The sequence below is a fragment of the Strigops habroptila genome, chromosome 2 (assembly GCF_004027225.2).
Source record: "Strigops habroptila isolate Jane chromosome 2, bStrHab1.2.pri, whole genome shotgun sequence".
Classification (NCBI taxonomy): domain Eukaryota; kingdom Metazoa; phylum Chordata; class Aves; order Psittaciformes; family Psittacidae; genus Strigops; species Strigops habroptila.
Genome location: NC_044278.2, coordinates 25,794,208 through 25,934,984, shown reverse-complemented (window position 1 = coordinate 25,934,984; position 140,777 = coordinate 25,794,208). Strand labels below are relative to the sequence as shown.

Here is a 140,777-nt window from a genome sequence, read left to right as displayed (position 1 = left end):
ACTAAATTAGAGCACAGTAGCTAGCAAAACCATAGGCTTCGTAAAAAAATGGTAAATGTATTATGCATTCACCAGTTGGCCAAAAAGGAATGCCAATAGGTAAATTTATTGACAGAAAAGTCCAGTTCAAGGGAGGAAAAAAGCAGGAATTCCTACAGGCACCACTTTAAGCCTTTTGCTCAAAATACCTGGACAGTGAGAACTTTTTAGAGCTTTTGATTGCTGCCTCAGAAAGCTTCACTCAACAAAAAATATTTGTTGATGCAAAGCAGCAACACCTTCCTCTTTTCCTTTCTGACTGTAAGACACCACCTTCACCTCTGTGCCTACGAACGATTAATTAGGCAGATGGTGTGTGGATGCTGCTAGTCACACGGGAGGAGCAATGGCAGCACACACAGTTTGGGGTGCGAGTTAGAAAGCCAGCTGTCCCACGCTCCCTCCATGGGCGAGGAGACAGAGCTTCTGGGGTGAGTCAAGGAAGACAGTCTCAAATGCCCCCCCGCATTCAGGGCTGGATGCCACAGAGGAGATTAGAGCCAAAACTTTCCCAGGCAGGCACAGCCTCTGCTCTGTGGCTCACTCAGAAATAACTCAGTTGTAACTATATAGTACCTGCATTTTAGAAATACAGAAAGAGAAGTACTGTCTTTCGCAGTACAGGCGCGAAGTGGTGTAAAGATATAAAACATTAAAGCAGAAAGAGGGACAATCAAAATAAAAACTGAGAGTTCAAGCTGACTAACACTGCTGGAAGTGCCAGGAAAGGTCTTCCTCTTTTACAGGGAACCCTGATTGTAGCTTTGCAGAGAGAAACACAAGCGGAGAAGAAACCACTGCGACTGACTTGCCATTTCCAAGACATCCCAGCTAGCTGATTGTCTGCAACAATTTTGCCTTGTTCTACAAAATGATTTTGCCTGCTGGTACCTGTCCTTAAATGAGACACAAGCAAACCCTGCAACCAGCAGTGGGATGCACAGGTGGGGAGAGAGGGATGGGTAGAAGTTCTTGTTTCATTTGAGCAGCTCAAGACACAGCTGGAAAATAAAGTCTGTCTAAAACATCCACATTTTGCTGTCCAATTAGAGGAAGAGTTTCAGACTAAGGCGCTGTTATTCAACATTAATCATAGCACCATCACAAAATACCAGGTTGGAAGGAACCTCAAGGATCATCTTGAGGTCTAACCTTTCCTCACAAAAACACAGGCTAGACAAGATAGCCCAGCACCCTGGACTATTAATTATGGAACTAAACCATAAATAGTCACAAGTGACAACTTATGAAATCTCAGTAAGAAGACAGACAAAAGAAAAGGTGGTAATATGCACAACTTAAGATACCACCATTTCAGGATCCTATTTTTAACCTCTTAAAAAATGCATTTACACATCCCACACATTAGCTACATAATCTCTTCCTAACATTAACAAGCCAGCAACCTTCTCTATCAAATGGAATATAAAAAGCTCATCAGCAGCTTGGAAAAAGCAAACAAAGCATCATTTGGAGAGGCCTTGGGCTGGGGTGTGGCCCAAGATTTCTGAAGTTGTGGTGCTGGATGCAGAACTGTTATCCACCACCTCATGCATGGCCAGAGTTTGAGGGCACCTGCTGCACCTCACAGGCCAGCATCCCAGACAAGGAAAAGTAAGTGAATCTCTACACTACAGGCAGTCAGCTTGCACTCACTGCCTGGAGAGCTCGAGGGGCAGACAGGATCATCAGGTCCAAGAAGGGGCTAGAAAAATTCTTCCAGAACAGGTCCATAAATAAAGTCCAAAGGGACCGGGCAAGGATATTCCCTCTAACAGCCCAAATACAGTGCCTGGGTATGTGGGGAGAGTGAGGGGGAAGGACTGCCGCTGGTAGCCAGGCTCACAAGTTCACCTTAAATGGCATCTCCCGCTGGTACTGTCAGAGTTAAGATGCCGGGCGGCTGAGATGGCCCATTAATCTGATTCAGGAGCACATTTGTCATGTTACAAATAACCTTCAGGGGAAAGAAAAAAAAAAAAAAAAAAGCCTTTCCATGTGACTGCAGAAAGTGAGAGAGGCGAAGAGAGCATTTGCACTCCTGGGAGCTTCAGCAGTGCTGGCTACCTCACGAGCTGCTTAATTACACTGTTAAGCCCACTCCCCGCAGGGGCTCTCTGCAGCCAGCTAGCACTGGAGAAGCAGTGGGGGTAATATTTCAGATGGACTGACAGCAGAGATCACTGGCAGGGTCATTTTGCTGCTCTCTTTTCCTGCTCTATGTGCATAAGAAAATTAACATGAAAATTCAAACGATGGCAATTCTGGAGCGGGAATGGGTACCGATACAGAAGAATAACACCACAGTGCTGACATGGAATAAACTCTGACCAGGGAGAAGTTAGGGGTATGCATGGATGGTGTTCCCTTCACTGATCCATTTTAAATCAAGCAGTGCAGGGAGTGGGGGAAGTTCAGGAGAATGCCTAACGCTGACACAGGGGTGGAATGCCTCAGACATTGCTGAGCTAATGGTTTGTTTTTCCCCTCCGTGCAGAGCCAGTCCATGCCATGCAGTCTCAGTCCATCACTGCAGCAGCCATGGTGTGTATCATTGGGCATGGTGATACAGAGCCAGGGAGGAAGATGAGTAAGCTGCCCTGGCCTGGGTCACCTGGCCACCACACAGATCTCTGCTGGCACTGAAGTGGATGGGTGCAAAGTGGAGATCTCTATATGACGGTATAAGCAAGCTTGCACCACGCAGTAGCACTGAAGTTTGGGGACCAGCTGCTGAATGCAACCATTGCACATGGGTTTTGTGATGCGATAGTTTAGACCAGAGGTTAACAGAACTGTCTTCAAGTAACCATCAGGGATGTGGCAGAGCAGACCTCGTTTCTTTGCTTTCACCCCTCCTGTTGAGCACCCACCTGTGTGATGAGGCCACCTATACTGTCACTTTTTCTTCATACCTGTGTTTTTGTGTGCACTTGCTCTCTCCCTACCAGCAAGTGCCTTCTCACAGTGAAGGACCTTTAAATGTAGAGTTACCTTTTTTACATCATTATTAAGGTATTGTAGCATTCAAATCCCAGTTAGAACCACCATCTTCTAATAAGATTTGTAGTCACTAGGACTAAGGCAGCTTTACAAAAAGAACATGAAAAAAATAACTTACTCTTTTTGATAGCCACAGTTCTTTTTGCTGGTTCTACCTAAAGGCAGTAGGATGCTACCTGCAGTTATCTGGCAGCAGCCAGATCTTATCTTCTCTTAGGGCTTTACCCAGTGGATATGTCAGGGAAAGCTTTCCTGCCTTGAGAGGAGACAGGCAGGCTGGAATCCCCAGGGAAGCACAAGAAGGATCAAGAAGCCTGCAGATGATGAATTCCCCACTAATCTCCTGGATTTCTCTGCTTTTCACATCTCCAGAAGGTCACATTGTTAAGCGTGCTGGAGCTGTGGGCTTAGACTGTGCCAGTCAGAGGCAGGCATCAAAACAGGCTTGTCAGACTACCTGAAATAACTCTTTCTCTCTGAAAAACAAACAAACAAACCAAAACCAACCAAAAAAAACCTTGATTATTACTGAGAAACTCGCTTCAAAATTCTGTAACAAAATCCTATGACTTAGTAGAGTAAATTTCAAGTGAGCCTTCCTGGGAGGAAGAAGGCAGATGCTAAACTGGGCTGTTCACCCCTCTCCTTTGTCCTGCACTTTCTGCTCACCTCCCTCTGTGCTGGGCACTGTGGCCATGCAGCCAGCCCTCACTCCTCCCCCGCTTACAGGGAACGCCCAACTTCCCCTGGGTTTAATTTATTTGTCTCTTGTGGCTTTTATGGTGCTGAAATAAAACTGTAAAAACCATGAAAGCTATCATTTGTGTAATGCTGGAATGGAGAGATTGTGTGAAAAAAAAAAAAGAAGGAAAGGAACAAAAAAGCTTAGCCTTACATCCTGTCTCCAGAGAGCATCAGTATCTCTGCTTGCCTTGGAAAGAACAGCCTGTGTGTGAGGATAAACATCAGGGAATTTACAAAGGTGCTGGTGCTGTACAGCCTCTCTACTTCCAACTAGGATCCAGCCACCCCTTTTGCCCAGCCCTTGGAGGTGTGAGCTTCTCCCATAGGCAGACATCTGTGTGTTCAGTTACAGCTCCATCTCACAGAGAGCCAGAGACCCTGCTGCCACTATCTAGGAGAGGAAGGTGACATCTGTGCATGTCTTTTCTGTTGGCACCTTTGTCAGCACCAATTGCTTTATCAGCAGTTGGTTGTCAATGTTACAAAACCCCTCCATATCCGGGGCAGGGAGGGAGGAGGCAGATGACAGGTTATAGTGTCCTGTGTGGAAAGATGCAGCTTTGCCATTACCGCTCGTGTAAGGACCATGGTTTGCTATGACTACTTAAAAACATTACGGTACCTCCTATGCTTTTTTGAAAGAAGATCCTCCAGAGCAGTGCGTAGGCTTGCAGGCTGTGCCTTGGGCTGCTGCTTTAAAGGCAGCCTCTGTGGGCACAGCTCACCAAACTCACATCCCTGGACAGCTGGGGTCTGCAGGCTCTCCTGGCTCTGGTGGTCACGTCTGTACTGCATTTGAGACCATGATGGCTGGCTTGGAAAAGAAAAGGCAGACTGCTTGGTCTGGAGGACCATCACTGGGCTGCACATAACATCAGGTACTGGCACAGTAGATTGGTTTTCATGCATCACGCAGTCTGGGGAGTTCTGGGGTCAGGTGAACATTACTGTCTCTATTACAGCTGGCGGGCTAGGTACCTGGGTGCACTAGCAATGCCCATCACACCATCTGAGCCATCCTTACAGGGAGCCTACAGGAACCTCTACCTGGAAACAAAACATCAAGGGAAATTTCCTTTCCCTCTCTTGAGTCTTCTCAGCAGGACCGCCCATGGCAAACAGGATGGCTGGTAGTGTACCTGTGTGGTGGGTTGACCCTGGCTGGATGACACGTGCCCACTGAAGCTGCTCTATCACTTCCCTCCTCAGCTGGACAGAAAATATAATGAAGGGCTCATGGGTCAAGATAAGGGAAGGAAGATCACTCAGCAGTTACCATCATGAGCAAAACAGAGTTGACTTGGGGAAAATTAATTTATTACCAATCAATTATCAGCATGGGATAATAAGAAATAAAACCTCAAACTTAAAATACCTTATTCCCACCCCTCCCTTCTTCCTGGGCTCAGTTTTGCTCCTGAATTATCAACCTCCTCCCCAGCAGTGCAGGGGGTGGGAAATGTGGGCTGCAGTCAGTTCATCACATGTTGTCTCTGCTGCTCCTTCCTTATTGAGGGGGGATTCCTCACACTCTTCCCCTGCTCCAGTATGAGGTCTCTCCCACGGCACACAGTCCTCCATGAACTTCTCCAATGTGAGTCCTTCACACGGGCTGCAGTTCTTCACAAACTGCTCCAGTGTGGGTCCCCTGCAGGGTCACCACTCCTCCAGCAAACCTGCTCCAGTGCGGGCTCCTCTCCATGGGGCCACAGGTCCTGCCAGGACCCTGCTCCAGTGCTGGCTTCCCACGGGATCACAGCCTCCTTCAAGTGTCCCCCTGCTCCAACACGGACCTCCATGGGCTGCAGGCCACAGCCTGCCTCACCATGGTCTGCACCACAGGCTGCAGAGGAATCTCTGCTCCAGTGCCTGGATCGCCTCCTCCCTTCCTTCTGCACTGACCTTGGTGTCTGCAGAGCTGTTTCTCTCAGATATTCTTACTCCTCTCTCTGGCTGCAGTTGCTCCCGCGCAGTAACTCTTTTCCCTTTCTTAAGTACATTATCCCAGAGGCACTACCGCTGTCACTGATGGGCTCAGCATGGCCAGCAGCGGGTCTGTCTTGGAGCTGGCTGGCATTGGCTCTGTTGAACACAGGGGAAGCTTCTGGCCGCTTCTCACAGAAGCCACCCTGTTGCACCCCTGCTACCAAAACGTTGCCACACACACCCAATAAAACTTTTTGTCCGTTACTCTCACCTGTAGGGAGGATAGCACAGTATCCTCAAGCAAACAGACCCCCTTAATGTGATGTAGGTTTTAGTTTAAAAAAAATAAACAAGTACTGGTAGGCTCAGGCTGTTGCCCTGGGAGCATCGGGTTATGCTCTGACTAAAGAAAGGCAGCAGGTCAAGGAAAACATGTGGGCTGCAATGCATGATAGCTTTCACTAACCCCAGGGTCAGGATGACTCACAATGAGATGGTGTGAGACAGACCTGCAGAGCGCTAATGTATCTATTAGGCAAGCAGGGAGCGCCTGAAAATAGAGTTTTCACTGAACTGCTTTGGAGAGACATACTTCCATACTTCCAGCAATCACACACAACAGAAATAGAGCCACAGAGGAGCAACTGCCACTGACAGAAGTCAGCTCTCCTACACCTGCATTTCTCATACTGGTCCTGAGTCTCTCCAGCTTTACCTGATGATCTCTGGAGTCAAATATCACAAGCATTACTGAAGCAGGAAGCTTTGCACCAGACTTCCACCTTTCTGTCTGTGTTCCAGAAGGTAAACCAGTGTGTGTGTTTGTACCCTGCAGAGCACCCCTTGCTGGAGAGCCATCGGCCAGACACCGAGTATGAACAAGTGCTGGCAGCATCGCCTGGCGTGTGAAATTGTGAGTGGTGGGAGGCTTTCAGGTACGCTGAAAACACACACAGAGCAACGGTCAGACTGAACGGCTGTAGTTTATCCCCTGATATGAACAGAGGGGTTCACTTTGGCATGAAATAGCCTCACGGTTTCTCCTGCATGGGGAACAGCATTAGCAAGGTGCTCAGAAAAACTGGGATTTAGTGGAATTTTATTGTTTGAGAAATGCTGATCCCTGTGACAATTGAAGGGACGGGCAGAGGAGGGCGTGTGACAGCATAAGGTGCTTATGGGGACATGGGATCGAGCTTGAGGTATCGCCTAACTGCTACCTCTGATACTGACTGATGCATACTATTTCCCTATATCTTAGAGCACCCCAGAGAGGTGGCAAAAGCTATAGCAGAGCTAGAAATAAGACTCAGCAGACCAAGCAAAGGCCTGAGGGAGGCAGGGAAGCTGGTTTCTACTCCTATGTGAGTATTGTTTCTGATCTTCTTTCCGTGATCATATGACATTAAAACAAGAAGGAAAAGAAAGATTCTTCTTTTGCTATGGCAAAATGTGGTGACATAAAATTCAGGCCCACTGGTTTTGGCTTTGCAGCAAGGGGATGCATTTATGCAGACTGGAAAGAAAATAAATCCCTTCAAAGAGTAAGCTTCAGAAAATACCTCCCTGGTAATCCAACCCGTCACTTCTAATAAGCCGGTGATGCAGTATCAGGTATTGTCATCCTCTGGAAAAAAGTATTCCTCCAACCGAGCGTAACACTGGGAGGAAGAAAGAGACCTTGTCTGAGTTGCACTGGAGGAGGTCCCACACCCCAGACCTTGGAACCCAGGGCTTACTTCTGGCTACGTTAGGCATATGTTTCAGATACATACGGGGCAAACCTCCCCTGTGTCCTGCTGGCCTCTAAGCCCATCATGGGCTTATTCATGCTTATTCTGCTTATTCATGCTAAGCAGAAATAGCAGGCAATACCATCTCCATGTATTGCCTGCTATTTCTGCTTAGACCAAACATACTTAGAAAATCCCACAGACAAGCCCAGCAGGCACAGGCAAAAGCTGCAAGCAGCCGAGCAGCTGCAGCCCAGGTCCCACTGAAAGGTGCTATTGCAAGAACCAGGATTTTCCTCTTGTCCTCTGGACAACAAAATTCGGTGTTGCCCACTCTGTGAGGGCTTTGAGCTGCCTCTGTGCTTTATATCAGCAACATCCTTTCCACCCTGACTGCTGCAGAGAGTTTAGGAGGAGGAGAGGTGAGCCCAAGATAACTTCCCCTCTCCAGCAATGACTCACATACTAATGTGATGATGATGGGAGATGTCTTTTTCTCCATTGAGAAGTCTGGATGAAGGTTTTTCAGGCAAAAATATTTCCATTTTTGGAAAACAAAAAAAAAGTCTGTCCCACAGAGGAGTCAGTGGCAGAATCAGACAAACCCAAACCCGTGTATTTTCTTCAGAGAACAAAAGTTCTGTTAGCGAAAACCCAAATCTGACCGAGACCAGCACTGATGCTGACACGGAAAAGATTCTTATTTCCTTTTTGGTCCTGTCCTTTTATCCTCTAACTCAGAAAAATGAGGTATAGGATGTCTCTTGCTCTCTAAAGGCCTGAATAAATTCAACCAGACAGATGTATAATGAGGTTTATTTAACAGACCCTTTTACACTTCAGATGTTTCCACAGACAAGTGTGCATGTGGAATCATCCGTTTCACAGGAAGCCTGTAATACCCACTTGAATTTAAAATACACACTTACAAAAAAATTGCTCTGTATCTTAATAACTGCAGGGGACTTTGGAGGTCATGAACATGGGGATACAAGTGGATGTATTAGCATCAGACACTAATTCCCTCTCATAAGGTCTAGCAGCACATGGCAGTCCTTGACCTGTCACGGTGCAGCATTGATTTTCCAAACCTGAATGGGCCTTTTCTGACCAGAAATCAGCAATTGTAAAAAACTGTATTGCAATTGTATTAATCAAACACCCACCCACTGGAGGCTGCTATTGTCACTAACACCTCACTAACACCTTTGGTCAAATCCCATGCATTGCACCAGCAGGCGTTTAAATGGTAATTGGAAGTTCAAGACAAGGCTCGTTTGTGCACTATAAGGGTCACCTGTGTATTTGCCAAGGTTCACATCAGAATGAGGAAAAGAGAGAAAAGAAGCAACCAGCACAAGGTAAGACATCCATGAATTGCTTTGGTTTTCCTGTTGGCTTCCCTTTATTTACAAAACTACCGATTTTCTTTCCTCAACGCTCACAATGGAATGGTAGGACACAGGTTTCACAGAGCTCCCTGTCACAAAAGCAGCCCAAGAGCATTCGTGTTGCCCACGTGCAGAGTCCATCCTTAGGCTGAGGGTTGCTTCAGTGTGTCTTGGTAGTGCCTGAAAACCTACTCTGTTTGCACTGCCTGCAGGAACTTTCCCCAGCCACATTTCCAGGCTGCTGCCTGAGAGCATTTCAGGCTCAGAAAGGTTTTAGGGGGCTTGCTGAATTTCATGCATGCATCAAACTTGTCAGATATAATAGACTTGTAGGAAATCAGGATAACCTTGACTGGATATTGCCTCCTGTTTCAGGTTTGGAGAGGGTAGTGATTTATACCTGCATGTCACCACATGCAAAAACCCACCTGAACCCAAAAGATACCACAAGGATTTATTAGCTCCCTGTGAGAGGAGGCCAGCATTTCACACTAGTTTGCTGCCTTAGTGGTTGCCTGTAGCCACTCAGAGTTGAAGGGGAATGAGCTTCACCTTGACAAGAGTAGCTTGAACCTACAGATGCTGGAGAACTCGCCTGCTATCAGTTTTTCTGCACCATGCTCGTTTCATGTGAGGCTCAGTCTGTTGGTGTTGCTTGACACTGGAGCCTGGAGCAGGCTGCTGACAGCCAACAGAAAGCAGCAGTATCAGTAACGCCCACACACTCTCTGTTTGGGTTTGCTGGCTTTGCTTGTCTTGAGAGAAAGGGTTCTTGAAAATCCATGATTTGTTCTTGGGGTTCAGTGTGATTGCAGACACCAACAGGAAGTCTCTGAAAATTAAAAATATCATTGTTTTAGCAGAACAGAAGACTAATATGGCGGTTGAAGGAAGGGGGGGACCTTCTGTCTTGCTAAACTACAATGGTTACAAAATGTGAGACTCCTGTGTCTCTAAATTACTGCTTACTGAGGCACTTCAGTGAATCAATCTCTGCAAATAGCTATCCCATTTTAACTTCTCCCTAGGCATCCACTAACCCAGCCTCTTGCTCTGACTCTGAATGCAAGAAGTGGCTGCCACTGGCTACTGAATTATAGGCTCTGGCATCATCACAGTGACATTTTATAGCAACAAAAATTAACCTGGGTTTAAAACGGAGGAAAAAAAAAAAATAAAAGGAGAAAGCATCTGAGGGGAGAAAGATGTTTTTTCCTTCCAAATGCTGTACATGGCACAGGATGGCATCCTCTAAGACAACATGAGCAGGACTCACTGCCAACACACTAAGATGAGCCGCCTACTACTTCTCATGAAACTAGAGGCGAGAAAGATCCCCTCCAATTGTCTAGCAACATCACTAGGCCAGTTATTGGAGTCCAAGTGTAATTTTAGCAGCTGCTGGCATTTAGGAAATCCGGGCAGTTGTATATGTGCATGCTTAAAACATGTAACGGTGTTGGATGATCCTTCATTTCTCTATAAAAATAGCATTTCTAGTAAACTGACAGAGGAAGATTTTAGGGACCAGGGCTAGGAGCACCTTGCAGCATCAGCCCTGAGACACCTCTCATCCCAGGGACATTGCTGCCAATGGCTGAGCAGAGGATGGCCCTTGTCACATGTTTCTATGCCCATGCAATCTTCTCTACCGAGTCCATGCAACAGCTCACAGGGACACCTCAGTGGCAGGATCGCAGAACTGATCCAGCTGAAAAACAGCCCGAATAGAATAGGCTGCTGGAGGTTGAAGGGCTGTGCCCATGCACTTTGCAAGGGCCTCATCTTGCTCAGGAATAGGTGCTCCGCTGGCCAGCCAGGCCAGGGTGTCTCTTCTGCTTTGCGAGCTGCAGCCCCAGAGTAGTCCCCTGCTTCTGCCACTGCTTCCCATTCCTTGGCTTTAAAGCATCAAGTTGTATCATAGCGTAATGGAAATGATTTTTTAATAAAAAAGGGCCCGCTTTTGAAGCCAGAGGTAAAAAGATCATAAATCCTTAGAAACAGCTCATTAAGAAGCTGGAATTAGGCAGAAGTGAGTAGGAATTTTAAAGATGATCTTCTAATTTTTTCATTCAAATTATTGGTACTGCAATCATCTATTAATTTTCCTGTAATTTGTATATGCACTTAAGAGAACATATACCCTCCATCCACCTTGTCAGGCACAAATACCCAGGATTTTACCAGCAAGAGGCTGAGAGAACAAGCCAAGGTTGTTAGAGAGAAAGCTGCAGCAACACCCACTGTCACAGCGAAATCAGAGCGCCTCTCCAGCAACCACATCAGCGTAGAGTTCTGTTGCATAGGAGGCACGCAGGCCCTATAGCTTCACACCTTTTCTTTCCCCCCCCTCTGCATTGCTTCAGTTGAACTGCTTCAAGCTCACTACTGAAAATGTCAGAGAACAAACCAGTATCATTGAGAGGAGAGTGTTGTTGATGCATCACCATATCATGTGAAGAGAGGGACAGCACTTGTGTCTATCTGCAGTGGTTTTGCTGGTATGAATGCTATTGCCTGACGCACTGTCCCTAGGGAAGAGAGAAATGTTGGGATTTTAGCTGTACTTCAGCTAACTACTCTCACTCTAATTCAGCTCAAAGCTCAGAAACCATGACAAACCATCTGCAGGGTGTGTCGTAGCAGACAGCCAAAGTGCTGCTTTAAAAAGGATGGGAGTAATTTTCATATGTGTGGAAAAAGTCTGGTTGAAAATAACCATTTTGCAGCTGATTCATTGCATTTGCTACCTGCTGCCCCAGAGGACACGTGTTGTCTGCAATGAGGAAGGCAAAAGCTCTGTGCTGACAGCCAGCAGCCGAAGGTGGTGGGGAGGAGGAGGAGGGCTGTGCATCCACCCTGGGGAGGTGCACCCCAAGCAGGCAGCTTCAGAAGGACAAAAGTGCAGCAGCAGCAAATGTGACAAAGTGGTGTGAGGCAGCATAAAATAAACCCAGTGGTTCATACCTTTCAGTGCAGTTGTGCCAGACCCAGCAAATTCAGGCCAGGGGCCCTGAGAGTGCTTTGTCACTGCAGCCCCCACCTCCTTCAGGCTCTGTAGGCTCCCAGTTAAGAGATAAACCAACACAAACATCTTCCTCATAGGGACAAAAAGGAGGCTGTCTTCACAGAGAACTTTGCCATGTGGCATGGTCTTATTCTGGTAACATAAGAGGGAGTTTTGACAACAGTTATGGAAGATGAAGGGGTTTTTTTGCCTTTTTAAACATCCTGCTACTTGCCATTACCCGGCAATCTTCTGTAATGCTTACCTCACGTGCTAAGCCTACCCATTCTTAATTGCTTCCTTGCTTTTGACTTTATAAATCTTTTCCACTTGCTTTCCATTTTTTTTATGCTCCTTTGTGCATTTGCACGTCATCTTCCTAGATTTTTCCAGGCTTTGTTCTGACGTGAAATATGACCAAGTTACATGCAAAGCCTTGGAGCATATTCACCATTACTTGCTTTCTGGATTCAATTTTCCCCACGCCCTTGACAGCGTTATTCATGTATTCCTTGGCTGGAGATAGCGTGCTTGGGATACAAGTGCCTGATGATTCTACTGAGATCTGGACAAGAAGAAACTTCCCCTGCCGAGCTGCCAAGCACCAGCCACAATCACAGGCGGCCCCTCCTGTTTCTCGCAGGAAGGACGTGGCTACCAGGCTGCTGGGTGATGGTGGCCTCTACCCAGCCCCAGCCCTGCAGTGCTGAGGGCCAGGCTTCCACATGGCACCATGAGCCAGGGACCCAGCGAGGGCAGGGCCACATCACCCTGGGAATGCCCCAGGCCATTTCCCTTGGCCAGGCTGCAGCAGCAGAGTGGCACTGTGGGGGTCAGCTGACCACTGGTGCCCACTCTGAGCCTTCAGCTCCACCGTATGTGTTAATACATCTCCTTACTACGCCCCCAAGACGAGTGTCCCTTCTGTTCAGGAGCATCATTTGATTGTATGAAGAGTGCTTCTTTTCTGTCTGGTGTGCTGGAATTCATTGTCAGAGTGACATCAGCTGGGAAAAGCTGGTACTGGAGCAAATCTTCATTTTAAAGAAGATCGTTTCCACTCAAAAGCAAGTTTGCCCCATGCTGCACAGGAGAACGCCTCAGTTCTTCTGAAATCTGAGAATCCGGGGCAAATTATAACTTCCCATAATCTGAAAGCCACCAATGACCTACCTCTTCAAGAGTATCACCCAAATTAATATCAAAGAAAGTTGTACTTTAATGATTCATTTCAACTGTAAATTCTTCATACATGAAACAAGCAAGAGAAAATTGGAGCATGAGGATGCAGCCAGCCTCGTTGAAGGACAGAGTTGAGTGCAGTAGGGTTTTGTCTTTTAGTCATATAGGCCTGAAGCTTCAGCATCAGCTCTCGTGGGGGGCCAGAGGTGGCAATTGCCACACCAAAGGGCTGGCTGCTTGATATGTTTGGGGTTTTTTTTGTCCTTCTGGTGGTAGCAATTGTACTTTAGAATCACAGAATGGTTTGGGTTGGAAGGGACCTTAAAGACCATCTAGTTCCAACCCCTCCACCATTGGCAGGGACACCTTCCACTAGACCAGGTTGCTCCAAGCCCCATCCAGGGGTGGGGCAGCCACAGCTTCTCCGGGCAACCTGTGCCAGCGTCTCACCACCATTATAGTGAAGAATTTCTTACTGATATCTCATCTAAATCTACCCTCTTTAAAGCCATTCCCCCTTGCCCTGTCACTACCTGCCCTTGTAAAAAGTCCCTCTCCAGATTTCTTGTAGGCCCTATTTAGGCACTGGAAGCTGCTGTAAAGTCTCCCCAGAGCCTTCTCTTCTCCAGGCTGAACAAGCCCAACTCTCTCAGCCTGTCTTCACAGAAGAGGTGCTCCAGCCCTCTGAGCATGGCCCCCTTCTGGACTCGCTCCAACAGGTCCACATCCTTCTTATGCTGGGGCCCCCAGAGCTGAACGTGGTACTGCAGGTGGGGCCTCATGAGACCAGAGTAGATGGGGAAAATCACCTGTCTCGACCTGCTGGTCACACTTGTTTTGATGCAGCCCAGTGTATGGTTGGTTTCTGGGCTGCGAGCTCTCACTGCCGGCTCATGTTGAGCTTCTTGTCAATCAACACCCCCAAGTCCTCCTCAGGACTGCTCTCAATCCAGTCTCTGTTCTATTAAGACTACAGGCTTCTCATTAAAAGGCAAGGCAGTTGCAACACAATACTAAGTGATTCAACACACATTCATAATCATTTCTGCTTCTGACTGGCAACACATATTACTACTCAAGAACCTAATGCGTTTCATATGATCCCGGCATAAATCAGGACTATATTTCTTTCTGACAGGTGTCAGCGATTGCTGTAAAGTACTTCGGACAACTCTGGCATACACAGATAATCAGGAAATACATCAATACTTTTTTATTTTGCAAGAAAGCATGCATACTTTATTTCTGAATATGTGATAGGTGAGGTGGGAGAAATCCTTCTCAAAAAGGAAGATATGTGAAGAAATCCTTGGAAACTCAGGTCAGCATTGAAAGAAAGGTTGTTTTTTCCTGGGGCGGGAGACTAATACTTACTGGATTTTCTCAGCCTAAAATCTGATGAGCTGAGCTCATCTTTTGGGAAAAGAAGCTGTATGAGCTCTTAGTCAGTAATACCTATGTTGTTTGCTGCTCTCAAATCTGTTACTGATTTGCTGAACCACCACAACCTTGACAGCAGGTCTTCATTATGATTTTGTTTAGTGACTCCAGTTTTGTTGTTCCAGACATTTTTCACTAAGGTAAGCCTTGCAAAGGGAAGTTGGCCCTTTTTCATATAGAAAACTGATTGCCCTGAAGGTCACAGGAAAAAAAACCCAGAACTTTCTAGACACAGCCAATTTAAGAGACAATTGACATATCCTATGAAAACCAGTCCACACACAGCATGTCTGTTGGGAGAGGGGAAAAAGCTTAGCATCCCAGGAGAACATCACTCCTGGGCTTGTTCTGGTACCAATACCCTTTGGTACAAAGACAGGTGCTGAGCTAACACACTCCCTGGGACTGCTGTCAGGAGAAAGGAATACTTTTGCCTTTAGTTCATCCATTTCACAGAAGAGTTTCCAAGGTGATATAAGGAAAGGGAAGCAGCACAGTGCTTACCAGAGTAAATAGCTCCACTAATTCCCAAGTTAGTTATGAAAGTCGGGTTGATTTGGTATGAAGTTTGTGAGTTTCTCTGCAGTGAACAGCATCTGGCCAAACTTTAACTTTGCTGCTGGTGAAAAGAAGATTGTAATCAGTAGCTCAATGGAACACTGCAGGAAAAGTGTAGAGCATTACAGCAGCTTCTCTCTAGCAAGAGCTCCTCTACGACCACAAGGCCAAATACCATTTAAAAGGTGAAACACAAGATTGCTTGGTAAGTAGAGGCTTCAGGATCGAAGTCTTTAAATGGGTCATTTAAAATGCCTCACTGAATAACGCTGTAATACAGCAGTCTGTTGGAAGATGTCTGCTCCCTAGGATTGCTGCTCACTGGATGCATCTGTTAGCTGATAGCGAAAATAATTCTGCACAGGATGCCCGAAGCATCATCGGAGCAGGTTTTTCAAAACCCTTCACTGGAACCCAGATAACGAGAGGAGAAATGCTTCTAGGTGTACACTGCTGAAAATGAAAGATGAAGTCCTGCCTTTATCTGTTTACAGTTCCTGGCCTGAGGGGATAATCAATGCCAGTTGCTTTGGTCAGCAGCTAGCGAGGATGTAATCAAGAACTACCTTAATGCCATCTCGTTTAGTTAACAGAGGCTCTCTGAGATATGGAGCCAGCAGGAGACAGTCCCTTGGCATTCAGCACCATGCTGCTCCCTGCCAGCAAACAGCAGCTACAGTTCTCACAGCTTTTCTCTCAGAGCTGTTTCAGCTGAGTCAGAAGTTTCTTTGCTTCCCTGCATTTTTGATCTTCAGTGATGGCTGTTTCCCTCCCCTCTGGCTAGCCTGCCCCTTCCGCCAACACCACTGCTTTACCTGCTTTTATATTCAGCCTATTAAGTAACACACCCAGCCTCTAGCTGACATTTCTGAGCAGCTTTGCTTCTCTAAGGAAGAAGTTTCTGTTTCTTCCCTCAATTTGTCTCTTCAGTCTGTCTTAAAAACAAAAGCACTCATCTGTTTCAGCTTTGTCTACTGCACAGTGGAGTCCAAAAGGCACAATACTATCTGACCAAGCAAAGCTAGGGGGACACCCAGCCCCCCACATATATAGACAAGAAATGTATATACATTTATAAGCTTGCACAGCACTTTTCTGTCAGGACATGTTCAGTCCCTCAACACAAGCCAGTTTTACGCCAGTCCTGTGCAAAGCCCCTTCGATTACCTCTGCAGAACATCCAGGCAAAGGCCATCTTTGTACCTGCCAGCCTGGTCTAGCTGTACTTCTACTCCAGAGAAAAACACTTCTATTGCCACTTGTCTGGTTGTACAAGCTTTTTGCAACTGCTTTCAGAAATTAATTAATATTGCTATTTTCAGTTTAGGGTCCTAAAGTAGCGATTGGTATGGTGCTGCGCTCTAGGTCATTACTGCCTCTCCTCGAAGAACTATCCTCCTTTTGACAAAATATTCCAGGAACAACAATGAAACTAATTATTGAACCCTGCTTCCCAAAATCATTGAGGTCTTTCCATCCCAACATGTGCATGCCCACGAATTGCAGCTTTTTTCCTGCATCTCCAGCTGAGCAAAATACAGCAAGCGGCCAGCATACAAAAGCACACTGTTGATTGCAAAAAGGCTGAATCATGCTTTATTTTCCTACCTGGGCACAGTAATTTGAGCATGATCATACTTCCTTATTGTTTGCAATCCTTCAGATGTAACTGGCCCATGGTTTGAAAAGTTGGCAGAGCAAGAAAGACAAACTCTTCTCCACAAAAACCCCTCTACACTAAAAGCATTCCAGAGATGACTTTTCACCCTCGTTCTTAGAGCTCATTTTAGGCTTGGTGAATTATTCCTGAGGACAAGTTCAGGCTCCCATTACAGCTCTAGTTCCTTGCTGGGTACAGATCAGGTCATCTTGTTAATTCATGGTTGTTATCCAAACTGCTTCCCCATCAGCTCTGCCTCCCTCAGCTGCCTTTAGCAGACAAGAGCCAGAAGAGGCTCCAGTTACAGAGGGAGTTTTGCATGGTCACCTAACCACCCTTCCCTATCTCAATGGGGAAGTCCTGAGGTGGGTATTATGGATTCCTGCATGGGGCAGTTTCTGTGAAGCCCAACACGTCGGCATGCCTTAGGAGGCAGGGTCTGGGAATAACACTGCTTTCAGTTCCGGGAATAACACATTCCCTTCATGGGGGAAAAAGATATTTAATACCTTTTGCGTCCTAAGCCTGAAGTTTAAAGCACTGCACCCTGCAGGTGTCTTTCCTCCTAGTTAATCTCATTAAATCTCATCTCTTGCATTCTCACCTTTGCAGTCTCATTTTTTCCATGCATGCTGTTTGCAGCTTTCACTCTTACAAGTTTATTTTTAAACATACTGGTTTCTCATTGTCCTCTGCAGCTGAAGCTTTTTGCAAACTCACTTAATATGAAACAGTTCCTGCAGAGTCCTTGAAACTGAGAATATTGAAAACCCTAAACTTACTGGGATGAACGGGGAAGCAGCTAACTTTTTTCATCCCAAAATACCTTTCCCTAACTGAGATGAATGCCAAACAACAAATCTTCTAATTTCTAAGAAACAGTTTGCTTAGTGCCATCCATGCTTGCTTCAATTAAAATCTGTAATTGATAAATTACATAGTCTTGTATTACAATATATATAATTTATGTAATTTGTTTTTTGTCTGAGATGGGGGTGTTCTACTTTGATTAGTGAATTCCAATAAGTAGCCTACATAGGACTCCTAAATGCTAATTTCTTCCATTTAGGTCAGAAGGCAGATTGCAGAGATAAGAAGTGTCTTAAGATATCACATCTATTATGGACAATGGTGGTTTTTAATACTAAAGACTCCCAGCTGATTTAGATCATTGGTAGTAAATACTTGAAGCAATTCAATAAACAAAATGTTTCCATGCTCGCCAGCGCTGTGCTAAACTAATCAAGCATTTTTCCTGCTTGTTTTGGAATAATCATTTCAACCTGAAAATTACTATGAACTGATTTTCTATTACTACCTGGTGTCCAGCTGTTTTGTAAGAAAGTCAAGAACTGTCAGATCAATTGAAAACTAGTGGACTGCAGGTAGTTTTAGGCTGTTTCTGGTAAGATGAGACAACTATTTACATGAGGATTCCAACTGCTTCTGAGAGTTACCTCCCCTTTTAAACTGACTTTATTAAGTAACTGTGTAAGTTACTTACAACTATAATCAATAATTAATTATCTTTGTATCTTTCTTTCCCATCATAGCCAAAGAACTTACTTGGATGTTGTGTGTCACAAACCACAAACACAACCGATTCCTCTGTTTTCCCAGGTAAATGAGAACTGTTTCACAGGTTACAGACATATCTTCTGATACCACTGCCATTAGCACCATCTAATTTTGGTTTCCAGAAGAACAGTTCCATGAGTAAAAACAATTTTAATTAAAGGCAGACACTCAATATTTCTTTCTCCCTCCTCAGCATTTTTTAACCTTTGTTTCAAATTATTAATGGCTGAGATGTCAATACTCTAAACCTACAAGAAGATAAAATTTCAGTTTGGTGCCAGATTAGATGCTGTGGGCTCTAATCCTGAAATAATGATGCAAAATGTAATTGAGTTATGTCTAATGTATTGGGTTCCACGTTACAAGTCTCAAAACCAGTCAATCATTCATCTCCTTTAATTAGTAAGTAATCTTCTGTTTACCATCATCCATATTAAGAATTACTTTTCCAAAAGAAAAAGATATTTATATGGTATCAAACCAATTATATTGGTAAGTATATAAGTAAGTCCTGCATAAGTAAGTCCTGATACAGCTATATTAAACCCAGAACCTTTAAGAGTATGTATCATCTTGAAAAACATCCCCCCAGTCTAGTCAATAAAAACATTCCCCATAAACCTGCACAAATGGACCTTGTATCACACTGCTTTCGTTCTCAGGCAATGGAGTCCCAGATCAGTTTGTCTTGCTTCAAATTGCTAATTGCAAGCCGTTAGTTTGCAATTCCCTGTATTGTTCCAATAAAAATTTCAGTCTGAGAATAGGAATCCCAAACCAAACTCACACTGGCATAAATATACTAATAACCATAAACACAAATAAAAGGTCCTCCATTAATAAGATGCTGAATGCTTGCAAGTGCACTTTAAATGAAGGCCAACAAATTACTGAAGTGTTCTAAAAAATTATTTTCAGTCCATTACATCTTGTTGCTGCTGAGCTAAATATAAACATTTTGAAATCAAGTGATCTGGTAGGTTTAAAGATGACAAAATATTTCAGTCTTGAATTTGGCTGTCCAGACGGAGGAGTTCAGAGTTATAATGAGAGTATTTCTATTGAGACATGATTTCAATAGAAGGTAATAACAGTATAATCAGAATTTTTATCTTCTTTTTAACAAGGCAAGTACCAACAACTGAGTTAGTGGGCCACATGACATAAGTGGGGCTGTTTGCAAGAAGGAAACAAAGTCCAAATTTTACAGCTCTACGTGAACCTTTCCAATTTAAACACTGCTAAAAGCACAAACCTACTTTACATGGCACCATTTTGTTCTGCTATGAAGTTTCCATCATTATTGTTATCAAAGCACCATTCTGAGATTTACAATTAAGATGTTCAAGAGAGCTGTTACAGTAATGAAGGAAACAGAGTTCCAGTTTAAAAGTAGAAACACACAGCCAAGTATTGTGTCAAAGAAAATGCATCTTCAGAAAAGAAGTCTGCCTTCATCCTCCAAGCAGCCTCTGATCTTAAGTGTAATGAGAATGAAGTAAATGTATTCATCCTGAAACTGGTCCCATGACGTTACAAATGGCTTTCTGAAAAATTAAGTCAATAGGCATTAGCTGTATAACATTTTTATTTTACTATATTGACATTTTATGCACAAATATTTTATCAGAGTAAAAATAGAAAATAATTGTTTCATGTAAAATTACCAAAAAAATGCAAAACACAAAAGAAATACATAATTATTAGCAGAGTATAAGTGTCTTTATTTAAAGAGTAAAAAGTATGCAAAAAACCTTCTGTTTTACAAAAAATTGGGAATATTCTTTCTATGTTTTCCTTCTGGCAGCAACAGAACCACCTTTGACAATATATTCTACATCTTTTCTTTTATTGAAGACATCAAGTTAGTCACAGATTTCTCCCTCGGCTACAGAGAATGTGACAGTGATTTTATACCGTTTGTAAGATTCCTTCTTTGCTAATTAGAACACGGTGGAAAAGGAGATGATCCCACAATGAATAACCCAAAGGACTGCCATACCTACTGAAAAGCTGCAAAATAATCAGAGGTATTTACAAAGAAAATGTGACATACCAGACGTTTCCGCTAGAGGGCATACCAGGTAACAAGACCATTCAGGGAATAAAAGTATTGATACCAGATTTCAATTTTGCTGCTAGTTTATCCTCCCATAGCCCAGTTTGATCCAGAAAGCTGATATTTTAAGCTTCTCTCCTTTTTATACTGTGTTTTAACTAAAAAGGCTTCCCATGAACTCTGCTAAATAAAACTAGTGACTTGTATCAAACTTGTAACAGAGCAGTGTTATACACATCATTGCTGCCACTGAACTATCAGCTTCATCTTAAATCTTTGATTTAAGCGAACCTGCATCTATTTGCGCAAGTTAAACACTTGCCAACTGGTGGAATCAGACTACTGTAACAGCAATAAATGGATTGATCGCTGACTTCTTGTGACAGATGCAATAACCTATTTTGCTCAGGGCTTAAGATTTTTTTTCAAAAACAAAATAAACCCAGCATGCTCTGTAGGTCAAGTGCTTTAAGAGCTCAAGAATGAAAATGATAGTAAGAGTTACCGCAAGAACCTGGCAAAAAACCCCTTAGAATCACGGTGATGATGAAAATGTAGGCCAGAACTACATGCAAGATTTCTTTTTAAACAAAAACTATCTGCAGATGAACATCCCCCTATAAACAAAAAGTTTTGTCCTCAATGCATCTTTAAAATACACAAGTCTTCTGTGTTTTTTGCCCTCTGCCTGCAAACATGACCAGTCCTTTCCAGCTCTAGAGCAACAGTCCAGTGCTCTCACTACTCAGTATAAACACATTTTATGTTTAGAACCTCACTGTACAAGCACTTTTGATATAAAGTTTAAGAGTAGCTCAATCCCTCACAGAATGAAATGGTTTCTCTTATACATTTGCATTTTAATTGTTACCAGAGGGGGTTTACTTATAAAAAGTTGGAAAATATGCATTGGTGACATAATACTTACACTGTTTGACAACATGAAAAGGCAAAACCAAACCCAAAATTGCATCATTTTCAGCCATCAAAAGAAACAGTCTGATAGGCATCAGCACAGAAGCTCAAAAGTTGCAGCCTACTTTTTACTGCATGTGAAAGTTTGCACAAAGTAGTCTCCGCAGTGCAGAATTCAGGATACATTCCAACTATTTCTATTCATCATCCAGACTTCAAATTGCACCCAGCTCTGAAGCATGCATTTGGCTTGTGAAGCTTCCAAAAACACCACTTGAAGTTCAGAAAGAAATTGATTTTAAATAAAACACACATCTATTTCAATATATGTCAAACTGTACAATAATTTGGAAATCAAACTTCAGTTCTCTGTAAAACTATTTCCAACTTGCATTTTGTTTCTAAACAGTGACTACTGACTGTGATTAACTTAAGTCTTCAGTTACTAAGGTTGACTACTGAGCAGGCATAAGCACCTTGCAGAACAGAGTATTAAATCTCCCGTCCAAAACAAACTACTCTTTGGGTGAGGGCAACTTCTTCAAGTTTTCAAATCACCTGATGGAGGTGGTAGTGGGGAAGAAGTTTGTCTTCACTTTTTGCTAAATGGCTAGCTTTAACAGTGTCTTTCAAAACAGGGAAGTACTTGCCCTCATATATGCGTATTAATTATCTACATATTACAATGAAATACTCATAATTGGCTTTTCACCTAAGCCAGATCTAAACCTGGATCTCCTTCTTCAGCACTCATCTTCAGTTCCGTCTACTCTTAGTTTCCTTTGCTTATAAACACAGAAGCTATTTTAAGAACCTGATGCTTTGTAACGTTTAATGAGCCTTTCGGTTCTGCTTGATTAAATGAGAATAATGAACATGTTTAACTTTGAAAGTATCAAACGCCATTTGGTAGTTCAGCAGAGAACAGAAGACTGGAAAGGACTGCGTTCACACAACTGACCAGCCTGCTTTCTGCAGGTACCCCTTTTTTGTAAAAAGTGCTGCAAAAATTAATTTGTACAGCTGTGGACACAGAGCGTGGACTAGTTCAACCTTTCTCACCAATTTCAGATGGCACACCATACAGGCCCTGGCTCAAAGCTGCAGAAGCTGTGGTGATCCCTTAACTTACATTGAAATATATGCTGTTAAAAGATCCAAATTTATGCAAGTCCCAGTTCTTTATAGAAAATCATGCTCTATTTTTTTGTACTGTCAAGAAACAAAAGTAGTTTCTAATTCTGACAAAGGTAAGAGCAGCACCTGCTCTGGTTATATAGGAAAGGCCTCAGGTTCCCACTTTCAGGTCCTAGTGCTTAATTATCTTTCTCTGTTTGCAGGGATGCTGTAGCTAGTGCCACCGCTGTAACTGGCTGTGCAATGCCATGGAGCTGCATCTTGGCGAGTTTCTTCTGCTCACATTCTGTGACCAACCGATTCAACTCTGCTGCGCTGTATCCAATGAGAGTTTTCAAGTCGCAAACAAATTTGTACACAAACCTCTTGCCTTGCACTTTGCAGATCATGTCTCCATCATAGTAATACCTGCAATAAAGAAATAATAAAATCAGAGTATATTTTCAGCATCTGTAACTTCCATACACATTGGTGAGTTACGCGGGGTCACACAGAAGCCAAAACATGAAACTTTTTCTCATCAAGATTATCATATAATTTCACACACCAAGGTACTAGTTAGGCATTTGCTTACATGAGAAAGGGAAGAGGGCTGAAAATTGTCCCTGCAACTTGATACATTAAAGAGAAACAAAACACAGTAATTATTTTATAGGCAGTCTGGAAGCACCAGAAATGAAAGTCTTGGAGCATTTTAAAAACAGACTGGGCAGAGAATAAGTTTTATTTAGTGCTTGCCTTAATAAGAAAATGTTGTCTCCCTCCTCATTAGTCCTTTGCTTTCTTTACTCTTGTCTTTGCTTCTCTGAATTAAAAATTCATGTTGGAAACAGTTTGAAAATTAGCACTGTAGTACCTATGATATTGAAGCTGCTGTTCTCTCCCTACTGTTTTCAAAGATGGAAGTAAAACTATAAAAGCATGTTTGTTTGTTTGTTTATAGTTCATATGCTGGCAAAACTACATCCTTCATCTTTATTTACAACTAAAAGTAACTTTTCTATGAATACTTTTTATATTGTGTCACAAAAGAATCAACAGGCTAGGCAGAAATGCAGAAAATATATCAAAGTCTATATGAGCCATTGTACTCCAGAGGCATTATAAAACTTTAGGTGATACCAATAACACAGAAGTTCGAATTTTACAGTTTTGGTGCTGTTCTTGTCTCACTGCAGGCAGTAATACAATGCATGTCACATATCTCATTAAGAAAACCTAAGTGCCTGGGGCATTACTTGGACTTGATGAGCTTAACAAGCTTGTGATCAATTTGTAAAAAATCAAAACCAACCAATAAAAAAACCCTCCCAAAACCACATAAAACCCCCACACAATTTAATTTCCTCAAAACCATCACCCAAACGTAGTACAAACCAGCCCAGATTTCTTGATTGTCTAAAACTCAGTCCTCTGAATGACACGCTTGTGAAGCAAAGATTGTCATTCACCAGCAAAATAAGTCAGTTAAAGGACTAACTTCTGTCTCCCAGCTCTAGTGGAAAAGAGGTAAGTTACTAAGAATCCAACCAAATTTCTTCAAACACCTCAAATTCGGGGGGAGATGGGTGGGGGAAGCAAAGCCTTTCAATTTCTTACTTTTGAGGGTCAGGATCCAGGCAACGGGACCAAAGCAAAGACAGGATGAGAGAGAGGCTATATAGAAAAAGTACTGGCAAGCCTGCTGGTTGCTGATACCATGCAAGAAGCCAGAGAGGTCTGTCACGGAGGCAAGAACTGTCAAACTAGCTTTGCTATTGCTCTGTGGGTAAAGTTTGGTTCGTTTGCCAAAGCTCACCTTCACCTTCCTCCTGAACAACATACAGTTACATAAAAGCTTCCTCTTCAGTCCTTCTCCTCACTCCACCTCCCCCAGGCTAACAAACACCTGTGCCTCCCTCAACTCCTCTCTCTTCTCTTCTCCACTTCATTATGCTTGTTCTCAACTGCTACTGCACTCCCACTCAGCACTTGTCCACACCAGCCCCAGCCTCCAAAGCACCCTCTTCGCACCAGCTGAAGGATCTGTTGTTGTACGGTGTCCACCACATTCAGCCTCCTAGCAAGGCAGTGAGGATTAGTTGTAATGGGCTAGATGAACCCTGTAACCTCAAGGGTGGGATGATGATTTATGCTGTTTTGAAGTACAGTCTTGCAGTACTGGGCAGAACTGAGGAAGGATGAGTGATATTCTGGTGTATCCCTTGAGTGTGAAATACAGTATAGCTTAGAGCGTGGGAACACTGGGCAGGCATTCATGTTCAATGTGACAGGTACTGGGCACCATGAAATTGGGGAACTGGGAGCTGTGCTCACTTGGGTCAATACAAAGAAAAGCAGAGTTTGTAAAATGTGGCCATGGCACATTTGCACATATGCCAAGTGCCACAGGACGATTTTAAGTTATTTAACTCTGTACAAACATTTACATTTACATTGTACTATAATGCCTGTGTTAAAATAATGCTGCAGAAAAAATGCTTTACATGACTGAATAAATGTCTTTAAATGATTTAGTCTGCGTTACTGATATGATCAGAAACAAAAAGGACAACAAGAAATTAGTCTGCCCGAAACCATGCAAGATTCTCACATCTTGTGCTAGAAACATTCAAGCTAAAATTGAGGCAATGTAGGCACAGGAATTTTTCAATATTAATTTGAATGCATTTCTGATCACAGCATTTGCTTATTTAAAAATATAGAAAGAATAAACACCCATGCACATTTACAAAGCCTTAGTTACTGGAATGTTCCAAGTCACACAAAAACTTAGTTTCAGAGTAATACAGGAGATGAAGTATTTTTCTTCAAGGCTCACTTCCCTATTGGATAACTAAACAGATGTTGATTTTAGAAAATTTACCAAGGTGTATGTAACAAAAAGGAGCTTCTCTTCTGTTTTTCCCTGCTCAGGTTTCCGTATTGTCTGGTTTTCTTACAGCTGGCAGAAGAGCTAGCATATTTCTCAATTATATCAACATCATTTTCTCTATTAATCAACAATTGACAGAGTAATTTCAGTACATTAGTAAACAAAATATATTAACATTTAATAAAACTTTAGCTCGGCAACAGTGTTTATCATGGGAGTAGCAAGAGACATTAAATATCCCTTCAGACACTCAAGTGTTAGAAAACACGTCAATACTGATGCAGCTGCCAAAATGGAAACATTCTGAGGAATGATTTCTGTAATTCTGTGACTAAAATATAAATGCAAAACTTCTCTAATAGTGATTTATGCAAATTACTGTGCAGGCATCTGGTTAATATCTCAGTGATAACATTATTCTAAAGTTCTTCAGCTGCCTTTGAGATCTGCATAGTTTACTGACAAACACCTCCCCCCCCCCCCCCAATTAGCATCATTTACACCATTTTTATGTTCCAGGAAGTTTTCACATGTATCTTCAGTACACAAAGGCATAAATTCACAAAACCAGGTTGGAAATCTGGGAATGGTATTGCAACAATACAGGCTGGGCAGCAGCTCTACTGGAAAGGCCCTGCTTTGGGCAAGACACCTCCTGAGGCCCTTCTCACACAAGGGATTCTGTGATCCTCCAAAAAAACTAACATCCTAATATATAAATAATGCAAGAGCAGCCATACAAGACCAGACTAAAGATCTATCTAGAACAGGACAGACTCCAACAGACCAAAAGAGAACACCTAAGAAAAAGCATGAAACTAGAGTAGGCATCTATGGATGCTCTTCCTTGCTTTCAGTGATATGGGGCTCAGGAACTCATAGAAGTTGCATCTTTCCACACCTAATAGCCTTCAGAATATTTATTTTTCATTAATTTGTCCACTTACCTCTCAAACTCATAAAATAATATGGGCATCCACAATACTTTGCCTAAAGAAGTTAGAAGACAAACAAAAGGGTATAATCAAGCTGTGTATCTGGTGCCTGCCAGTTTCCTCTGATGCCTCCTGTTCATGTACGGGCAGCCTCTCTTCACTGCCTCTATGCCATTCACGGTTTTCCAGACTTGGATCTTCCCCAGTGAAAGTACTCATTCACAATTATGCATACTGATTTTATTTAAAACCTCCCTAAAAGACTAAAGGAAGCCAGATTATGGTAACTTTACCATAATTTCTCATACAGGTAGTTTTAAATAGAAGTTGATTCTTTTTAAACAGTGCTAGATGAGTTTACTTCCTTTAAAAAAAAACAATGCAGCCAAATGTGAAAATGCTGAACAGTAAATCTGAGATCTCAGATTAACTTCACTCATATAAAAAGAGTTCCTAAAACTACTTAATTAATTTGCAGGATTAGGCAATAAATACCTTTCTTTAAAAATAAGTCAGTAATTCTGAGTATTCACATCTTTCTGTATCTTTCACCAATAATCAACAGCTTGGCTGAATGTCTACTGAAAGCATAAATTCTGACGATACATCAAAAAGAAATACATTTCTGAAAGTGCCAGCTAAACTAACTATGATGTCAGTGTCTGATAATCTTGGAAAAAGAAAATATATTTTCAAGAAGTTATTGTACTTGCTTCTTTAAGGAAAAAAAACAAAACAAAACCCAGCAAAAAAACCCAACAACTCGAACAAATCCCTCGCCCCTAAGACTGGTACAATCTGATGGGAAGGAGTAGCTTCAGAGGATCTGTTTATGCCTTTATTAAAAAAAGCTGCAAGTCTTGCATTATGATAGGTAAAAATAAAGTTGCAAAGTGGAAGCAGATCACTTCATACCTGAGCCGTTCTTAAAGTTTCTTACCTCAAAGCTCGACTAAGCTTCTCATAGTTCATCGTGGGTTTGTTTTTACGCTGTCCCCATTTTTGTGCAACCAGTTCAGGTTGATTCAATTTAAACTCTCCTTCATCACCAACCCAAGAAATACAGTCCCGAGCATCTTTGTCAGTGAGAAGTTCTAACAAAAACTGCCACAACTGGATCTGGCCATTGTTTCCTGTTGAAATAGGAATAACAAGATCCATTCAAATTAGTCCTTTTTACGGTCCCTTCATATCTAAAAACTTTCAACCAACATATTAAAGCAGACCAGCATAGAATATATGATGGAAAAAACATGTGCACTTAATTAATTTCTTCTAATTATTCTCTTGTAAAAAATTTCCTGCAAAGTCATCAGAATTAATCTATTATAAAAGAAACTGATGAACACAGGAAAAAGAAAAAAAAAAAGATTTCTTACTAATCTGTCCCTAGAACTTCAGGAAAAAAAAATTATGTAACACTAAACAGAGTCATTTAGGCATATATCTGTCCCTAAAACAAAACAGATGTAGAAAGCTTGCTCCTCTTCAAGCATTTAAATATACATACAAAATAGAAGTTGTTTTTTGAAAAATAGTTTAGTCTCCAATTTCCCCACTGATGTCAGCTGGTAAAATCTTGGCCTAAGAATCCTGAATGACATCAGAACAGGCTTTTATGGAGAGTTTACAACAAATAAAAATTCAAGGGGAAAGAGAGGAAAGGATTTAACAGAAAAATTCTGTTAAATTGTGGAGAGAACCAAAGCAAAAATGTCCATAGGAAGACCATCAAGATGCTCAGAGGGCTGGAGCACCTCTCCTATGAAGACAGGCTGAGAGAGCTGGGCTTGTGCAGCCTAGAGAACAGAAGGCTCAGGGGAGACATTAGACCAGCTTCCAGTGCCTAAAGGGAGCCTACACAGAGAAGGGCTTTTTACAAGGGCGTGTAGTGACAGCACAAGGTTAAACTGAAAGAGCGGAGATTTAGATGAGATACTACAAAGACGTTCTTTACTGTGAGGGTGGTGAGGCACTGGAACAGGTTGCCCAGAGAAGCTGTGGCTGCCCCATTCCTGGCAGTGTTCAAGGCCAGGTTGGATGGGACTTTGAGCAACCTGGTCTAGTGGAAGATGTCCATGCCTGTGGCAGGGGGACTGGAACCAGGTGATCTTTAATGTTCCTTCCAACCCATTCTGTGATTCTATGAAAAATCACAGCAAGAAAAAATAAGATAAAGAAACTGAGTTATCAATAACCAAAGAGAAATATGTATGAATAACAGTAATTCCAAAAATAAAATGCAGATTCAGTGTGTAGTTCTCCTGAAGGTGCATTCATTTAATAAAACAAGAAATCTGAGACTTGCTAAATTCTAAAGTCACCAAAGGAGGGGTGTGGAAACAAGTATTAACTGGGCTACGATTCCACAACATGCAGTTTATTTTCTCCTCTTTCTGCAAATGGAAAGTGGAAAGAAGTTAAGAGCTTGAATAAATGCTACGCAGTGGCTTGAGAGGACAGTTATGTTATAGAAAGAGAAACAATTTTATGCATTTTATTTGCTGCAGGACTCAGAAGCTGCAGCACCACATAGTGCCTGCATGAGGTAACCAACCTGCCAGGCCTGCAAGTGCTTGTGACATATTTTGTAGTTACAGTCCCCTTCATACCACATGGACTTCTACAAACATCACATTTAGAATGACAAAGATGTGTTCTACAAAACTGTAATTCAAATTAAAGTGTTTACTGCATTTGCATTTAAAAATAATGGAGACAATACCTGTTCTGTTCCCAGGGGAACTTCTGTCTTCCCCAGAGATCCTTGGAGCTCTCTGTACTTTAGCTGCCTTTGCACTGCTGTTTATTACTTTAATGGTGGTTGGGGTAGCAGGCTGTACAGATGCTGGAATAATCTGCACAGCTGTAAAGCAGAGAACATTGCAGAACATCAATTATAAATTGCTGGCACAGAAATAGACATGTATTATTTATTATCTGCATTATCATATCACCTAGGAGCTAGTTTTTTCCTTTGCTAAAAAGACACACTGTATAAGTCACAATGCTAAGAATAATTTAAAAAATTTTTACTTCTAACAGTGGAAATTGTTTTACACTCATAGCAGAGATGCTATGAGAGATGCTATTAGAGATGAAACATCAGCCTTAATTTCTTATTGTATGTATTACATGTTTTCATAAAAGGAAAAAAAAAAAAAAAAAGGACCCTCTCATGGCTTTGTTTTCATCTTTATGTTGTTCCCTATATGATCTACCCTAATGCACTTTTCTCAGTGGTCACTGTGCAGCCCTCCACACCTGCTGTTTCAAACAGCAATTAAACACCCTTCTATTGCAATGGTATAAGAAAATGTAAATGCCCCACTGTAGGTGGCTTTAACTAGATACAAACCCAGGATGTAATGCACGGTCTATTTAAGCTGCTTAGAATTATTCTGAAAATTGATTCATTTCAATAATTGATGACACTGCTTCAGCTGGAAGAATGAGTTTCAAATAACTGCAAAGTAACTTTAATGTATTTTTTCTAATATTGGTTTCTAAGCAAGTCCTCTTTTCCACATCCCCTTTCAGTTTTTAGAAACACTTTTCTTTGAAGTCATAAAATTTTAATACATCCATTCATTAATGCAATATATCATAGAATGATAGAATAGTTAGGGTTGGAAAGCCCTTAAGATCATCTAGGCTGGAACTAGAGGGGGGATTCCAATCCCCCTGCCATGGGCAGGGACACCACACACTAGACCATGTTACCCAAGGCTCTGTCCAACCTGGCCTTGAACATTGCCAGGGATGGAGCATTTACCACTTCTTTGGGCAACCTGTGCCAGTGCCTCACCACCCTCACAGTAAGGAACTTCTTCCTTATATCTAACCTGAACTTCCCCTGCTTAAGTTCAAACCCGTAAACATATAATATTAAATATAACCTAAAAAACCAGAACTACTCAAGACTTCAAATACGTATCCCAGACAGCTTATTTCAAGAGAGTGGAAAACTGACCATCCAAAAGCAAAAGTTGAAAACTCTCCTAGTTCAGGTCATATACCACCTTTCTGCTAATAACAAGATATCGAGACACCCAACATTTTGCTCTGAAGTTTAAAATACGCTTTCCTCCCCTCACCAAATAATATGCTACCCCTTCCCTCTCTCTTTTTTTAATTTTTTTAGTTTAAGATTAAATTAGGAGAGTGATTTTTTAAATGATGTACTATTATAGTGCTGAATCGAAGTGCTAAACCTGCAAACAGTTAATTGGGTGAATTAACTGCTGGCAGAAATACTTACGCTGATCAATAGTAACAGTTGCTATTTCTCCAGAGTGTTCTTGGCTAGCCAACACATCTGCAAATTAAGAAAAAAACCCCAAGTTTTTATTTAACCACAAATTGCAAGTCACTTGAAGATCAAGAACTTTCATATTTCATATTAGAAAAATTCAAAATTTGGTATCAGTTTTAAAGAGACATGCATAGCTCATGGTCTTATGAGCAGAGACATTCAATGTGTGTCATTCAATTTCTAGAAATAAGGATGTACATGGTGAATTTCAAGGTACTTCTGCATTCTTCATCACTTAAAAGCTTTAGCTAATTCATGTAAATGAAGATAAAAATAGGTTTTGGTCTGCCGAGTTACATCAAGCATGGTAAATCTGAAACAAACATATATATTATTGTATTATGAATATACAATGCATCACTTTATCAGTTGTGTTGGGTACTAGCTAAGAATTTCATTGCCTATGCTCAATAATCTTCACTTCTATATGACAGAGATGTACACTAAATAACTCATAATATTTAATTATAAAACTATCAAATTCAGGAGATGCACAAACTAAAAATATTTATTAAAAAGAGGAATCATCAGTCATTATTTCCTATTAGTTATGAAGTTTGGCAAAAGACGGGCAAAAAGTGTTTAGTATGCAGACATGTTTTATAACAGCAGACACTTTTAATAATACCTCCTGTCATCTTGTACTGATGCCCTCATTTTTACTGCCAATATTAAGTAGAGGAAAAACAATTGCTCACAACTGTTTTCATCTAGAAAGAAAGAAAGGAGGAGAAAAAAAAGAAAAAAAAAGGAGAGGGGAATAGGTAAGATCAGTTACAGAAAAATCTCCCATACACTTTCGAAGAAGCTCCAAATGGCTCCACAGGATCTCTCCCCGCGGGACACGCTGGAAGAAGTCTTCTTGACTGAGGCTGCAGAGCTCCCGCCCAGGAATGCTGAGTGCATTGAGGTCAATGTCAGTCATACTGAACTCCTTCATCACCCACACCACCCAGTGGAGCACCTGGTCTGTAGACCACTGCACTGGATCTGGGAAAAGAGAGAAAAAATTGCAAATAATATTATATATTGCAAGATTCCTCCTCAATTGTATAATAACTTTCATAAAAGTAAATACATCAAGAAGCATAGTGTCGTGGTCTAAGCCCAGCTGGTAACTCAGAACCACGCAGCTGCTCACTCACTTCCGCCAGCTCCCAAGAGGGATGGGGAGGAGAATCAAAAGAACGTAAATCCCACGAGTTGAGATAAGAGCAGTCCAGTAACTAAGGTATAATACAAAACCACTACTGCTACCACCAGTAATAATAACGATCAGGGAAATAACAAGGGAGGAGAACATAAAACAAAAAGGGGAAAAGGAAAAAAACCAATAAACACAAATGATGCACAATACAATTGCTCACCACTCTCTACCGATACCCAGCCTGACCTGAGCAGTGATCTGGACCTTCTGGGTAACTCCCCCCAGTTTATACACTGGGCATGACGTGCTGTGGTATGGAATACCCCTTTGGCTAGTTTGGGTCAGATGTCCTGACTTTGCTTCCTCCCGGCTTCTTGTGCCCCTCCTCCCTGGCAGAGCATGAGACTGAAAAGTCCTTGATTGGAGTAAGCATTACTTAGCAACAACTAAAAACATCGGTATGTTATCAGTACCGCTCTCAGTTGATGCCCAACGTGATCCCGCAGATAAAACCATAGGGTGGCCCATAGTGTGTACCTCCTGTATCTTCTCTTGGGCACTAAGGCGCTCTCTGTTAATAGCTGAGATGCAGGTTGGTACAGGTGGGGATGTCTCTCAATTGTTTGAACTCCTGGGTCAGGAGTTTTTCCACAGCTGAAATGATGGAAGGGGTGAGATTGTCTTCAAACTCTCGGAGTTGATGAGTCACTTCATCCGCTGTTGGTGGTGCTGCCTCACTCCAGGTCACTGATGCCAATGAATGGGCATATGATGATGGCGCACTCCATGTAAGTTTCCGCCACATGGGTGGTATACATTCGACTTCATCTGGATCTACGGGTGCATTCCCAGCATCCAGCCTACGACAGATCATCTCTAGAACGGCTGGTTCCCTCAGGGACTGGATGCCTCTCTCTCTCGTGGTCCAGTTGGCTGAGCGACTCATAACATCGTCCTTGTAGGGAAACCTTTCCTTCACAGCTGCCAGGAGCCGCCTCCAAAGGCTGAGGGCTCGCTTCTCTCTTGCAATCGCTTTGTCAATTCCTCCTTCCCTAGCAAGTGATCCCAGCTGCTTGGCTTCCCTACCTTCTAGCTCGTGACCATTGGCCCCACTGTCCCAGCATCGGAGCAACCAGGTGACAATGTGCTCCCCTGGAAGACGGGTGAAATCTTCTTGCATATTCCGCAGCTCGGTCGAGGTCCGGCATCAAGAAGTCACCTCTTCTTCTTCTTCCTCTAATTCACGTAGTAATAACTCTTGCTCAGATGCTGTCCCCTGTAGTAAGTGCATTAGGTCTTCATCTTTCTCCACTGCAGAAGGTGCTCTTTGTGGCTCTTGCTTCCTTTTCCCCTTGCTTACAGGGGCAACTGATATTGGCATGGACTGGTCCTTTGGTTCAGCTGCAGTGTCTATCACTGTGGCTGGAGTGGCTGCAGTGTCTGCCACTAGGGTTGGAGCAGCTGCAGTGTCTTTCACTGGGGTTGGAGTGGCTGCAGTGCCTGTTGTCGGGGCTGGTGTAGCTGCTGTGCTTCGGGGTTGAGCAGCTGCATTGTCTGTTGCTTTGCCATCAGATCCAGAGACATCTTTTTCCAAAGATGCTCTGTAGGCGTAGGCCAAGCCCCAGCATGTGGCCATGATCTGTCCCTCTCTGGTATAACCAGGATGACAGCACACCTCGTTTAAGTGTTTTGCCAGTTTTTCCGGATTTCACACTCGTTCAATGGTGAAGTTCCAAAGCACTGGAGGGGCCCACTGGCCTAGATACTTGCCCATACTGTCCCACACACCATGCTGCTCATGACTGTCCAGCCTCAGGGAATATCTCCTGGTGGTCCTTGTAGATCGTCGTCTAACCTTAGACAAGACCTGAGCCCAGCCCTGCTTAACTTTCAAGATCAGATGAAATAGGGCATTCTCAAGGTGGTATGGCCGTGGGTAAAACACATCCCCTATCATGCACCAGCCTCTGGGAAAATCGAGCAGTACAATGGGCTGTTAAAAACTACACTGAGAGCAATGGGTGGTGGGACTTTCAAACACTGGGATACACATTTACCAAAAGCCACCTGGTTGGTCAACACCAGGGGATCTGCCAACAGGGCTAGCCCAGCCCAATCAGAACTTTTACGTACTGTAGAGGGCGTTAAGTTCCTGTGGTGCACATAAAGAATTTGTTGGGGAAGACAGTCTGGGTTATTCCTGCTTCAGGTAAAGGCAAACCCACTTGTGGGTTTGCTTTTGCTCGGGAAGCCTGACATCATGGACTGAATGAATTCAGTAAACTTTATAGGGATGGTCCATGGACTAAGGAATGATATCTCTCATACATATATATATACGAGACAAAAAGTGATAGTATAATGAAAAATATGGGATCTGAGCATAACGTGAATGGTATGGAATAAGGGGTGGATACTATCCTGGGTTCAGCTGCAACAGTTATTTTTTCTCCTTCTCAGTAGCTGGTGCAGTGCTGTGTTTTTGACTTTAGCCTGGGAACAATGCTGATAACACCGATGTTTTTACTTGTTGCTAAGTAATGTTTATTCCAACCAAGGACTTTCTCAGTCTCATGCTTTGCCAGGGAGGAGGGGAAGCCGGCAGGAAGCAGAGACAGGACACCTGACTCAAACTGGCCAAAAGGGTATCCCATACCACAGCACGTCATGCCCAGTATATTAACAGCGGGGGGAGTTACTCGGAAGGCCCAGATCACTGCTCGGGTCGGGCTGGGTATTGGTAGCGGGTGGTGATCAATTGTATTGTGCATCACTTATGCTTATTGGGATTTTCTTCCTTTTCCCCGTTTAGTTTTATATTCTCTCCCCTTGTTATTTCCCTGATCATTATTATTATTGGTGGTAGCAGTAGTAGTTTTGTATTATACCTTACTTACTGGACTGTTCTTATCTCAACCTGTAGGAGTTACATTCTTTTGATTCTCCTCCCCATCCCTCTGGGAGCTGGGGGAGGAAAAAGAGGGGGGAAGTGAGCAAGCAGCTGCGTGGTCCTGAGTTACTGGTTGGGCTTAAACCACGACACATAGTTACCATGACCAAATCTGACTGGATGGAAAGTTGACTCCTCTTAAAATGCTGATGCAGTGGTGTGGCTTGGTGAGATGAGAAGAGCAAAAAAGGGATTTTCTTTAGCAAAAGCTTTTATATCAGAACTATGCCTGATATTTCACAAACACATAAAATAATTATTTTTCTTTTTCCATAGATCTTTAGTTTCAAAAAAGAGTAGTCTCTCTCACACAAGGATGCTCTTCCTCAAATATGTTGATCAGCATGTGCTTATGAAGAAATATTATTCTAAATCAGCTATTAAAAATCACCATTGTACTGGGTTTGGCTGGGATGGAGTTAATTTTCTTCATAAAAGCCAGTACAGTGCTTTGCTGTGTTTTAGGTTGGTGACCAAACCAGAGTTGAAAACACACCGAGATGTTTTAGCTGCTGCTGAGCAGTACTTGCAGAGAGTCAAGGTGTGACTGACTAAAGCCCCAATGTGAATAAACACCTACAATGAAAGAAGGCTCAGAGGAGATGAGCAAGCGTAAAGTGCCCATTCAGGTCAGAGAACAGTGCAAAGAAGCTGACTTTATCTCAACAAAAAGGAGATTGAAGGGTGGCCTTTGTTTTAGATAAACAGCTATCAACAGCTGAGTGGATCAGCTGGTGATGTTAATGTCTCCCCCAGTCAGCCAGAGAGTGAATATGTGGCTCAGCCCAACATAAAAGCACATGAACTAGACAACTAGCAACAGAGATTTGAAGAGAGCAACAGGCTTGAGCTGGTTTCAACCCATGTATTCCTTCTGAGTGACTAGGGACCCAGAACGTCATGATGGTGACTGCATTATAGAGATAAGTAACGGGAATCACATTGGTATTGTGATTGAACAGTGTATTGCAATTGCTGTATTTTTCTAAGCGTCATTTACCTTTGTATTGTGTTTTAGTATAATTCATATCACTCTGATGAGTCAGAAATCCCATGTAACATCAACCTTTTTCGAGTGAATCTGGTACTAAGCATTACACTCTCCACAACACGCATAGCATTTAAATGCTGGTGCCAAACACAGTACAGACTGTGTACAATCTGTACAGACAACTCACACAGCAGAGGAACATACAGAAATGGTAATAAATAATCAACTCAAGATATGTTCAATACATGATTTGTTGACTCAAGACATTTTAACATAAAAAGTCTGTTGTTTCAAGCAGAATTAGTATGAACAACCTTGAAAGAAGATGGGTAAGTCCGAACATGATCATCAGAACTCTGGCGATGTTGTATGCAACGTATTAAACCATGAGTATGAACTGGAAATGGAAACTAAAGTAGGGATATTTACTTTAACTGTCTCAAGGGCAAAAAACAGATGCAGAACAATTATGTATTTTTAGATTATGAGACCCCAAACAGATGCCACCTTGACAAATTTTTATATTAAGAATTAAAGAAAGCAAAGTTTTCTCAGTCTATAAACATTACCTAGGAGCTACAAATTCTATTTTGCTTAATAAAAGAGAGTAACATCCCATCATTTTTCATTGTTGCTACCTAAACCCATGCAACGGGAAAAGCCACAACAAAAGGGTTTTGGTCTTCAAAACCTTATTAGCAGTGAATTTTCATCAGAAAGCTGCTAATTTGTTCTTATTGACATAATGTGCAAGGTAAGGTGAATCACTGCTTTCTCTAACCGGTTCCATGGTTTCCAAGCTTTCTGCTGTTTCTTTTCCTGGCTTTGTTTCTCATATGAACTAGTATTTTCCTTCTTAAGGAGCTTTGCGGTGGTACCAAATTTTGGGATTCTATTAGTAGAAATAGCTTTAACAGCTAAAAATTTAAAGATCTTTAGTAAAACTCACCAAAACATAACACAAAGGGAAAGCACAATATTTTCAAGACCTGCTAAATGCTAATTTTCTATTTGCAGCAAAATAGAGAAACCTGTGAGAATGTAAGGACGAAGATACTGAACCGCTGCCCTTGTGGATGATGATTATTTACTGACTGGACTTGACTTTTAATGTCAACATAACCTGTCTTTTGGAAAGATTCAAGGAATAATTTCAGAGAACTTCACAGAACCAAGCCCCACAACTCTTTGAAGGAAACTGGCCTCTTTTTCTATGTTTTAAGATACGCATTTACAAATGTAGGGGAGAGGGAAGGCTTTTTGAGGGGACTATATAAGAACCTTAAGAACATTCAATCACAGAATCAACTACGGTGGAAAAGACCTTTAAGATCAAGTCCAACCTCTACCCCATTAACTGCCAAGGCCACCACTAAACCATGTCACTGAGGGCTTCATGTACATGTATTTTTAACACTTTGAGGGACGGTGATTCCACCACTGCCCTGGGCAGCCTGTTCCAATGCCTGAGCACCCTCTCGGTGAAGAAATTTTTCCTAATATCCAATCTAAACTTCCCCTGGTGCAGCTTGAGGCCATTTCCTCTTGTAACATTCTTTATTCATTTTACATTCTTTATTCTCAGAAACTTTTGACAGTACCATAATGTAAAATATAGAGGTGCCTTATCTCAACTCAAGTCCCTGCAACATCAAGTCAGATAACATTCAAAGTTTTATTCTGGGAAGGCAGTTTAGCACATTTTTCTGGTATCAAGAGAATACTGTTATTCATAGAGATCTCTGCCATCATGAACTAGCATGACTTTCCTGGAAAATCTGTACTCCCATAACACAAAAGACATTAAACTTTTAAAGTCATGGTTGTGGGTTATAGGGTTTTCTTAAAGCAGCAACATTATTAAAGTTTATTAACAACATGATACAACGTAACAACATGGGTTTAAGTAATGTTCTTGTTATATTAATGGGAGAGGATAATGAAAGGTATCAGTCTGCTCCTGGTAACACTTCACCTTCCTCCCGCCTCCTCCCTCCCAAACATTCTGCATCAAACCCCTGATTATCCACAGATATATCATGATGAAAACTATTTTGGAAGTGCTTGCTGCCAACAACCACCACCAAAAGGCATGAAAAAGCCATTGCTTTAGTTATCAAAAAATACATTTAAGATATCGGCAAGCTATACATCCTGCAAAAACCTGTGACTTCACTGGAATTCTTAAACACTTCCAAGTATCCCACTTGCTAGATACATTCCAGTTTTGCAGGTCTGCTTAGATACTACAGCTTCTTGTGGTGAACATGTCTTGACAGTACATTTCTGCATGTCACAACAAGCAACTCGGATAATCTCCTGAATGTGATGCAGGTCTAAAACTCCCAGTTTCAGTTCAATCCTGAACAGGCATTCAGAGATGCTTTTTCTAAGCTAACATTAAATCAGCAGCCTGCTGTGTAAAAATATTCATTCCAAAGAGACGACAATCTACCAGAATACTTCTACTCAGTCCTGAAACACCTTTTTCGAGTATGTAGAAGTATGGCTTTCCATGCAACATCTGATTTAACACCATACTCTGCACTCTACAATCTATGAACAACTTGTTTCGGTATCTTTAAAGGCAAACCCCACCAAGTACTGAGTCTACTTCAAATTCAGACACACGAGAAAAAGAGCTTTATCACTAACATACACAATTTTAGGAGGTGAGGAAGAAGAAAACTGCTTTCTAAAAACTGCAATGACAAGAAGGTTATAGAGCATAAAGCACTGTTTTAATACAAATATCACAAGCATTGATTCCACCTCTCTTTAGTCTTCTCTTATGCAGTCATTTGATTTGTACTTACCCATGCCATAAGAAGCCTCTGAGGTATTGGAGCATTTTAATTATATAACCAAAAATAATTATCATTTATGAAAAAAAAGCCCAAAACAAAACAAAAACCCAAACAATCCCCCAAATGAACAAAAGAATCCAGCCCCCATCTGAACACACACACAGAGTCACATATTGTTACCGTAGGGTATTCCAAGGCGCTCCTGCTCCTTGCGGTAGCCTTCCAATGCTGCAGCCCATCGTGTCACTTGTTCAGAGGTTTCATCTGAAATTGTTGTAATATGTTTTGTTCCATCCAAGGTTATCACTTGAGCTTCCTCAACAAGGTGAGCTTCAGCCTCTGCATGATGAGCATCTGGATCAATCACCACCTCCACAGTCTCCACAGGCTTCACAATTTCAAGGATGTTTAATTTGGGCTCTAACCCTAGGTATAGAAAGAACAAACACAAAACTTAAAGACAGCAAAGCAAGTATGATTAAAAAGTTGTTTTAAAGCTTTCTGATTAACAGGTGTTAGCATACTTCAGAAAGAAGCATGACATAAAAGCATCATCAATTTCCTACAAGTGTCCTAAATTAGGATATTACAGTATATACTTTAGTAAAGCGAATATAAAGTTGCCCCTCTTTCCTCCCCCAGTATTACAGCTTCCTGATCTGTTTAGGTGATCCATTTCACATATCTTGAACAGAATGTTCAGCATGTGGCATAAAGAACAAGTATTTTGGTCTGTTAGAAATATATTAAACCAAAGAAGGGGGGTAGGAAAGCAAACCCAAAAAAGCCAGAACAAGCATCCACCTCTCTTCCCCAGCCAAAAGGCATTTCTTTCTGCACTTACAATATTTCCCTGATATCTCTGGAATCTACACACAGGAGTTAATATTTTCTTTCAGTACTCTGCAAGAGGCAATGTGTTCAACAGCAAGTTAAAAGAGAACTAGAAAATTTTTCATGTTTTAAGCTTCATCAGTTATTTGTGTTTAGGTTTTATGTCTATCATTTAAGATATTAGACCAATGAGTTAGAAGATATGTCTGTATGTATTCTGCAGCAATAAGGAACACATGCACTAATACCACTAATGCTTTGCATCACCAGCTTCTCCTTCATCTGCTGAGAAGGTATTTTGTCCAACTGGTGCCTCACTAAATTTCTGACACTGCAGAGAAGATTGTTCCTGTTGTTATAATATGCTTAACAGAAAAAAAAATTCTTTCAATTTTGGTGACATAAAATTTCCAGTATAACAACAACTGCACTTCTTTAAGATTTTCATTAAACGTATTTGCATATTAAAGAAAGGCCTGTAAAATTCCATTTTATTGTAACTTGGAAAAGCTTGACTAGGTTTAGGCAGCTCAAAGTAGGATTCAAAGAACATCCCACGGTCAGAATATGCTTGGGAAAATGTTAATTATACAGGTGTGCTTTGCATATGTGTAACAGACAGAACCTGAGCTCAACACAAACAGCTGCTACAGACACTCATTCATGTGAACGATCTGAATGGCAGGTTAACTGGACTACCTGCCACATATTTCATAAACGACAAGATATAGAAAACAAAACTACATTGTCCATCTCCATAATACAGGTCTTTACTCCTGTTGCTCAACCCAGTGGCTGTCAAGAGATCTCTGCTTTCATTCTAGCCTTTTCAATGTAGTATCCCCATCTCCCACAGTTCATCTGAAAAAAAGTGTGGCAAGTACATTCATTCAACCTCGCCTCTACTCTGTGGATTAAGGAGGTAGAAAAAGCGAGAAAAGATTACTTCAGATGATGCTGTTCCCAGAGCACAACATGAATGTTGTCTTCAACGAGTGGTGGCGCAATGGTTTACTCTTGACTTCTTATCCAAAGAAAACAGATAATAGATAGAAATCCCAGCCTTTCAAACAGATTTTGAGTTAACTACATATACTCTCATAATCTAATCGTTCACAAAGCACACAAGCTCACCTCGCAAAGATGAAGCTGTTACCTACCTAGAAAAAAATCTAACAAGCTTAGATACTTGTTCTGGTATGAGTAACTACTAACTGTTCATGAAAGCCTCATACTGTAATTGTCACTATCTGACCCAGGTTTGTTTGGGTTTGGGGGGCAAGGGCTATTGGGTTTTTGAATTTTTTAACTTAGAAATTGATATAATGTTGTTATAAAAAACATTTCAAATAGCATCAGTCTATGACACTTATTTTAATTACTACTACTTATAACCGCAGAACACAATGAAAGAGACTTTCTGAAGCTATGTGACCATTCAGTGATTTTCTCAATTTTACAGCTAGGAATAGTAGGGCATTAGGTCTACTCACAAGCATTCCTACAGTATTAATTTGTCTGTACAACAGACAAACATAACTGCTTACCTTGCCTAGATATTACTTGCACACTGAGCTGCACTGTTCCATCTGTTTTTACTCCTTGATCAAAAAGACTTCGATCTGGGTCCAGCTTGATCAAAGCAAAATAAACATTACAAATATGTATTAGTCTCACAGTTACAAGGAACTTATTCTCCTTTAAACTTCAGAAACACCTAGCGCCTGCAGCAAATTTTCTGAAGAAGCATGTACATATTTTTAGCACTACGTAGACAGAGTAAATGACAAAGAATTTGACTGGAATTTCAAACTTGCCACTCTGTTCTGTTTAAGGTAGTTTCACTTACAGGGACATTTAACCTAAAAACAAAGGCAATGCAATACCTGGAAGTACCTTCACTTTGTGAAAAGTATCCACAATTCCCACTGTCAGTTTTTAACACTTCCATAAATATTCTTGTCTTTAAAGCAGTATTCTCCCTGTTGTTTCTGGAGAAGCCACAGATGCCTGATTATAACTACAAATAGAATGTGCAGGTACATAGTATGCAAAACAGTTACACTGCCTAACATGTGATGATGCCTGTAAAAATAGGGGGGCATTTCTTGAGCAATGTTTTGCTATCTATGCACGTGAATGGTATAAAAGCCTTCATGTCTTATGCAGACTCAAAACAAGATTACACTGGCAGAAGTTCAGGCAGCAACAAATTATGCGGGTGTTCTGGGTTCAGTTGTAACAGTTATTTTTCTCCTTCTTAGTAGGTGGTGCAGTGCTGCGTTATTGACTTCAGCCTGAGAACACCACCGATAACACACCGATGTTTTTAGTTGTTGCTAAGTAATGTTTACTCTGATCAAGGACTTTTCTGTCTCATGCTTTGCCAGTGAGGAGGGGCACGAGAAGCCAGGAGGAAGCAGATGGGACACCTGACCCAAACTGGCCAAAGGGGTATTCCATACCACAGCACATCATGCCCCTCATATTAACAGCGAGGGGAGTTACTCGGAAGGCCCAGATCACTGCTCGGGTTGGGCTGGGTATTGGTAGCGGGTGGTGATCAATTGTATTGTGCATCACTTTTGTTTATTGTTTTCTTTTCCTTTTTTCCCTTTTAGTTTTATATTCTCTCCCCTTGTTTTTTCCCTGATCATTGTTATTATTGGTGGTAGCAGTAACGGTTTTGTATTATACCTTAGTTACTGGACTGCTCTTATTTCAACCCGTGGGAGTTACATTCTTTTGATTCTCCTCTCCATCCCGCTGGGAGCGGAGGGGAGGAAAAAGCGGGGGAGTGAGCAAGCGGCTGCGTGGTTCCGAGTTACCGGCTGGGCTTAAACCATGACAGTGGGCTACCTCAAGACAAGACAGTACTGTTATTGCCCTCACTCTTCTTTCACCTGCAAGGTGGTAATTTTTTCCTTTCTTACCCCCACACCAGGAACCCCAGAAGTATTTTGATTTTATTCACACTGAATCAGTATGTACATATTAAATGGTCTGATGATAACGAACATAACATAAGCTCCTAATTGTAATTAATATACTATATAACACATGAATTCTGTGAACAGTGGAAGGAAGGGACAAAGTATGCAAAATACTTCTCCATTAAGAGGTTAAGTCTTTCATAGCCTTTCAGTTTACCTGGATATCTTGCAGGCAAATTTCATGTGTATCCAAGGAACACTGCAGTCTGGGTTCCAGCAACTTCCTAAGATTTCCAACTGGTTCATTGATGTCAATAGCTTGACTCACAAATTCTGCTGTGGTATAGGTCTGCTCAACAATGCTTAAATACCAATTTAATACAACAAATAATTACTTACATGTTAATACAGTGGTATAGGAAAGCTTTATAAAAGTTAGACATGAACTACACAAAAGGTAATACTGGCTCTGAAATCCTAATACCATGCAGAAAAACTCTTAGCCTAAGTAGAACGTGAATTACCAAGGTTGGTCCCATTGATTTTACAGTTGTGCAACTTTTCTTTTACACTGTTGCCATTAAAAAGTTAGGTTAAATACCGAGATTATTTTCAGATCACCATTTTCAAGAGATTGTCACAAGTAGTATATTATACATTATTAACTTGCACGTAAACTAATTCTATTTGCCTTGCCTATACCATACTTAAAAGATACTAAAGTTAAAAACAAACACAAAAACTTAAAAGATAGGGAAAAAAAGAAGGAAAAAACATCCGCTCTCATACAGAGTAATTGTGTATGTCTTTTCACCAGTCAGCACAAGGATAAGCTTAATGCATACAAGAGACATCCAGAAATAACAGCAGCAACATGGAGCCGTGAATGAAACATTAGTCATGTCATGGTTGTCCTGCACTAAAATAATGACAGCATTGGCACAGGCATTCAGAAACATCAATCTTATATGACTCCTGCCTTAACAACAACCTTAGACATGTTGTAGGTCTCTCCACATTTACACAGAAGGAAATCAGAAAGTATACACAAATAGTCAGTTTATAAGTAGTAAAATTTACAATGAGCTCAGAGTAAGAAGAAACTAGTATGTAGTTTTGAATCAGTTTTCCAAACCAGGTTCTTAAAGAGCAGGCCACCTGCCAGCCTCAGCTATTTCTATCCAACACATTAACTGCCTCTCTGTGCTTTCAAAAACAGTTGTAAAAATTAGGAGGGGAGCATTAGGAAAGTAAAAAAAAAAAAAAAACAACCAACAGGTTAAGGTAATTAAGTCAAAGGATATCCGACTTCAGAATTTACTGTTTCAAGGACCCTAACAACAATATAGCCAACAGATACAGAACATAATTTCTGCTCTGTTAAAAACAAATGACCCTGTGTAACAGTAAAGCAATGGACTGAGAGGTTCATCTCAATTACAGAAGAATACACTGAAGCTGGAAGGTTTGCAGCATGCACATGTAGACATATTCTTACAGACATGAAAGTAGGGAAAGAGAACTACTAAGAATGTAGCAAGAGATAAACAAAACAGTTTGGGATTTAATCAATTAAGATTGAAGATGATAGCACTCTACTGGTTTCCTATAGTGGCTACAGCTCCACTTCAAGAAAACCACCATTGGGTAAGAAACAGAATAACTGAAGTGTGCACAAGCAAAACTAAGAACTCTCCTTCCAGCAAGAAAGTTGAAAAACTGGAAACAATCAACAGCAGGGTTACAGAGATCATACTGAGCCAGACACTTCTGCCACTTTAAAGTTACTTCTTTCACCTAGCTAGAAAACACTTGTACTTATTTCATAACCACGGCCATCTCTGAAGCATTACACAATACCCAATAATAAATCTGCACAACCAAACATAGTGTGTGCAGCCACAAATCTGAAACCAATTAAAGAAAACACATAAATGAATCAATTGCAGCCTGAGAACCCCAAAAAGCAAAGACAGTACCTACCTTTCTTCAGTGCATTCCTGTTTCTCAGTTCCATCAATTTCTATTTCTATCAGCTCTTCTGCCTCTCTCTTAGTCATGGCTAAAATGTCTTAAGAACAGAGCTGTGAACAGAAAATAATTTTTTTGGTAAGTCACAGACCAACAAGACTAGATGATGGGTTGTGTCCCACAGAACATTTTTTAAACTAAATACTAAAAATAAATACGCAGTGTCAACGAGAATGTTCTCACTGACACTGCAGATTTTCATGCCCCGTAGAATACTGGAGTCTGTCGGAACATAAGGGGAAAAGAAAGAATAAAAGCATTTGGTCTGTAAAGACATAGTTTGTATATTATTGTTTCACTAACCACCCCATACATCCTAAGTATGAAATACATAGGATAAAGAACTCAGCCAAATTATATTAAAAGTTCACAATAAATAACACCACCAACTCACAGGAAAAGGAGTAGGAAGTAGGAGAACAGAGGGGAAAAAAAAAAAAAAAATCACAGTAGAAAAAGCAAAACATGTTACTATTTAAATACCACAAAAGATTAGCAAGATTTCCATCCTGGAATCATTCCTTCCCAGGGACTACTCTATGCCAAACCCAACTGTTCATAAGAGAATTTATTAAAGACAAGTTAATAAGGGAACTTGAAAACTTCTCAAAAGGAACAGTAACCAACTACGTTATACTGTTGTTACACAAAAGCTTTAAAGAAATAGAAACCACTCATTATCTCTTTCAAAAACTATCACGTAAAATCAGTTTCAAAGAAATCAAGTGCTGCATGTGATATCAAGCTATAAGAAGCTACCAGGGCTAGACAGGAAGTAAACAGCACCTCATTAATAACTTACCATTAGAAGCAGAACCTGAATCTGTTCCGCTCACAGACCTGACTCTGTGAAAAGCCCCTAGCTGCTGGGTAGGGCCCACTGAACTGGTGCATGGTGTCCACTGAACAAGGCCCTGGGAGTCCAATTCCCAGATCATTTCATCTTACATCATCTTCATGATAAATGGGGAAGAATGAAACACCACTTCTAAGAATGTTATCTGAAAGAATTGACACCTGCATGGCTACAAGTGATCTGGTTGACTGTTACAAGATTTGAGCAAAGTCACTTGATGAAAATTCCCAAAGAATCTAACTGGTATGATAGAAAAGGGGGGAAATTAATTCTTGTATTAGCAATCAAATTAAAACCCCAAAACAACATGAGTTATCATTTTTCTTGTGATGGAGTTTACTAGTAAGGTCACGAAAGGTGTCAGGCTAAGATCTCTATTCCTTCATGTATTCGTAAGTTATTTATTGAGAAAATCATGCAGACCTGCAGAAAGATCATCTGCAGGTCTCATCTTTTTGAATCTTTTAATGATTTCTGGCAGAAAATATTCAATATTGGTAAATGCAAAGCAATGCACAGTGAGTAAATATTATAACAGCATAGTAACTGTACTGAATTAGGTAAGACATTATGAAGTCCCTATGGATTGGACTCCACATTGGCAGCTGGCCTAATAACTGTTCACTCACTCTTCAAAGGTGGCTTGTAGCTGCATCTCACAGGCTCTACTACATCTCTGGTTACCTTGTGGAGGTAGGAGAGGGGAGCACAGGCTCAGACAGCAGGTACAGAAGTAGGGAGAAAGATGGTTCCATTGAGCACAGATGCGAGAAAGGGAGATGACAGGTGGAATCAGCTTAACCATTATGAAAACATGTAAAGTCGTTAATAGTTCAGAGAAACCTAATGGGGAAAATCACTCAGTCTTTCTCATGCTAGAACGGAGAGAATCCTGATGATATAAACATTTCACACAAACTCTTAGTGAAATTTCTTGCTACAGGATCATGCAGAGACTGAAAGTGTATATAGGTTCAAATGGGACTAAGCTTCCTGAGCCTTCCCTGAAGGCTACTAAAAGACAAGCGAATTCAAACAGCCTGGCTTGCCAGGAGACTCAATGTGGTAGCAATACTACAACAGCAGCATTTGTTTGGAGGAACATAGAAAACTGTTTGATTTGTGGAAGGTTCAGTCTACTGATTTGTTTGGGTTTACTTTTTTCTTCAACCTAAAAAGCCCTAAGACTCACCTGCTATTCAAGAAGGAATCTGACCGTAATGCCTGACACAGACGTCCATTAACACAAAAGAAGGCACCTGTCAACAGAGCTTTTTTTTTTATCCCTGCATGACAGCCCACTGCTACTCCAGCATCTTTTACAGTTTGGCTTTTGCAGTCAGGGGAGAAGTCCCAGTGTTCTGCTAAGATCTATCTTTTCCCCTGGAACACAAGCAACTAAGCAAGTAACAAGCCCATGATGATATGGGCACAAACTCTGCTAGCAGAATTAGTGTTTGTTATCCTACCAGATAACTGTGAAGTGGGGATAACTGCTGGAGCCCATACGCATTATCATCTCATACTGAAGCCAAATCACTGGGGATATTTGTGCTTCTGAGAAACTTTGGTGTTCATGGATGATTTGGTACTATCAATCTCTATCATTATTTGAATTGTAATACCAACACAAAATAGGTAACAAAGCAGACAAACTATCCCTTACAGATCGATCAGTTTCTGCAAGTTATCAGGCGATCTGGGTTTCAAACAGTGGACCACTAAACGGGCTGGAGTCATGCCGTGTTTCAAGTGTTCTCCTTCCTTATTCTCAGTCACACGATAGAAAATAAACCCGATCCGGGAGAAGCGGTTGTACAGCCCATAAGTGCCCGAACGCCATGAAACGAACCATTCAGGCTGCCAAATACCCTTTTCTGTTTTCACCCAAAACAAGTTTTACAAGCGGAGCCAAGTTTCCACGCCCCAGAGAGGCTCGCGGGCCTCGGTCCGGGCTGCCCGACTCGCCCGCGGCCGCGGGACCCGAGCGGCGGGGCTGCGCCCTCCTCCGCGGACCGGCTCCGCCGCGACGCCCCGCGAGGGGCCCGTCTCCGCGCCCCGCCTCAGCCAGCGGCCGCCACCGCCGCCTCCATTTCCCGCTCGCGGGACCTGACCGGCAGCGCCCAGGCCCCTCGGGACAGGGCGTCCCAGAGCCGCCGCCACGGGCCCTCCGGCGGGCGGGCGGGGGGCAGGCGGCGCCGCATCCAGGCCGGCGCAGACCCGCGGCCGGGGGAGGCCGCTCCTCCCCGCAGGCCCCGGTTCTCCCCCCGCCACCCTGCCCGCTTCCCCCCTTCCTCCTCCTCCTCCCGCAGCGCCTCGTCGTTGTTTGAACCCGAAACGGAAATGAGACTCGCGGCGCCGGGGAGAAACGGAAACAAAACACGGGCCGTGCCGCCGGGCCGCGCCGCAGCTCGCTCACCCGCCGCCGCCGTCCGGTCCCCGAGCGGAGCGGCCGCACCACAGCTCCCGCCGGCCGCGGCCCTCGCAGCTCCCGTGGGTCCCGCCGCCGCCGCCCTGAGGGGGCCGTCGCGCGCTCGGGATTGGGCAGCGCGGCCCAGCGCGGGCCCGGGCGGGGAGGGCGCGCGCCGACACCGCCACCCCCCGCGCGGCAGCGGGAACTACAGCTCCCGGCGGCCCCCGCGCGGCGCCAACCCGCGGGCGGGGCGGGGGGGGAGGAGAACGTGTGTGTGTGTGTGAGCGGGGCTGCTGGCGACTGTCACTGCGAACCGCTTCTCCTCACCCGGAAGCGCATCGCGTGCTTCCGGCGGTAACGGTGCGTGTGGGGGTCTCCGTGCCCGCTTTCCCCGCACCCCGGCCGGGCGCGGTGTGGGACGGCCCGGTACGGGGGGGAGCGCCGCCGGTACGCGGTGTGCGCGGGCGCGGGGCTCGGCGGCGGGCTGCGCCGGCTTCCCGGCGTGCACTGCGCGGGGAGGCGGGGCGGCGGTGGCGGCCGTGACTCCTGTCCCAAGGTGACTGGAGCCGGGCCGCTGCGGCGCCGCCGAGCGCCGAAACCTTCGTCTCGCGGCGCCGGGGGGTGGCTCCTCGGCCTCCGTCCCCGCCGTCGTGTGTTTGCCCTTGCGGCATTCGGGCTCTGGGGGTAACGGCGCGTCCCGGCCCCGCCGCCGGCTAGGGGCTGCCGGGGCGGGTGGTGTGGAGATGAAGGCGCGGGGAGCGGTGCGGCCGCTGCTGGGCTGGGTTAAAGTTGTTGCTTTTTCTTTAAGCGAGGCAAAACCTGACATTCCGTGTTTGTCTCGGTGGCGGTGCGGGCAAAGGCGGTCGTGACCCGCGCTCCTCAGGGTCAGCGGCTGCCCGGGTTTCCCCCAGGTTGCAGCCTGGTTTAAGTGTTCTTTTTGGTGTAAAGCTTACCTCTGAACTAAATGTGTTGCTTTTTTACACGTTTATGTTGTGGAAAGAGCTAATTCTGTGTTTCTGTTTTGGGTTTCTGTTTTTTAGCTGAAACACTAGTGTCATCATGATTCTGAACCAGATTTTGCGACTCTCGTCCATTTTTCGCTCCGCTGTGTCCACTCACTTCCGCAGAAACATAGGGCTTTCTGCTATCGTCTTTAATAAGGCGAAAGAGCTCGATCCGGTTCAGAAGCTCTTCGTGGACAAGATCAGAGAATACAACACAAAGAGCAAGTAAGTAGAGGACGTTATTTTAAGGCTGATGGCAAAAGGGGGAATAATTTTGGTTTTGACAAATGCTGAAATGTGCTAGGTTTGTGGGTTCGTCTGTAAATGCTCAAGGTATGCTTTCCTGAAATGCTTGATGGTAGTGTCACAAGTAAGAAGGCTCATTCTTGCTTACCTAGCAGACAATGTCCATTTTTGGTTTTCCTCTCTTAAAAAACCAAGTAAAGCTGATGTCAGTCTTCATGGGGAGTTAGGGCATTCAGGTGCATGCTACATGAACGTACCAGTATGTTAATTTTTACCCATATATGTGCTCTGTAAATAGGAAGAGAGTGTGAACACCCGCCCTTTTTTTGGTCTGGGGAAAGTGGCTGTTCTTTAGTTTTGTTTCCAGAAGCTGAATGGAAATAGCCTCCAAAAGCAATTGAGAATTAATGGAACTGTGAGACTGATTCATTAAACATCTCAAGTTAATAAGCAGTTAATTCAAATGGGATCTTAGATTCTTGTAACGCTTGAATGAACTACTTAATAGGAAATTAAAGCCCTAGCAATTCTGTATAATTTATTCTTGGGAAGGAAATCTGTAATTTCTTAGTTCTGTTGTTTCTTAGTTCTATTAATTTCCACACCTACAAACTAGCCTGTTTATGGAGGTGTATTTTTTGTGGCTTTACCAATCATAAGTGTGATGGCTCAGTTGAACATTGGTAATCTAAAGAGTTCCTATTTTAATTATTTTACCTTTATATCCTGAGAAATTCCTGTCTGATTCTACATGAATGCAGGGTGCCCTGTCTCTTGGTTGTTTTTTTTTTTTGCTTATTTAGTACTCAAAACATGTCCTCTTTGCAAGAACAGTTAAGCTTTACTAACCAAGATCACTAATTCAGAAATAGTAGAGGTATGAATCACAATTTTGTTAGGAAGTCACACCTGGAACAAGTGAAATTAAGAGTTCTGAAAGCCTGGATGCTCAGCGTAGCTTTAGATCTCAAAAGGCTACCTCTGACACTTGGATTTTCATCACTGATAGTAGAAAGCCTGTACTTTACCCCAAGAACCTTGTTCATGTGGAAGACCCTAAGGTGTGTCATATCTTGACTTCTGGAAATATTTTAAATGGCTTGCTTTAGTTGGTTGTCAGAAAGGTTCTGACTTCATAAATGGCCATGAAAATGTAGACCTTCCACATGAAACTTCATAATTGAACTGTTAATCAGAACTTTCAATGGTTTTTTGTTTGTTTTTTTTTTTTTTGTAGGCAAGCTGGAGGACCTGTTGATGCAGGCCCTGAATTTCAGAAAGAAATGAATGAATCCCTTGCTAGACTTCAACGGGCATATGGTGAGGGAGATCTAACCAAGTTTCCAGAATTTAAATTTGAGGGTGAGTTCACAATCTTACTTAATTTCTAATTGCAAGTAAGGGTGTGTTCACTGACTGGTTTTCTTTAAGTAATTCCCATTTACTTTTTATTTGATCTGTTAGTTTCATGTAAGATACCCTTGGTCAATCCCCTTACTTTTGCAGACTTCACATCTAAATCCATCTGGCTCCTTCTTTTGATTATTTGCCTTTTCCAGCAGAGGTGTGGACTTACTTATCCTGATGCTTAACAAAACTTACAGTCAGATCAGGCTATCTTAAGTTACCCTTCAAAGACCCTAAAGAAATAGCCCAAATATAAGTAGAAATATCCCATGTCCTATTGTTTTGAGGCTTTTTGGTATGGGTTTTTTTTTCTTGTGTGTTTGTTTGTTTGTTTCTTCTCGTCCTTCCAAAGATGTTGTCAAACTAATTTGAAAACTAGTTTTCTATGTCATCCAAAGTGCAATTTGTAAATTTTGTAAGCTCATCTGTACAGTCAGTGGTTTCAGAAAATGAACCCAGAACTTAACTTGGTTTCTTATGATTACTTTGTGACTAAATTACATTAAATCTTTTTCTTCGGTTATTTGGGTATGGCTTCTGTTTAACTGCACTGAGTTTCTGTTAGCATGTTTCCATGTTACCCAGATTGATTATAAGAAGAATGCTTGTGACAATTGTTTATCAAGAATATAGAGAAACTGCACAGACTCCGTCTGCCTCAGGACGTAAAGGCAACTTAATTTTTTTATGGCAGGCTCATTCCTGTAGTTCTTTTTCGTTTACTTGCGTATGTAGGTACAACTCAAGAGTCTTCATTCCTCACAAGCAGTTCTAGCTTACCCCCTGCAAAACCTGACTTTAGCTGTCTTTCTGGTAAGCTGTAAGCAGCTGGTAGCTGGGATTCAGCAGTGTTCTGAATGTGCCAGTGTATTTGGTTTATGTGGCAAGGTTTTGGTAGCAGGGGGCTGCAGGGGGACCTCTGTCAGGAGAGGTTAGGGGGTATCCACACGTCAGACAGAGCCAGTTTCATCTGGCTTCAAAGTGGATGCACTGTAGGATGCAGCTGAGCTAGTCAGTGATGCTGGTGGCACCTCTGTGACAACATATTTAAAGGGTGAAAAATGCTGTCTCTCTCCCTGGGGAGGGAGAGAGAGAAAGAGAGCAGAAGGCTGGGTAGACATCTGGCAGCCAGACAAGGTCAAGCCACCATAGGCTGACTGGAAACTCTGATACAGACTAGGAACACATCTAAAAATGTTTTGGGTTTCAGTGGTATTTCAGTTGGATTAAGAAAGGATTTGTTGTCAGATTGTTACTGGTGCAAATAAAACTGAGTGTCTGTAAAGCAGGATCTATGGCATTTCTTTTCCTCAGTTTTAGGGATGTGGTTTCTTTATATTGAGTTTTATTTCTATGTAGTATGTGAAACAATACATTAAAGTTTAGGATTTCTTTGCAATCAAACAAAATTTGTTTGACTGCAGGAACAGCACAAAGAAGGGGAGAGACTGTTCTTTTACCACTGTTGCCTATCCTTAATCCAGTTTCAACAAGTCTTCAAAACTAAGTGCCTAGATGGGTAGAAACTTAAGTTTTTGTCTTAATGAAGATTACTCTGTGGTGAGCCTTACCTCTCAGACTCCTTATCTCAAGGAGAATGGGTGTTATAGCCCACCTGTCAAAAGCCCTAACCCTTCTGAGTTTGTACCTTTGCTATCAAGAACTCCTTCATCAGTGTTTGTATGTGGAGAATATCTTTTGCTGAGTGGAGTTGAAATTGCGTGCTCCATTCTGTTAATCAGCTGTAAGACATCAATCAAGATAAGAAAAAAGAGCTTGGTTATTTGTTCTTACGCCAGAGCAATGTTGGAAATACTAGTGTCAAGTCCAGTAAGTTCTGGTTGATGACTTCATCTTCTCTGCGCCTTCTCCCCTTCCCCAGGTGTTGCTAAAGCTGTTTAGGCAGAATGTTAGTAAGGTGCATGTCTGTCTTAAACTTTATGCATGACTCCTTTAAAGTGGAAAAGACCCGTCTCCAGGGTAGTTTATTCTTTAGTGCTGCCCACATCCAGTCATACCCTGGTACAAAATAAGTGGTAGCGTACAAGAGCTTGCTTTAGCTTGCCAACTTAATGTTTAGCTTTCTTTAAATAACAGATGAATTGTGCTGTTCAAGGCTGGAATGAAAAGACGCTATAATATGAATTTTCTCTCTCCCTTTCCTCTAGAGCCCAACTTTGAGGAGACTGCAAAGTGATCTCTACAGATTGCAGCATACCGAAAAGCAGCATAGAGGAGTGGAGTTGCTGAACATGGCACTAGTTGTAACTTAATAAATTCAGTGTTGCAGTTTGATTTCAGAAGCATGAATAAGTTCTTAACTGTATGGTGAACGTAGTTAGCTATGATCTTTGGGTGACTGAGGCAGCAGAGTAGTGTTTCTCAATGTTAACTGCAAAGCTATGTTGTAGTGCTAAGAAGTTCTACCATTGATAATGACACATCAAGAAGGAGCTACTTGTTTTTCTGAGTTGGTCACATACAAAAAGCTTCTGCAGAAAAAAAACCCATGAACCCTAAATCTGTAGCAAAGCTGTGGTAGGAATGGTCCTGCAGAGCCAGAAGCGTAGGCACAAAGTCCACTAGTTTTACACTACATCAATGAACACACAGATGAAGTGTTATTTTTATAGAAGCCACTGAAACTTGTTAATGAGGTTGCGAGATTTAAATTTCAGTAATTTAACTATTGACACAAACACTTCAGGTTCAGAGCAACTATTTATTTGTGACACTTCAACAGTTGGGATCCAGATACTACAGCCTGAGTTACACTGGCATGATTTTTCTTCAGAATGAAATTACGTATGCAGTCTACAGAGAGAGTGGGAGGGAGACTTCTTTGTGAAATATAAGCTGTAGGCATTTTATATTAAACAATGAACCACTGCTTCAGGCTCAATTACAGGAAGCTTTATTCTGTCAGGATAGTGAGTTTAAAGTCTGCACAACTACTTACTTATAGATGGCTTTGGCAAACTTAATACAATGTCAAGGTATTAAGTCATCAGAATTGCAGGAGAGTTTGAGCCCTTGACAATGGTGGAGACATAGGTAGTAGAAGTAGTGGTAGCAAGATCACCAATGAAAGTTATTTGAATAGATGGTTCCCAAGCTATAAGAGTGAATCCAATATTGCTGCACGTATACATGAACAAAATGAGAATCGTAGAATGGTTTGTCAGGGAAGAGACCTTAAAGATCACCTAGTTCCAGCCCGCCTTCCACTAGACCAGGTTGCTGAAGAAGTCTTCACGCAAGTTGGCTTGTATATTCAGTTTAATTCTACCTTTAAGTTAAGGGGGTTTGGTGGTTTTGGAGTGGGGGATTTGTGCAGTTTGGTTGGAGTTTTTTTTCTCTCCTAAAAAGCAATCACAACTAGGTTGACTGGATCTGAACATTGGCAGTTTCTATTTTCAGCATGTCGTACATGGAAACTATTTACAGAACAGAGGTCAAAAGATCCCTTTGATACTTTTGTATAACAAGTAGTCATTTGATGTCCCTCACAGAGGCTGAAATCTTCTAAATAACAAAGGACTTGGTATGCTTGAAATCCTAAATGAAGCAAACAAGTTAACATAAGTAATAGTTCAAGGATTTTAACCATATTAACATTAAGTGTACATTTCAGAAGAAACTAAGGCATCAAGTTTGAAAAGAAGCATGCCCAAAGCACTCTTTGGAAGTCTACACAATGCACTGCTACACAGAAGTAACCTATTAAAAACTACAAGTATCAAACAGCTCTGTTGAGCATCTGATTCATAAGTGCTGCATTAATACTGGTAAACAGATACCACAGGTCTTCAAAGTTTACTCCTTCCCACTCAGAGCAACCAGGCAGCTGGCCTCAGTAAGTTTCTTACATACCTATTAGGTAAAGGAATAAGCTTATGCTGTTTAGTATGTTCTGTTTTGATTAAAGAAATGGGTGGTGTTCACCAAGCTTTTAAGGCTATTAATGTAATCTTAAACTACAGATAGCAAAATTAAGTTGCTCCAGTTGAAGTTTTAGTTGGAGCTCCATTCTTGCACCACTCTGAAAAGCTGGAGCGATTAATGTGCAGTTAAAGCCCTTGAACCCTCTCAATGAGGAAGGGGAGAAAAAGTACGAAGTTTAGCTTCCGTATTCAGTCAAGCCTTAGAGGAACTAAGGCCAAATCTTTCTCTCACTGCTGTCTTGAACTCCAACTTAGTTTGCTTGGTTAACTGAGTGTACAAGCAAGGCAGAGGGGAAGTTTTCCTAAGAAAACTTCGTGGATATTATTATTAAGTGGATAGCTCAGAGGTGATACTGCCAGATAGTATAAGGGTGTTTGTTACCCTTTAGTTTATCTGATAGCTGGAAAATAATCCAGAACATTCAAAAGAAAAAGAATTAAAGAAAGGAATAGAACAGGGAGAGACTGAGAAATAGAAAGCTACAAATGCAAACAGAGAAAAGGTGTTTCCAGGTATTGGTGGCATGTACAGTTTGTCAGGGGTGGGGGTATTTGCAAAACCATCAAAGATGAGTAAGTTTTAAAGACATCCAAAATTTAAACATGCCACTAAATACAAAATACTTGCCTTTTCACTTGTAGATTGGTAGTTGGTCTTCTTCCTGTTAACAGAGCAGGAAAGGAACATAGATTAAATAGTGAGTTTTCTGATGTTATGTTTTAACCCTTTGAGAAGCTTATTTATGGATAAATCCATTGAATGCTTTTAGGCAGCTGCCGTTGACTCATGGACCACTGTCAGGTTACCTTCCCTAGCTTGTCTTTTCAGGTCTTCCAGTTACGCTTTTTGTCTAGTTCATGGCCAGTATAAACCAGATGGTATTTTGAAGTAATATTTGTATTTCTCTCAAATATATATATATTTTTTTACATGCTATTACCTAAGAGTGCCAAGATAAATTTTTAAAAGAAAAAAAAACCAAAACTGTGGAGGTCACCCACCATAAATTTTAGCCCTTTGTAGGAGCACTAAAATAGTAGCAAGTCAGAATTCCTCAAGCTAAGCAACTTAAGTGCCTGAAATAAATCTGTATCAAATGAGTAGACCAGACACCCTCAGAAGGTTTCCACCAGTTATTTTTACAAAGCATTTCCTGATATTATCTGTAGATGTGGATATGAGGATAGTTCAGTTTGGGTCTGATCATCTAGCTAGATCATTTGACTAGAGCACCTCCTGTACAAAGACAGGCTGAGAAAATAGGGGCTGTTCAGCCTGGAGAACAGAAGCTGCATGGAGACCTCATAGCAGAATTCCAGTATCTGAGGAGGGCCTATAAGGGTGCTGGAGAGGGACTCTTCATCAGGAACTGTAGTGGTAGGACAAGGGGTAATGGGTTTAAACTTAAATACGGGAAATTCAGGTTGGCTATAAGGAAGAAGTTCTTTACTGTGAGGATGGTGAGGCACTGGAACAGGTTGCCCAAAGAAGTGGTAAATGCTCCATCCTTGGCAGTGTTCAAGGCCAGGTTGGATGGGGCTTTAAGCAACCTGGTCCAGGGGGAGTTGTCCATACCCATGGCAGGGTGGTTGGAACTAGATGATCTTAAGGTCCTTTCCAACCCAAACCATTCTATGATCTTTTGTCTAGTTTGAAGAGGAGAGAAATACCTGTAGCTGAGTTAGTGGTTTAAACTGGAACTACGTAAAAAGACGCATCTCTGCACATTGATCACTGTAACAATTCTTAATTATTTTCTGACCAACACACTGGTTCTAATAAGGGGACCAGCTGGTGTGTAGGATCAGGTGTTCAACAAAGCCACTGTACAAGAGCCATGCGAGAAAGGCCTTAAGCAATCATCATGGATTACTACATCAAAAATGTAGGTGAAGTTTGCAGTGATTTGTATACTACCTTGCATCAAGATACTTACTGGGAAGAGCTTTCCTCTGAAAAAGAAAAAAAGAAAAACAATTAGCACAAGAGCAGTTTTTCTAGCTGATTTAAAGTTCTTTGAAATAGTTATTCTGAGCTTATTCAGCTCTTCAGTTTCTAAGAGTTTGTGAACCAAGTGTCTCTTCTGGTGTGAATTTAAACAGAAAAATATTAGGTTGCTTTCAAAGGTAAATAAACCTCCAGGTAAACATGAACTCTAACAGCAGCTCCGTTAGCCTGTTACTTTCAGGCAGCGGACCTTCTCAGACCCCGACATTTGGCATCCTTTCTGCACGAATGTAAGCCCTAAGGAGAGGTTAGCTTGGTGTCGAGCTTTCAGCAGTAAGCTTTAAAAGCAAACTCTCTCCACGTGCACTTTCACCACGACCCAGAAGAGGGAGCCAGTTAACTTAGTTTCTCCTTCGTCGGAACTCAGCCACCCACACCTTCTAGTATGAAAGTGAACTTTCACGGCTTGTTTTTATGTTGCCTCTGCCATTCCCTCTCAAAACTAGAGCATAAGGGCTCCAGTACCTAGGGTTAGGATCCTTGCTCTCCCTAGGTTGCTGTTTGGTACCTTATGCAACTGCACCAATGTCTCCGAGTCATTCTTTAAGTATCTTTTACAGTAGAACTTGGCAGAAGAAAAATGTCAGCACCAAAAAAGTTACTGTTGTAATGCTTTTTAGTACCATGGAGTTAGAGCCTTCCTGAACAGGAGAATGTGTTACAGTCAGCAGAAGTACAGACTTGTGGGTTTTTTTGACATAAGGAAGGAGTGATTTTATTTTACTTACTTGTAAAGTAGCCCTTTTTCTGAGCATAAAATACTCCAAGGCCACACAATGCCATTACCAGAGCCACAAATACTACTGCAGCAATGATACCACTTACATTGAGGTCATCTGTAATTACAAGACAGAAGTCCAATGTTGTAAGTTGTAAAAATTTCCATTGGCTGGATTTGTTTTCCCCCTAATTACTGCAGGCACCGTTTGTACCTATTGGAGGTCTTTGGCCCAAGCTGCCTTAAGTCAACTGGTAACACTTGGATGTAGACAAGCAGTCCAAAAGCACTACAGTATCACAGCCACATTGACGGGAGTGCTTGACACACTTCAACTGCTTAGTTCGGGTCAAAAATAATGAAAGAATAAGAGGCTTAAAGGGATACATACTCCTCATTATACCTATCCCAAATAAGTATTCAAGTCATATGATTCTAATGGAAAACAACTTGAAATCTTTAAAAGTTTTAAACCAAGCATTTTCATATATAGTTTGCCTAAAATAACTGAAACAGCTGATGGCAAGTCCCAGTCCTGAAGAACTCTTCAGGCCAGTTATTTAAAATTCAGTGCTTTTTCATTTTTAGACAACAAGGCTTTTAAAATTCAGTACAATAAAGGCCAACAAATACTTTAGCCCATATGTCCAAAGTTAAACTCTACACTGGGCTACTGAAACACCTAGCCATTTTTATTTCGAAGGGGATGACTTACGCTCATTTCCCCAATATAATCACCAAGAGCTTCAGACAATCATCTGTTCTAGGAGAAAGAAGCATAAACCAGCAGAGACATTTTCACAGCTTTTTGTTGTATGCCCAGTTACCAATTCGGATCGTGACTTTAAGCATACATTAATATTTGGTTGGGAATTTCACACCCAAAGTTATCAATATTTGTGCATTGGTTGACAGCAATTTAGGACTTTTGTTTCCACAACAGAGGGATTCTATCTAGGTAGCTTGTGGAACACTTGCTCATAATCAACCAGGAATGCATTAAAAGCCATGATACAGTGACTTTCAGCTAAGTTCTAAGAAAGCACTGGATAACTGCTTTACAGAATACTTGGACATGAAATTCTGTGTGATATTTTTTAGCATTTGTTACCATCTGCTTTCCTATCCCATCTGCAAGACTAGTTTTATACTTGCCAAAACACTCACATGTTTTGGGTTATTATAGACTACAGACTTTGCCTCTCTAGCCCTTGCTAAATTCTTTATTAGCTAACCAATGTTACACTTCTGCTACACTGTGCAAGTGGAAAAGAAACAGGCAGCATGGTTTTTGTTTGTTTGTTTTGGTGGGGTTTTTTTTAAGCTACACTGACTTCTTCAATGTTCCTCTGGCAGGTATAAATGAGTCATTCAGTCAAATTTCTGATCTGTTACAGTAAGATACATTAAGATCTCACATGAATGCATATGAAAAGGGAGATTTTCATAAAGAAAATAACCCAGTGGACTGGCACGTCATGCTGTACTCCTTCCACAAAAGCAATCTGAAATATTAATGCTCTCACATGGATGCTGCTGTTCTGTGAAGTTCAGTGTTTAGCAACCTAGAGGCTGGCTATTGCAATAATTTTAAGGCACTTAATTAGCTGCTCTTCTGTGAAATGCAGCAAGATATGTTTGTGCTGTGTGAAAGGAATTCTTTAAGTAGCCACAGCATCTACATAGAAGGAACACATTATTATTCCTCCCCCCAAATGCCATAATCAAACAAAAAGATATAATTCTTAGCTTCTCAGTTGCATCACACAATAGAATAATTCCTATTGCAAGACTGGCTTCCTCCCTTATTTTGTTTGACACATACCAACTTGCATTCGCTTCACTGAGCATTTCTGAGATAATCCAATCCCATTGGAGGCTTCACAGAAATACTCTCCAGTGTCATTCTTTGTAACTGTGTTAAACAGCTGTTAAGAAAGAGTCCAAAACCGTTATCAGAATGGAGAAAAAAAATAAAAATCAGACTTTCCTGTGGGACAGAAATTTTGACATGTCAACAGGGGTTTGGTTTGTTTTTTAAAACAAAGTGTCTTCAGCTCCCTAGTCATGTGCCTTGGTCCTTCAGCTTCTGGTCTAAGAGGCACTTTTAGATGGACATTTTAACTAGATGGAATGGATTTATGAGGAGATTCTTTTTCAGTGGATCAGTAGTTTCCAATAAAGCGCATTTTCTTAGATACACTCTAATTTCAGAATCCCTGAAATCAGAATATTTTGTTCATTTTAACAAACAAATGATAATCATGTACTACAAAAACATGACCCATGAACTTTCTGGGGAAAACACGGCTGTCCCTGTCCGTCCCCCCCCCCCCCAGAATGGCACATTCTCTCTTCTTCCAATGGAGAAATGCTGAACTGCACTACTTATCAAATACTTTTCACTGGCAAGTGCTCTAGCCATGCCACTCAAGTCTTGGAAGGCAGACTGTGAGAACGAAGACCTTAGGCCCTCTGTAGGGGAGGATCAGGTTCAAGATCATCTTAGGAACTTGAACATGCACAAGTCCATGGGACCTGACGAAACCCATCTGCAGGTCCTGAAGGAGCTGGCGAATGAAGTTGCTAAGCCACTGTCCATCATATTTGAAAAATCATCACAGTCAGGTAAAGTTCCCGACAACTGGAAGAAGGGAAATATAGCCCCCATTTTCAACAAGGGGAATATGGAAGACCCAGGGAACTACAGACCAGTCAGTCTCACCTCTGTGCCTGGTAAAATCTTGGAGCAGATTCTCCTGGAAAGCATGCTAAGGCACATGAAAAACAACAAGGTGGTTGGTGACAGCCAGCATGGCTTCACTAAGGGGAAATCCTGCCTGACCAATTTGGTGGCCTTCTATGATGGGGCTACAGAACTGATGGATAGGGGCAGAGCAGTTCATGTTGCCTGTAAAAATAGAAAGGTGGAAGCAAGGCATGGACAGAGACTTACCTCATGTCAATCCCCATGTTTCTTTGTGTTTGGTTTGTGGTTTCTTTTTTTGTTTTAAACCTAAACCTTGCTAACTTTTTTCCACTTTAATATATTCCATACTTTAAAACTAAGATTTTTCAGAAGTGATTAGTAAGTTTGAGTAGTCCACCTAGTTTCCAGGGTGCTGAAAGATCCACAGCACCTCTGAATGCTTAGTCACATTTCAGTTTCCACATTTGATGATGCACAAGAGAGGGGTATTCCTAGAACAACTCTTCTGAAAAATCTCATCTGAAAATGCATCGTAAGTAGTATGTATCCATTTCTTTTTTCAGAAGGATCAGCTAATGGGGGAGGGATAAGAAAGAGAGGACAAGTTCTGAGCAGCAAAAAAACCCGAAACCAAAACACCCACAAAACAAGCACAGGTAAATAAAAACCCCACTAAGCTTACTTAACAGCCCCAACTCCTTCCTACTGATTTCACAAGTACTGGACTGGAACTTGTAAATAATGCCACTGGGTGGCACAGATTCTGCACCACCCTTAGAGCTGCACTGCCACTGAAATGCATGAAGTTGCTATTTCAGATTTTAAAGTGCTACCAATAGAACTCTGTTGACGTCTTGAGAGATCATTCTCACCTGGCACTAGATAGCTAACTGACAAGGTGAAATTTGTCATACATTTTCTACATTCTGCTCATTTATCATTACTGCAGCCTTGCAACTCACCCAATTTGTCTATATCACTCAATGTCTACGGCTTGTCATTAGTCCCAGGCAGAAACCACTTTCTACATTTGTTAGGACATATTTCAGCATGACATTGATCTTCAACAAAACCTTGTGCATTTTGGGATTAAGACTATTGTGTATCATTGTACTAAACTGTAAATTTGGTCATCTTGATATCTGATTATGACAGAGTTGGTTATTACACTTACCAGAGTGCCAGACTTCTTATTCATGGTGTAAGTTATGTTTGCTGCTCTAGCACTGCCTGTTCCTGTCTTTTCCAGTAAGGCAACACCGTTCTTGTACCACTGGTACTCAGATGGAGGAGACCCTTCTGTCTCCTTACAGCTCAGTTGCACTACTGTTCCAGTCATTGCAGAGCTGGGTACCTCACACACCGGAGTAGTTGGAGCAACTGGACAATGAAATTGCACTTGTTACACAGTCGTCTTAGTATTGTCTATATGGCAACAGTTTGACACTAGTGAGGAGGTAAGCACTTGCATACTTGCTCAGAAACTAGCATGTTAATGAAATGAGGTGATGGAAAAGGGGTTGAAGGCAGAGTCCTGCCACTGGAGAACACAGCAAAATTTGGGAGTTGCAAAAAATGGGAGAAAGATGCCTGCTCCCAGCCTCCACCTTATGTGCTGTGTCATCGTGTCTCCAATCTATACACTCTCATTCAACCCCAGAGAGTTTGTTGCACCTCACTTCTTGTACAGGACCTCTTGCTCATACAGAGGAGGAGTAACTCAGGGAATCTATAGTCTAGCAATTCCCCCCTTCCCTAGAATATTTTTTTATTAAAAAGTTTTGAAGAATGACTGTCAGAAAGTATTACCGAGACTGGCCACCCTCATAGCCATTGTGTAAATCCCAGGTTGAGGAACAAAACTAATTGGACACTAAATTTCAATATAAATTAAACATTCCCACACATTCAGATGCAGGACAACTGATCATTCCATCTACATAAAGTTAAATGTCTCTTTTCCAATTTTTAGTACATGAATAGAAAAGGAACTTGACTTTTTTTTTTCTTTTTCTTTTTTTTTTTTTTTTTTTTTTTTTTTTGGCAACAGGAAGCTATGTAGAAGAAAGCCAAGAGTGAAGAGGCAATGCATGGGACATTAAAAGCACAAGTGACACCTTAACAAGTATTCATATTTTTTTCTTGACCGATTTTGAAATCAGGAGGAAAAATAAAGAAAACCAAGTGAAATACTAACTAATCCACATTAGCTTTCAAAAAAAAGTGTGAGCAACACACACACACACTCTCTTCTTTGGACTCTGAAGATTTCAACTTTGAATTAAGAAGCCATATTTAAAAGAGGAAAGCCATTGAGAGAATGGAAGAAATAAGGTGTAACTGGGGATTTTAGTAGCTCATTGTTGGAACTAATCAGAAGTTCATGAATTCATCATCCTTTATGAAGAACTTTGATATCTTACTTATAAAAGATCAATTATTTTTTATAGGAAAAAAACCCCTAAAAACCAGAACACCCACCAAAACCAAAACTATGCAACAATACCATATACAAACTATAAAAGCAAATATTTTCCTTTCTCCTTATACAGAGAAAAGAAAAAATCCACCAACCTCTACTACTCATCCATTGGGAAAAATACCAGGAACAATGTAAGAAGAAAGTGTTCTCTTCCCTCCATTCCCCAATGGGAAAAGAAAATTAAGAGAAAACCCATAAAGAACAACCCCCAAGACAATACCATCTCTTCTGTAAATAAAGACCACAGATTACTAGCTTGCTGGCTGGCATTGCACAGACACTGCAGCAGTTTCTCCTTCCAAAAACAGGAGGAGACTGTAGCATATTAGAATGAAGTGCTGCTTAGGAATATTTGATAAGTGTTGACAGATGCTGACTTTCCAGTGCCAAACACCATGAACATTTTATTCAGATTCTCAGCCACTGAGTGACTTCAATTTTAGTAGAAATAGAAGTTTCACCAATACATAGATCAGCATACTTGCTGAGTTTTGAGAACTGAAACCCACACTTCTACCATTAAAACCCTAGTTATATTTCTTTCCAATGCAAGCGTGCATTTTGCAAAGCTCTTTTGTGAGTACATTGTAGGATGTGCATGTGTAAAAGTTTGTAAAAGTTTATAAACCCAGCCCAAAGACCACCCAAAACCGCAGCAGACACACACCATGCAGACAGCCCTACCATCAACACCCCTTGCCGTCATAAAATTTCGTTACAGAAGCCCAGGTAAAAAAGTTTGTACCCAATACTGTGAGAGTAATAGTAGCCTCTCCCAGGCGTTGCCCCTCTTCACTCTTTGCACTGATTTCACAGCGGTAGGTCCCAGAATCCCTTCTAGTCACATTTCTAATACGGATTCCTGTATTCATCATCTCTGCTCGGCCTCGAAGATCACCTTTAAGGAAGAACAGATAGAGAAGTTTCTGCTCTTTGCTTATAGCAAGTATCTGTGTCACATTGGCTTGTTCTGAAATCACATGCAATTTATAAACTGTTGTTCGTTTGTTCAGTGTTAGTTATCTATCACCAAGGAGCAATATGTAATCCCCCTCCCAAGACAGTAAGAACCTTCCACAACTGGTCCATTTGGTCCAAAAAAAAAACCCCAAAGCAAACAAAACCCCCCTCAGTTAAAAACCCCCTACATCTGTCATACATTTTCTAGTTGGAATATGGAATGCCTTTTTCTGCAGATATTTCAAGAAAACATGTATAGCAGTAGTCAGGTGACATAAAAAGACATTATTTTCCATGAGATTGATAGCAATCACTGACTTAATTACTTTTCAGAAAGAATTGTGAGTGAGACCACAGCAAAGTATTTGACATTTTAACTTGGCAAGAAAAACTTAATGGATTTAGCAAAGATATTGCCAGACTTCCTACAACAAGTTTTTTTTCATTCTATAGCTTGTTATGAAAATAAAGTTACATGCACACACAGAACCATGAGTTCCAGTGTTTCTTTAAATTAAATATATGCAGAAAAAAACCCCTCAAGTTCATCAACAGGACCAGTACATCTTGCAAGCTCTACAAACTAACAAAATCACTGTGCTTTTATTTTACTTCTTAACCTTCATTTATTGTGTACATGGTACCAGAGATCCATATTTTCTTCAAAACAAAGTTGAAGTAAGTCCTTTTTAGAGCATATAAGCAGAAATTCCACTTCTGAAAAGAATACAAATTATTTAAAATATACAGCTGAGTTTATATTTTATGAATATAAAAATTGCTGCATTATTCATATCCAAGCCTCCAGCTCTACAGGAGGCTTCAGAAACCTGTTTGTAGCATAGGAGTGCAGAGCTTGCAGTAGTTTTGGGGAGTTTATATCCAAATGTAATTTAACTTTTGAACAATGACAAGGAACATGCAGTACCATTTTCCTTAGATTTGAGTCTTACTATATTCAACTTCATTAAAAAATAATAATTGATGATTATATTAAGAAGTGCTTCCTCTCTCCCTGGGAAGAATTCTTTTTCTCAAAAAGACAGCGGTTCAGTTCCTAATATTATTTCCCAAAAGAAAGAGCTGGTATCTACGCTAGAGAATGACATATTAAACCATCAGTCTAAGTTTGTAGTACTGTACCTGTAAATTCACTGTTGTAGTAGACAAATGAGACTCCTTGAGGCTGAATTTTCTTCCATTCTATTCTTAAGCTCACACTTTTGGAAAACTTGTGCTTGCAACTAAGAATAGCCTCTAGAGGAAAAAAAAAAATAAAAAAAAAAAAAAAAAATGAATGCATAAAGGACTTTAGAACTGTGTTTGGTAGATATTCACACTCCACGAAGTTAATATTCTCTCTACAAAAGAATTTGAGCAGTCAGTAAATGCCATATCTACTTCTCAAGGTGATGGCATCAGGCCTTCTCCAGATTTACACAAACAGAATATACTAATTTTTCCATAATTCAGTGGCCTTCAGATTAAACTTCAGTTGGTGGGAACCGTGTTGGATTGGCACAAATTCTGTATTGCTCCCTCATTTTAAGTTTAAATAGTTTCATCAGTGAGCAGACTACCATTAAAAAAGGACTCTGACCCTGTTAATTATATTTTGTGGATTCTGAATTCTGAATTTGTGAATTCAGTATCAGTAGTTTAACTGTTTAAATGTAAACTTAATGCAGATGGACAAAATGCTAGTAAGATGGTTAAATATTATCCTAAGTAATTTACATATTTAGTTACAATTTCATATTAGTTATTGTAAGATTATGTGGAAGGTGAGAGTCTGTTGCACGAAGGCTTCCCAATCAAGGACCTTTTCAATGCAAAAGCAATAACAAGTAAAAAGGGCAGTAACTAGCAAAACCAGACACACAGACATGACAGATGGGGACTAACAGAGATGATGATAAAGACTATCAGTCTCTATTGGGATAAACTCAGTGTTTTAGTAGTTCCATTCTCTCAAGGTGCTGAAATATTCCACACCCCAACACCCCCCCGTCCCCCGAATAAATAACTCTTAAGTCAAGGTATTAATAAGAATTGTTGGGAGACAACATCAGAGGAAAGAATTTATCCACCTCTGACTGACTCCAAATCTGCTAAAGTAAAATTTAGCACCTCCCAGAAACTTCTGTAAAAGAAACAAATACAATATTTGACCTTGCTACCTTTAGGCTTCTTCCAACACAGGCCAGACGTATCAAGGATCAGAAGCCTTTATAGTTTTGGCAATTCTTGTCTAGCTTTCAGGAGACAAATATCCACTGCTCAAACATACAGCCAATCTGCATTAATTGGCACCCTCATTTCCAGTCTAAGCAAACATGGCTGAAGGGCAATTAAGAGCTACCGACTGATCTATCCACTACGCCCTTTGGAGTCCAATTTCCCAGGTCTGTTCTGTAGAGAAACACAAAGCTTCCAAGGGGCCAGACTGGTAGCCTTGGTGATCTCTCATAGTGAAAAAAATGTCTAGACAGGCTGACTTGAAAGAAAAATTGAGGCAGGAGGGCATTCTTTGCCAGAAACACGTTACACATGCACTGGCCGCTCTGAAAAACATGCTGTGCACTCAGGAAGCCTGAGGTTCCTGACTTTAGGTTGAGTGGATGGGTGGAGGCTTCCTGAATCTTAAGATTTGCTAAAGTTTCCTTTCAATTTTGTTTTTGTACCCTTTTAACAAAGAAAAGCCATCATTCAAGCTCAGCTTGCTTTTGCAACTGACCTTGTGACAGTTGGCTGGTCTCATGAGCTGGTCTGTATTAGCTGACATAAAGGCAGCTCAGCTGAAGTGTTCTCAGCTGAACAAGTCACTTCTGTCTTGAATGAGCTGCCCCTTTCTTGCATACCATGTTTTTTTTTGTTTCAGAAAAAGCTAGCATTGATGCCCTCCCACTAATCTTATTCAGAGAAAGGGAATAGCATGGAAGAAAGGGAGCACACACGGAACAGAGAAAGCATAATTAAACTCTCCTTAGTTATAGTTCACCTCTCCCTCTTTTTTCCATACTAACAGTCAGCAAGAGGTATTTCCAGAACAGGTCTACTTGACTTGCACTATGGTAGACCCACAGGATTAGCACAGACTCTGCCAGGCCTGGAAAAGCCATCTGGGATCTTGGACAGGTCTGGACAATGTTTAACTTGGATTTACATCTAGTCTGAAGGCTATCATTTGGTTACAGAATCATAGGATATTCTCAGGCTGGAAGGGACTCATAGGGATCACTGAGTCCAACTCCCTGCTGCTTGCAGGAATACTTAAAACTAAGTTATATGGCTAACGGTGTCATCCAGACGCTGCTTGAACTCTGACAGGCTTGGTGCTGTGACCACTTCCCTGGGGAGCCTGTTCCAGTGACTGACCACCCTCCTTTTCAGGAACAGGAGTTAAGAGGAGAAAAGGAAAATGCATTTCAGGTCAGCTGCATCTGATTGAATACCTGTGTCTATCGGTCCCCACCATTCTCTCAGTACTGCTACACAAAAAGAACTTGGCATGGCACCTGACCTATGTTGAAATGATCTCACTCTACCATAAAAAACAAAAGAACAAAATGCAAGCTACATATCATATAAAAAGGCAGAGCCTAATCAAACTTTAATATTACCTGAAGAGCTACTCTCTCCTCTTGCCTGTCCTGAGCTCTAAACGTATAAGTTTTACTTCCCCAAAAGTGACAAGAATACTTGACAGAAGCCCAGCTGACAGCTTTAGAGACCTCCAAAATACTTGATCATTACCTCAAAACAGATGAATGAAGCCTAAAGCTCAGCAAACAGTTCTTTCAATTCTCAAATTCCCATCTCTCTCCATTCCAACCAAATGCAAAAAACCAACCAACCAACCAAGAACATCCCCCCCTGCCACCTCACAAACCTCACATGCACACTACCAGGACCTCTTTCTCGCTTACCCAGAAAACATCAGATTTACCTCCCTGCTTGCTTAACTTCTCCAGCACACTATTGGAAGTAATTTGTCATATGACGTACACATATATAAATATGTAAATAGCCATTATAGGTAGTGACAATTAACTGACCACTTTCCTCTCTCTAGTCCCTCACTTTTCTGTCTTGCAAGAGAATTAGTGCTTCTCCTTTCTATCAGTTCCCATCATTTTGGGTGGAATGAAACCAGGCAGAAGTTAAGAGTGATTGACAAAGGACTGATAAACTGGTCATAGAAAAGGTAGAATAAGTTTGAAAAGGACTTCTAGGGAGCATCTAGTCCAACCCCATGTCAAGTAGGAGAAAATGGGGACAAGACCAGGATTACACAGTCGATGGAGATTGTAGGAGCCAGACCTCTCAGGAAAGACAATCTTGACAGCTGCGCAGCTTATGTATACATAGTTTGCATGTATTGTGCTTATATTAAAAATATTCACAGCAATGCCCATACTGTACCCTTGAATTCCTCTGCTTTTACGTTTTTGTTATCTGTTTCAATGGAAATTCCAGACACTTTACGATCTGCAAAAAACCAAGAAAAGACACAATTCAGCAATAAGTACTTGTAATTTCGTATGTGCTTCAGCAGCTACAAACAGTAATTTCAAGACCTCCTTACACTGGGCAGATTGGATATTATCTGCTAAGGAAAGCACGGGACTAAGAGCTAGACCAGGGCTATGCATGTGGGTGGCCTTGAACAATTCATCTTTTCTTCTCCATGCCTTGGCACCTGTAAAAAAGTAGTAATATTTCTCTCTTACAATAGCATGATAATATTTACATGTAAGAGGATCTATATAAACAGTAGACATTGTTTTATACTGGGGTAATGTCTCAGTCTGTTTCTAATGGGGGAGACCTGCATTAATCCATAAGTGTATTTTCCATCGTATTCCTGTTACAAGGCAGGTGTTTGCTGAAGAATACCATATACAGCTTCTACAGCATAAAAAAAAAAATGTGCGCAGCAATTGGCAGTTACCTCAAATTTTTGTTCAAATGAGATGGAAAACATTAGTCAACATTTCTATAGTTTTATATCAAAGAGGAAAAAACCTCCATACATTTTTTGATATCTCTTGCATCAGTACCACCAAAATTCCAGAGAACAAGTGAAATAACCACTAGCCCTACACCAACCCCCACCCAGCTACCTGCTCCCCCACTGGACCTCGCTATGCACCCTCTGGATGGCATCCCATCCCTCAGGCATGTGAACTGCACCACTCAGCTTGGTGTTATTCGCAAAATTGCTGAGGGTGCACTCCATCTCACTGTCCATGTCATTTATGAAGATACTAAACAGTACTGATCTCACACATTATCATGGTTTTCTTCTCTATTAAGATCATTCTTTACTGTTCAAATCTATCACTACAGAGGAAATTCTCCATCCGAACAGTTCTTACAGCCTTTTCCACCCATAATTTTCTATCCTTTTTTCCTGTCTCCTTTAAAAAAGAAGAAGAAAAAAAAAAATAAATACAGATTGCAGTTCTATTGGTATCTATAACCATTGCTTCTGTGAATCATGGAGAAAGTGTCAGAATAGGTATTTGAGTCCCCAGCACTGTAGCAAAAGTTCAGTTACTCAGTCTCTCTTAGAGAATACAGCTTCACACCTGACAGGTGAATTCTCCTACGTGCACATCACCAAAGATCCAAATTTGTGTAACTCTCCTGTCCTTCATATGTTTTAATTTCATCATCACCTTTGTGTTACCCCAAAATAGTTACAGCATAAGTTTAATATGAAAATAAATAGGAAGTGAAGACGACAATTCCAGCAATGCCATTTACATACCTTGGAATACTGAAATAACAAAAAAATATTTGCATTACAAATAGTGCTCAGAAATTTTTTCCATCCCATCAAGAAAAGAAACTTTCCTGTTGGACTTTAAAAATAGAAATAAAAAACCCCACACAAAATGACCCCCACCACACCCTGTTGAAACCAGAGGAGGGGGAGCCACTTCTCCAGCACCTCCCAAAGTAACGGTTAGTCCTGCATGCCCACCCAGAGCCCATCTCCCTGGTTTTGTCCAAGCTTCATCTAGAATAAAGCCTGAAGTCATTAAGTCATTTTCCTCTTAACCTATTAAACCTTTTTCAGATTTATAGAAAGAAAATTAGCTTTTGACTTTTACCCAAACCATGTTGTTTCTAGAACACCACCACCACCACAGATTGAAAGAACATTTTCCTTCATGCGTTCATGAAGAGGAGAGGCCTTTTGTTCTGAGGTTCCGACAGCAGTTAACAGGTAGGAAGTATTTCTAGAACTCCAGTGCGTGAGTAAAGTAACTATAAATTACTGGCACATCAACCTTCTCTGGCCGGACACAAAACGGCTCAAATACATGCAGTTCACCACTGTATTAAATTCACTGTCATGGGCCTGGAAACTTCTCTCCTCCTCCAATACAGATGTGACACAGCTCACTGTCATGGTCTAAGTATTCAAAAGCTAGAAGCCATGATAAGAAAACATGTCTTATGACTTCTGGGGCAGGATCATGGTACTTACTTCTCACTATGGAAGTTATCACAGCATTACCCTGTATGCTTCGTACTGGGAGCTTACAATTGTACAAAGTCTCTGTATTTCCCCTTGCATCAAGGAATTTACAGAATACATGAAGATCCTATTATACAATGCAGTAAGCGCAAAATAGTTCAACATGCCTATAGCCCTCCTCCTCACATGCACAAACCACAAATATACATGACCCTTGTCAAGAAGCAGTAGAGTCCAGAACATTAACTTAAGGTGGTGCAGAGATAGCTGACCAAATTAAAACCATTGTATGCTCTGATCAAGCAGAAAGACAGAAGAGCTTTTTAAAGCTAGAGCATCTCTTCCTTAAAGATGTTATTTTTGGAAATGTCTCTGCCAGTTTTTCAGAATACAAGATTTAAACTTTTGGTTTCAATTCACCATATAAAGGGCAAGAGTGAAAAGATGACATATTACTGTACCAATTAACTTTTTTCATCATATACTTTTATACAGACTGAAATAAACCCCTATTCTTACATGCCAGTAACCTCATTTGTTTAGAAGCAAACCCTAGAAATACACGCTTTCCATTTGATAATCATTCACGCAGCTGTAAACTGATACTACTAGTTGGAGGAATCATTAAGGAAAAGCGTATTATTCAAACCAAATCAAAGGAAATAGTGTGCCTGGAGGAAATTACATGAGAACAGAATCAAAACAAAGTCATAAGTACAAGAGACAAAGCCGTCTTGCAGTATTTGTTTTGCCAAATTCTGAATAGCAGGTGGCCTATAGCAAAGCTTAACAAAGGATTTCAGAGGATACTGTAAGTTTAAGAAGTCACATGTCCCAAGAATAAAGCAATAATGAAGCCAGTTCTCCTGAAATGCTTGAAAGAAAATAGGAAAGCAGACATCTGTTCGGTGTTAGCATCTTTCAGACACGTGACCACCTCAGGATAAACCATCAGCAACATGCCTAGATGCTGATACAGACTTCTCAGCTATGTAACTACTACCCTGACGTACTCAAACAACAGTTTTGCCAGTCACACAACTTAGATTCTTCTTGGTAGTTTAAGATGCAGTTGCTACAACTGAAAGGCTACCGACCCTGTTCACGGTGATGTTGGCAGGCTAGACTACATTAGCTCAGACAGTTAACAATAGGTAGCCAGAGCTCAGACCCACCACACTCCACAGCCATGCTGCTATCAGTGGTCAGTGTTTAAGCAGACTTCATCTTCCATCAGTTCTGCCTGGTGAATGCTAACCTCCAGCAAACACACTGGAAAGAGACCAGGAGTATTCACAGCCTCTGCAGGGGTCTCCTGTGTTGGCCAGAGTCCTTAAGCAATCTCTGAAACTGGCCATTTAAACACCAAAATATAGCCTGAAATAACTGGAGTAAACCCAGATTGATTAAGTAAACATGAATATGGTATTAAGACTTCAAATTTTGGACAAGGGCTAGAAGAAGTTATCCCACATTTGGGGGGGGGGGGGGGGGGAGCGGAAAGTTAAGCAGCTCAATTTCAGTCTTTCAGTTATCTTAGGTTACTGAATTTCTTGAATCTTAAATAACAGGATTTACCTGGGAGAGGGTTTATCCAATTCACAAAACCCTCCAGCCCTGTATATCTTCAGCCACAGAAAACAAAGGAGTAGACTGAAGGGGAGGTCTGCAGGGCTGGAATAAGCATCCTGTCTAAGGTCAGATGTGGAGAGCAAGTTTGTATTTTAACCAGCGTGGTGCGACTGCACAAAGGACAGTAACTTGAGAGAAGGCACATTTTCTAGCTGACCAGCTAAAGTGGTCTAAAACACAAAAGGAACTTGAAGAGCTTCTTAGCTACCCCTTCACTTAGGTGGTAGCTGTCAGCAGTGCTTCTCTTGTGCTTTGGAAACTGCTAGACTAAAACACAGCAAGTTTTAGTCATTCAGACCCCAGAGCTGCTGCAACTCTCAGACCGGTGGTAACACATACAGCTCTTCAGAGTAGCTTAACATGCTGTGAAATACGTGGCAAGATTTTCAACACTCCTACTGGCTAATTAGGACATAGACCTTGCAGATGTTTTTAATCAAGGAAGAAAACCTAGGGATCCTACACTACACACACATGCACTATCCCTACATTAGTGGCAAATGTAGCAGCTTGAAGAAACTGCTTTTAACAAAGAAGTTCAGTTTATAGTTCTTACAACTATAAGGAAAATAGTTCCTCAATACAAGCAGATGCAGTGCTGGTTTCCTCGCACTACAAGTAAGTTCTAGTGTATCTGTGCTAGTAGTGTTTAAAGCACCAGAGGGAAATAAATGGCTAATAATTGTCACTCCTTAGACTACTCAAAATGCAGTACCTTGGTCTTGACTCTTGGGAATGAGAGATACAGCAGAAGCAACAGGTTTTTAGATTCTCAGAAGGTTCAAAGAATAGGGAGCTACAGGCAATAAAAGCTCACTGGCAGGGTAACAGCTAAACTTCTCTGTTGTAGGCAGTGCCTTTTCCATAAGGAGATTAACAACTTCATGAAAAGCCTTGTAACGAACCACAATTTGCATTCATAGGCACCTGTTAGCTTTCCCTCCCCTTCGATTATACAAGCCCTCTCCTAACTCCTGATATTTTTTTCAATTTGTGGAGAAATGGACCAGGTTTTTAGAGCAAGGAAAGAGCAGGGTGGTGGGAAGAAATGAGCCAAATCCAATATTTGGTTTAGCTTTTCCTTTGGAAGAGCAGCTATTACAGAATTAAAATTCCATCTCTCCAGCTGATTATCTGACACACACGAGACCAACCTTCCCTTCACCTCCAATGAAATCAAAAACATTTCCCCAAAACCCAAATGCATTTTCCCCCTTCCAGCCCAGGCTCAGAGTCATGAGCAACAGAGTAACCCTCCATTTCATTTGCTTTCCTGAGCTGAGCTACACATTTGAAGCTCATAAGGCCAGCACCCAGATGGTAGATCAGTTAGATATATGACACACATTGTCTTATATGTCTGTATAAGATATATAAGTCTTGCTAGCAATCCAGCAGATACTCTTTTTGCCTTTTTTATTAAAAGATCTCAAATTAAAAGCAAAAGTAATTAAATTAAAAGAAAAATAAAATCAAATTATCTACAGATACTCAAGTAGGAAAGCAGTCAAGTTTTAAGGTATCCCGCCTGCAGGACTTCTATCGCGATAAAGCAAGGTCTTACCCTAAAGTGTGCTTTAGGGTGGTTTCTCCAAACAGACAAACCTGACAAGTAGTAGGCTGTTTCAGAAAAAACAAACAAACAAACAAAACCCCTCAAAACTTGGGCTAAAATGACAGAGCTTAAATGAACAAGCTGCTCAGGTTCAAATAGTTTTTCTCTACTGCAACATACACTCTTTGGCAACTGGGAAAAATCTCTGTAGCATTGTTTTCCGTCCCTTCTTCCACCTAAAAAAGGTGGCTAAGAATTTGAACACGGCTGGAAAGCTAAGAGGAACTGTGTGTGGATTTACTACTTATTACATATCCAGAAGTCTAGAGCCTAATACAAAAAACAAACAAACAAGAAAAAAGTACTATTTCATTTAGATGTATTAAAATAAAAACAGGCCTTTGCACTCTTCTGTTACAGAAAGTAGGGCTCATTTGCTTCGGTAACTCTGTATTCATAACAGAACACCCTTGAGAAACAGAATGCAGAACTACATTTTCATCCCATCAGAAGTTTTTAAACAGGGGAAAAGAAGCTTTGCCAGAAAGTGAAAAAGAGCAGGATTTTTACCTGTATTTAAAGCTGATATTGGATGATCTGAGGAGCCTGCAGCTTCACAAGGGAAAGAAGTTTTTATGTTAAATCCCTCAACTACAGAGCAGACTAGCAAAGAGGTTTTAGTTTATAATGCCAACCTAAGAATGAGTTAATCCTCAGCTTTGTGTGTGCTCTTTAGTGTAATATGGAGGGCTAGCACACCAGTAGATGGTGCCTTTATTTCTAACTTTCAAGTTAAGCAAAAAGAAAAAACTCTTGAAAGTAATAAGAGACTGAAGTTTTTAGAGCCAATTATCTAAAGTTACCAGTAGTAGTCCTAAGAGTTTAAGATCATGTTAATAATTCATTTCAGAGCAGAGCCCCAAGGGCACTTAGCCCTGGAAACACAAACCTGGAAATGTCTGTAGAGGAGAAAGTAGGGAATAAAAATTAAGTGGCATGGGACAAGAACGGAAGAGATTATTTAGGTCAGCCTTTCTGAAGAAACTGAACACCAAAGCACAACAATTCCACATAAACTGAACACCCTCCTAAGTGGAGGCTAAGTGGAAGGTGAGGTGGTATGGGAAATTCGTGGAGAGGAGGGGGGAGAATATATATATATAAAATTAATTATAAAAATTTAAAATTCAATTTTTGCTTCCTTTTTTTCTAGTCACACAGAAGAGGGGAATGATTTGAACTCACAGCTTGCAGAGGTTCAGTGTAGCATGGAGTTTATTCCAACAGAGAGACAATCTAGAAAGCATATGCCATTAACCAAATAAATATTTATAGATTGCAGTTTTGCAAGACTCAAACCTCTGCTACTCTTCTTGTCTCCATGGCAATTCAGAGGGAGCTTCTGAAAATGGGGGATGGGGTTTTAAACTAGTCGGGCTGTGACAAAAAAGCGCCCATTTTCCAGCCCTCTCCCAAGTCCTGCCCAACAGTGGTTTCCACAGCAACTCATCAGTGGCCAAAGACAGCTTGCAGAGGCAGTGTGAGCCTATAGCTGCTTCAGCTGTTTATTTCAAGACACATCAGGATGCTGAAGACTTGTGTCTAGTACCATCATGTTTCCAAAGACCATGAGCATAGACTATGGGAGTAGAAGTCCCTTGCCACTGCTGTCCTGCCCACCGTGTACCACACACTGCAGCAGCGATCTGAACAGATTTCCAGTTGCATTACTAGGTGTAATAATTCAGCAAAATACTGGTCTATGAAACACCTAGAGAGATTGTAGAATTATTAAATTTACAAAACAAAGCAAGGTACCCAGTGCAAACTGGCATATTCCTCTGAACAATAGGCAGTAGTACTAGACTGATTTACATCAGCTGTAAAATCAGCCCTGAAACATCAGAGAGTAGGGAAACTAAAAGAAACAAACCACACACACCCCAAACCCCACACAACCATTCTGGTCCACAATTTGAGATAAAGATCTCTGAAATATCCTACAACTTTTAAATTACTTTTGCTGCAACTGCCAATCAATTTGAAAAGGATAAACACTTTCAAGAACTCACATCATTTATATACTACAAATACACACATTACTTTTAAATCTGTTTCCAGGGTTTTCTTTATTTTACTTTCCTACTGTGTCAACCAGCATTAGTCACAGTTCCAGTAAACACTGTATGAAACTGGAGTCCCTGCTCATTCAGAACCAATGAAGTCATTCATCCACTGCAGGATCATGTTTCCAGATGCTAGGAAGAACATCAAGATGCTACAACTTAAAAACGCTCTAAGTAACTACATTGTTACAGTGAAGGAATGTCTCTTCCTATTGTTAGTCTTACTCATTTAAACTGGAACCAAATTGCCTGTGCATCCTCAGTCCCTTGTCAAGTCCATAGCAGCTTTTCCCCAGCAGGTCTTCTCAACCCTTTTTGATTAATCTAAGCATTTTACAAAGCACTTTCACTGCAGAGGATGAGTATGCATGAGTATGTATTAAGATCTGGCTTTTGAAAGTATAGGAGTAGCTAACTAACCAGAATTGTGCATTGCAAAGAGATCCTAAGTAGCAGGTAGGATAGCTAATTTGACCATCTGCACACAAATGTCTCACTTTCAGCAACGTGTAATAATCAAAGCTATGCAAGTCAGCATTTTCACCTTATGTCCCATACTGAAGGGAATGATACCTCTGAAATACATTAATTTTAAAAGATCTCAAAAATTCTCTCTCAAGAAGATATTGACCTAGAATATACTTCTATACTAATAGTCAAAAGATGTAAGAAAAACTCCTAGTGAGTTTTTTTAAAAAGGAGCTTTACACAGGCTTTCTCCCATTCAATTTTTGCTGACTTTGGGACATACTGTGACTTCATGCTAGCTAGCATGCCCATGAAAAAAAGTCAGTGTCTTTCCAAAAACAGCAGGATTCTCTTTAAATACAAATATTCAGCAAAAGCCTTGTGCAATGCTTTGTGAATTTGAGATTACTGAGGAAATGTTTTCAATAGCTGGGGGTGGTGGCAGTATTTTCACTTAAGCAAATTTCACTCAAACCTTGAATTTTAGGACTGCATTCTATGAGTGATAAGCAGCAACGAAGTTAGTGCTTTAACTTTTTTTCCTCCAGACTACAGACCAGATTCTTTGCTAATATGAGGTGAGAACATGATGCCCACTTCTCTCCTGGACAAAAGAATTTGGTGAACCTTTCCTAATAATCCAAATGCAATTGCCAAATTAGCTCATCCCGTTTTCATTCACACATGATCTCTTACGCTGCCAAGTTTGCTCAATAGTCTCTTCCTGCCAGGAGCAGTTAACAGTCATGTTTGATGATTATTACTTTCAACCAATATTGTAGTTTACAGTACAAACGCATATCTTCAGCCTTAATTCTACAGGCCTTTAATAGATAAGTTAGTCCTTTAATATCAAGTTTTATAGAAGCACCTTCCAGTACATTTGAACAAGACTGAAGTCACTCCTTCAATTCAGTTAGGGCTGACATATAGCAAGAGGACCTAGAACAAACAGATGATGTTTGGCATGCTTAAAGGAGAAGGGTAATTAGACGAAATCCTCCGGAAGGTAGAGCTAAGAACAATAGGTCAGTATAGTAGATGCCAAGTTTTCCTGTAGAGGGATGAGGAGGATAAAAACAAACAAGAAAACCAACCAACAAACAAAACCCACAGAAAACCCACCAAAAAAGCCCCTCAAACCAACAAACCACTACAGTCTTCATCACATTAAAAGCTACAGAAGCAAAATAACATATGGGTATTCAAATTAGAAAACATTACACTAACAACACTGGGAAGTTACACAGGAAACAGGAATAAACATAGAGTAACTGTACTTTATTTATTTTTAAATCAAGCATAAATGTTAACTTGGCAATCATCACAGCTTTTCAACAGAAGAGATGTGTTAGGAGCCACATCCTTGAGAATATTTGGTAAGGTTCACTAATGAAACACACTGCTGCTTTGCGTCAGAAGAAGGGAAAGCTCAGTATGGGAGCCAATTCACTGGTTTTCTGCTCCACGTAATAAGATTTGATGAACTTGTCTGCAGGTACTCAAACTAAGAAAGTACCAGCTGTTTCGCTGTCACAAAAATGAAACAAAAAAGATGTCAGCAATTCTGTAATGCTGTAAAACTACAACAAAAAATAATTCAGAAGACCGAATGAGTTGTACGGAAGACAAATAATCTTGTCAGAATTAATCAGTCTAGTCACAGTTCAGAGACAGAAGTAGTACCAGGAACATGTAGAGCTGGGAATCTTGTAATTAATTTATTTTTAAAGCCATTAGAATTGTTTGTTTTTTAGAATACACCATAAGTGGATGAGGATTCAGCCCCCTGAGTCACTACCTTCTCGAGCACAACTTAGTGCTTAAAAGTCTGGTGGTTAAAATGGCTGTATCTGGAATCCTCCGGAATCTTCCAGAATCAAGGTAGTTAAATGGCTAAATCTGGAATGTACAGCACACGTAAGATATATCATCAAACCCCACATGTTACACTTCTAGAATAATCACTAGAGTTACTAGACCAACACATTTCATGAAACTGTGACTCCCAGATAGGCATATATGCTGCTTTAAACTACTGTTTTGCCATCTGTTTTGCCTACTTTCTGCACGTATTCCCTTTATAACCCAACTGCTCATGAGATATTGATGATCTAGAAACTTGTATGACACTATTATTGCATAAACTGAATTATCCTTTAAAAATAAGACTAAAAAAATGTCACTTTAAAGGTGCTTGTGATCCTTCAACTCAGGTCAGCTAATTTCTCTTTAAGGATCTCTTTTTGAGAAAGATGATTGAAGAACGGTCCAAAGACTGCACTGGCAAGCAGATTATACAGGCAGACACACAGACGTAAGCACTGTGATCACGTCGAACACAAACACCAAATAAGGTCTCCAGAGTTCATCTCTAAATTCACGGAATACGTTTTAGTAAGAGGGTGATCTGGGCATGTTTACATATTTATTCCCACTGTTGTTGCAGGACTGAGGTTCCTGCTGTGAGCCTTTTTGGTACAGAGCTAGCATCAGAGTTATGAGTGGTTAAGAAATCAAGAAAGGATTAAAAAAAAAAAACCTCAATGAAGTTAAAACCAGTTGGGTTCAGTTTAATCAAATGCTAGTCTGATTCTAAATACTTACTACCAGCTTTCCAAAGCAAAGTGTAAAACAGTCTTTTGGGTTTAGTAGATTGTTATACAGATACTCCCTCTCTTTTACATTTTCTGATGCTGTATTGCAATACTGAGATACTGATTTTCCTCTCAGGATCCTTTCAAGTGGTTATGACATTACTGCGTATCAGTGAATCACATTACGCCAGGGAGGACCATTTTGCTGGTGAACAGAAGGCATCAGCAGCATTCATTGCAAGCTACAAAGAATACTCAAATACTGACTAAACCCAAACCATTTACCTTTCACATAAAAATATTTACTGAAATTTAAATAGAAAGCTACTAAATCTTCTTAGAGGATAAACACCTTTCCTGCACAAACTCTTCCAACATCTAAGCATTGCTATTAATGATCTTTTAATTGGACTTCGTGTGGACATTAGAGGAGAAAGAAAAGAAAGAGAGAGACATATGCATTCCCCACCTTTCAAGGAGAACCCTGTGATACTTGCTTATTCTTTAAAAAGAGTAGAGGGGGTGGACAGAGACACTAAAAAACTCAAACAACAAACCAAAGAAAAGACAAACAACAAAAGAACTGAACCCAGTGATATTTATCACATATTTTTGTTTTGGAACAGTGCTAAACAGATACCAGTGATGTCTTCCTTCGCTATTCTACTACTTTGGTTTTAGAGATAATCCTTTATTTAATTATTCCTACAGTTATGAGTTGCAAACATCTGAAACAAGCTGGATTGTTTATGTGCAGTGTTAGTTACTGATTAATTATAATCTAAGTCTCAAGCAATGAAATATATGCTTTTATCAGTTAGAAGTTATTAATATTTATACCCTTTTCCAAATCTTGACATATAATATCTTAACTAGCAAGACATCATGGTAAAATTTGTTTAATCCAGCAGAAGCAGCATATAAAGAGTCTTCAGTCACATCACATATAAAGTATGTATTTCTGTTTAGAATTCTAGAACTGTACACTCTAAGAGTTAACTTGATAATGCACAGGCCTTTCATATAGCATGGGTCAGCTAAATGCTTTATTCTCAGCAGGGCCTGACTTTACCCCAATCTAAATTTTAAGTGTTCAGGCTCTCAAGCAAGCTCAACACATGAACACCAGTCAATCAGACCCAATAGAGCTCTGCAGCATGAAAACAGCAGCTTGGAGCACCCTGGCCGATGCCACTGAGCAATGACTTAAGCCAAAGCTGCTTGGGCTCCCAGCCAGCAGCCCTCCATGGGTCTTGGCACACCAAAGTTGTCCATTGCTTCTCATCGCCAGCCTCTGTGCCCTCTCAGATTCTTCTGTATCTAGGCAGGGAAGCAGCCTCCCCAAATACAGAAGGACAGCCCTTCATTATTAACAACATGGGACAGCTTGCTTGAATCCCAGTTTCAGAAGTGCTCACCACTACCAGTTTGAACAGTGTCAAAGCTCCAAAGCCCTGTCACACTCCCCAAAATCCCAGTCAATTGGGGATTGATCAAGAGCCACAAACAAGAAGCCAGGAGTTCAAGAGAGAATTTCTCACCTTTATTGCTGACTAGCTTGAAGACTCAAAGAGGGATAGAAAATCCATTTAGGTGGCCCAGTAGTCACAGCGCCAAGAATTTAAGACCATTTTGTAGAAACAGAAAGGGCACTGGAACACAAAAGCTAGCCATAACATGCAGAAAACACACCTACACATGCTACAGATATTATTCCAGATGATGTGTTTTTACTAATTTTTGCCAGTACAGCAACTAGAAGGCTTCAGTTATGAACCAGGTCCTCCTAGCAGTAAGTACCGTCTACATGTTCAGGTGGTAAACAGCTGTAACTCACATAATATGTATTCAAACTCTGGTTTTCTGCATATAATTTCTCCATATGTTTACAAGTGTGCCAAATACAAGCACTTCTCCAACTCTACTTCAGCTCTAGCCAACATACACAAATCCTTACCATACCACCACCAAGAATTACTCTTGACTCCTACTGGGCTCTTTCTGCGGACTGAGATACAATACTCAATCATTACGGTTTCTTTATTATACTAATTTGAACAAAAGTCACTTCTCAAGAATGCATGTTCCATCATTATTTCCAAGTACTATGCTAACGGCTTGTGAACAGCAAATATAGCCTCTATTGTTAACATTATCTGGTATCAAAACAACCGTATCACTTTCAGTTCAGCTAATATGTTTTGTTTCCCTTCGAGTCTGATCCAATGGTTTGGACAGGCTTGAGAGCATGTTCAACCCTTCAGAAGTTAAGAAGTTAAGGTTTGAACATGCTCTCAAGACATTAAGAAGTTAATCCAAACAAAAGCTATGTAAAGCTATGAAACTTCATACCTGTAGGGTCTGTTCTTTCCAGCTCAAGTCTTGCCATGTCTTACCTTTTTAAACAGCTAGGGTCAAGCTGTAGCTATTTCAATAATATTGTAGCTACAATAATAGCTACAATAATAGAAGTTTCATCTTGCTAGCTTTTACTGGAAACTGCTACGTTTTGAGCTTGTATAAAGCATGCATTCAAAAAGGCTCATTACCAGATTTTTCGATCATGTTTTTCCCTGCTAATAATCCTTGAGAGAAACTGGATGCCTGCTTTAGCTCCTATTAACCAAGAGGGGTTACTAGTTGTTCAACTAGCACTGTTGTATTACTTGCTGTTATTCAGGAATGGCTATTTTCCTCTTCTTCCTTCTCCAAAAGCTCCTTCACCTCCCAGTGTCTGTTAGAAACCGACAAGCGAACAGGACCAGATGTTCAGCTGCCAAGCTCACCTTCTGCCTGGTTTAAGAAATTTTATATAAGCACTTGAGTGCTCAATGATATACTGTGAGCATAGAGGTGACATAACTCATTGGTGCCCTCTGGAAAACAGCGGCTTTGGAAATACAGGTGAGCACTGGCAATCATCCAAATGCTCCTCCAGCCTTATTTGCTGTCTCATTCTTTGAAATACATATTCATTCCCCTAAAACACCCCAGCATTTCAATGAAGGAAACAAATAATTTGTCTTGATAACAAGACACCATAATATTTGCTTTAAGCTTCCTGTGGTGGAATTACAGCACAATCACATACAGTGCTTGGAGGAAGATGCAACGGACTTTTTCTTTAGAAACGTTTTGTTAAAACTGTTACTTCTTTGAAAAGTACTCCAGATGGCAAAAGACATACCAGAAAGTAAACTGAAACAAAGCTGTCTTTACAAAACTGAAGGGGGAGTGGGGGAGATAGCCAGTATATAATTAATTACTGGTAAATTAATTGCCTTTCAGCTTCCACGTAACACTTCCTTTGGTTTCCATTAAAGTGCTCACCCCATTGTAATTTAGCGAGTAAACTAGAGAGTAAACTTACAAACCATCTATTTTCCCACCTATATGCAATAGTGCCACAAAGTTACCACAGTGGAAGAAAAAAACCCTCAACCAGCCAAACAAGAAAAAACAGTAATAAGATGGTTCATTGTATACATCCACTGGTACACCATTTTAAACAATTTTTTTTTTGTTTGATATCATTGTATAACTTCAAGGGAACCTTAATTTAGCCATTCCATATGGCCCTGGCAAATAGTCTACAATGACAAATACTAATGTCTACCTTGTATATCAAAACAATTGAAGCACAAGATATTTATATCATGATGTGGACATTTCTGGCTGTGTGAACATTTCTTAATAATCTTCCTTTACGTAAGCATTTATCCTGGAGTCACCTCTAGCATTGCTAAGAAAAAGTACACCACCAAGCCTTACTTTGAGAAAAGCATTCCTAAAAGGGATCGCCAGCTGCAGGGAATTGATGATGAACAGACTGTCTTCAGAAGTGCTCCAACAGAAAGATGACATTTTGAGTGCTGATGGCCCCTAAGTAGGTCATACCATCTGTAAACTTTTAAATCCCAGTTTCAGAACTAAATCATTAATTGTTCATGCCCGCCAAAAGCACAACCCCAAACAAAAAGACAACCCCAAACCTATCCCTTGCCAGCCCCGCAACAAGGGGGTTTTACTGGTTACTTACTGGTACTGCAGAAGATGCACACATGTCATTGTCAGTCTTCAGTGAAGAAATACCACTATTATTCACTCATGTGACATTATGAGAAAACTGGATTTGTTTGGGGGGTTTTTTGTGTGTGTCAGTTGTACAAGAAGATTCTTCCATACTTAAGATATGACCACCAGCACTTGAGAAAAACCTAAAGCAGTTGCAGCACCCTTTCAGGAAGTGTCAAAGCCTTCTCTAACAGTTTTAGCTCTCTTCTTTAAAAACAGGCCCACACCCCCCCAAAAAAACCATTTGGGGTCAGTGGATGCAGACAAGTTTGGTAGCTTTAGGTCACAAAAGATGATCCCACATGTTTTGTCAAGTCTGTCAGCTAAAGAGCAAAGGTGAAGTCAAAGTTCAACTACTTGTGAGTTCTTACCTGCTAATTTGTGATGTCCTCAGCCTGTTTCTTCAGCAGAACCTGGCAGATACTGTCTTGCTGTCAAAACAGTCTGCAGCAGGAAATATAGGTATAATACAGGAAACAATCACAAAAATATCTTTGCGTAATTCAGTTAAATAGCCAGTGAGAAAACCTCTTCCAAGCTCAATTAGGTCTGCTAATCACAGTGATAGCTTTAACTCTCATTATTAATGCCAGATGCCCTATGTTATTCACAACTATCAGAAATACATGTCCTGTGACATGAACAAAGAATTGTTGTAACACTAAAGCTAAGAAAACAGGACCTCGGAAGCTGAGGGACAGCAAAAGCAAGTTCTCCACTTGCACACATCCACCTCAAGCAGAAGAGGAGGAATTGCAATTTTACCTGGAAATGTCACATCCAGACATTTCCTGTCTCTTGTATGCAGTGAGGGAAGACAGTCACACTCATCTTTTTCAGTTGCACGCCAAATAGCAGGCTGTGGGGCCAGTAAGCTGAACTAAGAATACTGCTAGGCCAGCCAGGGACCATCTCTCTCTGGCTCCTTTCTGCTAGAGAGAGAGAAGAGAGACAAAGCCCCCACCACAGAACAGCAATGCTTCTGGCTGAGGCCTCTCAGAATTAGAGAGCCCCTACCAAGCAGCATGCCTAGGTTTAAGGGAAATAGCATGACTTGCTCAAATGAAGCAATGGCCATGATTTCCAAGAGACATGCCAATAACTCACAGCCGGAGTTTCTTCTGAGCCCTGAGGATCTAACCAAGAGGTGAAATGGAAAAGGTTATAACATCAGCTAGAGAGAGGAGCATGTCTCTCTTTTTAAGACAGGAAGGTCTTCCAAACAAGTCCTGAATTTTTATGTGTTTTAGAAGCATTTGGGTATCTTGTGCAGTGTCACCACAGTCATAAACAACAATGAAAAAGTCAGGCTGAACATTAGAAACAAGCTTTGCTTTTCTGTAGTTAATTTTCGTTTGTATTTAAGAAGCTTACTCTCATCTCACAGCATATGTTACGGTGTCTAAAAGTCTATGCAGGTTTGTAGACAACTAGCAGTCTATAGCAAAGTACTGCTCCTCAACTAAAACAGAAAGAGAAGGAACCTTTCTTTTATGTATCTTCCCCCAACTCCCTCTCCAAACAATAGGCAGTCTGGTTTATATTATTACGCTGTACATATATTACTAAAGAAATATGTAGTCTTACAAATTTAGGTAATGCCATCTCACCTGAATATGGACTCTGATTTATAAATCAGAGTAAGTCATAAAATCATGGAATGGTTTGAGTTGGAAGAGACCTTAAAGATCATCTAGTTCCAACCCCCTGCCATTGGCAGGGACACCTTCCACTAGACCAGGTTGCTTAAAGCATCATCCAACCTGGCCTTGAACACCGCCAGGGGTGGGGCATCCACAGATTCTCTGGGCAACCTGTGCCAGTGTCTCACCACCCTCATAGTAAAGAATTTTTTTCCAATATCAAATCTAAATGTAGTTGAAAGTTATTACCCTCTTCCAGTTTAAAACCATTCCCCCTCCCTCAATTTTTATCTTCCTCATAAAAAGTCCCTCTCAAGATTCCCTGTAGGCCCCCTTTAGGTACTGGAAGGCTGCTATAAGGTCTTCCTGGAGCCTTCCCTTCTCCAAGCTGCATAACCCTGTCTCTCTCAGACTGTGTCCATAGCAGAGCTGCTCCAGCCCTCTCATCATCTTCGTGGCCTTCTCTGGACTCACTCAAGCAGGTCCACATCCCTCTGTGTTGTGGGCCCTAGAGCTGAATGCAGTACTGCAGGTGTGGTCTCACAAGAGCAGAGTAGAGGGGAAGAATCACCTCTTTCACCAGCTGGTCAACAACCAAGTTAATCCAGCAAACAAAGAGGGTTTAATAGAAGACTGGGGGTTGACAATATTCTCAATTTTGAGTACATCAGTCACACAGCACAGATAATCAGGAGAGCATAGTTTAAAGACTTCCACTGTCAATTCCTACAGCTAAGGCAGTCATGCTTTACAATTTCTTGTTGAGGGTGGGGAGGAAACACAAAAGGCTTTTTTGGTCTAAAACCTCTGCATCTATCTGAAAGATTCCTGAGCATGAAGGAGTGTTTGTTTTAAAGCCAAAACCAAGCCCTCACTTTATTTATTGCTCAAACTATCCCAGTGAGCTCCATCAAATATTTATGTAAGACTACTATTTACCGCCTCTGCATTGTCCTCACACAGACATATTGTACTGGATTTGCTTGCAGCATCACCAGATTAACTTCTAACGTACACTAATGCAGGAAAAAAATCTCACCTAGAAACTTCCCCAAAAGGCCAGTTCATCTGTACACACTACCTCCTCCACAGTAGCCGTGATGGTTAACGACAATTGTTTCTGTACATTTTGTAACTGTCTGGCCTTACAAATGCTACTTTGTGGCATCTTTTAAAACTTTCTAGATAGCATCAGTTTCAGGAGCTCACTGTGATAGAGAACATTATTGAACACCTCCAACTTCTTTATTTTCCCCTAAATTGAAGGTGAATATAGCAGCTTTAGCTCAAGAGAAATCACCATTTCTGGTGGTCATTAATATTTCTTAGTAGGGTCTCACTGAAAAGCAATCCAAACCTGACCTACCTTAGCACTGTTCTTGGCTATGCTGACATCCTGTGACCAACTTACACAGCTCTTTATTTCTGCAGCTGAGCTACCAAGCTAGTTCTCTACATTTGCTCCACAATAAGTGCCCAAACACTTCATGTGTCAACCACTGCTTTCTCTTCATTACTTTCTCCTCATTCCCCTCCACCTCCAGAGCATGTGGGCCCCACATAAGAACCATCCAAGCACCACATCTGACTTGGATGTCAGTATTAGTCTTATTATTCATGTGAACATACTTGAGCCCCAGGAAGAGCAGCAGACTCCTGATTGCCTGGATTTCCTCTGGCTCACACAAACAATCAGCATTTGCACACCCGCCTACAGTCACTTTCTCCATGTGACAACTTCTTATTAGTGCCTTGCTGGTAAACTTTCTACCCACCTGGTGCTTCTTGGGAACTGGGACAGGAAGAGGAAAACAAAATAAAATAAAATAAAATAAAAAAAAAAAGGAGGCAAGTGTGACAACAATGTAGGCACTTTGATCCACTGTACTGCTTCCAAACCCCACTCTGTATCATTTCCTCACTGGCCAAAGCCAGCACTGCCAGTAGACACAACTAACTAGAAAGTTGAGCAGCCTGAAGACCCTGAAGCACGTCACTGCCCCACAAACCACAGCAGCCTCATCCACTCAGATGCACCCATGCAATTAACAACAAAGAAAAAATATTTTTAATTATTATTTGCATATTAGTATATGAAAGAGAAAGTCAGTGCTAGCTGCCCATCTAACATCCCAAATTTTCCATAAGGTATCTTCGAAGAAAAGAGTGGTGGGGTGGAAAACCCTTCACCTAATGAAAGACCTAACAGACGTGCCATTTCAAGTCTCTCCTCAACTGGACTCATGTTTGCAAAAAAGGACCTTTCACAAACACACAACTTTTTATTAGGTGAGAAGGAATGAAAGGTAAACTACAGAACACATCCAGCATCATCACCATGGATGTCCCCCACCCACAACGCATTGAGAACCCATCCCAGGCTGGCCCCAGGTGGTCCCTTCACTGCCAGACTGTGCTACCTACCTCTTTTCAAAACATTGTTTCCACGTACAGCCTCTTTCCCCAAAGTACCAGCAAGACACAAGAAGCATTCAACAGCAACACAGCAAGATCGGATCTGAAAGTGACAGCCTCATCACACCACTGGCACTGTGAACACTGTGTTACTAATTCACTGTTTCTTCGCAGGTATGTGATCTGTTTTTTTACTTATTTCCATGGGCTTTCTGGGTGGGGCAGCTTTTGCCAACTTATTTTAACATGCTGCCCCCCACCCCCCTCATCTCCCCGTTGTGTTTTTAAGGAGTTAGACAATAGGACCATAAAAATACTGGAAACACAAGTCTGTTCTGGAGCTGCAGCATCCAGCGCTGGCAACAGAACACACGATCCCGTCACTCGCTCATCCACCTCGTAAAGGCCATCAGAAAAGCACACTACGCAGCCCGCACCCTAAAGTTTGCACCACTGCAGAGAGCCGCTGGCTTGCCCTGAAACAGGCCCGGCTTAAACAGGTTACATCTGTGCGAGAGCAACAGACACATGGAAACAATCACCGCGCCGTCCCCCGCCTGCCGCGAAGGACTCGCTCGCTCCTATTTCGCTGTTGGAAACACCACTTGGCTCCTCTCGCTCCGGGGGCGAGGGAAGGGAAATGACCTCCTGCGCCTCTTCTCCCTGCCCCGCGGCTCCCCGAGGCGGGCAGAGCCGCCGCAGAGGCGGCTCCCGGCGGGGCGCGGCAGGGCAGGGCCCGGGCGCCGGCCGGGGAAGGGGCCGGGCACCCTCAGGCCGAGCCCCCCTCATCCTCCCGAGACACTTCGGCCACTTCGGGGGACCGTCCCCCCGGGGCCAGGGAGCCCAGCGGCCGGGGCGCTCCCAGAGGGAGCGGTACGCGGTAGCCCCCACGCCCACCCCGCGGGGGAGGGACGCGGCCACTTACAGCTCAGGACCCCCAAGTAACCGAGGAGGAGCAGACGGAGGCTGCGGCTCGCCATCTTCCCGGCAGCGGCGGCTCCCCGCCGGCGGCAGCGGTTAATAACCACCGGGCGACGCCGGCGGCGGGGCGTGAGGCGCGGCCCGGGGGGGCCGGCCCGGCCCGGCCCGGCCTGGTTTCGGCCCAGGGGAACGGGGCGGTGCCTGGCGGGCCGGGGTCGCCGGGGAGGCGGCCGTGGGGCAGGTGCCGCCGCGGGGCTCTGCCTCTGCGCCCGCGGAGCCTCCCTCCGCTACCCCCCAAAACTTATAACGCGTTCGAGGGTCTCCCCGCCCTGTGCTGGCTCCGAGCGCAGGGGTTGCGCGCCGGGTGCCGCTCCGCCCTTCCCTGGGGCGTCCGGAGCGGGGACCTGCGGCCGGCAGCAGCTCTGGGCGCATCCCACTCCTCCTGCTCCTGCTTTTCCACCTCCTTAGGTAGCGCGGTGCCCCGCGCCTCCCGGGGCTGTGTTGTGCGGTATTCAGCAGCTGTTCCCTCCCATTTATGTATTTTATATTCGAGCTAAAAGATCTTCATAAGATCAAGGACATTTGTTGCAACAAAATAAACTTTTCATTACGAAAAGCTGAAACTTATCAAAGACGACCACGGTCCCTGTTGGTGCATTTCCCGAAGTCAAGCCTAGCTGGGGGTGGAAGTACGAACGACAGGTGAACTCAAGAAACGAGAATTCAGATGTTCGGCTTGAAAAGAGAGCGACGCGGCACTGATTTGGGTTGCAGACTCTCAGCCATGTCATGCCGAGTCCCTGTGCCTATGCTGCTGGACCGGACAGAATCCCACCTGCCGCAGGGCGCCTCAATGCACCAGCAGAAGATGGATCGCACGGTGACCTTCAAAGCCTGTTTTTATTAGTTATATCACTTTATACCAGTCTGGGAGATTCTGGATTAAATATACAGGAGGCGTAATGGCCCTTTAAATTTATGAATCAGGGAAAATTACTCATTGTGACAGTCAATACTGCATCTGAATAGTTTCCAATGAGATCTTAAAAATACATCACCACTGATGTAACATGGTTCTAAACCAAGAAAAGTATCAAAAGTATTTCTTCGATAATCAGAACAGCAACGTTGGCTATATTTTGGTAGACTGTAGCAAAATGAGGAGAGATTATTTATAAATAAAATCTCTAACAGCTATTTTAATGCAGACCAAAGAAGTAGGATGCCATGATGATCTTCATGTCAAAATCTTCATAGCTTACTTTTCATGTGCAAAAATGTATATAGAATACAAGTAATATATCTGAAAAAAATGTCTGTGTGTATATATATATGTCCAGTATATATTACCAGTATAGTGGTGACCTGCATTTAACAAAATAAAAACTATTCCATAGGCAACAGAAAAATTCTTTGAGTGGCCCAGCTCATGGTAACTTTCAGCATATACAAAGTTTCATTGATTTCAGTAGGAATGCTTTACGGTTTAAAGCCACACAGTGATAGAAACAATGTGTTGACAGAAAATTTAAATATATGGGAAGAGCCTGGCGGAAAAAAGTATAGAGGTGGGGAATGTTAGGAAATGGCAGTATGGAATTAAATCAAGGGACAGCTCATAGAATGATGAATAAAGCTGATGTAATGACAACAAATCAATGAAGGTAATGAAGAGATGAATTGTGAGGAGAAGGTATCCCATTACACTATGAAATGAAGTTTAGGCTAGTTACAGAAGCCTTCCCACTGCAGTAAACACTCAGTTCTAATTGCATAAATGCATAGACTCATGTATACAGTTTCATTTGCATTTCATTAACATGACCCTTGCGCCATAGTAAATCCGCTTAAATGCAAAGGGTTTATATAAGCATGAGCTTGGAGTAAAGTTCCTTTTCTTTTTTTTCTTTTCCTTTTTTTTTTTTCCCCCCCCCCGCTCACTCTTCTGTTTCTCTTGCAAGTGAAGCAAACACAGAGTGCACAGGGCTGTCTCCACACATTTCTCTGACCTTTTCTAGTATGGTTTCACAGCACTTTCACAGTTTCTTCACATTCCCCTGTTTTATTTCAGCAGCTACTAGACCACTGTTTCCTTGCTTGCTTTATACAACTGCAGGAAACATCAGCAATTAAATACAAGCATTCTGAATGCAATTACAGAATTACTGGAAAAGTGGTTGTAAAGCATATAATGAATTTTATATATACACATTTTCGGTATGTATGTTGTTGAACAATGTTAATCGTAAAAATAGCCTTAAGTTCTTTGTTAGAAGAGCACAAGACTGCTATCCATATTTTTAATCTTTTTAAGTTAAATGTAGTAAAAATGTTTTCATTAAACCGCCTATAGAGCCAAATATGGAAAATTTGTACTAGATGCTCAGTTTGACTGTTATTCTTGGAGAGCTCTCCATAGAGACTCCTTTTTAGAATAATAAAAATAGACTATAATTAACATGTGCACAGAGAATGCTCGTCAAGAATAGCTATCTTATTTTGTAATAACTATTCTAATAATTTTCTTTGTATAGAAAAGCCTTTAAGGGTTGTGTGGAAGTGCAACATGTTTTCAAGACTTGGATTCATCTTAATGATCTCAGTAATTCATAAACCAAAAGATTATCCTCATTTCATTAGATGATATTTCAGATAAATCTACATTCTTTCATTACAATGGAATTCTTTCTACTTTTAATGAAAATTTCTGTTGCAAATGTGGAGTGCCGATGACAATCTGTTATAACAGTACAAGTTTACCTCTTTTACTCTCTCTCTCTGATAAAGAGTTCTGTGAAAAAACAGTTTTGAAAAATATTTTGCAAAAATTCCGTGAAACACTTTAATCCAAAACTCTGGCTCCTCGCTTTCAGAACACCTCACTTTTCTTTGCTATAGGATGATATAAAGGAATACAGAGAAATTAACTTATATTGAGAAAATACTTCTTTTGGTGATTTCTCCACTCAAAATAGGTTTTATTTTGAAGGGGGAAATGAACCAAATCACCCTAGATTTATTTTTCTGCATCTTGCATGCTCATTTCTAGAATAACTTTGAGGCATACTAATAAAAAAGTAACCATTACAACAAATTAGAACTGCTAAATTAGGTTACAAAGGTGTTGTGATGTAAATCCTTGAACACATTACAGATAGGTAAGAGGAAGATGATTATGATTCTTCTTCTTAAAACGTGCATAGGGTAGGGGGAAAAGTAGTGCACTACAAGACGAGAACTGGCTGTTCAATTAACACCTAAAAGAGTAAGATGTTAATTCCTACGTAGTCACTCATCTGTCATGGCTTACACATACTGAACTAGAAGATAGTGATGGGAGAGCTCATGAATATTCATCCTTGCACTGTCATTCAAAAAAAAAGAGAAAAGTAATGAAAGGCCATGCTTCTCTGGTATAGCCCATTCAGGCATAAACCTGACATATCTCAAGTTTACTTGTTGAATTTAAGTGGATCACGAACTGTAACCCTAACTTCATGTAAGCAAATACACATCTTTTATTCTGTTAATAAGCAGGTAGTATGGATGTGTGATCTGTGAGTAGCTTATCTCTTGTTTGCAGGGTGAAATCATCAGTGCTTTCATCAGTGAAACATCAAAGATTACAGTTCTGCACTGTTTTTCCTTTTTCTTCCGACGTTTTCTTAAGTTGCTTGTTCTTTAAACTTGTTAGTGTCTCTTAGCTGAGCTATAATAGCAGGTTATAGCCCAGCAAGGTTGCTGATAACTGTGCCTGGTTATGATGAGAGGAACAGGGGGCAAGATTTAGAGTCTCGAGCCACTGAGGGAGAAAGTGTACATAGCATACCTATATCCTTATTTATATGGGAAGTTGGAGAGCTGATTTTTGTTGGAATTTACGTTGTTTAGGTTTTGATCAGGAGGACATTTTTGAATATTTTTCCATATTTAGAGAAGAAGAAGAAACAGATGTTTTCATATTTCTAAAAAGAGAAATGTTGTTTGGGGTGGTGAGAGATACCATTTGAGACCTGATGTCACAGACTGTGGGTTAAATCTCTGTACACATCTTTTTCCCAAGCACACTAAATTGTTGCCACACACAACTGTTCCACTAAGTGGTGAAGATGAGAGCTGTAGAGTGACTGTTCTGGTGTGATTCTGAGCATGGCAATGGCACAAGTTGATGGAAAACTCTTTTGTAAAACTGCTAAAACATTCAATTTAATTAACTAGCTTAATCACCAATATGCATATTTCATGCTCCTTGTCACAAAACTTTTTTCTCACTGATGTGCTATGTATTTTTCATTGTGCCCAGACTACCTGCCTGCAGCATCTTGAATCTGTCAGCTTCAAAGCCTTGCCCTTAGGATGAAGAATTACCAGCAGACACATGTCAGTGTGTGGAGAGACTGATATCTACAATTTAAGGGATATTTGTTTACTTTTGCAATTTTAACTAGCTTTTTATGATGTTCTGAGGTATTGCTTCAATGGCTATCCAGTCCTCTAGTTACAGTAGGCCTTGTCTCCTTTCTTTTGTGGCATCTTGTTATTTTGCTTTGCTGCTTCATGTTAATTGCTTTAACTCCTGCCTGGAAAAAAAATCTGATTTAGTTGGCAGACTATCTCCTTATTTTGTACTTTGAAACTAAAAACTGTGAGCAAGTATAGCTTTGAGAAAAGGAGCAACTAAAAATTCAGATGTTCTTTTTTTCCACCAAGCTGTTGTTTATGGCTCTTTAAAGACAGAATATGCCATAGATCAGTTGCCTGGCAAGAAAAGACTAGAGCACTGCGATAGAACACTGTATCTCTATTAGATTGTTAAAATATTTCATATCTAATGTGCCAGCCAAACTTGAACCAGGAAAGTCACAAAATCTGATGGTAGAGCAAGATAACAGGAATATAAATTATTTGTTCTCAGTGGCTTTTTTTTGTGACACACCCCCCCCCCAGCTCCATTTTCTGGAATGTCTTGTGTAATTTTATCTTTGACTTGCGAAGTACAGTATTAATGCCATTTTTTGTCAACTGAATTTGCAAGATTACTGCCACTGAGTAGGCAGCTCAGTAGCAATCATAGAATCATAGAATGGTTTGGGTTGGAAAGGACCTTAAGGATCACCTAGTTCCAGCCCCCTGCCACAGGCAGGGGGACCCTCCACTAGACCAATCAAAGGTACACTTCTAAAAAAGATCCACCAAATTGGATGTCATTGTAGGATGCTCCCCAGTTCAACCTAAGTAACAGTGGACAATGTGTTAGCCACAATACTGGTGGTGGTATATTCAGAAATATTTTACCACAGTGTCTACAATGCTTTGCTGCTCCATGGTGGCACAAAGAATAGAGATCTTGGGATGTAGTTTCACACCAAGTTGTCTTCCAGGGAATTGCCATCTCCGGCCATGGATTACTGCTACTATTCGTGCACAGAAATGAGTATACGAAGCTGTATGTTAAGCCAGGTGACTGAAATAATGCAAATAAAACGTAATCTTTCAGCAATACTGATCCTGCAATTCATATCGTTTCAGTGATCTTGTGTTCAGTGCCTTGTACAGTGCAGCTACTCTTGTCTACCTAGAGGGTAAACAGTGAAAATCAGCCAAGAGTGGCAGAGGAAGGGGCAGGAATTTTTAAGCCAGTTTTGCTTTTGAAGCAACATGTGAGCTCAGAGCTGGCTTTGGGACCATGTGGGTTATTAAATGTCGGGGTTTGTCACTTATGTGTTGCCGTTGGGTCACATACTACGGCATAAGAGTGATTACAGGGATCCTGTTCCCCCCCAGGGCAACCTCTTATTTTCTGCCCATTATGAAATAACATCCACGGTTTTCCTGAAAGTCAAACGGCTTTATGAAGGCTTATACCTTGGAATTATTCTTGCACAGTTCCATTTCCCACCTCTTCTCTGTACCACAAATGTGCTCAGTGTTGTGACATGCTAAAAGCCGCGGGACTTCAGCCAAACCCTTTGCAGAGTATCTCTCAGTTGGAAGGCTTTTGTCTTTTGGCATTGGGCGATCAATAGCTGGGGGATTGCAGAAGGCCTTTATGTCCTCCTCTGGCTGCTGGCAGGGCTGCGATGGGCAGCTGAGAGTATCCCCCAGCTGGCCCTTGGCTCAGTCCATGGGGTTTGAGTGGATCCAGGCGTTTTTACTTTCTCACAGAAGCCTGAAGTAAATGTTTACTGTGGTAAACAGAGAAATGATATTGCAGTTGTGAGCCAGCGTGAATCAAAAATAAGCTTGGAGACTAAACTTTTTTAATTAATCCCATATCTATGCTAATATTGTTTCTCTTCTCTGCTTTTGTCCAGGGGCTGTAGAGATTCCAGCTGAACCCTGAGTGAAATTCCCAGGAGCTTTGGCTGTCTTTTCATTTCCACTGGGGGGTAAAGCTTTGCACTGTCACTCTGTGAGCTGAGGATTACCAAAAGACAGAGGGCTATAACAATGCTCCTCCTGTAGCCTTCAGGGTGCTACAAGTCCCAGATGGCTTTTTATGTGCATTGTGCTTCCAGAGCAATACCAAACAAGTAGGAGGGACCAGATATCCTACCACCATTTTTCTGAAGATTAAGATGAATAAAAAGTTGCAAAAACTTTCACAAAAGAAGATTTAGAGATTAGAAAGAGACAATTTAAAACAAAGACATATAGTAAAGTCTGCAGTATCAAACAGGATTTTACGTCTGTTGCTCAAGATTTCCTCAGAGTTACAGAGTAGGGTTTGTTTCTGTCTTTCGTTCTCCAAACATACTGAAATTGTCACCTCACAGAGCAAAATGGTTTTTTTTATACCCTAAATTGTGAATTTTGTGGGGTTTTTTTGGGTTTTTTTTTTTTTGTTTGTGTTTTTTTTTAACTATTCAAACCAAAATGATTATGTGATGTGGTGTGATCATTGACCGCATATGCTTCCTCAAGCCATAGAATAAAAAGTTAATAGAAGAAATGGTGTAGTTGAGCTATAATGACACAAATAACAATAGCATCTTTGCGTTTTCTCCAGACCTTTCACCTCAGGCCTATAAACTGCTCTACACACACAGTGACGTAGCCTGCAGTAAGGCTGGTGCACTGAAAAATAACTTGTATTTAACTTGGTTTAAGTTTTCAAAAAAACTTAAAAGAAGCAGCAGGGTGATTGACTTGCTGAAATTCTTAATGCATCAAATAATGTGACAAAGGGCACAAATAGCTACTGTACCCACACACCTTGTTTTCTGGATGAGAGCCCAGCTGAGCAGGGAAGCCAGGGCCAGGTACTGAACCAAGAAGAGCCAGCTGTCCCACTGCTCTGCAGATGTGTTTCCACAGTGGAAAATTCTCTATTACTGGCTCTTGTCGGTATTAACTTATTTATCTTTCCGATGCTGAGTTTAATTACATCCTTTAGCTCTTAATGGCACTAATTCAGTGTAACTGTTTGACACTGGTATTCTTGATGGCTTTGGTTATATCTTTGCCAACTGGGGACTGGGCTGAAGACCACCATCAGATAAACCGTAAAGCATCTAAACAAACTCTTGAGTTATTTCATAATTTTTAATACATTTTAATGCAAACCATGTTTTTCCTACACATGCAGTAGCTAGTTTCTGCTTGGCTTCAATCCTTTGGGGAGGAAGGGCAGTAGGGAGGTATGGTGTGTTGACCTTGGCTGGATGCCAGGTGCTTACCTAAACTGCTCTATCACTCCCCTCCTCAGCTGGACAGGGGAGAGAAAAATATAACAAAAGGCTTGTGGGTTGAGATAAGGACAGGGAGATCACTCAGCAATTACCGTCATGGGCAAAATAGACTTGGGAAATCAGTTTAATTTATTACCAATCAAATCAGAGTAGGGTAATGAGAGATTAAACCAAACCTTAACACCTTTCTCTCACCCCTCCCGTCTTCCCAGGCTCAACTTCACTCCTGAATTCTCCATTTCCCCCCTACATCAGTGTAAGGGGATGGGGTATGGGGGTTGTGGTCAGTTCATCACACATTGTCTCTGCTGCTCGTTCCTCCTCAGTGGAGGACTCCTCACACTCTTCCCCTGCTCCAGCGTGGGGTCCCTCCCACAGGATAGTCCTCCATGAACTTCTCCAATGTGAATCCTTCCCACAGGCTGCAGTTCTTCATAAGCTGCTCCACCGCGGGTCCCTTCCATGGGGTGCAGTCCTTCAGGAACAGACTGCTCCAGCGTGGGTCCCCTGTGGGGTCACCAGTCCTGCAGCAAACCTGCTCCAGTGTGGGCTTCCCACGGGATCACAAGCTCATTTGGGCATGCCCCTGCTCCGGTGTGGGGTCCTTCCTGGGCTGCAGGTGGATGTCTGCTCCACTGTGGACCTCCATGGGCTGCAGGTGGATACCTGTTCCTCTGTGGACCTCCATGGGCTACAGGGCACAGCCTGCCTCACCATGATCTGTTTCACAGGCTGCAGAGGAATGTCTGTTCTGGCACCTGGATCACCTCCTCCCCTCCTTCTGCACTGACTTTGGTGTCTGTAGAGCTGTTTCTCTCATGTATTCTCACTCATGTCTCTGGCCGCAATTGCTCCTGTGCAGTAACTTTCCTCCTACTTAAACACTTTATCCCAGAGGTGCTACCACCATCGCTGATGGGCTCGGCCTTGGCCAGCAGAAGGTCCATCTTGTAGCTGGCTGCATTGGCTCTGTTGGACACAGGGGTAGCTTTTGGCAGCTTCTCGCAGAAGCCACCCCTGTTGCACCCCCGCTACCAAAACCTCGCCAGGCACATCCAACACAGGCCAGTGAAGGCAGCAGGAGGCTGGCAGAGAGGAGCTGGAGTTAACATGGAAGCTTGGTGGCATGTGCTTGGTATGGCTCTGCCGCAACAGTGAGGCGGGCACCAAAGTCCGTTTCCGCAGCCACCAGGCCGCTAGTGTTAATGCTGTGATCCCAGTACCACGTATTTGAGCTCCTCACTACGAGATGACCTTGGGGCCATCCAAAAGGAGCAGGTTTTGGGGATGACACTCCCGCCCGTGTCATGAGGCCTGACGAGGCAAAGGGAGGGCAGAGGGCAACGCGGGACTGCCGGCGTGCCGGAGCTGGCGCGCACAGCGCGGGGCCGCTGAGGACAGCGCCGGTCGCCGAGGCCGCCACCGGCTCCCACCGACCCGCGCGATGCGCCTCCAGCCCCGGGCCCGGCCCCCGGCGCCGCCTGGCGGCCCCGTGCGGAACAGCACGCGGAACCGCGGGGCCGCCGCCGCTGTTTCCGGCGGAGCCGGGGGCGGCTGCACCGGGGCGGCGGGACGCAGCGGGAGTATGGCGGCGCGCTGGGCTACCCGCGGCCTCTGGGGCAGGCGCCAGGGGCGGCGTGAGTGGCAGCGGCGGCGGAGGGCCCGCTTCGGGCTTGTCCTTTTGCGGTGCTTGGAGGGGCCCGGTCTGGCCCTGCGGGGCGGCGCGGCTCGGGGCCGCGGGCTGAGGAGGCCGCCGGGGGCGGGAGGCGGTGCCGGCCGGTTTCCCCGTGGCGCTGCGGAGCGCGTCCCGCAGGGGCTGTGGGCCGGTGTGAGGGAAGAGCCTTTGCAGCCACAGACCGTCGTTAAGGTCGCGTTGCTTCATGGTTTTCAGAGCATTGCAGGGACCGAGGATGGGCGGGCAGCAAGAGCTGCCGAAGTGCTCACCTTGGGCGTATTGAGACAGACACATGGATGAGCAGTACAGCGGGATGTCTTCCTTTTAGAAACCAACATCTTATAAAGAGACTTTGAAACTCCCTGTTGCTTATTTTAGATCATTCCTTTTACCAGGGTTCATCTCCACACCAACTGTTTCTCGACTGACATCAGAAGAAGTGATTCAGATGCGTAATGAGCTCTTCAGCAAAGAGAAAGAGAGACAGTTGTCTCTTTATCCGCGAATTGAGAAAGTCGAAGTAAAATACACTGGGAAATCGCACCCTGGGAGTGTGTTTGTAATGAACAAAGCTTTGTCTACCCCGTACAATTGTGCCATGCGTAAGTGAATGGGCTAACAGTGTGACACTGATGATGAAAATTGTACTGCCAGTTGAAGTACTTGTTATCTCAATGTGAAATGTTAATATTATTGACATTTTAATGACCGGGACGACAGACGTGCATTCAAAATATTTGTGTTTGGTAATTTTAAGATACATTTGTACTAAAATTCACCAGCAGAAATTGGGTTAATTTTTGGAGGCTCTGTTAGCAGCTCATCCTTCCAGGTAATTTACAAAAGTGGAACTTGCAGTTGTTACAAATGCAGGGGTCTAAACTGCTGGCTCTGAGGAATATAGCTAATAAATGTGTAATACTTTTTTTAATTTGTTTAGACTTAAGTGAATGGCATTGCAACAGATCTGTTCTAGCTCTTGTGGATGGTGAAGTCTGGGATATGTACAGACCCTTGACCAAATCATGTGAAATTCAGTTCCTTACATTCAAAGATGAAGATCCAGAAGAAGTAAACAAGGTAATCTATATCTTATTCCATAGTTAGGTGACGCTGGTTATGACCACTTGATTCTGTATGCCCCTTTCAGTTCCATGTCCATTTCCTTTCTTGAACTTTGTTGTGAAAGTTCAGGTGTTTGTAATAGCTGGTTGGTGCATCATGGTTATCACTAGCTGGATATTAGAAGGGTGTGGGCTAGGTGATGTGCAAGCATCCCTTTCAATCTATATTGTGGTATTGTTTTATGATTTCAGATTTAAACGTCTCCAGGGAAACATCTGGCTTGCATTTTAAGTGCAGTTTGGATTTTTTTTTGATTGATTCTATATGGAGAATCATCTCCTAATACAAGTTTAAATATTAAGAAAGGTAATATTTGGGTTGACAGCTAGATTTGTGCATCATTCAGTTAGATGTTGGTATTCTTTTGGAATAAACAGCTGAATAGCTGAATAAATAGCTGGTTGGTTTGTTAGCTTCTAGGTAATAAATCTGTGTTTTGAAATTCTCTTTACAGGCCTATTGGCGTTCCTGTGCCATGATCATGGCATGTGTATTAAAGCGGGCATTCAAAGATGAGTATTCAGTCAACCTGATTAGAGCTCCAGAAGTGCCAGGTGATACAAATGTTTTATTGATTGTCTTGCTTTTGCCACTTCTAAAGTGAGTGTTTAATAGTCTTGCAAAAAACCCTACAACCAGGGACTCAGTGATTGAAGGTACTTAGCATTGATAGGTGTATTACATGCTGTTGTTGTAGCCTTTAATATATAGTTATCACACTGAGAAGAATTTTGTTATCAAAGAATAGAAAATTGATCTGTGTGGCAGCTGGGTTTCAGACCGCTTAGGATTTCACAGTTATTAACTTAAGGATATAACCTTTTTATTGTTAAATTACATGGGTAAGGTATTTAAGATGTGATGTGTTTCTGTGAAATTTGCTCTAATACATGCATAACTGTGGAAGTGGTAAAAACTGCTACTAAAAATTACAATGTATACATCAAGTTGGAAGGTTATTGGAGTACACACAGGGTTAGTAATAACTTCTGCTCATCTGTGGCCTGATTTAAGATTTACAAAAGTGAGAAAGCGCACAAGAGAGGAAAGTATTTAAATAACAAACCCAGTGTGATTATGCATTTGATATAACCAGCAAACAATGTTCTTATATGTGGAGTCCTACAACTGGTTGCCTTTTTAGCGATTTCAGCAGTTGTCTTGATTGGTAAGTGTAGAGTGGTTATTTCAGTTCAGGATTTGGAATAATCTTGCATATGCTAAGCTATATGGTATTATACTGACATTGCATTAAGACTCATTTGAAAGACTCTCGTTCAGTGAAATGAAATGAAAATGATACAGGTTTAATCTACCATTTGTAGAATCACAGCTGAAAAATTATGTTTTATAATGGATTTCTTGAGATCATTCTGGTTTTCTTATTAATTTTGATATATTTATAAGAATATGTTATAACAGTGAAATACGTACTTTGTAACAAACATGAATGTTTTTCTCTTTGGACTTGCAGTAATCTCTGGAGCTTTCTGTTATGATATAATTTTGGACGATAGACTGAGTGACTGGAAACCAACAAACGTAAGCACAATAACTTCTTGCCTGAAAGGTTGTATAGGTTCTATAGATTGCATACTTGTCCAGTGGTTCTTTTTTGATGGTGAAGAGGGGGCAGTGAGGTTTTTTCTTTTTGTTGGGTGTATCTACACTAGTATATTTTTTTAGGTCAGAAGTATTCTTTGGCAACTAATTTCTGCATTTACCACATACTGGCTCTCCTTGCAGGGTGCTCTCAGAGCATGCAGACTGGGTTCTTTTTAGGTGAGACTAAACCTTGAGATGTCCTTCAGGTGCTTACAGGTTTTATGTCTGTGGGGTTAGAGTAAGTTGTAGTCTGAAATACCATTCCAAAACCAGTTGATGTGGCTGTTGAGACCTCAGTGCCAGCTTTGTTACTCTACAGATCTGCTCCTACTCAGCCACTCCTGCCTGGTAATGTAGGTGCAACCATAGTCTTTGTGTGAGTAGAGCCCTCTGAAAATAAAAATGTGTGTAATATATGTATTTTCAGATAGCAGTTTACAGCAGAGTTAGCTTGTTCTTGTAAAAGAACTGTGAGAACATTCAGATGAAGCTCTCCTTAATACCTTGCTTATATATCATACTCTTCAGTAAATCTAATAATCTAAAACCTCTAAGTCTCATAACTGTTTGGTAGTTGGTGTGATCCCAAATGTTTTACTCATCTGGTGCCTATTCATGTTCTCATGCTCAGATATCAGCAGAGTTGTGTTTGGCTAACAAAGCAGTATTGGTACGATGCAGAATTTTTCTTAAATATGATCTTGTAGTTGAAGTAATTTAGTTTGTAATATTTTCTATGTGAGATTATAAATGTAATTTCTCCTAATAGCAGTTTATTATTTGTTAATAAATCTGAGTATGCAGAGGTTTGGATTCTGGATCAAGGTGATCAGTTTCTATTTATTGAGTTGTTTTTTTTTTTCCCCTTTGATTCCATCACAAAAGGGGTCTTTTATAAGCAGAGTCATGACTCTGGGGAACAAGACACACACGTGTGTTTAAGAGTAGCAAGACTGTATGTGTATATATCATGTAGGGAAAAACTGAGAAGTTTAACTTCAGTTAATATATGGACAGAGCCTTGGGCCACATGGTTTAGTGCAAGGTGTCCCTGCCCATAGCAGGGGGTTGGAACTAGATGATGTTAAGGTCCTTTCCAACCCTAACTATTCTATGATTCTATGTTGTTTGTAATGGAAAATGCCTATTGATTTGACTGGGCATCGAATCAGTCCATTTAAAACAGTGATGATTTGTAACAATCTGTTGCTGATAAATAGTAAGAGTTACAGTCCTACAGCAATATTCTTATATTTAGGCTTTGCAGTAGATGATCCTTGTTTTGACTAATATTTAATGTTTCTTATGCTTTGTCTATGAATTACAGCTGTGAGACCGTAGTGACAGTTTTATACGTATCAACTGTTTTTTTTAGGACAACTTCCGTTCCCTCACAAGGGATGCTGGAAAGCTGATTCATAAAGACCTGCCATTTGAAACACTGCATGTTGAAGCAAAAGTAGCACGTGAAATGTTTCAGCATAACAGGTGAGTGTCTGAATTTGCCTTTCTTTAAGAAGGGCAATTAGAAATTAGTTTAAATCTCTACTTGGTTTTGTAAATCTAAAATGAGACAAGACAGGTGAAGAAAGAAGGTACTTCTCTCACTACCCTAAATGAGCCTGCCTTCATTCTCATTGTCGCACTAACTTATTGCAGTTTGAATGTTCTCTCCAGAGACAAAGACCAGGCATCTTTGGATGTAGTTTTGTGATAAATGGAAAGACAGTTGACTTCTTAGATTTCACTGCTTTTCAATTTAAGCTCTCTGATGGTCAGACTTGGCGTGCTAGTTACTCTCTGCCTTTGCTGAAAGGCCTGCTGAGGCCACATCTGGAGTACTGTGTCCAGTTCTGGGCTCCTCAGTACAAAAAGACAAGGAGCTGCTGGAGAGGGTCCAGCAGAGGGCCATAAGGATGGCCAGGGGTATGGAGCATCTCTTTTATGAGGAGAGATTGTGGAGCTGGGCCTGTCCAGTCTAGAGAAGAGAAGACTGAGAGGAAATCTCATTAATGCATATAAATATCTCAAAGGTGGGTGCCAGGAGAATGGTGCCAGACTCTTTTCAGTGGTGCCCAGTGATAGGATGAGGACAGTTCCTATAAACTAAAACACAAGAAGTTTCACCTCAATATGAGGAAGAATTTGTTTACTTTGAGGGTGGCAGAGCACCGGAGCAGGCTGCCCAGGGAGGTTGTGGAGTCTCCCTCTCTGGAGACACTCAAAACCTGCCTGGGCATGTTCCTGTGTAACCTGGTCTAGGCAGCCCTACCTTGGCAGGGGGGTTGGACTAGATGATCTCCAGAGGTTCCTTCCTACTCTGATGATTCTGTGATTCATATTTTGGTATCTTCAAATGAAGATTTGCTGAAATGCAGGTTTTGAGCTCTGCAGGGGGAAAATGGGTAAAATACTCTGGCCTGTGCTATAAAAGAAGGCTTGTTCAGAACACTCCAATTTTCCAAAAAATGGCTGAAAAAATACTTAGGCAGTGTTTTGGGGGGGCAGATGGGGGGGGGGCGGGGGAGGAATTCTCTGGCCCATAGCTTTTTGGGGGTTGGAGAGAGGTGAGGGAAAATGGTGAATAGTTTACCTTAGCCGCTCCTCACAGAACATACCTTGCAGCCCTTTCACCAGCTTTGTTGCCTTCCTCCAGTGCATTCAAGGACCTTCACATCCTTCTTAAATTGTGGGGCTGAGAACTACACACAGTACTCAAGGGAAGGCCACCAACACTGAATACAGCAGTGAATACAGCACTTCTTCTGACCAGCTGGTTATGCTGTGCCTGATGCACTCCAGGATGGGGTTTGCACTCTTGGCTGCCAGGCCACACTGCTGGCCCCTATTGAGTCCACTGTCAGCTGGTACCCCCAGACCCTTTTCTGCAGGGCTGCTCTCCAGCCACTCCTCTCCCAATTTATACTTATGCTCAGTGTTACTCCCTCCCAATCCAGCATTTGGACTTGTTAAATTTCATGCCATTGATAATTGCCCAATGCTCCAATCTATCTAGATTCCTTCGCAAGGTCTCTTGACCTTCAAGACGGTCAACAGCACCTCACAGTTTGGTATCATCAGCAAACCTGCTAATGGTGCATTCAACTCCTGCCTTCAGATCATTGATAAATATATTGAACAGAACTGGCCCTAAAACTGAACCCTGAGGAGCACTCCTGGTGAGTGATCACCAGCCAGATGTAGCCCCATTTACTGCAACCATTTGAGCTTTGCCCTTCAGCCAGTTCTTCACCCAGCGCACCATGAACCTGCTCACCCCACAGTTGGACATTGTCCAGAAGGATGCTGTGAGGGACAGTATCAAAAGCTTTATTAAAATCCAGGAAAACTACATCCACCGCCTGCCCTTCATGCACTAGGTGGGTGACTTTGTCATAGAAAGATACAAAAGTAGTTAAACAGGACTTTCCCTTTGTGAACCTATGTTTACTGTGCCTGATAACCGCATTATTCTTTAAATGCTTTTTAGTAGTACCCAGTATAATCTCCATATTTCTTCCAGGAACTGAGGTTAGACTGGTCTGTATGCATGCTTTATGAAACATGTCAATGTGTGTTGTCATATAAAATTAAGAATTTAAACCTGTTTGAAAGCTCACATAAATACCAGCATGATTTTTTAGAATGCACCTTAAGTCGATCTCTTAATTATTATAAGAACTAGGTGTTAAAGGTGAGGATTTTTTAAATTTTTTTTTGTCTTGTTCAGATACAAGCTGGAGATGATTGAACGAAAAGCTTCGCAGAATACAGAAGGAATTGTAATGTTACACAGGTGAGCAAAACAACTCTCATTCTGTAATGATTCACTAAAACATTTGATAATGTTGCAAGTACTCTTTGCAGGTGAGAAGACTAAGTTACTTGTGATGGTTTGCAATTTAGAAATCACTTTTATTCATTGCTCTCTGTAGTCTTGTTATTTGGGTAGCTTTTTTTCTTTATACAATCATTGTTTTCTGACACTTAACACTTGGTGGATCTCCCTAATTTAAGTTAGAGGTGGTAAGTGCTGGAGAAGTCTCACTGCTTTTACATAAAATCTAAATAACTCTCTAGAGCTTGACAGGTTAAATAAAATACAAACCAAATACTTGTTTGAAAACAAGAGTTAGCATTGCATAGTGGATTTTTCTTCCAAAGTTGTCAAGATCTTCCTGACTGGCAAGCTGCTGCCTTGTGGTAGAGATGAGAGTGGAGCCGGCTCCTGGGATAAAAGAGTTTTTAGGCTGGAAGCTGGAAGCTTGTGTTGTATCTTGGGCATGTAAAAGAATTTGTGACTAGCTTAGGCTAATGTTTTATAGATGTCTAAATTGTTCTGCATTTGATTTTGGAGTCCATATTTCTCTGAAGAACAAATGTCTCTGCAGTGACGGTTCTTGAAATTTTACAGAATGATGTTGTGTCTGTTGTTCACTCTTTCCTCCCATTCTCTATTTTGCTCAGTAAAGAGGGAAAATGGGCTTACTTACTGATTTCTGGGAGAGGTTTGTTCTGAATATCCTTTTGCTGTACATATTTTTGTCTCTCACTTTTCTTAAGTGATTTGCATTTTTCCAAGACTTGAAGGGGAAGTACGTGTGCAGGTTGTGAATGCTGTACTGTGGAAAATATGTGATCTTGGAGACAAATCTTCTGGTGAATGACGGAGTTGTCCCACTTTTAAGGCCAACATGGCTTTAAAGATGCGTTAAACCTGGGATCCTCTTTCTAGATTCAAGGTTTAAATTTCAGAAGTTCGTTTTAGAAATTATGTAGCCTGTACTTTTGTTTCAGGAAATCTAGAAATGCTAAACTTGGGATTTGTTTAGATTTGGTTTGGGATTTGTGTGGATTTTCTTTCATCTGTTCTGTAGATAGGAATTTGCTATTCAAACATAAAAAGAAATAGGCTTGTACTTCTCTCTCAATATATTTCACGTAAGGTTGTTTTTTTCTTTTTTCTTTTTTTAATCCCTCTGATCAGATTTGGTGACTTTGTAGATGTCAGTGAAGGCCCTCATATTCCAAGAACAAGTTTCTGTTTCCAGTATGAGATAACAGCAGCCCATAATCTTCAGACTAACCAATCTGAATTGATAAGGAGGTTCCAGGGTGTGTCCCTGCCAGTCCATTTGAAGGTAACTAATCCATTTTGTACACATTTTCCTTCTTTACATTAGGGCACTTGGCTTACTTTCTGGTCTTTATTATATGCTGTTCTGGTAGCTGGACATAATTCAGAAAGGGAAGGTGCATAATAATGACCATGTTGGATATTTGGAGTTTGTTTTCCTGGAATTATTGTGAATGCGAAATTGGAACTAGAAAAGTTTGCATCACAGGGCCTTTAATGTTTTCTCTCAGTACTGAGAATGTTATTTTGGTTGTGCAGTTTCTGCATGGATATTTCATTCACCTTGCCTTAGTTGTGCAGGCTAATCTTCTGAAATTGAGGCTGCTGGCAGTGTTTAGTCAGATTTGGGGAAGAGCAGAACTTTGAATTTAGACTAATGATAAAGGATACCATTTCAAGGTCTTTCATGACACCAAAGTATAACTTAACCACAATAACAAAAAAAGTCCTAGCACTAGTCAGTCTCCAACAAAGGCTTTGCAGAACTATTAGTGGAGTCAGGAGACTTTCTTCCCATTCCTGTTGACTGATATGGTTGTGACAGGTGGTCTAGCACATGTGCTGTTGTCTCACTTGGGGAAGTTTTCAAGGGACAAGTGTGCATGGGTTCCTCACCTCATGTCTGTGTTGCCTTCCTCGTCATAAGATTTTAGTTCCCGTTTTTACCCACCCCCTCAATGATTCCACACAATGAATAGATGTGATCAGCAGATATTTATTCAAGTGCTCCAAAGGAATATGGGCAAATTGGATGCTGAAATCAGGAGCTGTAACATCTGAGTTAGGGATTGTTACGGTTTTGTGCCAGCATTTCTATACATTTGTCAGAAGATTTTATGTAACTTTTTACCTGCACTAACATCATTTAATGACATTTAATACAGGCTCACCACATCGTGTGGCACAAATTGCTGGAAAGATCGAAGAGGCTGGTAAGTTTCATTAGTGGTGAAGTACAGCTTGCCAAATATAAAGATAACACTGTGATAGAGGAGAATTTGAATGATTAGGGATGGGTAATACATTCATGAACACATCTTTAGGAATGGAAATGTTCACAGCTGAATTAAACTTTGATGCACAGGTAATCTAACTGCCTAACTGCTGTGTAGTAGGTTTGAGAGGACACATGCAAACGTGTTTGTTACAGGTAATTGCAGGGATAAAATCTAATGCCACTGGGTGAACCTAGGTGGGAGTTACTGGAGATAAAAGGGAGTCTGTTTATGCTGTTTCAGTAAACTGCATAAATGCACTAGTTTGAGTACTTTTTTTGCCTATTTAAAACCTACATTGAAAATAAGTTTCTTATAAACATTCCTCCATTAAACAACCAGTGTTTCAAAGTTGAAATGTACTTATCCAAGAGAAGCTTTATAATGTCTAAGTAAATGCAGAAGGCCAAGTTTTTAAGATAAATGGAACTATAAAACATCATAAACTGCATATACCCAGAGACTTGCTAGCAAAGCATGCTTAGACATAGGAAATCTTCATAAGAGTTAAACAGCAGATGTTTTGAAGCCTTCAGATCAAATATTTTACTTATTTGTGTGGCAAGAGAGAGAAGTGCTGCATGTCCACTGAAACTTGTTAGCCAAGGATGTGTTCAGAGCCTAGCCCATCATATTTTCCCATAAAATTAGTTTGAAGATGTGTGTCATTCAGGTTGTTTCAGTTTGGAGACAATAATAGCTTTGTAGGCTGTTTTTTCTTGTTAAAGTGACAGTACAAGGGGAGGATTTCTGGGATCAAGGAGAATTAAATAATTTTTAAAAATATAACAAAATCTCTATGTGCAGGTCACTGAAGAAAAATATTTGGAAGCAGCAGCGGAACATCATGAGGCAAAAGATGGAACTGAAGAAGAAAAAACTGCATCAATTTAAATTAACTTTAACTTCTACATGTACATAATAAAATGTGTATTTTTACATGACTTATTTGTCCTGTATATAAAAGTGTCTTGTAATTAGTTTGAATTCTGTGGACCTAAATCATGGATAAAGCCGTTGTCAGACACTTCAGTCTACTTTAAAGTTTTCACTTAAAGGGGGTGTGTGTGTAATATTTTAGTTGTTATAACTCATCTTGCAAGTTACCCTTGGCCTTATCTCAGCAGCAATGATATGCGTCCGAATGCTGTGCTCTGTGGTTAGTGCAGTTTGGCCTACAGACTGTAGTTGAAGTGGCAGCTGCAAAGGCCGTCCCCTTTATCTTGGTACAACTTCAAGACCCCTTGTTTGGTCTTCCATGAAGAAAGTATTTGTTTCTCATTTCTGACCTAATGTGTTTGTTTCTTGCTGGAACTTCCTGATGGGATTCTACTGACTTCTTTGCCTACTGCAATAGGAAGTTAAGACAAATAATATCTAAAAAAAAAGAGAAAACATCCTCTCAGAAGCACTTAAAGGGTTACAAAATACTGTTGCAGAAATCCTCTTAAAGGGATATGTTAAATTACTTTTGTTCCTATGCATTTCTGCACTGAGGGCAATCTTTAGCTATTCAGATTTCCTGGCATGCAGTGAAGTTTGAAGTCCATCAGTATGCTAACAGTCTATGACCTCTGGTTTAGTTTCCTGATAAATACAACATTTTGTTAAAGTGTAGCCAGTGCCTGTTCAGAGTACCTGAAAACCTGATTTTATTCTTTTTTCCTCTTGATTAATGTTGCAAAGGACTTTTCATAATGGTATCAGATGCTTATTTTTTAAAATATGATTTTTGATTCCTGAAAAGTACACACACATTTTATATATTTTCGTAAGACTGATCTTTGCACTGAACTAAACTTCAAATATTTGTGTTTCTTTCAAACGTTATTGTTCCAGAGTATACTTTGGCTTACCTGTTGCTCTTTTGCCACTGAAAAAGCAGGCATTGGTTCCTGTTTTGGGGAACAGTATTTGCTGGGGTGTTTTGTTCTTTTGGAGGTACTTGCATCTCTGATTAACCCAAGACCATAGTGAAATTACACGAGTGTGATCCGATCTAGGTGGTCTCTTCTGAATCTTAAGCCAGTTATATCACCAACCCACACAGCCTCCTGATGCCTGCTCTGTATTTTGAGAATCCTGTTCGAAATTAATCCTGGGTTCCACCACCTAAAGAGGAAGGTGAGAAAGCCGCTTCCCTTCAGGACATTTTGTCAACCTCAGCTGGAATTTCATGTTGTAGAGCTGCTCATGGTCCGGGTCTAGCAGGGGAATGCACGACAGAGCATGGGGAGTTCCCGCCGCTAGGTGGGAGCAGTGGCTTAGGGATGAGAGGTTCCACTGTGCCAGCGGGAGAGGAGCGAGAGTCCTGCGGGGGCACCGGTGGATCCCCATGGATCCCCATGGTAACTTCGTTACCGAAAACGGTGTTGAGGGCTGCCAGCTGGCGGTTACACGAGATTAAACTTCGCCTGCCTTTCCCCGGAGGTCTACGCATGAAGACGTGGAAGCTCAAACTTCTGCTTGCTCACATTGTGGCTTATGTGGGCTCCACAAGGCAGGTCTTCCTTTGGCAGAGGTGGAGCTGGAAGACATCTTTGAGAAGTGCCAGGATTCTCGCACAGGACAGTAGCAGTTAAAAAAGAACTGGGTAATGGTTGCACTTGCAAGTTGAACTTGCAGTTCTTTCTTACCACCAGTATAGCGGTGACGGCATTTTTGTGAGGAGGAGATGGAGATTCAATTCCCTGTTCTGCCAGAAAGGGATTCAGAACCGCCTGCAGAGGGGCCCAATCTTCTTCACTGGAAGTAGCCAAAAGAGGCCACCATAGGTCAGTTCAAAAAGAGACAAGAAAGTACATACTGTTATTTCTGTATACTAAATGCTATAGATCCCAGAAACTACAGGGATTAGGGGAGGGTAGATTGGCAAATAAGACTGCAGAATTACCCCCTGTTCTTGGCTATTTCTCCTTTTTATTAAATTGCTTTTCAGGTGTAAGGAGGCAGTTTTTACTGTATCCATTCAGTAAAAGAGATGCAGAGCCAGCTAAAGGTAAGGAAGAATCTCAGAAGACACCATACTGCAAAATATGGATGATGAAGAAAGAGCAAGGTGAGATGATTTAGGCCAACATATATGAGCAGAAGATGACACTGGCCAGTTGCTGATAGAGAATAAATAAGGAAGGTGGGTTTTTTTTTTTTTTTTGTAATGAAGTTGGTGAGACACCAGAACAAGCCGTTCAGAGAAGCTGTGGCTGCTCCATCCCTGGCAGTGTTCAAGGCAAGGTTGGATGGGGCTTGGAGCAACCTGGTCTAGCGGAAGGTGTGCCTGCCCATGGCAGGGCACTTGGAACTGGATGATCTTTAAGGCCGCTTCCAACCAAAACCATTCTGTGATGACAGGGGAAAAGGCAGAAACTGAAGTCTTCTTCCGTGTTGCACGTCTTGGTAGTAGCTCCATGGTTTCTCACATTCAAATTGTTCCTCCATCTATCTCTTGCTTGAAAGAGAGCTGAAACTTTTCTGAATGGCAGAATTTTTGCTATGAGCTTAGGACACCTGAGCCTTCCCTTTTATTTATTGGTTTTATCCAAAAAGGAAACTCTGTACCAAGGTTAAAGCCAATGGTGTCTTGATCCCAAGAGGTGGTAGTAGGAAGGTTGAGCTGAGTCAGTTCCAGCTTTGTATACACAGTATCCGACCAACTGAGATATGTTTTCCAAAGAAATATTCTGTAATTCGTGTTATCATGGATTTTGGAGATAGAAAAGGCAATTATGGTGTAGTCTGACTTCTTTCCTAACAGAAAAAATTTCATGAGACAGTTATTTTTTTCTCTTACCAAGTGAAACTCTTCCCTTCAAACATGTGCAAGTGGTGAAAACACTTGATCATCAGTAGACATTGAGTCCTTTTACAACAGCAGCCAGAATGAGCTTCCCTTTCTATTTTAGCCTCTGTCAAGAAATGATCTCTTACTGCCTTTTGGTAACTTACTTACCTAATGCTATACCACTCAGCTTACCATACTACTTTGTTATATTTTAAGCCAGTGAATTTTCTAGTGCAACTACATTTATTTTATTAGTTATTTTAAGGAACCCAGACACAGGAACTCAGTATCATAGAGGCGTTCGATGGGAAGAATTGTCAGTGGATATTTCTTGAAGGACACCAACCATCTGAAAATGGTAATGCTATCATGCTGTGGTCTTGCACAAATTTAACCCCAGTCATGGACAGCATTAACATTTCTTCAGAGTAAAAAGAAAACTTATTTTTTAGTATCTGCTAATATAATATCTATGAGTTAATATACTTACCTTTCTGGGGAACCAGCTTTGCAGAAAAAATACATGTAAAGGTCTAATGGCCATATTTATATTTGCTATCTAATTCTTAACTTTGCAGGTTACTCAGCTTGTATTTTGAAGAGATAAATTGTGAGGAAAATACACTTGATTTTTATAGTGTGAATATGAATCAGAATAGTAAGTGGCAAGACCAGTTTTCTTCCTTAACATACCTTCTATTGGCATATCTCTACATAAGATAGAAAAGGGAAGTCCAGGCTGGGGAGTCGAAAGGTGGGGTGAAGTAAGGAAGTCTCAGGTGGTCACTGTTTCAGTACCGTGTCATTCACAAGCAGGTACACTGCTCTCATATTAATTAAAGCCTTTGAAGAATTGAAAAAAGATCTCTTGCTGGTGCAGGCTTGGGATGCTGTAATGTAAATGAGACTTCTTTGAATGCAATGAGAAACCAAAGAAAATATCATGTAACATCTTCCTTTTGTGAATACGATTGACATAAATGTAATCACTTAACTAATACTGCACTGCAACCTGTATATTCCACAGGGGAATTTAAGTTGTGGAGTCAAGCTCAACAGCATTTCCAGATTTCTGCATTTCACAGAAAGCTTAGCTTTAAAATTGTCATTCTATGTCAGTCAAGCAGATAAGTGCCCTGTAAGCACTGCAACCACATCAGGGCAGTGCCGGTTCTCTGGTAACTGCGCCATGGAGAAGACAAACAGCAGTGACCTGTGAGCCTGGGACACTCCTGCTCCTAGGCGCTCAGGCACCACCTTGGCTTCTGTAGGAGAATTGATGCTGCCAAACCTTGCCTCAAATGGTGAATGAAATCAAACTGTGCTTCAACTGTTTCAACCTTGTCCCAAGAAATGAGAATTTCTATTGACTCTCCTCTCTTTTGCCACAATTTCCTCCCCAATTTCAAAGCTACTTTTCATGCAAAATGAATAGGCATATGCTTTTCTTTAACAAAATGTGCTTCACCACATTAAGAATTTCCTCTCAGAGCTATGGCTCTGACTTTGTAAGGAATGAAGCTAGCTTTTCGTTTTGGTGGTCATGGCCTCTGGCTGTATGCATCCCTGGGGAGTAATTGAACTGAATAGCCTGATTGGGGAAACATTTACACCCTGCAGTGGTTCTGTCAGAGTGGAAAAATCACATTCTGTGAGACTGTTCGTATGTGAGACTGTTCATATGTGAGACTGTTTAATATGTGAGACCATTGATTCGTAAGTGCCTGCGGTCTCCAGGTGCTCTGTAATCATGTCTCATCCTGGGAGTTCACAGTCAAAACACTGCGAACAGAAAAGGGTATATGTATTGATACAGCACAAACATTAACCTTATTTCTTAATTAATGGTGAGTACTTTCAGTTTTTTTGTTTCCCCTTCTGCTTCCCCATCAAATTAATGTTTCATAATAAACTATTCATTAAGCAGATTTAATTAGAGCGTAAAAGATAGAGAGTTTTAAAGACTGGCTCTGTAACTCAGGCTTTGTGACTGTGAGTATTCAGTATTGACTTTGACCTTCCACAAAATAAATACATCAGTACATTCCTATTTGTCTGGAATTTTCTGAGAGGACTTCTAAAAATTTAGAATGCACTGGTAATCCTAAAGTAAAATAAATACATTTTGATTTTCTCCCAGTGATCCATTGACCCATTTCTCATAATGAACTGACAATAAAATCTCAGAGAGACCTTTTCTGTAAGTTTTTCTCTTACATATAGTAAAATTCTATAGAAATGAATGGAATGCACAGTTACAGACGCAAAGAGTTTAATTCATAACTTTTCTTTCCTAACTAAATGAAGAAATGCAGTATTTGTACGGGAAGTAAAGCCAGAAGAGCTGAAAAGCAATAAACCAAAATAAAAACCAGTTTGTTGCATTCAAAATGTTACATGTTCTACATCCTAGTAAGGACTTATTGACATACAAAGCTACTTTTCTCCCTGTTTTTTTCCAGTGACTCTAAACCTAGCAAACATTCTAGAAAGTGTGCCTGTATGCAGAACAACTCGTCTTTTTACATGTAGAATGGACGTTTTCCCAGCATAGCACTGACTGATTCACGATTTCTGCTCTCCTCCCACAGCAGCAGTTTGTTCCATGTGAATTCTGGTAAGAGGCATGATACAGTGTTAATGCTAATATGTAGGAGTCAGTCAGAGGTAAAAACCCCTATCACAATTAGCATTAACAACATACAGCCTACAGAAGAACTCCAGAGTCTGGAGTGTAAGATGCAAAGAACAGAAACCACCGTTTTTTCCCCTTGATATACCTAAAAAGAAAAAAAAAAGAAAAAAAAAAAAGAGACTGAAATGCATATTAAAAAGATGTCAGAGAAAGGACAGACATCAGAGGGGAAAAGATTGTAGTTAGTTAAGTACACAGGAACCATCTGCTACACATTAAAAACCAGTCAATCCTGCAATTGTTTTAGTTACTTTAGAACTAGAACACATTCAGTATTCTTCTCTGAAGGACTTCCATCATTCTGCTTATTACATTTCTTTGTGCTGCTTTATTTGCGTTGAGCAGAAGGAATACAGATTGTAGCGTAGTCTTGCCTGATTTTATATTCCTTTACATATCAGTTAAGGAAGACTTCTAATATCAGCCAGGTTCCTCAATATGTTAAGAATTCAAGATAAACAAAAGCAAAAATTACTTGGGGTTATTTTTACTTAAACAAGACAAAATGCCTATCAGGAGAGCTGACTGTTTAACAGGATGGAAGAAACAGAGCTAAGAAATAATCGTAATTTCATCAGTATGCAGTATTTGCGATTAAGCAACAAATATTCGTTTGGATTCTGGAATAAAGGAGCACTGCGCAGAAAGAAAACCTGTTGGACAGATTTAGTTGCTGGTCTAGGATCGATATACAGAGCTCCTTCACCCTTGTTCCAGTAGGCTAGAATGAGCTTAATGATTACAATTGTCTGTGTCGAAAAGCATGTTGTTTGCTAATTGCCTCTTAACCAGTCACTGATACTTTGACTATAAAATTAAAAAGTGTTAAAATTTTTTGACCAGTTGAACATATTTTTTTAAATTTCTTTCAGCCTATTATGATCTCTCTCCTGAAAAATAACGAGGAAAACATAGTTTTAGAAATCAGTAATTCAATAACATATTTCAAAAATGTGTAAAGAAATAGCATAATGAAGTTGCAATGCACTCAGGAGAAGAAAGGTTAGAGAATCCTCATTATCTATCCAATTATCTGAAATAATTTTGCAGTTCTCAGTTACTTACATTGGTAATAAGGATGGAATAGTTGAGACAGTCATTCCAAGCAGTTTTAAACAGGCCTAAGTAATGCCCAGGTAGGTCTCTGCAAAATATGTCTTGATTGAAATATATTTTCCTTTATCCATCCTTCTAAAAGAAAGTATCAGCTCCTGGGCAGAGTTCAGAAGTGGTTGAATCTTGTTTGCTTTCTGTTTGGTCTCCCAGTAACCACTTTTTTTAAAAAAAGTATTGTTGTTTAAGCAAAAAGTAACAAGAAAAACAGTATGGGAAATGAGACATTATATATAAGACGTAATTTTGGAGATCTTTTTTGTATGTAAATGTAAAGAAACTTATGTACTTTTATAACTTCCCTACTCTTACTAACACATGTTTTAAGAGGAAGTTAAAATGTCATAGTAAGACTGTGATCTAATTTAGAGATTTTAGGGAAATTACCTTTCACTTTGTGCCACTCTAAACGAAACCAGGCAAGTATATGGTTGTGATATGTAAGTGGCAAACAAAAATTCCAAGGTGAATATAAAATTTTGGTAGGCAGAAAAAAGTGGTTTAGAAATTTCCAAACCTCAAATTTAAAATGATGATTCAGAGCTCTGTTGAGTGTTCAGGCTAAACTCCTGCTGAAGTCAGACACTGAGACCTGTGGTGTAACATTTGCATTTGTGGGCAATGAAGCGAACAGTTTCTAAACCTATATATCAATACTCCCAAATGTTGTGTGTGCATATGTTGTATGTGTGTGGAGGGTGAGGGGTGCGGGTCATGGGAGGAGAATGAGTTACTTCTATCAACAAAAGGCTATAATCTTACCTGAATTTGTTGTGGATGAACCTGTTTTGAGCAGGGATTTGTATTTGATGACCTTCAGAGATCTCTTCCAACCTAAACTATTCTCACATTCAGCTATTATGCTTTTAATGTCCCTGAGTCCTTATTCACTTGCTGTCACCCCGTGGGCATACATATTTGTGAAAGGCTTGATGCAAAACCATTGTCCCTCTTGTGGGAACAATAGATTTGGCTTCATTAAGCTTTGGATAAGGGTGATACTAGGCAGTAGGAAAGAGCTTTGCTACAAGAAGCTGCTCTCACCTCAGGGTCTGTCACCCCCATAATATTTGTAGAACACGTTTGTAAATTTGCAGTCTCTTCAATATGTTTCAGATTGCTATTCTTTACACAATGCTTCTCAAACCCCATTTGTTCCACATTTTTTTAGAGCTTTTATCTTTCTGGTTGCAGCAGCCATTTGTGGTTAACAGCATTTCCCTCTTCATTCTACCTTATCCTGTGTTCGGGATATGTTTTTGAAATCCATCACTTGAATAGATCTAATAACTGTTTCTCTAAAGAAGCTGAATGAGTGCTGTACTTGAACATGCCTGCTTCCAGCATCACTGTTGAGCAGTGAGAGAAGCAAGAGACTTGAGGCAGCATTCAGTTTCAGAGCTAGCCCTTCTAGGCAAAAGAGGGTAAGTGGGCAGCTGTAACCACAGACAAGCCTTTGTATTTGGTCCTTTTCTACTTCCATGATCTTGGATTTATGTAATGGAATAGTTTTGTCTAGGCTGGCACCCTAGCATATTAATTTAGAGTTTAACAGCAGCATAGCATCTCCAATGCTGTTTTGCTCCTGTGTGCTAAAGGCAAGAAAAAAAAAAAAGAATCATGCTTTATCAGGAAGCGGTGAGAAATGACACGTGTTTCCTCTTGCTGAACCTTTGTAACAGCCTTTTGTACAGCTGTCAGATTTCCATTACATGAACAGATACCTATAATGCTGCCTGTTTTCTCACACAGCTCAAAAAATGTGGTTTTGCCATCAGTGGAAATGATGACCATCTACTCTTGCTTAAATATTATAAAATAAAATCCCCCATTATTTCCCTTGAAATATTAAAAAAGAAAAAAAGCTCATAAGATCTGTTATGATTTCTAGTCCAAATGACCAAATTCTTATTTACCTATTGGTCAACTAGAGAGGATCTTTTGTCATGAATCTGGAGTAAAACTCAACCTGTTGTCTTTGGATTAGTGGCAAGAGGACATGCCAACTTTGATAGTACTTCTCAATAAAAGTTTTTATGAAAACCACAGGCAGGTTAGAGAAGTAATTCCAACTCCTCAAAATTTGGTAACAATCTAGAAAAGAGAAAAGGTGTTCTCCAAGCAGCAAAAAAAATTTAGAACTCTGCCATTTGGGGACCCTCATCTGAAGGTGTTTAGGGTTGTGCAATTACCTCTGTTAAAAAGCCCCTTTTCAGTGGGAGGGTGAGAGGGAGAAATGGCAATCCATCAAGTCCAGAAATCTGGAGTGATCACGCATGTGGGTATGTATACTCACAATTATGTTGGAGGAATAAGACTGTGGTAGACCTCAAGCCTGATGCTTTGAAGTTAAAGAACAGAGACCCACACTGACTGCAATAGACTTTGAAACAGACCTAGTGAGCCCCAGTTTTTTATTTCCATTTTCCTGCATATAAATAAGATGCAGCTCACAAGCACAATGTCAGATTACCTGTTGAAAATAAACTAAAGGCCTCATTCTAGAAGAAAAAGCTTGAAGGAGCTTTGGCAGCTTGAAAGAGATGTGCCAGCAAGCCGATTGTTCGAGTAGCTTTGTAGAGGATATGAGGTGGGACTCACATCACCCAACTGCAGCTATAGAAAAATTAAGACTTCTGTCTATGCTGTCTATCTGTGTATCCTCCCTTAACACTCACCAGAGAGAGAGAGAAGTGGGTGCGGGCCAAAGGGAAACATGCAACACCTATTTTATATCTTTCTTGGAATGTTGCGAATTGACCGCTGGAGAAGCCTATTTCCTTTTATGTGTCAAAACTAATATTTGGCATAGTATACAAGAGCGCCTTTTAAATCTGTCTTCCTCTGCAGTCATGACAAAAGCTTTCTTTTTTTTTTTTTTTTGTAAAAAATAAGACCAAAATAAAATGCACGAGTTTCAGAGATGTTTTTACCCTTGAATAGCAGAAATCTAATTTTGACTGAAGGAGAATTAATATTGGAGTACATTCTATAACTTGTTTAATCGCCTACAAAAGGCTGTTACACATAAACAGTACACCAGACATGCATTCTCAGGTACCCTATTTACATTTTCAGGAGGATTTAAAGTCCTCTTTTCTCCTCTAATTTCTCAGAAAGAAAAGCTATTCTTTTTAAAACACTTAGGAAAATATTGAATTCAAGTCTCCTACTTAAGGTACTGGAACGGCTCCAAAGATGTGTATGTGGATAGAAGCGGCTTTTCTCTGCTGAACACTTCCCTCAAAAAAAAATGTACCTCTATTTCACTTTATGGATCAAGTAGCTGGATTTTTAATTTATTACTATATTTCAGCTATTTTGCTTGTTCCTTTGTAAATTCAAAATTGCCATATTAGAAACCAAAAGAAATTATTAATCTTAGGTATTGGCTGCCAAATTTGAGTTCAGAGCAAATTTTTTATGGTCAAATTAAACCTTGGAGTTTTCACCAGAAAAGTCTTAATGCTGAGCATGGAGCTCCTGTTTTGTCATTATGCATATGCATTTCAAGAAAGCTATATGAAGTTCTTATTTGGGCATTTTAAACATCTTCATTTTAAAAATAATTAAAACAAATCATAGCTATATGATGTAAATCTAATGGGTGCCATGTCCAAAACTACTTGTATGGCCAAAATTATATAAGCCTAATTAGTTTGTACAGTTACTTTTCCCCACCTCAAAATGTCTTTGGTAAACTGTAGGCAAGAGAATTACTGCAGATTAGTCCTAAATCTCTCCTATTTAGGAGAAACACTGTAGAAATTATATTCCATAATACATGGTCTTCTAAACTATTCATCTCAAAATAAAAGATGGAGGGGTTGCAGGAGCTAAAATGCAGTGTGTATCTCCTATGTCCTCTTGGTTGTCTGCAGACACCTTTCTCGTGCATGCTGTCCCACCAGAGCAGACAGCAAGGGGATTGGGTTTGTATTCACTCGAAACTGGTTATCCCTGTGTGATTCTGGATGGCTAAAGGCATATTTCCACAAGGATGCCTGCCTGAATATTTCTGCATGTGTGCAAATGTTTGAAGTTTAGCCTTTCTGACTCCTGAGGCTTCTGAACCCTGCCCTAGGGCCCCTTCCCTTGGCCTGCTCCCATCTCCTGTAACATACGAGCTTCTCATTCAAAAAAAAAGCACACACAAAAATAAATGAAAAAGCCAAAGAACCAAACTGAAAAACCTACCTGCTGTGAGGCAGTTTCTTTACACAGAGATGAAGCAAAACCACTGCAGCAGGAAGGCCACAGACTTCCTCTGTTCCATCTCACAGGTTAACCATGGTCACTGAGCTTTGGTTGCTTTTTTTTTGTTGTTTGTTTTTTTTTTTTCTTCTAAAGAGAGAGAGAGTGAGAGTGAGAGAGAAAGAAATAAGGCAAACAAAAAATGAGAAAAGATAACTGAAGCAGGAGCAGTTGCCACAGAACCTGTTGGTCTGGCTGGTCGCTTGATATCCTTGCAACACAAATCAGGTGAAGAAAGCCCGCTCCAAACAACTTGAGACCCTTTATAAGTCATGAAGGTGACTCATAACTAACCGACTTATCGTGCTTTTAGTAAATCCCCTGCTTTCTTTTTCTTAGAACAGAGCTTCAGAAAAAAAAAAAAGAGAATACTGAAGGAAAACAGAAAACTCCAATCAAACTGAGGATTTTTTAAAAGTACACCATGTACTTTCCTTCCCTCAGACAGTTTGGCATCAGCCTTTGAATTAAGTAATAATAATAAATGCAAATGATTGTTTAGTAGTGATGGTACACTTAAGTTACAGGTATGTCATGTGAGAGAGAGTTCATGCCAATATCTTCAGAGATCTAACTGGAGAGGGAGTTCACTGTGGTGAGCTGATTCTTGCTATTCTTACTTTTCTCTGTATTACTTTTTCATCCAGAGCTGTGCCGCGTGGACTTTTTGGTTTTTTAATTAACCCTGGCAGATCCAGGCAGAAAGGAAAAAAACCCCAAATAATTGGAGGTGGATAAAATTCTCCCTGTCCTCAAGAAATGTGAGGAGACACCTGACAACTATAGCTGGAACAGCTGCAAACCTCTAAAACCAGGGACAAGTTCTAGCCAAATTAGGGTGTACATGGGAGACTGTAAAACAGTGGATTGTGGAAGCCTGTTGTTAAAATTATATGACATTTTTAACATTCTTGAAAGACCACTGCAGATGACTGGAAAAACAAGTTGGTCTAAATGTACAGGAGTTATAAATTTATACAGTTCTTAGGTTCTGAACATATTCCCAGAAAAATCCAATTTATGTGAATTTCCAGCAAGGAAAGGTGTGGCTTCTGCTTGCTGATTTTCCTCAGACACTGAGGGTTGTACGCTCTCAAAATACTACATTTTCACTATGAATAACAGGATTTCTTTTGCCTTATGCTTTGGAAGCTCAGTGATATTTTTAAAAAATATTTGAATTCCAGAACTCATTGAGGTGGCTGAAAGACAGTAGTTCTGTGTGCCAACCACCCAAATAGAAGGAAATCAAAAATTCTGTCGAATTGCATTTTATGCTTGCTGTTCTTCTCTTTGTTTTAGGTGTGTAATTAGACACATCTTCATTTTTCCCACTGAGCCCATGTGGGTTTTGGGTGCTTGTCCACAGATCTGCACTTACATGATTACATCAGATGCTCACGCCTCATTAACAATATGACGGATTTTGGCTCCCCTCATTTATAGAGAAAAGTCTGAAGCTGTGGCCAGAGTAGTCATGTGTCTCTGACACCTCTTCCGAGGTGAAGCAGCTCTGACAAACACAATTAGTTTTTACCTCCAAGGTTCCCTGCTCTGGGGACATTGCTATCACCCATGCTGCTGGGGGAGAAGGCGGCAGTAAACCTGGCTGTGCTCTAATGCTGATGCATCTGAATGGGAGGGGAGGTCATGTCAGCCACCTTTCTGTTTTCTTCCTATGTCTGTGGGTTGGAAGGAGACTGGATTTTTCTTGGGCCCTTACCCACGAAAAGTAAAACCACTGAGCTACTTGGTCCTCTCCCCTACATGCCTTCTTTTACTTAGTACTTGATGTAGGGCCAAAACTTGGGGCCAGCTTTTATGGGGAAGAGGAGGGAGGCTCCAATTCAGCGAGATTAGACCCTGAGATTTTCTCCAGCCTGATTATACTACCACACAAACATCTTAATTTTTACCTCAAATACTTTTTTTAACTTGCATTTTCACTTGATTTCAGTATGAATTGGAAACCTATATTCCTAAGGAGATGAGACTTGTGGAATCACACTTGGCATGTGTATGGCTGTGTGTGTATCTCTTGGTCTCCTCTCTAATGGCTTGAAATCATGGGTTAATTTGAACTGACAATGATGGATGGATATTTCAAGGATACGAAGCTTCTATCATTTTTGTGAAAACATGTGAACAGATTAGGAAAGATCTTTTTAAAATTCCCACTGGGAAAAGGACGGTAATTGGAGTTCAACTCGTTAAATATTACAGAGTCCACATGGGAACTCAATTACAAATCCATGGGTAACCAAATTTTGTTCATTTTGCCACTCACAAAATGACCTGGTTATTAAGGGATTATGTTAAGTGCATGAAAAGACCAATTAATACATCCATCAATAGACAATTTTGGGTTAAAGAGCAAATAAAATCTTAATGTTGCTAAGAACAATATACATGGGTAATTTAGCGGGAAGGCTGTCAATTAGGCATTGATGCCTAGTTAGGGGTAGCCAGATTAAGGTTATGTGTGTGCATTTGTGTTTGAAAGCCAGCAGGCAATCAGCTTCAAATGCCAGACAAATCGGTGCTGTGAGGTGGTCTCATGTCATTGCTGCAGTCCAGAGTGCTGCTGAGGCTGCCCCATGCTTTATTCCTGCTCCTCTGAGTTTCACTCCCTAAACTCTTTTTGTTGCACCTTACAGCAATTATCACTGTGGTTCTGCACTCAATTATGGCACAGAACGACAGCATAATTTCCTGGGAGAAATATAAACACCCTTTGTATTTTAGAGTGTGTGAATATGATTTCAGTGGCTATACCGAGAAATGCAAAGCAATAACGCCTTGAAAGAATGTCAAAAAAAGGACCTTTAGGGTCATTTTTAAAAAAATTAGTCTCTAATGGTATGCATATATTTTTAAATTCCTGGAGTCTTTCTAGTTGTTCAGCATACATAGAAACATAAATTTCCTAACCAATGTGGTAAAGATGGTTAGGTTTCCTGTTGTCTGTGATGCTCTATGAGATGTTCCTGTCCAACAGAGGGCAATACATTCATACAAGCAATAGACTCTGGTCCAAAACTTAAGGAAATCAAGGAGAGTTTGAGCTCAGTATGACACTGGTCAGACCCAAAACACTCCATACTATTTTCACTTGAGATAGTGGTTAATGATCCTAATGACATCTATCAGAGAGAAAAGCAGATCACAATTTGAGCTCAATTAAAAAATAAACAATGAAAAAGGTTTTAATGCCACATTTAATTGAAACTGTTTAATGATAGAAGTACCATCTTTAAATACAGCTTGTTTGTGAGTAACTGCAGCGCTTAAAATATAGGTAACTGGAAAAGGTAATAATCTAGAGGGAGCAAATTTCTCTTTCAATTACCTGCAGTTTTCTTCACACTTTTAAGCCTCATCTTTTTCTTTTTGAAATAAATTGTTGTACTCTTCTGGGTTTTTTTTGGTTGAAAATTCCAAAATTGCTAAAATTAGGCTTTGCAATGAAAACTGACTGTAAATTTTTATTTTCAGTACAGTTTTAATACTTTTATGAACATTGTGACATTGATTAGATAAGATATTTTTGAACAAAAGTTCTTTAAAAGGCAATATTTCAATTAGCCAAAAATTATCCTATATGGCTTATGAATTCTTGTCACACTGCCTAGTGAAGTGTGTAGAATATAATTTGGGATGGATGTTTGAAGCTTTTTCAGACCTTCTCTCCCTGTTCTCCTCTTTTCCTTTGCAACAGCCTCTGGCACTTCAACTTGTGCAGTCTGGGGTCTCAATGACAGCTGAGATGCATTTACAGGAAACCAGTTTTGTTTCGCGGGCACCAAAATTCTGCCCGCTCTGTAAGTGCCTATCACTTCTTCAGTGATAGTGAAAACCTCCTGGTGAGCCATAGAGGAGCCAGAATGCGATTACTCAGATCTATCTTCCTTTTCTCATTCAAGGGTCCTAGATGTAGCATAAAGTGCTGATGAACAATGCCTTCTCTTTCTTTACAGTCTCTCCTGTCCATGCAACGGAGACGCTGCTTTCTAGAGCTGCCATGGAAGCAAGATGTTTTGGGGGATCTACTTTCCAGGGGAACTTGTGGCTTTACCTGAAAACTAGTGCTTGGGCCAGTACCTCAGGAGGTGGGGAGGCTCAGGAAAAGCAGATGAGATGATTATGGTCCTCCTCAACTCATGTGAGAGTCAGAAAACTGACAGTGAGAAATCCAGGAGGACATGCCAGAGCAATAGGCTACACAGATATTTGAGTGCAGCTTGGAGGCCATTCCAGTGAAAAAGCTGGAGATCAGGCTTTGAACATGAACTCCAGAGCCCCTCTGCTCAAAGTCCTTGAAGGAGGCAGCAGCAATAGAGAAAGCTGATTTAAAAGCTACATCCTAGGGAAAACAAGTTCCTTCTACTTCTTTAAGGAAAGGAAAAGACTGTGTCCTGGAAAGCAATAAAAATTAGAACTAGTAATGAGATCTCTAATACAAAAAGGAAATGGATATTATTGTGAACTGCCTTTGAAATTATCTTACGCAGCAGAATGTTATGTTTATAAAATACACATTTTAATGCATCCTGTCTAAGTATGACTGAATAGAACTCAGGTTTAATTGAAAGTATGTTCAATAATGCCAAAATACTATGTGTAATTTCTAAGTGCTTTGATTTGTATCCAGACATCAAAGTATAATATATAATATTTTGGTTTTGTGGGAGGGCAGCATTTGCTAAATAATAAAATAGTAAAAGATGCTTTTGTAGCACAGTTCAGAAAAATTGCTTTTGTGTGTATTTCCTCACTGCTTGTTAAGAACTTCTTGGAGCTTTCCTGTTCAGCTGTGTAATACAGTCTGCAATTACATTACCAAAAAGTAGCCATTGAAAACACAGCTGAGGAAGTTAATCACCACAAAAGCGTGTTTAGTTTGTGTTTAAGCTGGGACAGAAATACACGCGTAACCTTCCGCAGGAAAGTTTTGTTTCTATTTTTTCTCCCCTCAGTCTTTGTAGGTGTGGGCTGAAGGAACTAACATTATTCCTGCTTGGAGAAATGATCTTCACAAATTGCTTAGGTTCCTTACTAAGCTAAAACATCCCATAGGTGTGTTAGTTGGGAGTCAGAGACAAGCTTAGGCCTAAAACTACAAGAGAAATTTTTTTTCTAACCCAGCAGTTGCACTTTCACAGAGAAGGGGAAATGAAATAGGAGCTGTGCAGAAAACTGACTGCCTTCAGTGTTGTGGAACCTACTTCTACCTGCAGGTTATATGCTACACGTTTTCCTTAGGTGGCATTTGAGAATTACTGTATTCCTTATTGTAAGAACCCTGAATAGTCAGGGTAGTACTTGTATGATCTTTATATAAACTACACAGAAAAATGTGTAGATCATACACAGATAAATGCCCCCAAGTGCAGACCAGATATCAAATCCTTCAGTTCTTATTTCTTCCTGAGAAATAAGAATTACTTTTTTGGGAATCAGAAGAACATTCTTACAGGTTATTGATCACTTAAGCTGAAGCAAACTGCCAGTCTGTGGAATTTATTATTTCAGAAGTTTTATTGTACGTCTGAGGGTGGTAAACATTTTTTTTTTACATAAACCAGGTTGATGCTGTGAAAGAAATTGTGTTATCTCTTATTCCTGTCTCTGGCAAGATAAACAGTTTTAAATGTGAAATTGGACTAAAGGACAGCTGACTTCAGCAGTAACCATTCCCTGCTTGAACTTAGTGAAGAATTACAATGATACACCAAACGTACGTGGGAGCATATCGTCAGCAAGAAAGTGGGAAGCAGGACAGCAAGAAGCTGCAGTTCAGCATTTATGAGAATATAAGACCTGGTACAAAGCAAAAGAAAGGGTAGGCAAGCCTCATGTTTCCTCACAGGAGAAGAGTTGGAAATATTTAATCTGAATTAGGGGCCATCTGCAGCTATTTGTGAGAGCCATTTGAAGGTCAAAAATCCTTTCCCTGAAATATGACCTATTTTGCTTTTGAAGTTGGTTCTCATGCTGTTGCTTTCTGAGCTGCCTCTGTGTACCTGTTCAGTGATTTTGTTCACTGGCTTTGCAGTATAGTCAAATACAGTGAGATAAGGTGGTCTCATAGCATGAAGTTCCTTCGAACCTGATATTATTCAGTGGTTCTGACAGCAGAGTTCAGCTCTCTGTAGAATATAGTACAGATAAAGGATTTTTTGGAGAATGTAAAATTCATGTGTAGTAGACAAAAATTCTGCCAGATGGAGTTAATTAGTACACATTTTGGGATTTGGATCTTGAGCTTAAGATGCCAGCTTATCTCTTGTGGTTTAAGCTAAGAGCCTCTGTGCTGTCTTCTCCAGATTGGACTGCAAGGTAAATTTTATTCATATAAAATATTAGGATGCTTTTGGTGAGTGGGTGTTCTGATAAAACATCATCTGCAGAACCTTAAGAATTATTAAGAATTCCACAAGATATCCTTAATAGAGTGCCAGACTTTCTTTTCAGCTGGATATCTGTGGAAATTTATAATCTTTCCTACTCAGTCTGCACACCTCTAACAATCCAACAAGAGGTTTCAGTAAGAACTAAATCAGAAATATCTATCACACATTGAAAATTTTGAGCTGTATCTGAGCTCATGACACAGCTCTGTTTCAGCAACATACTGGGCTGTCAAATCAAGAAAAAACCAGATGTTTATTTTCTAGGCTGAGACAGTATGCTAATGTTTAGCATGAGAAAAAATATTATGCAGTTGTTAGAAACAGCAATGTTATAAAGAAGGGCCATTCATGAAAGCACCAGTATCTTTTGTGGATAAATAAAAAAAATTAACCAACGAGTAGAAAAAGGGTTCTTAAAAAACCACTCTCCCTGCAACCATTGCTGTTTCTCATTGAGACTGTTTTTCTTTGTTCTAAGACCTGCAACGTTACAAGTGTGTAAATATATCATGAATTGAAAGGGTTAATGGATTTTCTCTACTTCTTTTACACTCACAGGAAAACTGCTTAGGTCGATTTCCTGTAACAGAGAGAGCTGTATCACAACATGAAACACCCAGCTGACAGTTTTATGGCAAGAAATGGAAGAGGCAGCTCTGTGAGAGTGTGCTTCAAAGAGAATAATGTGGGTGGGGAATTTTTACAAGCTATGCACAAGTTCAGAAATTTCTGAAGAAGTCAGTCTTCAAACAATGATCTTCCTTTCTGTAAAGTACATGGGATTTTGTGCCTTTTTTAGTGATGAATATTTCCCTCACAGAATCCCCTTAATGGCAACACTGGTTGTTTCTACAGAGACATGGGATTAAAAAAAGAAAAAAAGATTGGTAACAAGTAACTTTATGTTGAATGAAAAATTACATGTTTGGATGTCTCTCCTATGCTCTTGCATGTTCCTAGGAAAACTGAATAACTTCACAAATATAAATATGCTAAACATATTGTAAGCATGGTTACAAAATTGCATTTTCTTTTTAAATGTCAGTAAGGTTTATTAATAAATGTCAATAAGGTTTACTAATAATGCATCAGCAGTAACAAAAGTAACCACCTAATAATTTAATGCATAAGTAATTTACTGAATAACAGTGATTAAAATTTCTCATGAATTATAAGCATTCTCATTCAAGAAATATATGAATAGGTAAGTAAAACAAGAGCAACACATAAATAAAACAAGGAAGATGGCTGGTTTCGGTGAGGTAACACATCTCTGAGAAAGGACTTTAGGTGGGGCAGTGTCAGACTTAAAACTATGTTGTAGCTGGGAGCAGAATCTCACTGGGCAGGGAAGATCTCACTGTAACCAATATCACTACAATTATGCTTTTATTTAGCTTTTCAGAAAAAAGAAAAAATAGAGTCTACAGTTTTGTAGGTTGACACCCTGAAAGCTAGGGGCTGCAGAGAAGTCTATGTATGAGGGTGTTTCAGTGCCACGAGGAGCCCTGGGGATCCTACTCATAACTTGCTGTAAGTGGCAATGAATTAGAATAATCAAGCCTGGAGGATCTGACAGCATGTATTACCAGCATCAGGTTGTCCTGAGAAACCAACTAATAATTATGTGCCTAAAAATTGTATTATTAAGTCACATCTAACATAGCCTTCAAAGGAGAGCCTATGGTCTTGAATAGGGCCAACAGTTTTACTTTGAGCCACAGCCTCAACTGATTTCTTCTCTGTTAGAGGGAGGAATGAAGGAATATATCCATCTTGTTTAAAAGAGAGCAACACAATCCTGAGCTGAGAAAAGGTTGAAGGACATGGTAACACTGAGGACTGGATACCCTGTGGTTTTGTTCAGGTGAGGAGCGCTTCTTCACATGGCGGTCCTGTTTTTGAGTTAAATAAGATTACGCTTGTGTCTGTTAACTGTAGGATCTGGACTATCTCTTCCTCCTACATTTCCGGAACTGGAGAAAAACAAAGAAAAATACTCCAGACCAGAGCTTGACTCAATAGCAAACACATGAACAGGGAAGTAGCATCATACCTAACAAACTGGCTGACAGTCCGACAATGCAGTAGAGTATATCTAGATCCATGTAGGTCTTGATTCTGTGAATGACCTGTTATACTTTTAAGCTGTCTCATCAGCCTGAGCGTGGCTAACATGGACACACATGATTTTCCCCCTGCAAAGTGAAGCTGAAGGTGAAATTTGGCAAGTGCGATGCAGTTGGAGGTCTGGGCTCATGGGGGGCTGCTTCCAGCATCTAGTAAGCTGTGGGTAGGTATTTGGACTTCCAGAGAGTCTCTGGCACAGTGGGGTGGTTGTGTACTCTCAGGACACATCCCTGCTAAGAAGTGCAAAGCTCAGGAGCCAGAGAAAGTCTGGCTTCAGGAAAAACTCCCTACATGTCTGCATAGCAAGGAATGCAAAACCCCTCTGCGACCAAGGTTTTCCTGCCCTCCAGAGCTGCTGGAGTTTTTTACTAAGGCAGCCTAAAAGTCCTACTTCAGAATGGCGCAGTTAGGTCCTGAGGCAGATCTAATGGGAGGGAAGTGGCAGTCGGAGGCCACAAATCTCAGTGTTCGGAGCTCACAGCGGAGGGATGAGGTGGCAGGAAATCAGGGGGAATGCTGCTTACTATACAGTGAAAGTCTTCTGAAATAGAAAAGTTTCCACAAGGCTTATGATCATAATAAAATTGCACTATATTGCAGGATTCTTTACCAATTTTATGTGATATCTCCAAGTGCAAAGACCTGAAGCCAGAAGCAAAATACCAGTGCATTGATTTAGAAGTGGTAAAATAGGTTTTCCTGTTCTTTCATGTGTTCTGCATTTCACGATCATGTTTTTAGTGTGCTTGTGTGCAGTTGTGAGTGTTTGCAAACTTCCCTGAGTGAAAACTGGAAGTGTGATGTTACTGTGGAATTCTGGAGTCTGAGTTTCCTAAGAAAAACATCTAATATCCCAACACCTCAGAGCATTTATAAAGCAGAGCCCACAAGTATCAACAAGAAATGTATCTAGTATTTTCATACTAGAAATCTCATATTTCTGGTGTATGCCCATCACATACATATCATATCCTCTTTTCCAAGTGACATAGCTCCACACATAAAACTTTTAATTTCTGAAGTGACTCATGAAATGCATGCAAGCTCTGTTTATGCTTCCTTCACCTTCTTAACAAAGAATGCCAAACCACTGAACGTTAGGAAGCATTCCTACTTCATTTCTTAGAAGTTTTTGCTGTTCCCCTTTCTAATGAAGGCTGCCGTTATAGTCATATGTCAAGAATGATTCATATAACACAAGATAAGTTTACATATGCCTTACTTTGTGTACTTTCACTTATTCATAAACTTACACACTCATTCTTGGTTTAGATTTTATTGAATTCCTGTATAAGGATGTATGTTCCTTTACTTACAGAAACACCATTAGCCATATTGCACAGAATTTTGTGCATAGCATTTGTTGTCTGGACACTTGGATGCTTTACCCTAGAAAAAACAGATATTCAAAAAAGAATTCTAAAAAACCAGCTTGTCAAGGTACATGTATTTTTATCTCCTGTGTCATACTACAAGTGGAAGGCTTTAACTTTTATTTTCTGCTGACCTAATTTTACTGCTCTAGTGATTGATAGTAATTTTTACAGTAATTTATTTGCACTGCTGCTGCAGGTGGTGATCTACAAGATTTCCAGATGTTTGCTAACACAGGCTACTGGATATTTGAAACTCCTGGTAAGAGATGCTAGGTATAGGGCAGAGTATAGTTATTTCATATGAAAACTAGAACTGAGAAGGTTCTGATGCATGGGTAAGACCAGTCTTTTCTTAAGACTTGCTGCACATGCAAGTGAACAAGTCTGTTAGTGGAATCCTTTGTTGTCAGAGATGTTCCAGGGACAATCGTTTTAATGGACATGGATCCTTCTACAGGAGGAGCGCAATTCTGAAGTTCTTTTGGGTTTGAATGCAAGCAGGTTTAGACATTTGACAGGGGATTCATGTCATATGAGATAGACTTCTGTGGTATTGACATCTGTGTCTCTATTGTTACCCTGGATTCTCTGGAAGGTCTGTAAGTGAGAAGAAACAGACTTTTGGACATAGTTCACTGGCCTGTTTTAGATCTCTACTTTAGATGGAGGTGGTATGTACCCTAAAAGACCTATTTATCCCCATGACTATACAGAAAATCAATAATTTTTTCTCAGATGCTGAGTTATACTTATGCTAGACACTACATTTTTTCAGGTGAATCCTATTCACAGAGCCCAGGCCAAGTCAAAAGAGAACCAGAAAAGCACATGAAGTGCAGTAACCTCAGCATCCTCCTCAAGCAGGGGATTATATAGCTAGAGTGATCGAGATTGAGTACTAGTTAGCAACATTAGCAACATAAACACAACTGCAAATTTCTTATGGAATTATTCTACAAGATTTAAGGTGTTTATTTACTTTACAAAATTACCATTTCAATTTTTATTTGGCTTTATTTTTAACATATGGTGTTACAGATGAATACTTGAATTTACCATGACATGATCTGAATACGGCTATAAGATTCCATGATTAAAAAAATGAAAATCTCAGGAGAAAACGTCTGAAATCCATTAATCAAAACTACTAAGTGGAATTTATCAATTTGCATTTTTATTTACAACTGGTTTGAATGGATCATCTGGTTAAATTTACCTGTAATGATCTCTATTTGTCGATGACTGTAAATAAGGAGAGAGGCTGGACATCTGGCACTGTGAGGGCATTCTTGGCAGGCAGTGATTACAGCTAACTGATGAGTTTCTTATTTACGGAGTGCAAGGTAAGAAAATTTATCTTCATCTAAACATCAAAGCATGATGTGGCTATTTATATGCAGAAATCCAAATTTTGATAACCATGTTTGAGTTCTTTAGGGCTTGTCATATACAAATGATCACTTCTGTTTAAAGTTAGCAGGCTGGATTTACTGCCTACTTGTCTGTTCCTCTAATGCTAGCAAAGCCACAGAGTAAAAAGAACTGACAGGGAAGGAATCTAGTCACAGCTTTGCAATAGTACACTTTATACCTTTCATTAGATGTGTATCTAAGGACCTATTCTAATGTGGAATTCCTACCTCCTGGTAAATAGATAAGGCAAGTTTTCAGTTTAGGATTCAACCAAAGGAGGGTGCTACCTGAACCTTCATAGGCATCAGCTTCAACAGCACTGCAAATTGCTTGACCGCACAAGAATTTGGCTGCTGGATGTTTCTATTATGGGAGCAAATGAGGTTCTTGTGGGACGACTGAATTAATTTGTGAACCTGGTGATATTTATTTGAATGTCTGCATGAACAGACTTGTATTATTTTGAGTGCAGGCAATACTTGCATTCTGAACTGTAGACTAGAGATAGCCTACACATTTGGCTCACAGCGCTGGGCCATGAAAGCAGTTGCCTCACTTAAGTGTCACCAGCATTGCGTGCTCCCGAAAAACTCTGTTGCTCCCCTCTTTCAAACAGGAAATGCCACTTAATTTGTCAGATTTCTCAAAACAGGACTGTGTTTCTACCACAACATTTGCGATGTGAAACAAGATTACTATATTCTGACTTCTGAGACATGCACATGCACAGGGGAGGGAAAAGTAATGATTTAGAAAAAAGGTCTTCCTTGGATTTCAGCAAAACTTGGGGAGTGGGATGACCTATAAGGGCTTGGTGCAGTGAGAGGACTTTGTATTTGAGCTCAATGAAAGTGAAAGTTGTTTCATTCCCGTCAGTTATATTATGGCTTTACTGGAAATTTGGGATGCTCAGTTCCTCCTGCGGGGTAGGGTATTAGGTAAGTTAATTTGGCAATTAAATACCAAACAGAGGTGTAATATTTAATTCAAAAACACAACAATAAAACTTTCTGGATGGTGAACGTGCTCCCACTGATTTTTTAAAAGCAGTATGAGTGTACCAGAGTTTTCCATCGGACCAGATTTGCTTAGAAAATGCATAAAATAAAGTTAAAAAGAAGCAAATTCTATAATATCATCTAGAAATATGACTAGATGAAACACTGATGGAGTAGGAAGCCAATTTTCTTGCAGGATATAATGTGGTATTAACAACAAATAATCGTTACCTCATTAGTTGAATGGATTCTTAAATGTAGTCGGTTATTCAAACACTTATTAACTAATGTCTTGTGTTCTTACTACTGAGGCCCACAGTCCAATGTAGCATAGAAATAGCAAATATTTATTTTCTTTGAATGTCATATAAAATTAATAAAGATTCACTGCAGAGAATGAATGAATTTATTCATACTGGTCCCATGTATATATCCTAATATTGTATTTGTGGAATGTTCCACTTGCTTCAGTGTGAATTTACTTCAGTGAAAGCTGGATCCAATGTATGAAGACAGAAAATCTGCACTATTTCTAAAAAGAAAAAAATATATATCATATGCATACATCTGAAAGATATATACACTTACTCAGAGACATTGTGAAAGCATACTGCTAAATTCAATACAAAGTCTTGTGTAACCTTAGTTTTTCTTGCATGCAACTGTTGCTTATTTTCAAGTAGGCAATGACTCAACAGCTAGATAAATGATTTTCAAACAGATTTCTCTTGTTGAAGTAGAAAATTTCACCTGGGTTTCTTTGCTTGACTTTTTTTTTTTTTTTGGTAATTAAACTAGACACTTGGGTGATATCTTTCATTCAAAATTGAAAATCAGGTCCCAGAATGACAAACTATTTTAAGCCTCAAGGATATGGAGTCTTACACAAATGTCCCTTCTCCATGTTTCTGTCCAAGAGACAAATCTGATTTTTGAGTGGCCTACAGTCATTTTAAGATGAAAATCTCATTAAACAAATTGGTGTGGGGTTTGTTTGATGTATCTCTTGGGAAGGTTACAAGGAAAATCTAAAACTTATCTCACTTTTAAACTTTTCATCCTGAAACTTCATTTTACTCACATGAAATTACTCATAATTCTTACCAGCCACAGGGGAGAGGTGAGTTCCCAAACTTTTCTTCTGCTCTCACAGAGGATGAAGTGAAGCTTTCCCTTCATTTGTGCTGGGGCTATAGGCCCCACGATATTTCGTTGTGTTGACTTAGGGCCTTCAAAACAATACTGATCTAAATATATGTTGTGATAGCGTGGGATGAGCAATGTACAATTTAAGAAATTGTCTTTTGGATAATGTAATGGTTATGTTCATATTTTACTTAAAGCAGATGTTATGATTCTAGCATAACACCGCATCTGCCCCTGCTGGGTTCCTGTGAGTGTTATAGTGATTTAACCAAAGCAGTTTTTACCTCTTACTACTCACTGGGCTGTTTTGTATGCAGGCAAAGTGTAAGGCATGACCAGAGACCCAAACCTTCAGTGCTTCCTGGAAAAAGTGTGAATGGTTGTGCACACAGAAGTGGGAAAAGATCTGTTTAATATGTCTGAGGAGAGCGTGTCTATTCTCTTTTTGTGAAGAGTTAAGCATAGTGAAACTAATACTTGTCTGTGTTCTCATGACTTTTTTTTATTAGCTCATTTTTAATTCCTCAAATGCACTTCAAATTCTCTTATTCCAGGAGCATGTCCAGATAAAATATGAGGCATTTCAGAAACTTTCAGTGCTTGTGGAGTACTCCTCAACATGACATTGTGGCCTCCATCTCACTTTCATTTCTAGCACCTGACAGAATCCTACTCAGCAACCTGCTTCTTTGACAAATGCTTTTAACGAGCTTTGGAAACTTCATTCTAATCTTAGAAATGCTGATAATAGTGCTTGACTTCCTGTGAAAGAGTAATTCCAGCAAAGCTAAGAGGACTACTCAAAAGTTTAAAGTGGAGTATATCTGTTTGCAGATTCAGAGCCTGAATTTCTGCAGGATTTACGGACATCACTGTGGTGCACAGGAGAAGACAGAGAAATAATTTTTTCTATCCCTCGTAACACACACTTGAGAAATGTCATTACCTAAAGAACATTTGCATCTCATTTTTGATTTGGTAATCTGTTTCCTTCTTGGACCTACAATTGTAATGAGTCTATTTTGGTATTTTAAGGCCACTAAATCACAGGCGGAAAGAGAAGGTGGTAGCTCTAACAGAACCATTATTTTCTCTGGATACATACATACCACTAAGTTTCCTGATAATTCCAGCTGTTTCTTGTGTCCCAGGGTGGAGGTGGTTTACTGTTTGATGCATGTGAGTACAGTTCAGTGGTCATACTGATTCATTGTACTTTTTCACTCTTTCATCTCTTGACATTTGCTTACGTTAAATTTTGTGAACCTCTGTGCTTTTCCCACAAAGAGAAAAAAAAATCAAGTTTGCCACCTGAATACAGGCAACAATTTAAAAATATTTATTAATTTGGTATATATTTATAAATAAATGTATTCCTTTGCTTTTACTACAGTCTTAGATTTATGATGAAGCAACACGGCTTACGCAGAGGGGACTTTTAATTAGAATGCTTGCAGAAATAACTGCAAATGAGGGCTGTGACTCAAAGAGCAACATATTTTTTAGTGATCTTGCTTACAAGGTGTCTGGAACCCAAGAGCTCTGGTTTTGCCTAGGGCAAGTTGGACCACCGCTGTGATTCATCCTAGCAATTCTCAATTTGGTACATTGAATGGGAATTCCTGCTGAACAAGGGTAATTTAAAAGAGTGCTTGTAAGTGAATTTCTGTATCTCTGCGTATTTCTTATCTCAGCCCAGTTGTGAAGATCAGGACTTTATCATCCTAAATGTGCATCTGCTGATATGTTCACTCTGCTCCTCATTCATGTTCCCTCTGTGCAAAACTGTGGGGGTACTGCACTGTGCAATGTGTGGCAATGATGTCTTCACACTAGTGCAGCAGAAAAGCAGACTGCAAATAAGCAATTGCCTCTGACTTCTCATTACAGTAACCTGCGCTGATTTCCCAGCTTCCTCTTCTCCTAACGTAATTATTTTTCTTCTGAGCTTCCTTTTCTCCCTTGCTTTTCTTCAATTCTTTATACTGTGCTCACCGTCACTTTTACTTCTACCTCATCAGTTGGATTGTATCACTCTCAGCTCATACTCCCTTTTTGTTATTTTCATCATCACTATTCAGTTTCCTATCCATTCATCCAGCTCCGGAAGTTCTATGTATTTCTCCAACCTTTGTTATAATCATTGCTTTGCTTCTGTCCACGATTTCTTTCCTTCTCAAATAACAATACTCATCTTCTGTGGCATTCATCTCTCAACTGTCACACATGAGAACAAGAAAAAGTTTCCTCTTCAACTGTTATTTCAGCAGTTCTCTTAACATGGACTCTTATTTCACAGACTATGCCTTACTTTTGGTCCATCTTGCTGTGTCACTAAGACACATGCTTCAAAATATATAGGTTTTATTTAATGGTGAGAAATATTTTGAAAACTTTCACCTCTTCTCATGTTCTTTCTCTTATTCTGAACAATTGCAATGTCTGTAAATCTGTCCAGATGCCAAAGTGGCATGTTTGTTCACCTTGTAATATATTTATTTTTCTCTTACTTTTTCCAGAATCTTCAGCAATGGATGTAGAGGACTTTTCTGTCATCCTTGATGTCCCCATGCTTGCTCTTATGTCCGTTCAGTAGAAAAAAGGTTCATTCCCTTCACCTTTTCCTTTTCCCTTTCTCTCTTATTTCCATGCCTTCCTCTCAGTGTAAGATACTAACCCATTAATCCTGAGCCTTGACTCAGTCCTTAGTACCCTGTTCATTCATTCTTCTTCTGCTGCTGAGCATTTTTTGAAGGAAATCCAGCACAGCCTGTTCCCTTCTCCATCAGCTTTTTCATCTTCCAGGACAAAGAATAATAGTCCTCTACTGGATTTCATGGCCAGAGATACCACTTAACGTAATCCTTGTCTTCTTACTTTAATACTGCTTTTCTCATTGTCCCTACCCCCTTTTTTTCTTCTATTCCAAACCTATCTCTCTTCATCAGAAACAAAATAGATTAAACCCTTTATGTTCTCAGCTCTCTTGACTCCTTGACTTACTTATCCAAGCCACTTTCAATCTTTATCAGCAGTCCTGGCTAATCAGGCCAGGTCCCAGTTGACTGGAGGTTAGCAAATGTGATGCTTGTCTTCAAGAAGGGCCAGAAGGAGGATCTGGGACACTACAGGCCTGTCGGTCTGACTGTGGCGCTGGGGAAGGTATGGAGCAGATCACCTTCAGTGCCATCACATGGCATGTGCAGGACAACCAGTTGACCAGGCTCAGTCACCATGGGTTTGTGGGAGTCAAGTCCTGCTGGACTAAACTGATCTCCTTCTATAACAAGCTGACCCACTTAGTGGATGAAGGAAAGGCAGTGGATGTTGTCTGCCTTGACTTTAGTAAAGTCTTTGGCACTGTTTCCACAGCATTCGCTCGGAGAAAATGGCTGCTCATGGCATGGATGAGCATACATTTCGCAGGGTAAAAACTGGCTGGATGGCCAAACCTAAAGAGTGGTGGTGAATAGAGTTAAATCAGGTTGGTGACCAGTCACAAGTGGGGTTCCCCAGGGCTAAGCATCAGGACCAGTTCTGTTTTATCTTTGTCACTGATATGAACAAGGGGATCAAGTGCACCCTCAATGCAGATGACACCAAGTTGGATGGGAATGTTGATCTGCTTGAGAGTAGGAAGGCTCTACAGAAGAATCTGGACAGGCTGGAAAAGAAAGGTGTAATAAAATAAATACGAATGTCAGGTTGTGCTTTGAAAGTCAACTTTCTGGTGTATTTAGCATGTATTTAACAACCAGAGTATTTCAATCCTCATGCTTCATGAAAAATACAGAACAAGAGAAAATTCAGAAGTGAATAGCAAGAGCAGTCTACCTCTTAAAATGTGGCTTATGAGGAAAGCTTGAAAGTTCTGATTTAGTCAATGAAGGAAAAGATAGAGGTAACAGTTGATCAGTCTTGAAAACCAAAAGAAACTAGCAGAAAGAGGAAAGAAATAATCTGTTCTCAGTGTTCTTTATAGACAGGACAAGAACTAATAGACTCTGAAGTAAAAAAGATTTAGGTAAGCAGTTAAAATTAAACACGCTCTCACAAACCCCCATATGTTTTCCAGCAGGGTATGTTAATGTAGAAATGCACCATATATAAAACCATTACTGGAGATTTTTAAAAACAGCTGTTAGGAATGATATAGCTGCAATTCTACAGCCTTTGGGCAAAAGAATGGACTAGAGGGAGTCTTTAAGTCCATTCCTTTCCTTGTTTCTATGGTTCTGTGAAACAGTTTTTGATGGAGAAATAGAAATCGCTGCCTATAGAAGTATTAGTCTTGAATTCAAGAACTGTCTTTTGTGCTTCCTGTGAGTGCCTCTTCAGTTAAGAATGACTGCGTTTCTGTCTTGCTCTAGTTCAGGAGAGTCACAACAATATTTAATTTGTACATATATACCTGTAAAAACAAGAATCTGTAGTCTGGCACAGCCGTGTTTATTCTGACTCACCGTTCCCTCTACCAAAGCCCTGAGTGCACTAATAAGCCATAAATACCATGATCAACCTCACCTGGGGTCTCCACTTGCACCCATGTGTCCGGGAGCTCTATGTGCACTCAGCCCCAGGCCTTTACTCCCTGTCTAAGTCATAATGGAGGTGTGCTGGTCATCAGCTCAGCCACAGCCTTGCCCCTGCCTCTCTACACTGACCTTTGGGCTAAGCTTCAACCTCTGGGCTGGCTCCCTGGCCCAGCTCAGACCTGTCCAGCAATCACACAACCTGATCCTGGCAATGACCCCTGGGTGGACCTCCAGCTTGATTCCAGACCTGCCTCAACACCACAGTGTTGCTTTATGGTCTGGCTTCTTGGTTGCACCAAGCTCCACACTGCCCAGCCATGGGCTCCAATGAGCTGGACCTGTCTGCAGGCTCCTGTCCCATCCCTGGGAAGGTGCCTGATGGCTGGGGCTGCCCTCGTACCCCACGGCAGTCCTGCTTCTGGCTGGAATGGTGGATGGTCCTGCTCCCCCCTGGGGAGCCCCTGCCCAGGCTGAGCGCTCCATGCCTGCTCCCTGGCAACCATCCAGAAGTGTGAAGGATGGAAAGGACATCCCAGGGAACACCACGTGCTGTGAAAGGTGATTTTTTTCATAGCACAAATACGTATTCTGGATGACTGTCAGGATATCAATAATTTCTGTTTAGATAGGTAATACACACATATAATTTTGATTTAGCTATTCTAAGTATGAACCTTTTAAATGCCATTTTTTTGGGTCTCATTTTGGTAATACAATTTTGACCTTTCATTTATGCCATGCCTATCATCAGGGTCCTGAAGTATTTCACAGAATGAAAAGGGCAAAAATGGCTAAATAGAATAACCTGCATAAAACCATTAATAAGGAGGATGTATTTTAGGTTATAAATTTCCCAATCACGTCAGGCATTTTAAAAAATTTTTTTTTTCTACAAATGACATCAGCCTGGAAATAACCTGCAACTTCTCTGGATATAAGAGATTAGCACACACTCCTGATAGTAGTATTAATCAGACTTTTCACTTCTGTTATGCATACCCTCAGTAGTACAGACAAAGTGAAAAACTTTAAACTACAAGAAAAAATAACAGGTCACATATAGAAGGAAAAGACTTAAATTCTAATTTAAAATCATATGCATTAAATTCCTGAGGGAAACAGAAAAACTGCCACTAATTCAGCAATGTAGTTGTATTGTGAATTTTAGTGTAGTCCTTTCCAAGGTCATTCTTTAATTCAGAAGTATATGCTTACTATTTTTCACTCTTTAAATCTTGTTTGTGCTGAAAGTAAAATGATGAACACTGACAGCTAGTAAACATATCATGTTTATATGTTTTTTGTTTTTTTTTTTTTTAAGGCTTGGAGAAAGTGAGAACAGAAATTCTAAAAACCCCTCCCTCTCTATACCCAAATGTTCCCTTCCCCTGTCAGTCTTGGAAAATATTACTTGAGATGTTTTCTTCCTCTTTATAATTTTTTTTTTTTTTTTTTGCCCTTTCAACCTCCTAACTGGAAAAGAAACTGAATACTCACATGAATTGAAGAAAAAACATTAGAGCTTTACTAGTTTTACTTCAAAGAATGAGGAAACAATGGAGAAGTTAGGGAAAAATTATGTTTTTAAGGGATTTCCAAACAAAGCTATATCAATCTTTACCAAGAAAGAAACTGGGAATATTTGAATTTTTTAGGTACATTTTTAGTGCCAAACTACTTATTAGCATCTGTTGAATTTTTGATCATGCTGGAATAAATAGAAGTGCAGAAGTAAAAAGCATCTGGCACTTGCCAGAGCTTCGCCTCCAGAAAAATCTGGCATCTCATAGCAAACTGTTCATTTACAATCCATTTATAGTAATATGCTGCAGATATATTTCTTTAATATTGAAGAAAGAATAAAATTATGAAGTGTCCTGTAACAGTGTAATAGAGCAGTAGAAGTGTTGTTCAAATAGATCACACTGATCACTAGGGAACAGGAGCAGACAAATGGAAAAGTTCTGGTCAGTGAGGAAATATATTTGTTTTTACCAAGTGTGGCTGCCTAACAGAGATAGCTGGTTGCTCTGAGTGAGACTTAGTTTACCTAATTTGTTGATGCAATAAGATGGCAGGCCATGCTGAGTACCTGGTCTTGTGACAGTGGACGGTGATATCACATGCTTCTTCAATAACAGTTTGCAAAAGGAGGTAAAGGTCTCTTGCATCTGCAAAATGAATTCTCAATGCTTCCAATGGGGATTTCCAAGTACCTTGCATCTCATATGACAGGGTGTGAGCAATAGCCACACATTCTAGTTGTTAGTTTTGGGCTAAAATATAAGGCTGTCACTACTGGATGCTGTGGTGATGCTGGTGAAGCAGGCAGCTGATAGTATTCTCCTTTCCACACTTCTTGAATGTCAGATAAGTTCCTGTTTGACAATGAAAGATTAGAGCTTCTACCCACTGTTTTTATACATATCTCAGTGAGCTAAAAGCTCTTAAAAGTTTATCCATCTCTGAAAAGTTTATACTAAGTTATTTTCCTTTCACTCAGTATAGTCCATCTTCAACACCTTCCGCTGGTTTTCTACAAAGCTCAGCAGCCTTAGCTGGACCTGCACCCCAGCTACACAGCTTTCCAAATATTCCCTCCCTCTTTCCCTGGTATTCTACAAATTACAAGTAGCTGCTCCATTTCTCTCTAGTCATGCTCAGGTGAATCTATCTCCTGCCCAGTTAAAGCTGTAATTCTATGAACTCTCTGGCCTGCATCCTTAAACCCCAAGGATTTGTTTTTCTGTCCTGAAACCACCAGTGCTTTTCACCTACCTACATTAGTGACAATTGTGCAAATGCAATTAGCTTAATTGCTTTAAAAAGTTCTTGAGTATAAGAAGTCCCCTGCAGAGCTGCATATGTGTTTGCAGCTCTGCTCCATACGCTACAGAAGAATAATTTGGGAGTGGCTTACATTAAAGTTTCTGGGAGAAAAGGAGGTCCTGTATTGTATCACAGGCTGGCAAGAGGATTGCCCATAGAACATCATTTTTTCAAAAACCAGAAGGTCGCTCTTTCCTGTGAAGGATCACGTTCCAATGCCTCTTAGGATGCTCCTTTCCACATATTGTGATTTATCTTCCTCCTCCCCTTTGAGACTTCAACAGTACCCTTTCTTTCCAAGCTTAGCCTCCTCTTTACCATCTGGCTATTAAAATAGAATTCTCTTTCTCAGGTGATCCTCTCTTGAAAGTCACTGGTATATTCTTTCCTCCAAAATTTTAAATGGATTCAATTTTGATGAGTTTTCTCACTAAGAAATCTCTTAGGTAGAAAAATACTGCTTTTTCACAATTCCAAAATGGACTCCCTTTTAGCAAAAATACCTTTCATGTTGACAGTTTTGTTCAATATAGTCAGTCATCACCTATCATAAAAAAACCCCCAAACCCTTATAATTTTAATCATAAAGCCTTGGTTTATTTTCTTATAATTTTGCCAGTTTACAATCAGTACTACCAAAATTTGCAAGTCAGCCATCTTCCATCCCAAAGTTTTGTTTTATTTCTGGTAACAAGTAGCAATGGAAATGCATCAGTTGTATTCAAGCACAAGATTTAGCAGTTTAACCTCTGATAGCTAGGTCTGAAAGTTTACATTTGGACTACAGGGCTAGATTAACTTTGGAATGAGATGAATATTTCTGGTTAGTCTTCAACTGTTCTCTTTAACGTTCAGTTATCAGTGTAGGAAGGATTTCCCCTATAGTAATTAGTAAATTGAAAAAAGAAAAAGGTGTCTGAACCACAGAAGCAACCTTCTTAAGAAAATTTCATTTTAAATGTTAAACAGTCTGTACAACAAGTGAGTAAAGGCTTAATCATAAGTAAAGTATCACTGAAAGGCAGCTTGGTGAGCTGGATTGAAGCCAATCTACCATAGACAAGCGCACCATAACTAGTGCCGGTATATGAAATACTATTTTTGAACCTGACAGTCTTTTGCCTTTTTCATAAGCTGATGGAAATTCGGTCTCTAAAAAATCAACTTCTAATGTTACTAATGCACAAAAATTCCCTTTACCACAAAGCTACAGGCTTTCTTGTTATTCAACATAGGCACAGACACATAAATACAAATTTGTATTTTTGGTTTACCTAGTGCAATTATCTTTGGATCTCATAGTGATTATTTCTGTCTGCTTAAATACACATTAACAACAGTTAAGTCTTCTATGAAAATAAAACCATACACTTTGTTTATTGGCTGATTGATGTCTGTAGTCAAACCCAGTGATAAGAGCTTTGAAAAGTAAAAATCTTGTGAGACAAAAAGTACTAAATAAAAGGAAGTGATTTATTTGGAACTCTCATGGTTACCAGGTGCTACTGATAAGCTGCAATTGTGAGTTTGTCCCATTCTAAGGCCAAAGAAAAAAAACCCAGATTCAAATTTAATGGAACTATAACAGTACAAATAAGTTGATTATTGCAAAGGTGTAGAAATAATTCTGTATTTGTGTCTCAGTGATTAGATTGAATAGGATCACCTGAAATTTAAATACAAAGAATTTAATCTGGCTTGTGTAATAACAACATACCTGCTGCAAGATGAAGTACCTCAAGCTTAACAAAGTGCCAAAATTAAGGTTTTCTGTGCATATGCAACTTGGCTGCTGAGCAAAACCCTTACACATACATTCTTTGAGGTATTCTGTTTATTTTTTGTTGTTCCAAATTTAGGCTTACTCAGTGAGAAAATATTTAATATATTTTGTTAATACAGTGGTGTGATTTAATACAGTATTTACTCTAATTGGCCTTCCTTGAAGACGGAATACTAAATTCATTATCTTGATTATTCAACAATGATAAATTGATTTACTTAATACTGCAACTGTAGATGTGTAAGAAATATTGGCTTGTTTTTACAGAGGAAAAGCTAAGGCAGGGAGTGATTTTAGATGTAAGATATCCATCAGTCTTGGATGTCTACTTCAAGATGTCTGGAGCTTGATTTTTATCGGAACACTTACTATTAACAATTTTCAGGTTGAAAGTATAGCTTATGCTGACTTTGTTTTTCTCTGTGAGTGATGAGGTTTGACCCCAGAGCAGAGTCTCAAGTCAAGCATTTAATGAGAAACTCATAATTAGTAGACACCTGAGAAAATAATTTAAAAGCTTTTCTGCTTAGCTGATGAGAGTGTCTGTGACAGAGGCAGGGGTAAAATGCAATTCAGTGGGGCAGATTGCACCTGCCTTACTCAGAAGACCATCTTGTTTTCTATTTCAGTTTACACCTCCCAGTGTCAATGACAAATGAAACCAAGGTGTTATGGGCAACTGCTTCTTATGCTGTGAACCAGTGGCTTGTTCCCAGAGACGATTCATACTAAATACTGACAGAGGTAGAAATGTGCACTGCATTCAAGCAGCGGTGCAAAATTAAGGTGTCAGGTACCATTTTAATCCTCCCATCTCTTAATATTAGCGTGATTAATTTTACAGTCACATCCAGTTATGCATAATTTTCAATGTCCTAAAAACACAAGGCAAAGAGCTAAGAGAAGGAAATTAGGCCCTATAGCAACACATAGCAATCAACAGGGTTGCTATTTTTAAATCAGTAACTCATGCTTCTGTCATTTAGGCTACAAACGAATTCATAAAGCAGTCATTCACTGTGCGGACTAGCACTAAAGTGGTGTTAAAACTTTTGTCTGGATGGTAGGTTTCACATGTATCCTCTAATATCAGAGAAACTCGACCTCGGAATTTTTTATTTTCTGATAGGGAACCGAGCCTGTTCTAACATACGTGTTATTCATTTTGGATTTTTTTCAGCTTACAGATCTTAGAAACTGCTCAATATTTCTCTTTCTTGC

At 40.8% G+C, this 140,777-nt stretch overlaps 4 protein-coding genes across 17 annotated transcripts; 2 read left to right on the top strand and 2 right to left on the bottom strand.

The window, feature by feature from the left end:
* Positions 1-19,958: 19,958 nt before the first annotated feature.
* GABPA (GA binding protein transcription factor subunit alpha) lies at positions 19,959-47,687 on the bottom strand. 5 transcript variants are annotated; one of them, XM_030474969.1, is made up of 10 exons: positions 47,466-47,687; positions 44,143-44,243; positions 42,377-42,521; positions 40,774-40,858; positions 38,573-38,818; positions 31,293-31,487; positions 30,444-30,500; positions 28,908-29,048; positions 27,123-27,315; positions 19,959-22,780 (listed from the first exon to the last, which is right to left on the bottom strand). In XM_030474969.1, exons 2-10 carry the CDS (start codon positions 44,217-44,219, stop codon positions 22,552-22,554), a joined length of 1,368 nt encoding a protein of 455 aa, XP_030330829.1. In that variant the 5' UTR covers positions 44,220-44,243; positions 47,466-47,687; the 3' UTR covers positions 19,959-22,551. The 5 variants fall into 5 exon arrangements, with proteins under 5 accessions (XP_030330829.1, XP_030330850.1, XP_030330843.1 ...); XM_030474990.1 differs by lacking the exon at positions 47,466-47,687 and adding an exon at positions 46,239-47,224; XM_030474983.1 differs by lacking the exon at positions 47,466-47,687 and adding an exon at positions 45,676-45,948.
* ATP5PF (ATP synthase peripheral stalk subunit F6) lies at positions 47,013-52,416 on the top strand. 7 transcript variants are annotated; one of them, XM_030475069.1, is made up of 4 exons: positions 47,013-47,539; positions 48,500-48,688; positions 49,947-50,071; positions 52,285-52,416. In XM_030475069.1, exons 2-4 carry the CDS (start codon positions 48,519-48,521, stop codon positions 52,311-52,313), a joined length of 324 nt encoding a protein of 107 aa, XP_030330929.1. In that variant the 5' UTR covers positions 47,013-47,539; positions 48,500-48,518; the 3' UTR covers positions 52,314-52,416. The 7 variants fall into 7 exon arrangements, with proteins under 7 accessions (XP_030330929.1, XP_030330915.1, XP_030330912.1 ...); XM_030475055.1 differs by having other exon boundaries at positions 47,340-47,819; XM_030475052.1 differs by lacking the exon at positions 47,013-47,539 and adding an exon at positions 47,786-47,885.
* Positions 52,417-52,822: 406 nt separating this feature from the next.
* Positions 52,823-87,107, bottom strand: JAM2 (junctional adhesion molecule 2). Of its 4 annotated transcripts, none has more exons than XM_030475018.2 (10): positions 86,867-87,028; positions 67,364-67,429; positions 64,082-64,195; positions 62,724-62,876; positions 60,671-60,876; positions 58,612-58,714; positions 56,797-56,904; positions 55,998-56,013; positions 54,689-54,722; positions 52,823-53,674 (listed from the first exon to the last, which is right to left on the bottom strand). In XM_030475018.2, exons 1-10 carry the CDS (start codon positions 86,919-86,921, stop codon positions 53,642-53,644), a joined length of 888 nt encoding a protein of 295 aa, XP_030330878.1. In that variant the 5' UTR covers positions 86,922-87,028; the 3' UTR covers positions 52,823-53,641. The 4 variants fall into 4 exon arrangements, with proteins under 4 accessions (XP_030330878.1, XP_030330870.1, XP_032775610.1 ...); XM_030475010.1 differs by lacking the exon at positions 86,867-87,028 and adding an exon at positions 67,527-67,608; XM_032919719.1 differs by lacking the exon at positions 56,797-56,904 and having other exon boundaries at positions 86,867-87,107.
* An 8,998-nt stretch (positions 87,108-96,105) lies between these two features.
* MRPL39 (mitochondrial ribosomal protein L39) lies at positions 96,106-106,117 on the top strand. The gene is made up of 10 exons (XM_030477136.1): positions 96,106-96,190; positions 96,624-96,830; positions 97,169-97,308; positions 97,808-97,907; positions 98,828-98,895; positions 100,334-100,446; positions 102,689-102,754; positions 103,946-104,099; positions 104,980-105,027; positions 105,898-106,117. The coding sequence occupies exons 1-10, from the start codon at positions 96,139-96,141 to the stop codon at positions 105,982-105,984; spliced, it is 1,035 nt and encodes a 344-aa protein (XP_030332996.1). The 5' UTR covers positions 96,106-96,138; the 3' UTR covers positions 105,985-106,117.
* The last annotated feature ends 34,660 nt before the right edge of the window (positions 106,118-140,777 follow it).

Bases quoted from the DNA above. Each gene is read 5' to 3' on its own strand.
- GABPA (XM_030474969.1), bottom strand. From the start codon at position 44,219: ATGACTAAGAGAGAGGCAGAAGAGCTGATAGAAATAGAAATTGATGGA. The intron at 40,859-42,376 runs GTAAACTGAAAG...GCTTTGATCAAG, and splicing joins TTTGCCTGCAAGATATCCAG to CTGGACCCAGATCGAAGTCT. The intron at 38,819-40,773 runs GTAAGCAGTTAT...TTCTATACCTAG, and splicing joins GCAAGTAATATCTAGGCAAG to GGTTAGAGCCCAAATTAAAC.
- ATP5PF (XM_030475069.1), top strand. From the start codon at position 48,519: ATGATTCTGAACCAGATTTTGCGACTCTCGTCCATTTTTCGCTCCGCT. The intron at 48,689-49,946 runs GTAAGTAGAGGA...TTTTTTTTGTAG, and splicing joins GAATACAACACAAAGAGCAA to GCAAGCTGGAGGACCTGTTG. The intron at 50,072-52,284 runs GTGAGTTCACAA...CCTTTCCTCTAG, and splicing joins TCCAGAATTTAAATTTGAGG to AGCCCAACTTTGAGGAGACT.
- JAM2 (XM_030475010.1), bottom strand. From the start codon at position 67,593: ATGCATAGCCCTGGTCTAGCTCTTAGTCCCGTGCTTTCCTTAGCAGAT. The intron at 64,196-67,363 runs GTACAGTATGGG...TTTTTCCTCTAG, and splicing joins AAAAGCAGAGGAATTCAAGG to AGGCTATTCTTAGTTGCAAG. The intron at 53,675-54,688 runs GCAAGTATTTTG...TGCTTCATTTAG, and splicing joins ACCAATCTACAAGTGAAAAG to GATTTCAAGCATACCAAGTC.
- MRPL39 (XM_030477136.1), top strand. From the start codon at position 96,139: ATGGCGGCGCGCTGGGCTACCCGCGGCCTCTGGGGCAGGCGCCAGGGG. The intron at 98,896-100,333 runs GTAAGCACAATA...TGTTTTTTTTAG, and splicing joins GTGACTGGAAACCAACAAAC to GACAACTTCCGTTCCCTCAC. The intron at 100,447-102,688 runs GTGAGTGTCTGA...TGTCTTGTTCAG, and splicing joins GAAATGTTTCAGCATAACAG to ATACAAGCTGGAGATGATTG.